The sequence below is a fragment of the Syngnathus acus genome, chromosome 2 (assembly GCF_901709675.1).
Source record: "Syngnathus acus chromosome 2, fSynAcu1.2, whole genome shotgun sequence".
NCBI classification, from domain to species: domain Eukaryota; kingdom Metazoa; phylum Chordata; class Actinopteri; order Syngnathiformes; family Syngnathidae; genus Syngnathus; species Syngnathus acus.
This window is the reverse complement of record NC_051088.1, coordinates 20,452,847-20,575,134: the sequence shown is the minus strand read 5'-3', so window position 1 is coordinate 20,575,134 and position 122,288 is coordinate 20,452,847. Positions and strand designations below refer to the sequence as shown.

Below are 122,288 nucleotides of genomic sequence, written 5' to 3'. Positions count from 1 at the left end.
ATCACATGCCCGACCTGCCTCATCAACATGGATCGATCGGTAAATCGAGAGCTTTGCCTTTTGGCTCAGCTCCTGCTTGATCACGACAGACCGGTACAGAGTCCACATCACAGCAGACGCCGCACCGATCTGCCTTTCAATCTCCCACTCTATCCTGGCCTCACTAGTGAACAGGACCCTAAGATACTTGAACCCCTCTGCTAGGGGCAGGGTCTCATCCCTGACCCGGAGAGGGCTCGCTACTCTTTACCTACTGTGGGACTTTGTCTCAGATTGCGGCTTGACGAAGCCAATCATCTGCAAAAAGCAGAGATGTAATACTGAGACCACCAAACCGGACCCCCTCAATGCCTCGGCTGGGCCCAGAAATTCTGTCCGAGGTTATGAACAGAAACTTAACAAATCAACATCGTAGCATCAACTATCGATATGATCAAAAATGATAAGTAGGCGGAAAGCAAGTGACTCTTGTGCAAAGGCTGTTGATATTAGTGTTATTGAGTAATAATCATTCACCATTGCTGAAGACATTAAATGGAAGTTAGCGAATGTTACCTCAATCACCTAAAGCTCACTGTAAGACACAATTGTTATTGTTCTTTAATTTCTTTGTGCTCGTTCCTGATTTTTGATTATCATGTTCCAACGTGCGCATTCGATATACACTCTCTTCACACGCGTGCTGGCCAGAAGTGAAACCCACACTGCTACAATGCAATCACATTTACTTTGTGCAAATATTACAAGTACTACTTATTTTATATGGATTTTTTTTTTTTCATCTTTATCACATTGCAGCTTAATGGACAGATGAGCATCTGCAGTTGTCACCGAGAGTAATACAGTATGGTGATTTTTTTTCATGCATTTACTGTAGAATTTAAACTTGCCATTCACACATTACAAACTGAAGTAGGACATCTAGCTGTATTTTTACCTGCTCAATTCTATGCATGTAACATGTTTAATGTTTTTGTACTGTCCTCAAGCATATGTGAATTTGTCAACTGCCTCATTGTTTTCTGTGTGAAATTGTGAGCTGCCTCATTGTTTGACATCTAAACAGTAACTGTTTGCTGGGTTCCTTATTTTAAATGTATTTTTTTAAGATGAACAAATGAAATGATTGATTTTCATGTCTGTATTAAAGAAAATGAATGACTGTTTGTGTCTTGCGCAAAAGCCAGGTAAGGGTAACAACTAAAACCAGATGTTGCAATACGATTTATTGTATTCAGTGTTGATGAACAATCTTTTAAAAGAAAACATTTAGCCTTTAATACAGATATACTGGGCATAAAAAAAAAACAGCTACTCATGAATATACAACTATGTGCAAAGTTACAAAAACGACCACATAATTAGCAGGATAAAAAAACATTTGTGCATGGGCATTGTTCATACTCTTGTGAACAAGCAAGTTCTTGGTGTATAAAGGATGAACAAACATGGCGTCATTATGAGTCAGGAGGGTGGACTCTCACCGCTGAGGATTCAAACTCAACATCGATGTACCCACACCTTTATCCATTCCTCATCAAAATGGATAGGCTTTCTTGGCCTCCTTTCAAACGTCTGCGGTGAAAATGTTCAAATGTTCCACGTTGGGAGGACAGCAAATGAAAAGATTGCTAATATACAATCATGTCATTTACAGGTAAAATGTATAATATGCAATCCCAAGACTGAGAAGACCCCGTCAAGTGAATTCAGTGGACTTGAATAACATGGTCAACGATCTGGTGCAGTCTTTAAAAGGGCATTTTGAGCAGGGCACACTCGGTCAGCAGCGTCAGAGTGGTGATCATGGATTTGCTGTTGGAAAACTGAAACAAAAGCACATACATATATTAACTCTGTTTTTATCACACACCTGAGAGAAAGTCCTGTTTCAGATTTAGGTACCTTGATCCTGCCGTTACTTTCGGCTGTGCCCAGCGCTGTTGACACATGGCTCAGGTTCCCAGCTGACAGATCCATCAAGTAAAATCGATAAAAGTGGCCCATGAGGCCCTTTATAAAGTTTATGGAATCTTCTCTGTCAATAACATTGTCGGCCTGATCCACTTTTACACTGCGCCATAGCGCCCAAGCGTCATCGGGGTGTACAGCATAGGTGACCTGAAGTGGCGGCTTAAACGGAAGAGTCCAAATCATTTTGAGTTGCTTAATATTGGAGTCCATGTGGCAGTTGGTCCATAATGCCACCAACCATTCCAAGGTGGTTTGGTTGATCTCTAACAAGCCAAAGCAGCAGTCAAAGTTCTTCTGGAACCAGGATTTGACCAAGGCGGTGAGTGTCTCCGTCCCACTGCTGCCAAATAGTGGTAGAGACATGAACTCTTTTGGAAGAGATTTAATGGAGTCAGAGTTGCCATTGACGCAAGCAAGCCAGCCTCTCCATACTGTCTTCTGATGGTCATCCTGCCCAGCAAATAGGGAGTTATCATAGATCTAGAGTGGGAGACAATAGAAGCGTAAGCAAAAGGATCTTGCAGATAGACTGACCGACATCTGGCTGAGCATTATCTCTACAATCCTGTGCAAACCTGTATTAAGATGGTCTCAGCATCATCATCCGTTACAGCCAGACCATGAACCACAGAGAAGGTGATCCTGAGGCTTTGTGTACTTCCCTCCTCCACTGCCAGACCTTTCTGCCTCTCCGCAGCCATAAATGCAGACAGTTGCCTGGCGTAACTCTTCAGCTGGGTATAGCGGAATCGGTAGAGAGGTGTGACATAAGACAGCTGCCATTTTGTGCCCATCAGGGAGGCCAACTGTTTGGGGTCCACCTTATCCTGATAAAAGAAAAGCGTAGTGGTCATTACCCATTAATGATGACCTGTCATCAAGCAAGAAGCAATTTGGGATTACTCACAAGGATATTGTCAGGATTTGGCGTTCTCTTGGTGTTGAGCCGCAGTGACGTCAGTGCTCTCGTACTGGAGGTATGTCCTGTCATGCTCTGGTAGGAAAGTCGGTAGCTCCTAGTTTTACGCCTTTTTTCGTTGGGGGTTCTTGCCACACTAGAAAACACAATGTATTTGAAGAATATGAATGCAAATCATCATGCAGTGAAACTAGTAATGCTTAGCATCTTGCAATTTAAAATGGTTCACCAGAAATTATGTCAGTTCGTAACGTTAAATTTGATGTTACAGTATTTTTTGTTTTGTTTTAATTACAAATTCTTCGGAAGGCTTTGTCGGGTTGAAAACTCAATTACTGCTATGGAAAATGGGTAAGGTAAAGTTGTAGAGATATCTAAAATCACTGACGTGGTGATGACTCGTGAAGGTTAGAAACAGTCCGTAATAACCATAAATACATTTAGAATATTATTATTATTATTTGGTATTATTCTTGCAGAAGACCGCAGGTTGTAAGTTGTGGCGGAGCGAGCTGAGGAGGTAACTAGGAATGGACATCTCGAAAAACAAAAGGTCCCAAAAGAAGAACACAAAGTTCTCTTCGAATTACAGTTGTAATTACAATCCAAATTCGCAAGCTAAATGAAGGGGCAAACAATCGTAAATTGTGTGTTTTGCAGTAAAAAACGGGAACTGATTGGAAGGATAATATTATGACAGGAAAGGAAAAACGATTCGTTCTAAACAGTGCACCATTGCTCACCAAAAAGGACCAAATAATCCATAATTTGATATGATTTGTACACGAGTAAAACGGCGCTAAATATGTTTTTTCTCCAGACGAATGCAATCACAATGTTTGTAAACAAAAGCGTATTACCTTTTTTGTACCGAGGGTAACATATTTGCTACTCGGATCGAAAAAGAAGTGCGCTGTAAACAAATTTGAACACCGCGCCCCGCTTCTTCTTCTTTTATGCAGTTGAATTTAACAACATATAGCGCTCATTACCGCTACCTTTCGACATGGAGTATGCCATGCAGCCACAGCCGTCAGACGCCGCTCACGTTCTCTTTAATGCTCCCCATTTTCTGTATTTCATCATCCTGTGCCGTGACAGGGCCGAACGCGCTGCAAACGCATTATATCTAATCAGTATGTCGTATTTGTATTTATTTGCATTTTAATTACAAATGATAAAAAAGAAGATTGAAAATACTCCCCACAATTTAAATACATTATTTTGTCTTTCGGTTAGGAAAAAAGGCAACAATCTATGATCGAAATGTTTTCATGGTAAGAAGTGTATGTTGAAAGTGTTGGAAACGGAAAAGGTACCAAGTGGGAATGGCCAATAAACTACCAAAGTCACGCCCCCGCCATCGTTACCTCGGAAACAGCCCAGTTCTTGACATTAGAGTCCCAGTAATAATATAGTCCCATATAATATAAACTGTCCATACATTCATTTCTATAGTTGAAATCAGATCTCAGGCAACATGCATATTGTACAGTACTGCATTGATGACCACATCAACAGCCAATCAGAGTGCCAATTGATGAATCTATATACCAACGGTGGACGCGAGGAGAGGGGCTGATGCAAAGCCACGGCGAGAGACACGACAACCCTTTTCTGGGGAACCTCCCTTTAAACCCATGGGATTTAGGGAATCACTGTCAAAATAACATAACAATCCGCCATATGCATTTATCCCTGACAGACATGCCAAACATTGTATGTTGATACACTGAAGCGAGCAATGTGGTAAAAGGTGACGTAAGACATGGAGCTGCAGGAATGCTGGCACATGCGCAGAAAAATGACGCTGGATGGCTGGAACCGTTGCCTGGAAATCAGACGCCCGTCGAACGCCATTTTGGCTCTAACGTCACTAAAGCATTGAGTGTGGGTCGTTTCGGGGGGCGCCATTTTGGCTCATCGGGTTCTTGGGCGACACATTTGACGAAGTCGGAGCGACTGCCAGCATCCGACTAACGGTGGACGCAACATTTGAGGTGTTGGATGCAATTTCACAAGAAGCATATGCGGCGGCGTTGTGATCGACTCCATAGTGGAGATTCTCTGCTTCGATTTGGCAAGCGGGATTTCCCATATGATACGTTTGGATAGGGCAAACCGTCTGAGATACTGGGCGTGCACAGTGCAATCAAGCCAGGAGTCAACCGGCTATTCCATCGTCAGCTAGCCCATAAAACCCAGCATTTCGGACAGCGATTAGCTTTTGCTGAAGCTCAACACCGTCATCTCACCTGGACATCTTGATGGATTTGCAGATGGTGTCAAACACTTTGCACTATAATTTGATGGAATAATGCGGATCGGAGTCATGTAATTGTTTCCCTGCAAAGGAGGAAAATCTCCAACCCTTGCGGTCTGGTCTGTGGTTCCTGTTGAGCTAGCCCGCTAGCTGGCTAGCAGAACCCCCAGAAGGTGGGGCGGGCGAACTTGCACTCTGTAGTGACCGATGCTTTCATCTTCATCGTATTTGGGACGCACATTTCCCGCTGTCACCGACCTGCCATAATCACGCCCCTCGTTAATTAAGTGTGCAGATCAGATCCTAAACTATTGGGAAGGGGGCTATTTGTAGAGCTCCCCCGTTTGACTTTGGACCATGGCGGACGACGACGTGCTATTCGAAGATGTCTACGAGTTGTGTGAGGTGATTGGCAAGTGAGTATCAACAGAACATGTTCATCATCTTTTTCTCCCCAGTTGTAGTCCTTCTTCCACAAAGTTGCAGTTGATGTCTGGTGTTGGCACAAAGTCTTGCTTGATTCTGGACGTTTTTCTCATTACGATCGTGGCATCACTGCATTCCTATGCTAATATGAACTGACTCAAAATGTGGGCGTGCAGGAGGAATCACGTGACTGCAAAATTGGAGCTCAATGACACAAGACTATAATGCTTAATTTGCAATTCTTTTGCTTGCTCATTCAGCAAAGGTCAGTTTTCAAAAGAGACATCCCAAAACAACTCCAAAGGGTTCCTTCTAAACTCAAGCGACGAATAATATGTCAAAACATCACAAACCAATAGTGAATTATTACTCTTGGTCCTGTATGTTGGAAGATGGCTGAGACCTTGTTTGAGACGTGCCACTCAGTGTAGTAGATCTTAAGATCATGACATTGTATGTAGGATCAATGCATTAGCCCCTGCAGCTTACCTGAGGTCTTCCTGTGGTCACAAATTCAAGCAAGGGGCTGAAACATGACCTTGATGTCCCACCAGCTAGCTTATTAAGTTGATTTAGGAAAGAAAATAGTGGGCAGTGATAGCTTGTGATAACTTGACTGTAGAAGCTGGGTGTTGCGTAATCAACTGTTAGAAATGTTGTTGTTTTTTTGTGGAAGTTAATGGATCAGGGAGTTGAATCTTTGTGTCTTGGGATGTGTTACCGGAAGAGGGAAGAGATCATTTTTCCTGAACCAGATGCATGAGGGGAAGGCAGTCTGGAACAAGATAAATCAGCAGATTGGTGGTGGTGGTGGTGGTGATGAGGGGGGGGAGGGTAGTTTTTCTATCCCACACTTCAATGGGGACAATAAAAATCTATTGTTTTGGTTCATAAAATTTGTTTCAGTTTCTATTGTCCCGAGTGCTCACATTTGCATTACAATTTTCATACATGCCCTGCATGCAAAACGGCATCACTTCATTGGACAGACTTTACTTGCACAAGTGTGTGTGTGTGTGTGTGTGTGTGTGTGTGTGTGTGTGTGTGTGTGTGTGTGTGTGTGTGTGTGTGTGTGTGTGTGTGTGTGTGTGTGTGTGTGTGTGTGTGTGTGTGTGTGTGTGTGTGTGTGTGTGTGTGTGTGTGTGTGTGTGTGTGTGTGTGTGTGTGTGTGTGTGTGTGTGTGTGTGTGTGTGTGTGTGTGTGTGTGTGTGTGTGTGTGTGTGTGTGTGTGTGTGTGTGTATGTGTGTATGTGTGTATGTGTGTATGTGTGTGTGTGTGTGTGTGTGTGTGTGTGTGTGTGTGTGTGTGTGTGTGTGTGTGTGTGTGTGTGTGTGTGTGTGTGTGTGTGTGTGTGTGTGTGTGTGTGTGTGTGTGTGTGTGTGTGTATGTGTGTATGTGTGTATGTGTGTATGTGTGTATGTGTGTATGTGTGTATGTGTGTATGTGTGTGTGTGTGTGTGTGTGTGTGTGTGTGTGTGTGTGTGTGTGTGTGTGTGTGTGTGTGTGTGTGTGTGTGTGTGTGTGTGTGTGTGTGTGTGTGTGTGTGTGTGTGTGTGTGTGTGTGTGTGTGTGTGTGTGTGTGTGTGTGTGTGTGTGTATGTGTGTATGTTGTTTGAATGTGAGAGGAAACCATAGCACCCGGAGGAAACCCACACAGGCATGGAGAGAACCTACTGACTCCACACAGGAAGGCTTTAAATGTAGTTTATTTACATAGATTCAACAGAAATTTGAATATAACAACCCAAATACTTGCACAGGTGAGGTTGAAACGCCATTATGGATTTATTAATAACCCTACCTAGGGAAATTAAAATAATAAAAGAAGTGAGAAAGAAATCATTAACTGTTTGAAATAAAGCATAAACCACCCAAAAATCTATGAAACCATGAAAAAGAATACATCATTATGAATGGCCAACATTGAATTCTGCATTTTTGTACTGAACTTCTCAATTGTGCATTAAGTGGCATTTCAGTGAGACGCTTGGCCTTGTGCTTCACTGAGCGTCTTTGTCAGTCTTCATGGCAGGGAGCCAGCTGCTGTGCTCAAGTTCTTTTTTTTTTTTTTGCATATAGTATGTTCCTTTTGTAAAGACATTCAAAGTCTCACCAGGACTCACGACTAAATTGTAGCACTGATGGTTTTTGGTTACACCAGTGTTAAAGCACACTTGACAGCATTGAAAATTCTGTCAGGAACATTACAGTATGTCCACGCATGGGAGTGTTTTATATACAATATATTTATTATTAATGCTTCCATAAAGATCACACTCAATTATTTACTTCGCAATAACATATCAAAATTGCACATGCACACACTTTTTTTAAATACGGGCAAAATCCCAAACATTTTAGTTGTAATGGCCGTTTTTATGTAAAGACATTAAAAACCCAAATACAATCAAATGATTAAAAATATTACTTTAGCTAAACCTTGTGTTCCAACAATTGTTACTTACTAGTATGACTATATGACGCAGTGCAGTGTCATAGTGTTTGTTATTCATCCCACTTTCGCTACCACTTATCTTCACGAGTCGCCGCGACTGTCGATCGTGCAATGAAGTTGTCATTAGTTGTAGTCTGCGCATTCTAAATAAAAATGTATTGTACTGTACTAATCTGACGCTGAAACGTCACATTGTGCCACGGTTAGGTGCGAGTCCAGTTGCACCAAAGCAGGGGGAAATCTGAGCCAGGTTTGATTAATAAAATGCAACAGTTGCTCTTATGCTTGTTCCAAATCACCCATTTTGTGACATTTCACGTAGGTCTTGGGATGTTGCAAGTGTGTTGAAAAGTTGCTCAAATGAGTCAGTTTTTACTATATTCCAATGTCGATTAAGCCCACTTGATTGTAGTATCCAGCAATGAAGGTAAAGCTTCAATATATATATATATATATATATATTTTTTTTTTTTTTTGATAGATGAGAAGACTTTGGCTTGTTGTCCATATACAACAGGGGTGTCAAACTAATTTTTTTCGCGGGCCGCATTGTAGTCATAGCTTCTTTCGGAGGGCCATTATGACTGTCACCCCAAATAAATGCATGAGCACCTCATATTATATACAGTAAAAGCTACAAAACAAACTGACAAGTAACTCGTTTTCAAATCAGACGAGTAAAAACTGGTCAAATATTTAAAAATAAAATATTAAAAGTGAAGACAATTTGCAATTCGAATAATGACACATGAATTTGATGCACAATTTAATAAAACGATGTGGCGGGCCGCATCTGGCCCCCGGGCCTTGAGTTTGACACCTGTGACATACAACACATATATTTTAATTTTCAGTTTTTTTCAAAGTTGCGCACCATAGGGCCCTGCTAGTGTACTCCCCGAAGTACCTCCATTTGAGAACCACTAGTGTAAGTAATGAGAGGTTGTTCTGTGCTTGTAATGTTTGAGGTATCTGACACAATGCTGTATTGTTGTAGACCCATTCTCTAGAGTGCAACATAATCCACACCAATGACTTGTGCGTTGCTGTTTAGTGTCCTACTGTGGACCAAAATCATTAAGATTGGTTGTTAGAAGGAAGTTGGCCTCCTTCATCTAGTATTTCTGCTCAGGTGGGACACAGAACCACAATTTGATCATCCCTCCCTTGCTTGTATGAAGGTGCATTGATTCTTTATGCTTGCAACATAGAGACACAGTATGCAACTGAGCAAAAAGGTCGAGAATCTCCTGCTAACCCTAACCCTAAGTTATAATATTTAAAAACCCAGATTTGTTTCTGTTTGAAGAGATCTATTGCAATCATCCACAGTTGACTTTGCCACATGCAGTTGTATTTAGGATTTAGTTGACCCCACTGTTTGGACCACACAAACACAGGGATTTACCAGTTAGTAAGTTAACCACAGAGAGAAAATGAAACCCAATAATTTTCTTTGCTCTACATGGTGAGTCTGCAGCTGTGCGTGTTGTGTCTGTTTAGGCTAGAAAAGGAAATCGAGGGGCTGAATGGAAAGTGCCCTGGTGTCCGGCACATCCTTCGAACAAAACTGCCCGTCACCCAGTCTTTTGATTGAAACTATGAAGGAGACCTTTGTAATGATTTGTTAAATTCTGGCAAGTCTTTTGATGGCTGCTGTTATCCGGATGTGAGTAGCGTGTGGGTGTTTTTGTATGATGCCACAGCTGCGGTGATGTCACTATGACATATGCCCTTTGCAATTCCTCAGACTCGCTTTCTCTTTTAGTGGGCATGACTTAATAGATTTCATTTGATAGATTTAAGTAATATTTTTATTCCATGCATTGAAATAGTACCACTTCCCCCTCCTGCATAGAGGGCTTTGCAAAATGCTTTTCAATGCAGTCCCCATAATTTACCCACATGGTTACAAATAGGACGTACGTAAGCATTAAAGCAGGCATTGCCACCCAACCCTATTTGTTTATTAATTGCAGAAACGCTTTTTATTGTCACACACTTATTAGCATTTCCCATTAAACAGCTGCACTTGCTTTTCTTCTACAGTAGCCGAAAGTTTGAGATTACCATTGCAAAGTTATGCACAGCTGCTGGAGAACGCTTAGGTCACACACATACTTAATGCTTTGTTGATCAGAGGCAACACTTTTGACGAGTTTGTCCACACTTTAGCCTTCCTTCCTTCCTTCCTTCCTTCCTTCCTTCCTTCCTTCCTTCCTTCCTTCCTTCCTTCCTTCCTTCCTTCCTTCCTTCCTTTTTCCTTTTGCCCTTCGTTCCTTTTGCACATCATATTCCCACACAACGAACGGGATGTCAGGAAGCACAGCAACATCTGCCACCTCTTTGCTGCCATTTGTGTGGTCACCCTTGTCCTGCCATGTCCTCACAATAATGTTTTTAATTAAGTTTAACAGTGGTTTAGCTTACAACTGCTCTGCAATTACCCTTGGCAACAGTGATAAAACTTCCATATGCCAAACCTCCTCCATGGCCGTTATGAACACGTGTGCTGACTACATGCGTAGGTGTCTCATTTGTGTCTCGTGTTTATTGTAGGGGACCTTTCAGCGTGGTGCGCCGCTGCATCAACAGGGACACTGGCCAGCAGTTTGCTGTAAAGATCGTCGATGTGGCGAGCTTCACCTCCAGCCCTGGCCTCAGCACTGAAGGTGAGAAAGGGTGCAGTCCTTGTCGCCAAGCTTATATTTCAACTTTGAGCCTTCTGCACATGGAACAACAGATGGCAAAGGTACAACCAATCTGGACACAAGGGCACTGAATAACTTGCCAGAAATTACACTTTGATGCCCAAATCTGGTGTGTGTCTCAGGTAGGACGTAATTTGTGTGTTTGCATTTATGCCAAGCTCACATGCATGTTGGCGCTCGCAATGTGCCATCTGCAGTAGCCCAGTCAGGGATTAGCTCCGCAGCCAGTAACAACAGCAAGAGAAAGATATGAGTCCCGGGAGGAGAAATGCTTGCAGTATCTTGGGACTTGGCACTTTGCAAGTATAAAATATAAACAGAAATCCTATAAAGTGGCATGTTATTGTCATGATCCAAAAGCCCACCACAAACCGAAACTGGTTTTCACGAGTGAGCGCCGGTCAGCCAATGCTTTTGGTACAACTCAAAATTTTAACTGAATCACAATGTTGCAGATCTAACAGTCAATGAGAAATGCACACAAGGTTTCACAAAAATGACAACTGTTTAGGAGTTTTTACACATAAGCAAGATGATTAAATGATTTCAGGAAAAGATTGAATTGTGAATTTTCTGACAGTGCAATTTCAATTCAATTCACTCTTTTCCGCAAATCAAGCTTCAGTGCAATCAAATTTTAAAGTAACATTTACAAACATGCCATACCATCAAAACCCTTCAAGCTGTCACTCTAATAATGCGCAGACACAAAAGAGGCATTGTGAGGAAGGCAGTAAGTTTTTCAAGGTTTTTAAATGGTTCAATCAAGGCTCATTGCCTGCCATTATGTATAAAAGAGCAATTTATGGGTAATAGGGTATGAAAAAGTACGTTATTTAACCAAAGAGGTTTGAATTGTTCTTTGTACATGAATGTAAGATTATTTATAATTTTTAGAGGCATAACTGCTTTTAACAGTGACTGAAGGCTTATCGATATGACCGAATGTTCATTTTATGGTATTAAATGAATCCCTTCATAGTACTGGTGAGTGTAAAAGTATAAAAATCATAATGGAATTATTTCTGAGTGGATGTTTTTAAAAATGAAAGATAATTAAATGCTAATTATTTCCCGCTAAAACGGTCAGAATCATTTCTTTTTCTCTCTGCCTTTTTCATTCTAGTTTCCGTGTTGATGTAAACATGTCTGTTTTTTTTGTTTTATGTAATGAAATCAATTCATTATATAATATTAATGATAATATTTTTTCCCCCCAACTATTATCTTGGCCTCTTATTCCCCCACAAAAATGACACTGGTACAACTTTACCTTGCTGAACATATTCTTTACTGCCCTCTGGTGGTGTACAAAATAGCAGCCATTTTTCCTGCATGGTGAAATCAAAATGAACACTGGTATTGTTGAACAGTATGTTTTCTGTACCTGTTGTATAATCTTGCCACAATGATACATTTTATGCAGAACATATTCAGTCGTGAATTCCACTCAGTGTGTTTACGTTTTCATTCATTCACTTTATTAATGAATTCACTTTCACGCTTTGCTAATGTTCACAATGTCTTGAGTTTCTTGATTAATGAGTGATTGTAACCACGACTCAAAGCACATCCTGTCTCGTGTCAGATCTGAAGCGAGAGGCCAGCATCTGCCACATGCTGAAACATGCTCACATCGTGGAGCTACTGGAGACTTACAGCTCGGACGGCATGCTCTACATGGTGTTCGAATTGTGAGTGCATGCATCACTCTTGCATTTCATGTAAATGAATCTATATTTAGCTGCTCAAGTGTCTGGTAGATGAATTTAAGCCTTTGGCAAGCAAATGCTGCCCATGCTCACCCGCATCCTTCCTGTGTGAAGAGCCAATATTGGTACACGGTGTTTGTTCTTACTGTACATTGGACTTTATCCTCACCACTAGAATTTATGATATATTAGTGTAGTTAGTTCTATAATACCAACTTATAACAACAACACTAATAATAATGATGATGACAATAATAATATTAATGACAATAATATGGGAAATGATCATTATAAAAGGTAATGAAACTCTGCTGCAGTCTAATTTACAATGTGATACACAATTTATTTACTTCTAGGAATTATTCTGCTTAAAGCCAAAATCTAACTGCACTATTGTCTCATTCCTAGTATGGATGGAGCTGACCTCTGTTTTGAAATTGTGAAGAGAGCTGATGCTGGGTTTGTGTACAGTGAGGCTGTGGCCAGGTAAGACACCCATCATCTGAGTATTGTATTAAAGTGTGGCGGATTACTAGTTAAATTACTTATCTATTATTGTGCAAAACTGCATGCAGCCCAACACAATTTGCAGAAAAGTTGTATTGCCTTCTGTTAAAATTTAAAGCGCAACACATTTTGGGAAATTGGCAGCTCACAATAAAAATAATGGTTTAATTTTACACTTGATCAATAGGCAGGCACTTGAGACATTCAAATATTGTACTGTTTTACACTGTATCCAAGTATTTGAAAAGTAAATTTTCAATAATATTGTTAGCCTGAGTAATTTGCAGGTGTCTATTTATTTCCTTGCAGTCACTATATGAAGCAAATTTTGGAGGCACTTCGCTACTGTCATGACAACAATGTCATACACCGTGACGTCAAGGTGAGTTGACAGCCCCTCTTAATGCAACATTTACATCCACAAATCAATTAGATTACTGACATTAATGTTGTGGTTTGGATGTAGTGGGTACAGGTGCTGCAGAGATACTTTTAAAATCAGTTTGGGGGGTATTCTTTAATCCGTTCATTTTTATCCATTTCCTATGATGTATTTTAAACAATTACGTCACAGTCGTTGCGGGACTGCCAAGCAAGGTAATGGGCGTGGCCAAGCGGTTTTGCAAATCCATCATCTTTATTTACATGCAGCAAGTCTGTGAAGAGTAATAACACACCATTGTGATACGTTCATCTGAAGTCATGGTTCTGTCAATACCAGTGGTGTGGAAGACTCAGTCCACAGTTCTTGGTAAAGCTAAAGGTACTGAAGACCTTCGGAACTCTGTTGTAGAGCTGTAGGATGGGGTTTCATTTTGAAAGAAAAGTCGATTGCCAAGTCTGTTTTCAAGTGCATGGATGACAGTTTTGCGCACCGAGCCAGACAAAACAAAATACATAACAGGATCCAAACAGCTGTTAAAGGCAGACAATAACAGCATGACCTCATTGATGTGATCCACCACACGCAAGTATTCACAAGTCACTGTCTCATTTAGCTGCGCGAGAATGTAGATGGGCCGAAAGATGTGGTAGGGACCAAAGCAAAGGGTGAACAGGAAAAGGACAAAGAAGGATTTCTTTGCTGTACATCCATATTTTCGTGCATTGGGAAGTTCTGGCTTGTCCCTTGACACTTTCATTAACTGGTAGGTGATCTTGGCATAGCACACCACGAGCATGATGAAGACAAACCAAAACATTGCCACCAGTACAATATTAAAGTAAGCTTTTCCGCTGGCAAGCCTTCGATGCTTGAATTGGAAGCATTTGTTGTGTTCCTCTTTGTCCTCCGCAGTGGCAATCATGGGAACCAATGCTGCCAGAGACAGGCCCCATAGTGCCCCACATGCCACCCAACTACACGGCAAACCACATCCGCAGAGTCGTGCCCCCAAGCCTCTTCGCACTCTGCCCTTCCCTTTGAGCCTCAAGTAGCGATCGAGGCTGATAAACCCCAGTAGCATGATGCTTATGTACATGTTCATGTAGAATAGATTCCCCACCAGCTTGCAGGCCACATGTCCCAGTAGCCAGCGGTTCCCAATAATGTGGTAGATGATTCTGAAGGGAAGACATGCCAGAAGGACCAGGTCTGCCACCGCGCAGTTGATAAGAAACACACGCAAAGAGTTATGGCTGGAGTGAACAAAAATGAAGACCCACAAGGCAAAGAGGTTACCCACTAAGCCAAGGAGGAACAACAAGGAATAGACAACAGCTAGTGGCAGACGGAGAGCCGAGTCATCTAATGAACAACTAGTTGGTTTCGGAGTGGCCACAGAGGAGAAAGTAGGGGTCGTTGGAGGAGATGTGGCTGGGAGTGAGAACAGAGAATTGTGAGCAAAAACAGTATTGACCAATATAATAGTTGATGAGGATATGGAGCTGTTCATTTTGCTTGTTGGTTGGTTGGTGTCCTCGGGGTGGACCAGTTTCTGAGGAAATCAAACAAATCAACAAAATATTTTCAACATGTACTTCCTCAAAAGCAAGGGTTAACACTCAACTCGTACTATTTTTATTTATCGATTTTTAAAAAAACATTTTTTTTTTTTTTTTTAAATTAAAATTTTATTGCCTATATTTATCTACTGTTATTAATCAGACATATACAAACAAATTGTTAAAACAAAGTCATAATATAAAGACCGTAAATACAATAAAATGTGAAAATGAGTGAAAAGCCAAAGCCTTTCCACACACTTACCATAAGTGATTCACTTGTACTTTTGAGAAAGTCCAAAGAAAGATAAGCGTGCTGGGGTCCCAACTCAGATCACCTTAAAAAAAAAAGAAGGACTTCATGGAAAGAGGAAAAAAATCTTTTCTATGTTTTGCTTTATGGACCTTTCACTTGATTCGCTCACTGTCCCAGTGAATCCTGCACTCGTCGCTGCTTCTCTCGTCTCTGTGGCTGCCTGCCACTCAGTCTGAGTCTTTTCTTCAAGTTCCTACTTGTGACTGTTGCTGCAATGACTGCAAAGTCAAAAAAAGGCCTGTCTGTGACCCCTCCCCTTTTTTTTAATAATGTTCTGTAGAAATTCACCTTTTCACCCTCATCGTGAGAAAAGTACAAAAGCAAATACAGGAAATGCTGAGCTTTGGTTCCTAAATATTTAACAGCCTGGCTGTGTTGCGGTTAGTTTAAATACACATTTAATAGTTTGTACTTGCAAATGAAACACTGCCATCCTACTTTTTTTGTGTGAAATACATTTGATACATGAATTGGTATTATTGGTGAACACATGACAGTCAGTGTTGACAAACAGTGTCAAGTTCGTACATGCACACTGCACAGAGGAGTTGGAAAACTTGGAATTTCAATATGATGGTGCCCATTTCACATTTTGTACCTGACATTTAATCCACCCTTGTTTTTTGTTGTTGTTTTTTTTACTTGTATGTGTCTGTATGTAGCCCCACTGTGTGTTACTGGCCTCCAAGGAGAATTCTGCTCCAGTCAAACTGGGAGGCTTTGGAGTGGCAATACAACTGGGAGAGTCGGGCCTGGTAGCTGGAGGTAAATCTGCACTTTAGAGCATCTTAAAGCATCACAAAGAGTTGTGACTATCTTCAAGAATGGCGTCTCTTCAAACTCACAACATCCGACTGCTCTTTTCAGGTCGTGTCGGTACTCCCCACTTCATGGCTCCGGAAGTTGTCAAGAGAGAGCCGTACGGGAAGCCAGTGGATGTGTGGGGATGCGGCGTGATCCTTTTCATTCTCCTGTCAGGCTGCCTGCCTTTCTATGGCACAAAGGATCGGCTTTTTGAGGCTATCATCAAGGGAAAATACAAGGTAGGATCATTTTTCCCGTGGCCCCTTAGGTATTACTGTACGAAGCTTTTTGTCTTTAAAAGCACTGGACGTTCTCTCACTGTGAGAGCATGGCACACTGAGGTGTTATCTGTTTTTCTTGCATGACTAATGTGTGGCAGATGCAGTCACAGCAGGAAGTCTGTTATTCTCTGTCCCACTGCCTGCAAACAGCCATTGTGGTTCTCGCCGCTGCTTCTAGCTTCATATGTCGTTCGGGGACCAGACTTTTAAAATCTTTGTGTTGTCCAGATGAACCCACGTCAATGGGCCCACATCTCAGAGAGTGCCAAAGACCTAGTGAGACGCATGTTAATGCTAGACCCCGCAGAAAGGATCACCGTTTACGAAGCTCTCAACCACCCTTGGCTGAAGGCAAATTTGAATCATTTGCATGGAGTTATAGTTGCCGTGTGTGCACGTGTTAACTTTAGCTCTGTTGGCACAGGAGAGGGACAGGTACGCCTACAAGATCCACCTTCCTGAAACGGTGGAACAGCTGAGGAAATTCAACGCCAGGAGGAAGCTGAAGGTCAGCAATTTGTGGATCAAAGAAAGTGAACAGAGGGGATGTGTCCCATCAACCTCACCGTGGCTCATCTATTTTCTTGCGGTTCCTTAGGGTGCAGTGCTGGCTGCTGTGTCAAGCCACAAGTTTAATTCCTACTACGGTGACCCTCCGGAGGAGCTTCATGACTTTTCAGATGACCCAACCTCCTCAGGTAGATATCACAACAACTCTTTGCTTTCTGTATTTAATTCCTGTAGGGACAGCGTCTCTAAACAATATTTAAACATTTCAGAGGGGTTCGTATTGCAATAAATTAGGGTCTGCACTCAACTAATAATCATTTTAATAATTGGTAAATATGTTGATTAATGATGAATCTGATAAATTCGGTTTAACTTCCCGTTATTAAAAAAACGATATGGTTTCAAATTTAGATTAAGTTGCTGGTTTGGTCCATAACATGTCAGAAAAGAGGTAAAAATGTCCTTCATTGTTTTGTAAAGTAATATTAGATTGCAGATGTTTTATGAGTATATGCAAAAGGCTGCAAATGTGAATATTTTGACAGTTTTGAATTAAACAAAATTAAAAAAATGATTCATCAATTGTCAAAAGATTAATTGATTAATTTGTTAGGCAATTGGTTGTCAATAATTATTTATAAAAAAAAAAAAATTCATATTGACCAAAAGATCTGCAGAAATTCGTACTTATGAGGTGGTTTCTGTTGTCTTTGAAGTGACCACAGGCTGTCTGGTTAGAACTTCCTGTTTCTGTGAAATCTGATACCGCATTAGCTGCACATCCCTATCTCAGCCAAGTCTCACTTCCTTTCATACAGCTGCAGACTGCAGATGCATTTTTTTTTTTTCCTTCTCACTTACTTGAAAACCACACACCAGCAAATTTGAATAAGTACAGTTTGCAATGCAATGTCTTCAATCTTAAAAGCTCATTGAAATATCAAATGAATAAACTTAGTGTTACATATGTAGCCACCTGTGACTCGACACAGGTTTGCCGAGTCATCGAGCCGCGCTTTTTTTCTCGGTCCATTTGTTGCAGTCGTCTGTCCTAGACATGCTGCTGTTCTTGGAGCATGCTTGGAGCATCTTAGCAGCTTATTTTGGCTTCTGCTGATGTTAGTTTTCCCCTCTGCTGCAGCTGCTCTTTCTGTCGTCGTATGCCCCATGTACTCCTTACCTACACTTTCCTGTTGTTGTGAAATGGAAACACATGTGAAACTTTCCTCTAATGCCAGTCTCTCTTCTTGTGCTTTGCTGCTCTTAGGACTGCTCGCTGCAGAAAGTACGTACCTCTGCCCCCCACATTTAGAACCTTTTCGACTCCCTGTCCCTTTTTAATTGCATTTGTGTTTCCCTTTTTATGCCCTTGAATGAATTGTGAGCTTTTGCTCCAAACGCGTTCACTCCCTTGAGATAACCAAAAGCATAGATGTTGAGGGTGAACATTATACTGTACGGAGTTGGTTGCTGAGCTTTACAGTGTCGTTAACAAAATGCCAGAATATTCCGTCTATTTTTCCCTATGTGTCAATGTGCTGGTCCGAGCAACCATCTGTTTGATTTTGAGAGCTGACTTTTTTTCTAATGTCCTATTGATGCCACTGCTACTGTTTCTCTGGTTTTGCTGCATGTGTGGGCAATGCAGCAGGTACCTTGGGTTCATTAGTTTACCTCTTTTTGTTGTTGTGACTTTGCCTGTACTGTGATTGTGCATCCGTCCTTCTTGCTTGATTGTTGTCATGTTTTTGTTTCTGTGGGTACATGTACCATGACTGTTGTGTGTATTTTGTGCGGTGTTAAATGTTTGGAGAGATTGGTCAGTGTATGTAAATATTAGTGTTTCTGCTTGATATTTTGGCTGGCTAATTTGTTTGTGTTTGCTTACTCAGGGGCAGTATCACAGGTTTTGGACAGTCTAGAGGAGATTCATGCTTTGACAGACTGTAGCGAGAAAGATATGGATTTTCTCCACAGTGTCTTCCAGGATGAACATCTCCACACCCTGTTAGATGTGAGTTGACCTTCATAAGCTTACATTTTCCTGTCATACCAGAATTAATATCGGGCGTTCATGACCCATGCTTGTCATTTCATTGTGGTGCTTTCTACTTTTGCAGTTATATGACAAAATCAACACCAGGTCGTCTCCACAAATTCGAAATCCTCCCAGTGATGGAGTGCAGAGAGCCAAAGAGGTCAGCTTTATGCAAGATTCGGACACAGTACTTTAATGCAGTGGTCCCTAACCTTTTCTCTGCTGCTGAATGGGGAAGTGTGTGTGTATGTATGTGTGTGTGTGCGTGCGTGCGTGCGTGTGTGTGATGAATGCAGTCTTACATCAATCAATGTGAACTGATTGTTTTTTTTTCTCCAATTTTGAATGCCTTTTTAGCCTTAGCTGTGCAGTTAGCCACCTAGTATGATGATCTCAAGCCATCTAATTAGTTGACGAATCAGTTTTGAAGGTGTCATTGACTCATTGGAGAGCCCCTCGCCAAACAAATAAGTCTGATTTTCTCTTTCATTTGTGTAGCCTTCCGCGACCCACTCGGTACCGGTCGGCAGTCCAGTGATTGGGGACCACTGCTGTCATGAACAAGTTGAAGTGTTGTTGTGGGTCTTTGTGTCAGCGCTAATAATATTTGCTTTTTTCTCTCTAGGTACTCGAGACAGTCTCATGTTATCCAGACAACACAGAGGCCAAGGAGCTCAGAAGGATCCTAACACAGCCGCACTTCATGGTGTGGGCACGCACACACAAGCACACACAAACACTCGCTTGTAGTCAGTCATGAATGTCAATCAATTTTTTTTGGGGTAAGACTTTTTCTCCAGGTTAGAATGATTAATTATGAAACAAAAACTGGATGCAAATTTATTTTGGATTTCGTGTGCGTGCCAGGGTGCGTGAGCGCATTTACAAGCTGTTGTGTCAGAAGAGTGCTGTATGCAATCCGCATGACTACCCTGGCCACACAAAGCTGCTTAACACCTGATCTGGGTTAGTGAGGTTAGACCTGCCAGGGAAAAGCTTGGCGACAGAAGTGATGGTTAGAAGTCATTCAGAGGGGCTTCTGCCTAATGTTGAGCGTATTCTTCTAATGGGTATCTTGGAGGCAACGTTGTGGACTCACCCAGAGATTGATCACAGTCTCACAAGAAATGTGGAGGGTATTTTCTATTGAAGGTAAACTACCTTTTCTGTATTTTTCTTTGCTGCGGTGTCAAACGTAATGCAGAGCAAGTTTGTTGATTAATGTGTATGTGTATGTACTGTATATTGGGTGTATTGAGTGTGTTTGCAGTCGTGTGTATTTGCAGTGTTTAAGTTTAATCCCCCCCACCTATATTCAGAGTTGACAAATTTGACTAGTCACATTTTTTCCTTCTGCACATATCTTCAGCTATTCACTGAAAACTTATTATAATACACTAAGATGCCACAAGATGGCAACAACATGCTGGTTAAAATGAAAGTAGTATTTTATTTCAAGGAAGTATGACTCAGAGACTAAGATCTATGTATTTTGGGGAAGAAGCAAGTTTAACCTGGGTTGTTAGTGGAAATTATGGACATGCTTGTTTTTATATTTGCTTTTCCCTCCAAATTGAACAATGCTACTCATATAGGTATACAGGTTTTTTTTTTACATTTCCTTTTGAGTAATTGGTTTTGCCTTTGAGCCCATGTCAGGGCATTATATACCCTTAAAAGCTTCATCCAGCATCTTCACAGGGTCTTTTGCTTTTGTTCTCAGGTTGATATGTATATTTTGGACAACTCCCTAAATTCTCTGTCACAAATTGTGACTTATTTCTTTTGACTTTTCCTTGATGTTAAGTTACTTAACATATTTTTCTCTCTGACAATGCAATGTTAATGGATCAACAAACATGATGTTTTCTTGGTTTCCTTAAAATGGTTTTGGAAACAAAAGGTTTTTGACCTAACCCTACATGAGCAATTTTATGGATGCACGCATGCATGCACGCACACACACGGTATTATTGGATGTGCATGTTCAATTGGTGTTAAGTACTGTACACTATTGTGACACACTTGTGGTCGGCTTCAATCCAATTAGCCCGCACTGTCTGGCAATCTCATGCACGCTGTTTGTTTTACACATACGCACATCCCAGTAAATAGCTCTCTTTTCTTTCGTTTGTATCCACATTGAACAATCCCAGAGTTTCTTGTAATATGGTCAGTTGCTGTAGGGAAGTCAATGTTTTGCAATTAACAACCGTGTTCCTCTGAATTATTATTCTCCGCTCCATTTTAGGGCTAGCTACTTTAATTCTCCCTCCTTGAATGTGTCAGCGAGCATGTTGGCCTCTTGGTGAGCATTGGCAGCTTGTAGATGTTAGTTAGAACACAAAGGGTCAGTGACTTGATCGATGGCCTCAGAGGATTAGTGTAAGCCACACTCTGTAAAGCCTTCCACGAAAACACATACTGGGTGTGTATTTTAGCTTTCAATGAATGCTTTTCGTGTTTTTAAGGCTCTACTACAGACCCACGATGTGGTAGCCCATGAGGTCTACAGTGACGAGGCGCTTCGAGTGACCCCCCCGCCCACATCCCCTTACCTGAACGGAGACTCACCAGACAGCACCAACGGAGACATGGACCTGGAGAACGTTACCAGAGTCCGCCTGGTGCAGTTTCAGAAGAACACAGATGAGGCCATGGTGCATACAAACACACACACGAAATGAAATCATCTTATAGTTTCATCGACCCCACTCACTCAGTAAAACTTCTCTCAGACCAGCCATTTGTTTTTCACAGGGCATTACGCTGAAAATGAATGAGCTCAACCATTGCATCGTGGCTCGAATCATGCATGGTGGGATGATTCATCGGCAAGGTGAGTTCCCTTTTGATTTCATGCCTTCATGTTATTTCATGTAAATTGCCTCAATTTTTGCTCCTCAACTTCAGGGACCCTGCATGTAGGCGATGAAATCAGAGAGATTAATGGCATCAGCGTTGCCAATCAAACTGTGGAACAGCTCCAAAAAATGCTTGTGAGTTGGCAACTGAGTTACATTGTGCTAGTTCAGTAGGAGCCATCACATGTGACATTTAGGGTTCCATACAAGTTTTAAACTGTTTGTTATCTACAGAGGGAAATGAGGGGAAGCATCACATTCAAGATAGTACCCAGTTACCGGTCCCAGTCCAAATCTTGTGAGGTACAGAACCAAAACCTGGTATGCTTCCAAGTCTTCGTACGTGGTTAGTGATGAACAAAAGTATAGGAAAATGTTTGTGTTGCAGAAGGAGTCACCAGATTTGTCTCAACATTCGGCTGCTAATGGTCATGCAAGTGTCACTAGCTCCATTCTGGTGAGTTGTGCACGCACTGCAATTTCCTACGTACATGTAGAAAAAGAAAAACGTAAGTAGTAGTACTATTAATATTTACAAGGATATGTTGATTATCCAATAGGATCTGCCAGCAACAATTCAGCCCAAAGCTCGTCAGGTGAGTTGAACAGCAAATCTCCACTTAATTGTCTTTCCCCCTTTGCTCCAACAGCAATTGCGAACCGCACCAAATTAGTGTAATCAAAGTCTGCATGTACATACAGCAACCATTACATTACTAAATTTGTTTAACTTCTTGGACTCAGGAGATTTAAGGTTAGCTTGACTCAGCTAAGCGCACTATTGCAGTGTTGACTCACGACTAACCTTGCTGACACTTATTGGCTGCAGGGCATCTGTGGTGCCCCGCTTAGAACTCGATTGGGATTCATATTAACGGTCCATTTAAACCTCAACGTTCCAAAGTTGCACGATTAACTACCTGAATGCTCAAAAGTGACACACACGTATCACCGATGGCATATAGACAGACAATTCGGCTTAGTTGGGAATCTCTTGCTGCGCACCTCTTGTGTGTGTGCCCCACAACATATTCTACTGCATGATTTGTGTGTAAGTGTGTGATGCTCTCAACTCCATAGATCTCCAGACCCGCTATCCAGGACAAATTGTCCATTAAGGTAAGATGTCTACTAGAGGAAGCACGTAGAAGTAGATCCCGACTCACACAATTCTCGTCACAAAGCAATGCCCACACTCTGATTAGACGTATGCCTGATACGTTACCATCACTAGCCAGTAACTCTCTCTTCAGTTCTCTTTGGTTCGGTTCGTGATCAGTGTGCTAACATTCTATTTGTAAAATGTTGCTTTAGCAGTCACTCTATTTTTATGTGGGCAGCTGAAACAATCTATGCCTTTCATGTATGATGCTAAAAAAATCACGTCTTGACTGTTCCACCCCTGCAGATCTATGTTCGCGCTCAGTTTGAGTATGACCCGACAAAAGATGACCTCATACCTTGTAAGGAAGCAGGCATTGGCTTCAGGGTGGGTGACATCATTCAGATTATCTCCAAGGATGACCACAATTGGTGGCAGGGAAAGCTGGAGAACACCAAGAACGGTACAGCAGGCCTCATCCCTTCCCCAGAGCTGCAGGAGTGGTGAGTGACAAAATGACCGCTTCAGGTCGTCATCACACTTTCCAGATTTGCTTTTATGCTGATGTGCAAGCATGGCCTCACATTTCATGTGGTGTTCACAGGCGCGTGGCATGTATAGCCATGGAGAAGACCAAGCAGGAACAGCAAGCCAGTTGCACGTGGTTTGGCAAAAAGAAGAAACAGTATAAAGACAAGTACTTGGCCAAGCACAATGCAGGTAAATGCACATGCGTTCCGGTCAAAGTGTAGTCTAGTATTTTGGCGTAGTCTAGTATTTTGGCGTTGATATAGTAAACACCAGTTTACACATGTTCTAGTAGTTGTATTTGATCATATTTAAAAAGTCCGGGTCTTTGTACAGTGCAGTCACTTGACTGAATTGTGTGCTAATTTATATTTGTATTCACGAGATCCTGCTTCAAAATGCAACCTGAAATGTGTCCTGCCTTGCCTTGCCTCTTACCTCAAAGACCTTCACCTAAGTCAGCGTTATTCTTGACTAACCTGTAGACATATCCGCTTTGGATGCAACATTGTTTTTCTCCTTTTATTTCAATGTGTGTTTTATTAACCCTTGCGCTCCCACCCTCTGCCCATGTTTCATGCTGTCTCATACCCAATGACTTGGCTGCATGTAAGTAACTCCAGAGAGCTGTTATCCAGTTTCTGTCTTTTCTTCCTCTTTGTTTTTATTCCTCGTCCTCCCAAATATGTTAGACCTTGGAATGCAAATACCTATTTTTAGTCAGCCAAATACTGTCGTAAAATGATCGTCGGCATAGCCTTTTTTATCTTGGGTTGGTATTCTCGGAGACAGATTAGAAGTAATTAGTTTTTGAACAATAGATTAAGAGCAAGTGTTTGTCCTCTATTTCGACAGTGTTTGATCAACTAGATCTGGTGACTTATGAGGAAGTGGTCAAGTTGCCTTCTTTCAAGAGGAAAACGCTCGTTTTGCTTGGTAAGTCTGGTTGGTGAGGTCTGCGTTCACTAATTATGATGATGAAGCTGTCATTTCAAAAACACCTTTGCTTCCATTCAGGTGCACATGGAGTTGGCAGGAGGCACATCAAGAACACGCTTATCACGAAACATCCAGATCGCTTTGCTTACCCCATCCCTCGTAAGAAATACATACACACGCACGCACGCACGCACCACTCTCTTGCATACTGTCTAAATGTCTATCCTGACTTTCATAGTTGAAGATGAACCTTTTTCTCATGCCTCCATCAGACACGACTCGGCCTGCAAAGAAGGATGAGGAAAACGGAAAGAACTATTACTTTGTATCACATGACCAGATGATGCAGGACATCAGTAACAATGACTACCTGGAGTATGGCAGTCATGAGGATGCCATGTACGGAACCCGGCTGGAAACTATTCGGCAGATTCACGTTCAGGGCATGATCTCCATTCTGGATGTGGAGCCACAGGTGAAGTACAGCACACAGCCCAAAATGACCATCAGAATTCAATCATGACCTCAAGTCTCTCAACTTAAGGCATTAGCACAAAACAATAAATGTTGGTAGTACATGCAAATGGTAAAAGGCAAAGCAAACTACACAGACTTGTTCAGTGTTTCTCTGTGTCTCCCTCATTTTAGGCACTAAAGATTCTCAGAACAGCTGAATTTGCTCCCTATGTCGTCTTCATCGCAGCTCCCACTATCACGCCAAGCCTGACAGAGGTACAGTGATTGGCCTTCACGTGGCTTCCCTTCACTTGGTGGTGTTTGTGCGTGTTTTTGTATGCATTCAAAACCAGCTCGGTAAAGGCAGTTTGTTCCAAAAAGTCGGACAAAGCATTTTCTTGATCGGATTATTAATCGTCATAACCCACCCCTCTCATTTGGAATCAAATGTTGATCGAGATGGTCTTGATCCAATTAGAATATTTCGAATGGGGTGTGTACATGAAGCATTTTTATTCCGATCAGGATTTTAATCCGAATAAATGTGTCCGTGTAAACGTAGCCAGTGTGCGGTAAATTCCTCCTTCTTTGAGTCGCGACTATTCTCGTACGCACCTTTCCCCTACAGGTGTGCACAGCTCTCTCTTTCATGAACACTATGCATTTCTCACATTCCCTCTTTGCTTTAAGTGCATTTGTCTTTTTTTTCTTCTTTGGCATGCCTTTTTTTTCATTTCCAATGGAGGTTCCCAAGTGGTGTCGCAAATTGCCTGTAAGTACTAAGTGCCTATGTTGTGCGCCTTTGACTCTGTGGGTTGTGTAGCATCAAATCCCGAGAGCCCTTTTGAGTTTCTGTCTAGCCAGCGGCACACCTGTCAAGCACTGCATAGTGATGGATCGCCACTTCCTGCTCATTACCTCATGACATGAATGTGTTTTTGTCAGGATGACTCCCTGCAGCGGCTCCAGAAAGAGTCGGAGATGCTGCAGCAGACGTACGCTCACTACTTTGACCAGACCATCATCAACAACGAGATAGACGACACCCTGCGCCTGCTGGAGGAGGCTGTGGAGCTGGCGTGTAACACCCCTCAATGGGTCCCGGTGTCCTGGGTGTACTGACATGGTGACAGCAGGAGCTCAGCTCACTGAGGCATCTCCAGCTCCTCCTGCACGGATGTGCGATGCCTGTGCAATCACTTGGAATGCCGTGCGATCAAAATCCTGTGTTTTGTAGATGAAGCTATAATAGGACAAGAAATAACTGTGCCACCTCATGATGACTCCACTCTGGCCCTCGAAGGTCTTAACGTGTACATATCTATCTGGAATGATATCAGTGCTAAAAGATGTTAGATGAATACAGTTCTGTCCTTACATAGTTGAAGGCTGTGTGGGATGTGGTCTATATTTTGTACATTTCTTTTCGACATATTGATGACACTGACAAGGCAATAGCACGTATGACATTAAGCAGGTGTGAATGGGCCCTCAAAGGTGCTCTACGTGGAACCCGTGTGTCTAAACCAGTTGAACTTTGAAGCACATCCGAAGCTGCCACAGTGTGCACAAGTAAATCGCTGGACTCTAAACCCAACAAAAAGCACAGGAAACTTGGCAGTTCCGTTCTCCCAGCCTCTTATTTATTCCACTATTTTGTCAAAGGAGCACGTTTTGTCAACTCGCCTCTCGTACCCCCGTAGCGTGTCCTCCTCAACCTACGATCGTCTTTGTTTACATCAGAATTTGCACAAAAAGGACAATGAAGATCATAATGTCGGTGTGGTCTGATCTTCCTTGTACGCCGCACCAGATGTGATCCTGCAGGTACGTCTAGCACTCAAGTGGACAACAAAAAGATGAGGCAAAGTTCAAATGACCTGCCTTAAAGAGGCGTGGGGAAGAGGTTTGTAACATCTATGCACACCCCCAGTTTCTCTCGGGCAGACCACCAGGGCCATTTTTCCCCCCTCTTCACTACTGTTGTTACTATTTGTGTTAAAGGAGTCATGCCTGTGCTAGAAGAGAGTCGAACTTTACATAGGTTGAACATACAGTATCAAACGGAAAGATGTGTTTTGGAACTGAGCAGTTGTTTATTAAAAAAAAAAAAAGACAAGTATTCTTGTTTTGAGGGTGAGTAAACAAGTCAACATTTTATGTGTAAATGTTTCAATGGTGAGTATGTCATTTGCGTGAACTACAGAGAGCCAATGTTTAATAATGTTGAAAAGATGCTCAGTGTTTAACATAATGTTAACGCTTGACCAGAAGTAGCACAATGCTTTCCTGTCACATAAGTGGCATCGTCATGATTATTTTTGAGAGTACAGTTGCTTTTGTGCCTCTTCAAGTGTTTCATTCTCATTTGAACTCGTGTGTAAATGACTTCTGTAAATGTCCAAAGCAGCTCTTGTGTATGACATGTTTTTTTTTTTTTTTTTTGTTATTTCATTTTGTAAAGAAAAAAAATACAGTATCTTGAATTGAATGTGTGAAAGCAAAGTGACTTGACTTCCTTGTGGTTTGACTGTTTTGGTCTCCATGTTGATGCAGCGAAAGAAATGAGTACAATGACATTTTGGTGTGGATGAAATGAGTACGGTGACATTTTGGTGTGGATGATCAAAATTTAATTTCTTTTGCCGGAGGGGGGGGGGGGGGGAACCCTGCCAGGCTTCTGGGAGTATTGCACAATTTTGTGGGCGACAAATCTTGCCTGTGAAAGACATTTCATTTTACAGTTCTGGGCGTTATCTTTGGCATTTTCAGATAATTAAATGATGTCTCCCAACATGCAATTGCAACACTTGTCCACGCAAGACAACACAAATTATTTTTGATGAGTTGTTTCTGCAACATTTACTAGAACTGAAAAAAAAAAAACTAGTTTAAGACTCACAGAATAACGTAAAAAAAATGTTTAAAACCACTTTGACAAAGAAATTAAATGTAAAAAAAACAGCCACAAAATAAGTCATAACGACTCCTATACACACGTGCCCACGCGCATTGGCTTGCCACCGACAACATTTCTCACAGTGGCCAGGAGATGGCGACAGCGTAGCTTCTGAAGACGCTATAGTGCAGGGATGGGCAACTTAATTGCTGGAGGACGGTCCCAATTTTTCACCGTATAATCATATAATATTGTGGAGCCACTTTCTACCACCAGATGTATGACAAAAATGCAATATATGATAAAAATACGTGCCCTTAATTCATATTGGTTATGATAAAAAAAATTAAAAATCCAAGCATATATAGAAAATCCACTATCCTATCCCAACAATAAAGGGTTTAAAGCAAACAACATAACCACATAGCATGATATTTTTTTTCCCCCAGTTTGAAGGGCACTCACAATAAAATTGAAGGATGGCATTAAACTGCCGGACAAGAAGCCAACATTAAGTGGAAGAGAACATTTTAAAATTTTCTCCTCATCAAAATCAAGACACTCACAATTGAATTGCAGTCATTCCCTACATATTTGCTCGTGATGCGAAAAAGAAGCTCCAGATTTTCTTCATGAATCAGTTGTATTTTTTGACTTCTCACTCTGTTCAACATATTTGGCATTTCACAGATTTTTCCTTTTTTTGTTTTATAATATTATTTATATGAGATTCTTTTCACATTTTACCCTACATATTGAATGTTCATCTGTCTCTGTGTGTGTCTGTCTGTGTAAGTGTGTGTGTGTTTGTGTCTTTTAAGAATTTTGGGAGTTTGACAAAAATAAATAAAAAGAAAAGTTCAATTAAAAAACACTGCCTTTTGCCCATCCTTGATATGGTGTACTGTAATACTCTCCACACAAATTTCCACAATCATTAACCACACTCATAAAGAAAATTATTGCAGCATAGGTAAAAATAACGTGGGAACTTTTAATTCCACGTGTTCCTTAAATAGGTTGTCTTTGACATGAGACTATTTGAGTTAGTATGTAATTGTTGTAATTTTGTAAGTTATTGCACGTTTTCATACTTGGGGTAAAAAATGACCATAAGCATCACGCACGCACATGTGACTCAGACTGTGACTTCAAATGCATTTTATTAATAGCATGATCTCTCTTCATGTACATTACAGATACATGATAGAAAATAATCCAGAAACAGGAGACCATTATCTCTCTATTGTCGTGAAAGTGCCTGCAATTAATTCTGTGCTATATATTTTTTACTCATCATCATCATCATCATCATCACAGCCATTGTCACCACAAATATTCACCGTAATATAAAAATGGGAGTCCACTTAAAACATACGTATATTGGTGCAATGGGACTTTAAAGCGCCTCCTGAACAACGACTGCGTTGTTGTGATGCCCTTGGGGGAATATTATGGCTCGATTGTCTTCATCGAAAACTTAATCTTTGTATTTTTACAATGTGGAGGCACGCACGCACACCCACACACACGCACACACACACACGCCTTTAATTCCGGCTTTAAACATTTTACACCTAAAAAGTCAGACACGGGGGCTTTCGGAAACGCTCGAATCGTAGTTTAACAAGAAACAGTCAAGTCAAGTCAAGTCAAGTCAAGTCAAGTCAAACACAAGTCAAGAGTGCTTAAGTTTACACCTTACTGGCCTAATAAGTTAGTGAGCGTTTCTTTTAGTCGACAAGCCAGTAACAAGCCTTGGGAGTGAAAGAAACATTTGACGTGGTCATTTCCTTTTAATTTCATATACTTTCATCTGTTTCAGCGCTTCATATTTGCCTTTAAAAAATAAACATACTCCAGAATGAATCCTCTAGAATCTCATGACTTTAACTTCAAGGTGCCTTGAAATAGGCACAGTAATAAAAAAAAAAAGTATTTGAGTTTTTTTTTTTGACATCCTTAGCTCTATGTCCCATGGATTTTTTTTCATTCTTAACAATTACTACTACCATAACATTTGTTATCATTCTACGCCTTCATTTTGTGGAAACAGTTTGCGTAAGGCCCCTTGTATTCCGGTATGTCTGTTGCCTAGCGCTTAAATCTCAACCCTTCAATTGACTTCCACAGATTCATTCCTAATTCTTATAGAAAGTCTTTAGTAACTATATTGTATATCCGCAAAAGCGGAACAAACATTTTGTTCCATCACCACATCCTGTAGGTGTATTATTCATTATGGCGACACCTCCTGTGCTCGAGTCTACTAGTTTCATTTACGCTCATGTTGCCATGGGTAATAAGAAAGAAAAGTTGCAGTCATAACACAAGTGCATTCCCACTTTTCCACACAGAAAACATCTACAGAGAACACACAACATCATCCTGAGTTTGGAGGCCAAAGCCCTAATGTTTGCACTACTGTAATAAGTGACATCTGTCCTGCTGGCGAAATGGAATGGTGCCCAGACAGCAGAGCAGTCATATGATGGCTTAGCCCTGGTCCGACTGGAGGAACCGCATGAAGCAAATGCTTTGCGTGATGATGTGGCTTCTCCTTTCCTCCGTCTCTCCATCTCCAGTGGCATTGTTGCCTCAAGATGCTGCCACAGTGTCACAACTGGCCTTTTTAATGATGGAAATGTACATATTGTGCAAACGTCTTGGGCCTTCACTAGCTTTGTTGTTCTAATAGCCTTCTTCAAAATGGGTAATACATGGGGCCAGGAATTTTTTTTGGGTGAGAATTTGGACAGAGGTGCAGATACAACATTCTATTTTCAATGTTTGAATCAATACAGTGCCCTGATTGCCTCCAGCAATTATAAATGAATGACTTTTGTTTGGCACTGGCAGAAATATGCCCTCTTTTGAGGGACATCGGCTCCTAAAACAACACATGATGTGGCCCAAGACTTTTGAACAGTAATAAGCTTTTCTTTTTTTTTTTATATATATAAAAGACAGTGAATAACCCATCAGAGGGGGAGAACTATACCCACTGCATTACAAAACTCTGCTCTACTCTTAAAGTCCTTCTGTCACACAATTACAAAAATAGACTCTTTTCATAAAATAATACACAGTCAAACTTTTCTGTGATAGAATCATTTGTTAGGGTAAATAAGTCTGTTGTTATCTCAAAGAAAACAGCAATGTAAGGCTATAGCACCGTATTTCTCAGGTACCACTGCCATCCATTATTGGGATTGGTGACTCCTGAGTTTGCGTCCTTTACAGTGGTTGGAGCAGCTGAGACTTTGCTCCCGGAGTTCCATCCCACCACCGTTAATCACCCCCCCCCTATTATCGATGTGTGACGCATTTCACAAGCTTCAGAAAACAAACAAACAAACAAACACAAAAAGTCCCAAACGGTGACACAGAATATCCTTAAAAAAGAAATGCTACAAAGAAATACAAACACTATGTACATGACCCTGTATTTCAGCATTTTCCCAGCCATATTAACCGGTGTTGGCTTAAGTTACATGATGGTTTTTACAGGCATAGCGCAAAACACTTGCGCTTTTTCCTCTTTTTTTTTTTTTTAATTGTTGTTCAATGTGACAAAACAATCCGTGCATCATTTGTTCTTTCCCTTTCCAGTTGATAACTGGGAATCAAAAGCAAAAAGAGTGCCTGATTATTTTCATATTGCTGGCGTTGGGCCAAAACCTTGTATAATAGTCATTTTTCAGCAAATGGCAAAAATGGCTTGTTTGTTCACCCATTAACATTGCATTATCAAAGAGGGCAAAGAGATGAAAATAGAGCCATAAGGCCTAATACGTACATTACCGCAATTTATTGTGAATCATAATGGCAAAATTGAAATCTGGCATATTTTCGTCTAGTTTTTTTTTTTTTTAATTGTGTGTTCAATGCTGCCAACTCAGCATCCATTGCAGTCTTGTCATCCTGGAAGGGGAATCCTCCCATCTACGGTCCCTTCTCAAGGTTTTGTCATTTTTCCCCAGTTAGGGGAAACCTTGCCCTCCTTGGAGTTAAGATCAGGGGATGTCGAGAAGAATTGTCAATTGTGGCCATGTGAAGCCCTTTGAGACATGTTTGTGATTAAGAGCTGTATAAATAAAATTGACTTTACTTAATGTTAGGAAAAAAACTGAACAAAAAAATCAGTGACAGTTTTTTTTTGTATTTTGATTTTGAAAATGGAAAGAACAAATGGCACACAAATTGCAAAAACCAATCCAACCCTGTCTCCTGGGTTAGTAAGTCCAGTGTTGCAATGAGGGATGGGTGTGTGTCACCAGATGACGCTTGATATACTAGTCTCTCGGGGCAGAAGCGGCAGCAAGGCGTTGTTTCCGTGTCCTTCCTCTAAACTCTGTTGCCGCGGCGACTTGGACTGCGGTCGCTGTCCATTCAGGAGTGTCATGGGGATGTTGCAGTATGTATGCTGGTTTCGGCCAGACGACAGGTGTGGAAGAGTTCCCCCTGGTGGCAGCTCATAGTCATAACCGCGGTAGTAATGTTTCTGTCTCATCTGGGTGTGGTACGAGTTGTGAAAGTTGGAGCGAAAGTCCGGGTGAGCCGTTGCCATGGCGGTGGAGGTGGCAGCCGCCATGGACATCGCCGATACCGCCTGGAGCTCGCCAAAGGGACCTTGCTCACTCACATCCAGTACTTGCTCGCGTGAGATGCTCAGGGGCTCAGTGCGTTTGAAGGGCATCTCGAAGATCAGCTGCTTCCAGAACTTGGAGTCTAGCTTGTTGCTGGGCGAGCCGCGCCATTTGATGACTGTCAACGTTTTAATGGTGTGTTTGAGGGCCTCTACTTCCTGGTAATTCATGATGCCACGCAGCTCAGCACACTCGATGAGAATGACCTTGATCTCGCCCGTCACCAGCATATTGCGCAGACGCGTCTCCAGCTCAAAGATGCTCCACCCCCTCCGCACCACATAGCTGGGCGTCAAAACGATGATGAGGCGCTTGCTCTGGTCCACACAGCGGGCAACATCCTCGATGTAAGCTACAATCACATACACAAAAAAAACACACACAATCACTTTCTGTCAGCCAGAGCTGCTTTGGAAATACTATTTGCATGATTCATTTTTTTGCTGGCATGCTAACTACCTGAGCTGCTTTCATTTTAAATGAGCTTTTGGGAACGTGGATTAAAAACCTTTTGTTCACATCCAGTTTGAAGGGATTGTTACACAGAATTACACATCCAAAACAAGCACAGGGCTGAGGGGCTCAATTGCTTGCCTGACAATAAACCTAAAACACTAAGACGAGTTCGCCAACAGGGACACCTCTATCTAAAAACATAATGCATGTAAAGTCTGGTTCATCTTGGAACAATAAACCCTTGTATAATTTGCATTTTTATGTTGTAAGATGTGATCCAGTATAGCTACATCAGCCATTAAGTGACATGTCGGCAGTGTGAGAGTTACACAGAATTTAATGAGCTTAACAGATAAAATAAACACGGCACAGCAAAAGGACAACATCCATTGTTTTCTTCTTGGAAGGTATTAGAGGAAGACAAGCTTTGTTTCGAGGGGGGTGAAATACAAAGACATTTTGTGTGACGGTTCTCCGCAAGTGTGTCGAGCGCCACCCTTAAGGCCATAGGTATCAAACTCAAGGCCCAGGGGCCAAATCTGGCCCGCCATGTCATTCTATATGGCCCGCAAGATCAAATCATGTCAACTCCCATCATTCTTGCTAAAATCTGTACCATAATTTTTTCATTTGCATGTGTAATAAATAATATTGTTGAGATTTTGTAAGAAATTTTCAACCCTTTTTACAGTAAGTTGAACAATAATTAAAGAAAATATTCAGTCAGATTTCAAAACTAGTAATCCATCTCTTTGTTGTGTATATGTTTTTTTTAGGCCTTTACAGATCCATGGTCGACAGTGTTTCTTGCTATCAACTTGCAAGGTTCTGATTTACTGGGTAAGTCAGAAAAACTCCAGGATTGTTATCACAAAAGACCGATTTTAAATCCAAACTACTAACATTTGCCCTTCCAATAAATAAATAAATAAATAAATAAATAAATAAATAAATGAATGAATGAATGAATGAATAAATGAATAAATGAATAAATGAATAAATGAATAAATAAATAAACAGACAGACAGACAGACAGACACGTGAGATCACTCTCATTCCTATATCAGTGTTTCCCAACGCGGCATACTGGTGTGCCGTGAGAGATGTTCAGCTGTGCCATGGGAAATTGGCCAACACTTCCTAAAGTGATTCGTTCTTTTTTCAGTTCATATGACTTCAACCAGTAGGTGTCGGTAATGCGCATTGAAGCTGGTGCCACCGCGCCGTAAATCAAAACGAAGAAGAAAATGACGTAACGTCCCGTTCACGAACGAGTCGTGAATTGCTTTTCCCGTTCACCAACTGAACGGATCTGTGAGTGAAGGAGTCAGTGAGCGAGTGATTTGCATTTCCAATTCATCGCGAGAACGGATCAGAGAGGGAACGAATCCTGACTTTCCCGTTCGTGGGTGAACTGCCTTCCCGTGCATCAACGGATCAGTCAGTGAACGTGTTGCGTCTCCTGGCGTGAACTACTATGTAAGCCAGAATGTCGATTTACGATTTGCCAAGGAAAGAAAGAACCACTCACTGAAACACTACTTCTTTTATGCGCTACTGCAATTTCACATTAGATTGCTGGTTTGAAATTTACTTTTAATATTATTATTATTTTCAAATAAACATTTATGTTAAAACGTGTCTGGTGTTTTATTCCTTGTTTGTTTATTCGCCAATTAAAACATAAAAATCTGAAATTTGGTTAACTGCTTTATATGACAATATGTGTAGGTACACCTCATGGACACTTCAATAGGTACACTACACAAGGTAAAAAAAATAAAGAATAAATAAATGGTTAATTGTACAATACAAATATGTTTATGTACATTCTCATACCAGGGCTCGAACCAAGGTCTTACCGAGCAAGAGCCCATGTCATTATCCAGTCGGCTATTGCGACCTGGAAGTCCACAGTCGTCTGCACTGTTTTGTACTAGTGATGTGCATTCCAGTTCTCAAGTGTACTGAATCTTTAGAATCGGTTCACTCCAAATATTTGTTCAAAATAATCGTTCACCGAATCGTTCACTACACTTTCTTATTTATTTATTCTTTTCTTCTCTTTTTTTTTACCTCGTGTAGTGTACCTATTGTAGTGACCATGAGGCGTACCTAATCACTTCAATAGGGAGAAAGCTTAAGTGAAAGTGAAAAGTGCCACATCCGCCCTCACCCACCCTCTTGATTGGCTGTTTGATCTGTGACGTCACTTGGACACTCCATTAGGTACACCGCCATTTTCAAGTGTACCTAATAACAGGCTACTTTATTAGGGAAATATGGTCATATCACGGTGTACCTAATGGAGTGTCCGTGTGATTCCCTCGTTAAGTGCACCTGCGTGAAAAGTTTTTGGTCATTTTCACGTTCTACAGGAGCTAAAACTTTTCACGCAGGTGCACTTAACGAGGGAATCACACGGACACTCCATTAGGTGCACCGCCATTTTCAAGTGTACCTAATAACAGGCCACTTTTTTAGGGAAATATCATGGTCATATCACGGTGTACCTAATGGAGTGTCCGTGTGATTCCCTCGTTAAGTGCACCTGCGTGAAAAGTTTTTGGTCATTTTCACGTTCTACAGGAGCTAAAACTTTTCACGCAGGTGCACTTAACGAGGGAATCACATGGACACTCCATTAGGTACACCGTAATATGACCATGATATGTCCCTAATAAAGTGGCCTGTTATTAGGTACACTTGAAAATGGCGGTGTACCTAATGGAGTGTCCGTGTGATTCCCTCGTTAAGTGCACCTGCGTGAAAAGTTTTTGTCATTTTCACGTTCTACAGGAGCTAAAACTTTTCACGCAGGTGCACTTAACGAGGGAATCACACGGACACTCCATTAGGTACACCGTAATATGACCATGATATGTCCCTAATAAAGTGGCCTGTTATTAGGTACACTTGAAAATGGCGGTGTACCTAATGGAGTGTCCGTGTGATTCCCTCGTTAAGTGCACCTGCGTGAAAAGTTTTTGTCATTTTCACGTTCTACAGGAGCTAAAACTTTTCACGCAGGTGCGCTTAACGAGGGAATAACACGGACACTCCATTAGGTACACCGTAATATGACCATGATATGTCCCTAATAAAGTGGCCTGTTATTAGGTACACTTGAAAATGGCGGTGTACCTAATGGAGTGTCCGTGTGATTCCCTCATTAAGTGCACCTGCGTGAAAAGTTTTTGTCATTTTCACGTTCTACAGGAGCTAAAACTTTTCACGCAGGTGCACTTAACGAGGGAATCACACGGACACTCCATTAGGTACACCGTAATATGACCATGATATGTCCCTAATAAAGTGGCCTGTTATTAGGTACACTTGAAAATGGCGGTGTACCTAATGGAGTGTCCGTGTGATTCCCTCGTTAAGTGCACCTGCGTGAAAAGTTTTTGTCATTTTCACGTTCTACAGGAGCTAAAACTTTTCACGCAGGTGCACTTAACGAGGGAATCACACGGACACTCCATTAGGTACACCGTAATATGACCATGATATGTCCCTAATAAAGTGGCCTGTTATTAGGTACACTTGAAAATGGCGGTGTACCTAATGGAGTGTCCGTGTGATTCCCTCGTTAAGTGCACCTGCGGGAAAAGTTTTTGTCATTTTCACGTTCTACAGGAGCTAAAACTTTTCACGCAGGTGCACTTAACGAGGGAATCACACGGACACTCCATTAGGTACACCGTAATATGACCATGATATGTCCCTAATAAAGTGGCCTGTTATTAGGTACACTTGAAAATGGCGGTGTACCTAATGGAGTGTCCGTGTGATTCCCTCGTTAAGTGCACCTGCGTGAAAAGTTTTTGTCATTTTCACGTTCTACAGGAGCTAAAACTTTTCACGCAGGTGCACTTAACGAGGGAATCACACGGACACTCCATTAGGTACACCGTGATATGACCATGATATTTCCCTAATAAAGTGGCCTGTTATTAGGTACACTTGAAAATGGCGGTGTACCTAATCCGTGTGATTCCCTCGTTAAGTGCACCTGCGTGAAAAGTTTTAGCTCCTGTAGAACGTGAAAATGACCAAAAACTTTTCACGCAGGTGCACTTAACGAGGGAATCACACGGACACTCCATTAGGTACACCGTGATATGACCATGATATTTCCCTAATAAAGTGGCCTGTTATTAGGTACACTTGAAATTGGCGGTGTACCTAATCCGTGTGATTCCCTCGTTAAGTGCACCTGCGTGAAAAGTTTTAGCTCCTGTAGAACGTGAAAATGACCAAAAACTTTTCACGCAGGTGCACTTAACGAGGGAATCACACGGACACTCCATTAGGTACACCGTGATATGACCATATTTCCCTAATAAAGTGGCCTGTTATTAGGTACACTTGAAAATGGCGGTGTACCTAATGGAGTGTCCAAGTGACGTCACAGATCAAACAGCCAATCAAGAGGTGGGGGTGAGGGCGGGTGTGCCACTTTTCACTTTCACTGAAGCTTTTTCCCTATTGAAGTGGCCTGTGATTAGGTACACCTCATGGACACTACAATAGGTACACTACACGAGGTAAAAAAAAAAAGAAAAAAGAATCAATAAATAAGAAAGTGTAGTGAACGATGCGGTGAACGATTCTTTTGAACAAATATTTGGAGTGAACCGATTCTAAAGATTCAGTACAGAGAACTGGAATGCACATCACTAGTACAAAACAGTGCAGACGACTGTAGACTCCCAGGTCGCAATAGCCGACTGGATAATGACATGGGCTCTTGCTCGGTAAGACCTTGGTTCAAGCCCATGTGTAAGAATGTACATAAACATATTTGCATTGTACCATTTATTTATTCTTTATTTTTTTTACCTCGTGTAGTGTACCTATTGAAGTGTCCATGAGGTGTACCTACACATATTGTCATATAAAGCAGTTAACCAAATGTCTGATTTTTGTTTTAATTGGCGAATAAAAAAAACAAGGAATAAAACACCAGACAAGTTTTAACATGAAAGTTTATTTGAAAATAATAATAATATTAAAAGTAAATTCCAAACCAGCAATCTAATGTGAAATTTCAGTAGATATATTGGATAACAATATTTAGGCGTATATATGCAACCACGTTATTTAAAAACTACTACAAGTGTTATAAAATCAAGATGACCCAAAGAGAAGCATAATCTCCCCGTTGTTGCATAACGGCGCATCCCTTCATGCAATAAAGTTAGCCGTTAGCTTGGAGAAAACGTGCATAAAAGAAGTGGTGTTTCAGTGAGTGGTTCTTTCTTTCCTTGGCAAATCATAAATCGACATTCTGGCTTACATAGTTCACGCCAGGAGACACAACACGTTCACTGACTGATCCGTTGATGCACGGAAAGGCAGTTCACCCTTTGACTCGTTCACGAACGGGAAAGTCAGGATTCGTTCCCTCACTGATCCGTTCTCGCGATGAACTGGAAATGCAAATCACTCACTCGTTCGTGAACGGGAAGCTACGTCATTTTCTTCTTCGTTTTGATATACGGCGTGGTGGCACCAGCTTCAATGCGCATTACCGACACCTACTGGTTGAAGTCATCTGAACTGAAAAAAGAACGAATCACTTTAGGAAGTGATTCGTTCACAAACCCTAACTCTTGTATTTATATTCGCCAATCAAAACATAAAAATCAGATATTTGGTTAACTGCTTTATATGACTATATATATATATATATATATATATATATATATATATATATATATATATGTATATGTATATATATGTGTGTGTTTTACGTTGTTATATGAGTTGGTGTCCCCCAAAATAACAAATGTCGGCATAACGTTTTTTTTTTTTTATCAACCTTTTATTCAAACACATTCGGAAAAATAACACCATCAACTATAACCTAACAAATACAAAATTAAAACGTCAATGTCGGCATAACGTGTGTTGGCTGGTATAGCAGCAATTTTTAAATTTCGTTGTACATGTGACAATGACAAATAAAGATCTATTCTATTCAGCAGCGAGCGATAGATGGAGGAGGGACTTTACGAGTCAGTGACGTAATTTCCCGTCCACGAACGAGACGAGTCAGTGACGCAACTTCCTGTTCAGTGTGTGCGCGCGTGTGTGTGTGGGGGGGACGATTCGTTGAACGATTCGTTTGAATGAATCTTTTGAATGAACTGCTTCTAAAGATTCAGTTCACTTTAAAGAACTGGAATGCACATCCCTAGTTGCTGTGTGCTTTTACTTACACTATGACGGCTGTGGTGCGTTTTCGGTCCGATGGAAATCAGAGCATGTAGTTCAACGGGAGAACCTGGATTGTTCATTTTTCACCAACGTAAAATACACAGTCAAGTCGAGACACCTCGACTGTGATAGCCACTCAGCCGCTGTCAGAACAGCAGAGCGTCTTTAAAAGTGACTTTGTTCTTCATGTTGCAATATTTTAGAGAGCTAGTCTAAAACAGTAAACAAAGCCATATTGATTCTTTTGGATTTTGATCACAATCACTTTCAATAGTTTATTCCTTACACTGTCTAAAACCTTTTTTCAAAAACTGTCACTTTCATTTACAAAAGAAATACAATTTAAAGACTATTTAGTATTTATTTTTATTCAATTATTCGACTCTCCATACATATATATAGGAATAGAACTTTACATCTTTTGTTGTAATATAACTGATTTTAATATGGTGTAACACTGAACAGATTTTTGTTGGTGGTGTGCCTCGAGATTTTTTCCAATGAAAAGGTGTGCCGTGAGTGAAAAAAGGTTGGGAAACACTGTCCTATATGTTATAGCATTGTACAATTTTAGATCATTTGTTGGAAGCATGTGAGTGAAATAGTACTAATAAACATAATGTGAAGCAAAATTAGCCTTTGTTGCAAAATCATGCAAATCATTATTTGCTTAAAGCATATTAGCTAGTCAGAACCGAGTCATCATTATATGTTGTTGAATTGGCTTCCTTAGAGAGAAATTGAAGTGCAACGGAACAAAATGGAGTAAAGCAAGTTAGTTCTCTCAAAATAGACCCAGGGGACCAAGTTGATTGCACCAAAACAGTCTCAGTGAAATTAGTTTTTATTGTGCATGTACTTGATGTACATACGTGATCTTCTTGTGTTGACCCCCAAGAGAAAAAAAGTACCTCTAAGTAGTCTGGTGTCATCCTGGAAATGATCACTGGTGAAACCTAGACATAAATATTCAACATTGAAAGGGCAATGAATAGATTTGCAGTCAACACAAGCAACTCCGTGAATGTAGGGACATTTTCTGCCCGCAACCGATGGTATGGCATTAAGCTGTTCCATTCTGATTCAATATGGGATGCGTAGCATAGAAAAGCAGAGGAGTGTCAAGTACGCTAGCATACCGAAAATAATCTGGTGTACACGTTACTTATCTCAAGTGATTCCAGTAATTACAGCAATTCTGAGGATGAAGCGCGAGGAGCGTCGTCAACATGGCGAGTTTGAAAAGTGAAGAGGATCTAATTGAAACTGAAGAAAAATGGAGCTCTGCCGTAAATAGTAGTAAACCGTGACAAATTGTGTTGCCTTTATTAAGATATAAAATTGCCTATACTAGCCATTTAAACCTAAAATATACCACAGAGTATTATCCCCAAATGATTTAATGTCAATTCAAAGTCATCTTACATTAGCTAGTATAACAGATGACAGATAATATTTTTCTAAAAACAAACCATAAAATGAACCCAGAGAGCAGATATATGCAGCAACCTCTCTCTCAAAATTTCCTCTCCTAAACTTAGCTCCATATTTACATATAAAAATGAGATGAATCACTTCAGTCTCATCACTTAGCACTAAGAAGCCACAAGAGGTCGCCAAAGCCATGTCTAATAAAAAAAAAAAAAGGTTTCATATTAAGACAGCACAGAGGCATATTTTCTATGAATAGATATTAGTGGATAGGTTCTGGAAAAATATCAGCAAATGGGTAAAATTCCCCAATGGCTGCGGGAATCCTGTAATGGTATTTTTGTAATGAGTATAAATCCAACGCTGCACAACTCAAAGTAAGCAAACTCCTTGCATTTATATGCCATTTTTCCCATATTAGGGCCACTTCATACTGAAGACATATTCAGAGTCAGAATTTCTGGCCTTGGAACTAGCAAAATTAGTGATGGTGCTGCACGTGCAACAACAGAAGTATGCAAGTGTAATGATGATGCCATCCAAGTCGTCGGTCGACATGATGAGGTCATCAGAAATGAGCTGGAAATGGAGGTGGTGGCATGTGAGGTCTTCAGGGTCGGGCATGGACTGATGAGGGTCTTCCGGAGAAATATTTCACAGCATGCACATGCACCAAGAGCTTGTGTATTGCGCAGCATGCTGTAAGTAAGATGTGGCTCGGGACCATGGACGGGATCAGTTAAGTCGCGGCTTCCTGCTACTATGCTAAAATTTGCCTAAGCATTTTTAATAAACTGTCATCATACAATTTGGAGTTCAAGCAAATCCCTTGGTAAAAATGTCGCTCTGAAATCAGGAGGAAAAAAACTGAAACACCATTTTATACATATCTCCTATATAGCTACTTTTTGAGAGACTTTTCAAATGAACAACTAAATGTATGTTTGAATCCCTTTGAATCCAAGAGCCCTCCATGGTCTCAACCCATTTGAGCTCATGTCTGACAGAACATTTTACTGGGACAACTTTTGATACAGCACAGCATCAAAAGAGCACGCCACGACACCAGTGTGCAGACATCAGCATGCCACACAACACGTGACGCAACGTGACAGAGGGAGAGCTTACTTCCTGTGGGGATCAAGTCCCTGTCTGGAATGAAGAGTTTATACCCATAATGCTTCTCCAGCACGTCAGGCAGGATCTCCAGGGCAAAGCGCTCCTCCTCTCGAGTTTCCTGACTCCACTGGTCGGGGTCTACTTTTGTGTAGGACAGGTAGGCGTCGTAATCTTTGTTATCTGTAGGCGCATATGCACATAGAAATCGGTCAGGGACTTTTGTCATACATCTCTCCCTACATCACTGAAAAATACAAGCTCCATAAACACAAAAAAACACCCTTCGAAAACAAGCACACACCTGATCATTAGATCATTCCAAATCTTTTTTTTTTTTGCGTTCAAAATGATTATATTAAACTTTTACGCTAATAATATATTGAAATATAAACAAATAAGCTGCTGATAGCCAGACTCGAGCACACTTGATCATCAGTTATGGTGGGACGGTGTTTGGACTAAACAGGATTTAATAATCTTCGTGTGGGGAAAAGGCTGACTCTAATTCTGTCATAGCTTCACTGTGTTGTGTAACTGTAGTTCTTGATAGCGGGTAATGCTCTGGTAACACGTACCCTCGCTAAGAGGCTTCCACTGAGTAGCAGCAATTTTACACCAGCTTTCTGAAGGCGTTGTGTTGGACGTTTATTAATGAGGCTCATTTGCATAGAGGTGAGCAATTTCAACACCAGTGAACTCATTTAAATAGACGCAAATTCTATCAGCACACCGAGACGCATTTTGCCTGACATCGTTGTTCGTCACGCATTTCAACATTGCCGCATGGTTTGTGGATGAGATGCTATCTGGTTGCTCCATTTTTACATGTGAGTGCCCTGCAAAAGTGATGCAATCTTTTAGTGAATTTGGGCCTAAAACTTGAATTTTAAACATGGCATTCCTAAACTGGTGCATTTGACTCTTCAAGCTTCTTCCATTGCTACTTGCTGGGGTAGAAACAAACCAATAAAAATCCAACCGCTATTCTTTCATTCTGACATTTAAGAACAAGTTAGCTTTACAAATAGAAATAGTGTATATGTCAGTCTCAAGTATCTGCTACATAACAACTGTGCATCGTCAGGAGTTGACGCTGCTGAGGAACTATATAGGACACAGTGCAGTGTTGGCGCTCGCTGTGTTAGAGATGGATAAGTTCAGGCGTGTGGGGGTGCTGTATATGCAAGCGCACTCAGAGCCTGCGGTTACGGATTGAACTGGTGAACTTGTAGCGCGGAGCGCCAGCTGAGGCGAAGGCGTAATATGTGCTGTCTTTTTTTTTTTTACATTGATTATACAAGTCTATGAAACTGGAGCAAGTCAAAGTGAACATTCAGGCTGTAATCAGTTAGGTTAATTTTTTGCAACTGCAATTTACAGACATAATTATGACAGCGAGGTTGTGCACAAAGGGTCACTTACGTCTCGGCTTTTCACATCTTTTCTAAACCCTTGCCCTGCTATTGCTGCTCGGTTTCTTACACAAGTGAAAAATGTCAGAGCTGAAAAATGTATCACGTGCTGGGAGCAAAGGGCAAAAACACAGCAGAGCTGTGCTTGATCAAATCGATGTTGGCATTGAAGATAATGCGCTGACGGACACTCTGGAGAACAACAACAACCAAAGTTTGCGCTGAGAAATAGTTTGGATGCAATGAGGACACAAACGCGTGTGCTGTGTGGGAGTCGCCTTATGAAAAAAAAAAATCCTCTTACCTCCATCTAAATCCTCACTGCCGAAGTGGTTCCTGTAGAAAAGCATGAGCTCAATCCTGTAACACTTGTACAGTGTCACCAGACAGATGAGCAGTATCAAGATGGCTCCCAGACCGCCGGCCAGTTCCACTGTGTACATGAGCTCAGCTGAGAGGGCAAATGTAGAAAGACAAATCTATTTAGGATCTGTTATGGCTTATCCAGAGTTTGGTACAATCATTGTTTTTGTGACGGAGACCGTTCACGGTCATGGTTTCATGAAATAAAAAAGCACATGTATTCAAAATACAAACAGGAACAAACCCAAGTTAAAAGTAGCGAATAAATTGTGAAGGGATAAGCGCCATTGTGCTTTTCACATATGGTTTAAATATATAGTGTGCCATCAATTGCGGTATGTAAAATGTTGCTCATTTTGATTGGCTGTTGGCGACCAATATGCAAATTTCGATTTTTTTTTAGACACACCCTTGATAATAAGACTAAAATTATACATGGTCATTAAAAGATTGTAAGCTTTGAAACTTCTGGGCTGAAAATGAATCGCACTCCGGCCATGCTACCATTTGGCACTGTCATGCTGAAAAAAAGGTATGCAGGCTCAGTGAAAGATCACCCTCGATTCTAGATCTCTTCTAGGGCCTACAAGATCAATGGCTGGCATTGGGGCTTAGCCTCGAGTAAAAACAAGTCTGATCTCCGGTATCTGAATGCCTCATGGCCCACGACACATCACAAAGCCAGCAATACTGGTAAACAACAAGCTCTGACTAACACGCCATTGAAGATCAGTCCTGCGTGTGTTTCAATGTGTGAGTGTTTGTGGAAGGGGAATGATGCTCCAGGCTGCTCAGATCCTATCGGCTTGCTCTCCCTTCATCCCCAATGCAGCTGCAGGCACAGAATTGTTGTGTCCATTTGTCTTGGCAACATCTTTCAAAATCTGCTAACACCACCTGTACTTTTCCTCATTGTCGCCTGTGAAGCCTCCTGGACAAATTCACTTCTCGGACGAGAGAAAGCGGACCTGAGCGCATACTCTGGGACCACTAAATCCCTAGAGAGATGAGGTGTGGCTTTTCATTCTTTCCTCAAAGAATGAAAAGCCTCTTATTCTACTTTTGGATACAAAAAGGACACTACAAGGTTCGAGACTCACTATCTTTTGTGCCTGAGAAAAAAATGCTTTTACTTTTTTTTCTTAGACCCAATACAAAGTCAAGTCAAAGCTTGGCCTACTGCTGGGAGTCCTGTGGTTTGTCGACATGAAATATTTTTCAACAGTTAAGAAAATCAATGTGTCACCTTTGTATTATTTATGAAATATACAGGGGATGTTTTGAGAGACTGGCCTAAGGCTTCCTCGACTTTCATCAGAAGTAGTACTTCTTCCTCCTCTGGTTTACTTCTTCATCAGGATAATTTGATAACCAGGCAATCAATAATACTGTCACACTTGCCAGAAGCAACCAGTCATAATGTATTGTTCTTGCTACATTTGTGGTATTCTAGTGATGGGAAAATGAAGCTTCATGAACCAGTTGTTGTATTCTTTGGCTCCTCTAGATGGCAATGTTGGTTTAAAGTGAGGGTTTTAAGAAATGGCAAGTCATTCAGCTCTTTGGTGAACAGAGAGTGCCATCTAAGTAAACACAACAATGGGTTCATGAATCATCTTGAAGCTTCATTTGCCCATCATTAGTATTCACCACTCCGAAAGCTCCAGAGAAGCAACAACTTTAAATCAAAGCTTTTGAATCCATGGTCTGGATTCGCCGGACCAAAAAGAAGCTCTACCTTTCTTGACAATCTGGATGTTTGCCTGTCGCCGACCGTTGCCATTTTCTACGATGCAAGTGTAGTTTCCCAGATCGCTCTCCTCCAGGGAATCAATGGTAAGTGAAATGGAGACCTCTTGCTCCCCCAAGTGCTCACGTACTGTCCTGGAGCAGAGCAGAGAGCCAAATGTAAGGTTAGATAAATGAAGGCCTTTGAAAATCAGCTTCAGTATATACAATGTTTGATTTGCTATTCTCCCCATTGGGCATAGCAAACGCAGACAGGTTATTCTTTGCTATGACAAATGAATGCAAATATTCTGCTGTTTTGTGTTTGAAATAAAGAACGGCAGATGTATCAACAACAGACCCGTTCTGGTTGTGCATGATAGAAGGAGCAAAGTGCATCACAACAGTCGTGATGGTGAAATCAAGAAAGGCTTTCTACTACATTTAGAGATAGTGTATTTTTTTTTTCTCCACTGTGACGGGCATTCCAAAGCAGCATCTTGTTTTCGTCACTGATGAGACGTAAACATACAAACTGCAGAACGAGCCTTTGTACATCTGAAAGTGGGCTGCTGTAGTGTACTTGCATGCCTTTTTTCCTCAAACTGCACTCGCAATATTGCTCCTCAGTAGCAATCCTAAAATACCAGGAACACCTTTGAAAAACAATAACTCCACACTGTTGGGAGGTCAGAGAGTCATAAATGGAGGATTGAGTCTTTAATAAGATATGGATTTTCATCATCCCCCAAAATACCTTTCTTGAGAAAATGTGGTATATGTGCACATCCTCAAATCAATAAATCGTGACCTGAGAATAACAAGTGTTAGACTCGAGTTTTCCATCAGGCTGGAGAGAAATGTCATATTTTGTACTGTTTAAAAACTCTGCACTAGCTGTTTACACCTGTTATTTAATGTTAGTGGAGTGGATACTTGCACATTGGCGATTGGCTGGCAACCGGTTAATGGTCTCCCCCGCCTACCTACTGCCCGAAGTTAGCTGAGATAGGGTCCAGCACCCCAGCTACCCTCGTGAGGAAAAGCGGTACCGAAAATGGATGGATGGATGATTTTACTAGGGGAATATAAAGAGCCACATTTCCCTCTATTTTCTGAGAAAATGTTTAGTTTTTTTTTCAATCTATTAATTGTAAAAAATAAAATAAAATAGCAGCAATTGGGATGTGGGAGGAAACCGGAGTGCCAGGACAAAACCCACGCAGGCACGGGGAGAACATGCAAACTCCACACAGGGAGGGCCGGAGATGGAATCGAACCCGCACCCTCTGGACTGTGAGGCGAATGTGCTAACCAGCACTTCACCGTGCCGCCTACTGTACAGTACAGATTAAAAATAATATTGTATTAAAAACCAAAGGTTAAAATATAAAACAAGAATCAAGTATCAGTATTTTAATTGACAAACTTTTTCAAGAAATTTGATCTATTGTGTTTTTAACCGTATTTTACATAAACATTGAACTTTATCTACCAAACCTGGCCCATCTCAAAATGAAATTAAAGATTAAAGTCCCAATGATGGTCACACACACACCTGGGTGTGGTGAAATTTGTCCTCTGCATTTAACCCATCCCCGCGTGATTTTAATCCATCCCCTGGGGGAGAGGGGAGCAGTGAGCAGCAGCGGTGCCGCGCTCGGGAATCAGTTGGTGATCTAACCCCCCCAATTCCAACCCTTAATGCTGAGTGCCAAGCAGGGAGGCAATGGGTCCCATTTTTATAGTCTTTGGTATGACCCGGCCGGGGTTTGAACCCACAACCTTCCAGTCTCAGGGCGGACACTCTACCACTAGGCCACTGAGTATGCACATCCCTGCTCTGGGGTCATATTTCAAGCTTTCCTGGCTTTTTTCCTGGCGAGTTGCTCGCCTCTATCATGCTGCCACCTTGAGTTCTGTAGGCTCTAATTGGTCCTAGTTCACGACAAGAGAGTTGTGCTTCAAGCCAGGCAGTGCATGCTCACAGGCGAATAGTCGTCTGCAAATGCCAGGTCACCGACTTGGACACTAACTCCTCCACCCAGCCGTGTCATACTGCTCACAGTTAACCTTTTCATTAGGCAACATTTGTACACAATAGTGGATTCCTACTTCACATCGACTACAATGTTTTCCTCTTCACTGTTTTATCAGTTGAAAACGAGCTTAAGGGAGTCATCCATGAAAACATCTCCAATTAAGCTGTTCTCACGAACAAAATGTCAGAATGAGTGTCTATTATTGCAGTTCCTTGCAGGATGTCCCCTCACCCGTTTTCTCTGCCTTTGTCAGTCATTACTGTTAATGAATAAGTGAACGTAGATAAAGTTTTTTTTTTAACTGTGTACTTGCAGTCACACGTAGCAGAGAAAGCTGCACTTGCCATTTTACAATCTTAATTAATGCACAGCTTCAGCAAAAGGACTTACTTGATGTCACTTTCTCGTACCCGTTCCTCATCCAGATCTTCAATAAACTTTTCCGCCTTCATCCAGTAAATGAGTGGGCTGACATCACCACTGTACCCAAAGAACGCTCTGCATGTCAGGTTGACTGGACTTCCTGTGGGACGACAGGGGACAGGAGGTATGTTGATTGCTTCAATCTGTAATCATCCGTCACATTCAGGACGGAACAGTCACTGTGACACATGCAGCATTGCCCGATTAATCCTGTTCAGTTCCAATTTGACACAGTAGGATTAACTCCCATTCTGCTTTTGATGACCATCCCATTATCAGGTTCCCCTCCAGTGGAAACATCATCTAGTTTTGCCAAACAGACTCAAACACCTTTTGCTGAGACTGGTCCAGGCTTGTTGTGAATTCTCTTTTTTAGTTCAATTTCCATTTACCTCAGGTGACAGGGGATTTGATGTAACGCAATCATCTATTCCCCCTGCCATCTATATCAGTCTTCTGGTACGACATCTACTTTTCTGCTTTTTCCATACTCTTGTGGCTTAAACAACAATGCACCAATTACAGGGAAATGTGAAGGAGCTTAACTTTTCAATTATCTTTTTGAATTTGGACTGATTGAATCATTCAGATCAGTCCTCAGAAATGCTCTACTGAATTGTACACCCTCATCATGAAGACAACACAAAGTAGTGCATTTGATACAGTTTTTAAATTGAAGGCAATCAACCAATAAAAAAGGATGTTGAGTTGAATCACAAGATTCTGGAACTTATTTTTGTTTTCATACTTTGTTGAGGCAGAGGCAGTATTTTTGATTCTGTTGGTGCTGGTTCCACACGGGTTATTTCCCTAAAGAAGGCTGGCTGTGTTTTGTTTTCTGTCTATTGCGAGTCCCCTGAATGTGCAGGGGTACATTTAGCAGCTTTCCAATTAAGAAGCCAAGTGTTCTTGATTCATCCTGCTGAATTGGGCACTAAGTGTGAATTACCTACATATGTCAGGTAGTTATTCAAAACATATTGTGCCATATATTATTCATATGAAATTCAATTATAAATAAGCTTATTCCAGTTTTCTGTTCAAATATTAACAGGAGTCACACTGAAAGAAATACAATTTTAGTATAACTATGCCTCAGTGCACAAAGCACATAACCCTATGTACAGCTTGGTTGAGCTCGCTCGACCTCAACGCAACCAAATACCCCCGAGATGAACGAGAACACATATTGTGCCACTGCCTCAGACCTCTAATGCAGAATACTTAAAAGGTGCTATGAGTGGAAATGGATAATAAGCAAAATATGTCCACAAGGCATGTTCATATGCTGTATCGCATACTGGCCTCATGTATGCGAGCAAATAAAGAAATAAATAAGAGATCAGGCATTCCATAAAGAAGCTGGTGCATGGATGCTCAGGGAAGCACTTCTTGGCAAACATCCAGCAGTATAAAAAAAGATGATTCAGCCAATCTTTGTGAGCAATTTGGGCTCCTTCACCCTGTGGTGAAGATTCAGGCAGCTGTGACATTGTAGATAACTATTGTGTATAATTGGCTACTTGCTACTTGGGAGATGATAAAGACTTTATTTTAACAACTCTGCCTCATAAATTGAAACACAATTGAAAAACAAGTTTGGAGAGTAACCAAAGGGATTTTTTTTCCGCGTGTCTCCAGACACAAATACAACGGCTATACATTTAAAACTGAGTCTGAGTCTTTTCCATGCATATTTGGACAAGTTGCTATTTCTTGAAAACTCCACCGGGGGGCTCTAAAGGGCCAGTAAGTAAAGCATCTATAAAAAGAACAAGTTAAATAAAGTAATAGATCAAGATTCTTGAATGTGACAGTGACTTGACAGCATGTTGTCACTCCACAGGGTGCCTACACTGCTCGTACAATATGTGCTCTATGTGGCAAAGATAGAATCAGGACAAACTAATCACATGTGCAACATAAAATGAATCACTAAGAATAACAATAGCATTATTTAGGCTTTGGTACACAGGACTGCAGTTCATCTATTAGATCTAAACAATCAAACCAGAAGCAAAGTAGAAAGATGGCCCTGAAAAAAAGGGGGCCATTGAGTGAATAGGAATAACACTTCAAAAGTGAGATTTCATTTTTTTGAGAAGCTCAGCAGTAATGAGGTCACATGCAGCTCCTTGCCTCGTGTTTTTGGCAAGGCAGGAAGCAATTAAAGGCAGAAAAACTGCACAAAGAACAGCACAGTAATTGTGGGAGCTACTATGGCACCTTCAATATGGGTGACTCAAAAATCTGGAATTTACACGACATATAGGTAGACTGCATATTAAATCTAGATCAATGCTGAAATGTGCAGAGTATCAAAGTGTTTATAGTTAACCTAATTTAATTTCATTAGACTAATATCACTGAAAGAACAGAGCTTCCCGCTATCACAGAAAAATTCCTGAAAGCACCACAAGGCCCTGAGTTGTCGAGGAGGACCATCCCTGACACATGGAAGGGTTAGAGCAGGTAATTGCCATGGCGAGGAGACCTCGCTTGTCAGCGGCGGCTGTGGCAGATGTCCCATTTTAATTGATACTCTGAAGAGAATTTCACTGTGTTGTTTATGAAAGCTTGCACCTCTTCAGTCACATTTTCTATTGCCATGTGCATGGTCAATCTCTTGTAGTCATACTGAGGCAGCATATCTCATCATCTGGCACAGTTTCTGTTAATTACTAGATACCAACAGAGACAGACGCTGTTCATCATTTTCACATATGGCAGTCATAAAAGTGATTTCCGATGGTTCGTTTTGTTAAGAGCGAGCTGTCTGGAAGAAAATATTCAATCATTGTTGAATAATCCATGACGGAGAGATAAATAAGTGAATAACAAACACAATGGCGGAACAGGGGATGGCATTTGTAAATTTTAAGAGCAGCTGTGACACACACAGGATGTTGACCAAACGAGCGGAAAAAGCGCCACTATGATGGGTACTCCATCCAACAGTTGTTAACTATGCAATGATTATGTTGCTTATAGTCTTGCACAGTTGTATTCTCCAAGTAAAAATCCCGGGCTGGTGCCTCAGCTTGAGCTGCTCTTTGCAACTTTTTTTATTCTTCACTTCCGTATGTTCTCTCTCATGAGCCTGTCCGACTTAAGTTCCACAGAGCTTCAATTTGAAATCATAATGAGAAAACTGAACTAATTCTGCCACATTGTAACAAGTCTCAAACATAAGTGACATTCAAGAGTGTTTGGCACTGTTCATTTGTTTTCAAGGTATTTTCACCGCTTTAAATTGGTTACATTGCATAAGAATTACAGGCAAAGCAGAAACAGATCATTAGTATCGATTAGTGAAAAATAAAATGACCATGTTTAGAGATAGAGGTTTCCGCCGGACAGCGACGATATATGTATATGTTGAGTATACGTATTGTACTATGTGGGGCATTAAAATATCTGGTGACGGTTTTTCAATTGTGCTAGCACGCGTTATGGTGTATGGTGCTTAATCGCTGGGTGCAAGTTGCCATCTATAATTTTTCCTCACTGGTCGAAATTCCGTCGCGTTGACGGTGTCGGTCTGCGTGCAGCAGCCTTGAATAAGTCTGACATGTCATTATCAGGTTTCATAAGAAATTGTGCACTGCTGTGCAGTTCATCCTTGCTTCAGTCAAAAGTTGGCGACACGAAGCCCGCTACAACTGTTTAATTTGAAGTTTGACATTATCACGGCAAGCATCTCTGTAATCCAGTGCAGTTTCTTCACTGATCCCCCCCCTACCAGTCTGAGAGTGCACTCGCCAGACTGTCTGGCTGTGGGCTTTGCAGTCACCTCTTTTTGGCCTCCACTTCATCATCAAAATTCTAAAGATGATTGGCCTAGCTTTTTCACCACATTACATGCAGGGCATAATATAAAGCCATGCAGAGGCACTTCACATGCAGTTTGGCGATAATACAGAAACATGTTTACAGAATTGCTGAGCACTCTTGCCATTCATTTAATTAAAACAACATATTTAATTACATGCTGATTGTTGAAAATATGATTGTTCAGCACCACTAAACGGAGGAGAAAAGACTGTTTAGCACATGTAACACATTCAATTCCATATAGTATAAATCTTTCCTCAGTACTGCTCCGATATCAACCTAGTGAGGATTTCATGAGGCAGATATGATGGTTTTCCCAATCACCAAACAAACAAGTTTGTAAAGCTTGTGATTCCAATTATCTGTGTGTGTGCGCAGTACATTAAATTGAGTAAAACAGCACACGTAGGCAGTGTGTCGCCTGAAGAAAACAAAAGAAGATTTGTACCCAATTATGACACGGGATTAGTCCCAAATATTAACTGGTAATGAGCAAGCGTGATTGCCAATTGATAATAAGAGTCATTTTTTCTCATGCCTCATAATCACTCAGGCTGGGGGTTTGGATAACTCTTTTCAACTTCTTTGAAAAGATTGTCAGACAGGGTAGATGTGAAAAGTTGAAAATGTCAATTGCTGCCAGTGCTTAGTAACATATTGAAATACCTCGTCTACTTATGTAACAATTAGGTCAGAGGAGGAATGTAAAATTGACATTCAATTGAACTGTGTTTTTGAGCATTCCTTATCCAATATGCAAGTCAAAATCATGCAGGTTATAAAACGGGGGTTGATTATGGCATAGTTACACAAAGCAACCATTGCCATTGTCATAACCTTGCCTTCAAAGTTATTGCACGTGTGTGTCAAAGTGGTAATTGTGTGACGGCTGAGATCTTTTACACACACCAGGTCATTGGCCATTCCATGTCATTGAATATCAGTCCATACCATTTCAAATCATTCCACATGCGTCAATAATTTTTATACTTCAATACTTTTCAGCCATCACGTGCAGAAATTGCAAAATTTCTGTTATTATTACAGTTTTGTGATCATGTCCAGACAAACACAAGAAGACATGTTTGAGCAACAATTTCTAATCTCCCAAATAGGGGCTAAGGTTGTCATAATTTACAACAATTAAAATTAGCAAAAGTGGCGAAAGTCTCATGAGTGATGCTTGTTTCAAAGCCATACCAACGAAGCATGATAGGCCTGCTGGCTGTGAGTCTCAGTTGATGGGAGTTGGTGTTTGAGGGTGGATGGCTGTAACGTGCTAATGCCAGGGCTCATGGGGGAATTACTGGTGAGATTTGGAAGGAAACGCTGGCAGCATTTTCCATGTTGCTTTTAATAGCCAGATGTGCAATTTTCTGCCAGCTTGTACAGGCTATACCTTTTTTTGCAATGCATCTATTGTGCTTGCTAAATGTTAACATCATTGGATTAAGTGTCAAGTGTTGCTTGTGAGCCCTAAGGAGGGAGTTCTCATCCCTAGTCTCTCCGCTTTACCAAGCCACCCGCCTGCTGCCCTACAACATGACAACCCGTATCTGCACAAATACGCAGTGCTCTTGGGAGGAACAAGCACAACAAAGCACACGTGCACCTCAGCCCATATCTCTCTCATACATGAATCCACATAGGCACTTTGCTGCTTAGTATGTAAATGATCATGAGGTATAACCTACAATGAACATGTTGGGGAGGATAACAGCTCATTAGAATACATCAATACAGGCCAGCTTGGTATCTGGGAGTAATGTTTTTACAAGAGGGTTTGTTTAATGTGAGTTGTATGGTGCAGATGGAGCACATCATTGACATTTCAGATGGACTTTGCCTCAGCCAAAGTAGATCCAATGCTGATTTGCAATGGGTAAATGTGCACATGGGGGCAGGGAACAGAACTTGCATTCTGATCACTGCCACTGCCACGAAGACAAGCGGTCATCCCATACCTGCTCACGATTTATCGGACAAGGAGATAAACAGGGCCTTGAAGGAATAGCCGCAAGCCCGTCGACTCTCAGGAATTATGAGCTGGAGCCGTGCCAAGTCGAGTGGGAGACCAAGGTGGGAGGAAGAGGAGCTGCAGCTTACAGCCATCCCGCAATTCAATCAACATCGGCTTTGTGTTCCGATGCTGAGTTGGAGGGGGAGTGAGTATGGGTTGATGGAAAGATGGTTTACCACAAACGTGGCACAGATGACAGTTTCTGGGAAATCTTTCAGGACACAAGAACGATATCTTAGTAATTTCTAAATAGATTGATGCAGACATCTTTATGTCAAATCATGAAGTGCCACACCTGTCAAAGTTATTGGAAAGGCAGACAAGGCTCATACCAGTCCCGTCCATGCTACAAATCGTGATTTTATGAAGCTTTGGCGGAGGATCTGGACAACTTAACAAACCTTTTATTTTTGGCTCTAACAGTAGTCAAAGTCAAAGTCAAAGTCAGCTTTATTGTCAATCCCTTCATATGTCAAGACACACAAAGAAACCGAAATTCCGTTTCCTCCATCCCACGGTGAAGAGACATACAAGTAGGCGACACAAAACAAAACAGTAGTGAAGCTGTCTGCAATTTTTACACTTCAGATATCACAACTGTCCTGCGGAATCGGAAAAGTAGTGACATCGTAAATTTCTGGCATCTCTGGTGTGAATAATGTTAGAGGATTGATAATGAAGAGTGATTTTGTTTAGAGATGGGTAGCTGTAACCTTTGAACCAGTTTTGTTCCAATCCTCGGTACCTGGAAATCAATACCCGTATTCAATGGTACCAATTTTATGAACTTTTTTTGTGTTGTTTGTGCAACATGCAAGCTCAGCCGAGAGGAGAGGCCAAGGTACTGATGGTAAGGAGTATAGAGGAAATGGAAAAGCTTGAATAAGTATCCTCAATAGAAAATAAACTGGATTGGACTTGGAACTAAATGGAGGTAGCAACACAAAACGCAAACATAATGCTCAGGGACACTACTCAACCTACATCGAGCAACAATGGACAAGTAATACATTGGACACAGGAACATGAACAACTCCAACTAACAATGTTTGAATGCAGTGAAAACAGCACTCTGGACATAGAACAGGACATTGACCCAGGCAATAACTTCTTCTCCACCATAAATAACACACAGCAATGATCAGTATAATCGGGACATCTTGGGAAAACTATCTATAATCCATTTCAATAGCCGAAGTCTATATACAAATTTTAATAGCATTAGGGATTATCTAAACACATTCAAACAACCATTTAATATAATTACTGAAACATGGTTTACGACTGAAAAGGGTTGCATTTTGAGATGGAGGGCTATGAGTTCATATAACAACAGACGCAGTAAAGGCGGCGGTGGTGTTGCAATCTATGTTGATTTGAATGTGAATCTCAAGATCGTAAAGGCTATGACGCAGTCGGTGGACAACCTTCTTGAATGTCTCACAATACAGATTTGTGTGGAAAAGAAAAAATATATCATTTCAAGCTGTGTTTACAGAGTTCCAGGTTCCAGTATTGACAAGTTCACTGAATGGATAGAAAGCATGGTCATACAAAAAGGCAATTGTGTCAGCGCTGGAGGTGGAGGTGAGCGACGCAGCCAGCTGTGTCTTCCCTTTAGCCCGCACCAATTGATTGGGACGTTGCCAGCCGCCATTGACTTGGCTCCGGAAAAATCTGGCTCGCTTTCAAACTTGGACATTTTCCAAGAGCTTTTGTGAATGCCTGCGAGGGTGACGTCACGACACTGGCGTGGGTATGTTCAAGTGTGCCATGGGAAATTGACAACTCTTCTACTTGTCCCAGTCACACCTAAGAGATGCTTCACAGCAGACAAATGGTACAGTTTGATTTGACGTACGTAAATCGGTGCTCGTCAGTACCAACCCCCATCTTCGGTACCCGTCCCTATTTTTGTCCATGTTTATCTTTGGTGAAAGCTTATGGTAGAGCGTTCAGGTAAAAAGGCAACCATTTCAATAATAACGTATTTTATGTTTTACAGATAACCATCAGCAAAAAAACAAAGTAAATCGTGAGATGTTTCATACAGATAGTCCAACTGATTTCTCGATTTTATGGAGTCTTATTCTGAAGCAAATGTTAATGAAAACTGTCACACAGTATTTGGCTCATGTAAAAAAACAAGCAAAACTCAAGTAGTGGCGTATCTCCAACGACAGAACTAATGAAGCAGTTAATACAGGCAACGAATGAACCTGCCTTCTATAAAATCATCATGCATAGCTCAAGTATAATGGGCTGCAAACACAAATGAGTCTCTTATCAGCTGTACCGTGTCTCCCCCATGATGTTGCTTGTGTAAATACCAGACACTATTAATGCAAAACACATTAGGAACAATGATGTGTAACCAGTGGCATACACTTAAGGCCTTCGAGGCCACACATACCCACATGCACACACGCACATGGATGGATGGATGGATGGATGGATGGATGGATGGATGGATGGATGGATGGATGGATGGATGGATGGATGGATGGATGGATGGATGGATGGATGGATGGATGGATGGATGGATGGACGGACGGCACCAAATTCAAATGTGAGTGTTTTGCAAGCCTTTTGCTTTTTACCTTGAAAGATCACCTTTAAAGAACGAACTAATTCATCTTACACCATCATGACAGTAGAACAATTGATTCTCTGGCATGTTTTGCTGGAATTTGCATAGTTACTTTCTGAGCAGCTGTCAGGGTGAAGCTCCCAACTCAAAGTGCAAAAGTCTGGCAGAAGGCCAACCTGCATTACCCAAAGTACTGATGCCGGACACCTCTGAAGACCTTATGACCTGCTCTGGCACAGGCGTCTACTGCCCTACTTGCGCTCATGGTGCTTCATGACACTGAGCAGCTTAACACTGGACCCAAAGGATCTACTGAATGTATGCAACTGTCTAGCTCGAGGCAGTTTCTGCTGTCATCAAGCTTGTGCCTATTGAAGGTGACGTGTGTGAATCCCACTTCTGGGGGGGGATTGTTCATACACTGCAATAAAAGATGGCAGCACCTTTATCCTTCGACAGATTTGCATGCTCAGGTATTCTATTCCCCGTTAATTTAACATTTTGCTGAACTGGAACATTTGAGGAAAAATCCATCCTTCCTGCTCCTAAAGATGGAAATTACCCCTGATCAGATTAGCAAATATTTTAGGTCATCTATTGAAGAGATGCTGGCTAGCGTAACAATTGTAATGTATGAAATTGAGAATTTTCAATGGAAAAATGGTTCCAAAGGCACTTAATGCTGAGCAAGGGATTGCTGTCAGTTTCTTTTTATATGCAAAGCAGCATCCATGTCTCAAAGGAAAATTCATTAATAAGCACTTCCCTATCCTTGCACATAGAGCCTTTTTTATTGTTGATATTTGGGACTCAACAATTTTAAAATGCTTTCTACCAGCAAATTGAAGACTTGTTAGGTTGCTATTGATATTGAGTTATTTATGCAGACCAACAATCATCATCAATCTGTTTCCTTTTCAACGTATTTTCGTTTCAATACACAACAAGAAAGAAAGAAAGAAAGAAAGAAAGAAAGAAAGAAAGAAAGAAAGAAAGAAAGAAATATTCATTGAGAATTCATATTTCATAATAAACGGAGCCACACACAAACACTATCTGTTGTATAGCTACAGTCTTGGCAACTCGCTCCCATCCCAAGAAGACGCATGGAAGCTAACCCATCCAGAGTTTGCCACGAGGAATATTTATCAATTTATTGCAACACTAACGTGTGCAATAACCAAACCAGATACTACAGTTGGCCGCAATGCCATGTGAGATTCTTCTTAAGCTAAGCCATTTGGTACAAAAAAAAAAGATGGACAGTCAGATCTGGGATTTGACCCTGTCACCAGGCAAAGCGCTCTAACAGCTATTCGAGTGAGGGTGTCCACATGAGGGTGTCCAAATTTTATTCTGATAACGCTAACCCCAGATATTTTACATCAGATTACATCAGATGCTGTCATACGGCATCCTATCAGTTTACAGCACACTGCTTAGGAAGTCAGTCTTTTTTGTGTGTTTTTTTTTTGTTTGCCTTTTGGGGCGTTGGCTGATCTCGGAAAAATTCAGACATAATTACTATGTATCCATTACACCTTTACACATCCAAAGCTCCAAGCTTCTAGCTGAGATACAGCAGAAGACAATCAAATCAGCGTGATCAGACCCAATCCTCAAACTTTATTCCCAGAAAAGTGCAGCGTTGCAGAAAGAACCTATTTAAAAGAAACAACAACACAACACATAGCTGCCTGAGTCAACACATGTGGGGCAAATACAGGTAAGCACAGGCGATTTAAAACAATATTTGCTGAGAGGGAAATAATTTCCCTGGAGGCTGCTGCTATTCAACATCCTCATAAAATAGATGAGTGCTCTCATCGCGCCATGGTAGATGGTAAGATTTCTCCCAGTATCAGACCAGAATAAAATCCATTACAGTTATGGAAACAAACCCAAGAGATTAATGAGTTTGGGAGGGCGCGGGGGGCAGAATGTTGGAAAACAAACATACATAGTATGCATTTTTATATTCATATACCGTATGAAGATCAATCGTGTTCATCAAGAAACAATTGATCAAACATTTCTCCTTACGTGCATGTATGCACCACGACAAGGACATAAAATACCAAATGTTTGCTGCCTTTCTGGATAAAAGAAATAGATTTGGACAGAAGTGCCTCATAGAGAAACGGCCTTGTGGCACGGCCAGGGAATGAGCTGAGTTATTTAACGATGGCCCCACAGTCACCACCTCAACAAAGTAATTAAAGAGTTGAAAAGGAAACCCGGCATGCATGTTGATGCACCCCAATGTGTCAGTTACCTACTATGCATATTCACTTTCCCCACAATCGTCAGGCGTGTAAAAATGTACATACTGTTGACAAAATATCAATAGCCTTACTGGTTAGACAACTATGACTTTTATCTGCTATAACACACTACAAAAATAAATCAATACTAACTTCTCCTCGCCATATGCAGACTGTAATAAAGTACACTTGCGGTTAACTAATCCTCAGCAAATGAAAATTGCAGACTGAGGGATGAATATGAGTCTGCAAAGTGCAATCTATTTCAACTCATCTCCCTCACTCTCCACAAGGTTTAAATAAATCAAGCCAAATTATAATAGATGCCTCCAGGCCAAATGACAGTGGTACTAATCGTGGGATTTGCTGGTTCTAACAATATTTCCTACTTTCCTTGCTAATGGCCGTGCTCATGCCCCCTCTAAAATGTGTTTTTCTGCAGCCAATTCAGTCACTGGCAAGGTATCCACAGAGGTGGAAGTGGAGGCAACCAGACGTGTGCCCGTTGAGACTCGACTGATGGATAACCACCTGGCCAAGTGGCTGTTCATTTCTGCCAGACCGGGTCTGGTCCCGGGGGCTTTGCTGCACAAATCTCGGCTAAAAAACCACATTTGTCACAAACCCAACTTGATCATCATGACACCTATAAAGTGCACCTTAGTCCCGAAGACAAATAATACAGTATGTTGCGAAGTCAAGACTATTTGCAAACAAACAATAAAACACATGGACTATAATCCAAAACACACCAGCAAGTCAATTTATGCTGTTTTAAAATAAATAATTGAATAAATAAATCAGTTTTAGGCATCAAACTCTAGACTTGAATCCAATTGAAATGCTATGGCATGACCTTAAATAGGCCACTCCAGTGCTGCTGAATTAAAGCAATTTTGCAAGGCTAACATATCTCCACAAAGATATGAATGACTCATTGCCTATTAAGAAAAGACGCTTGACTTCAGTAGTTGCCGTTCAGGGTGGCCCAACCATTAGATTCAGGGGGCAAGTGCTTTTTCCACACAGGGACAGGTCGCACTGAATCTCCCCTGCCCCCATCCCAAATTAAAACTTAAACTCCATTCAGAAATGATACTTTATGTATGCTGCTTTTGTGTTATATTTCCATTTGTTTGATGATCCTAAGGATTAAAGTGAGAGAAATTATGAAAAGAAGAAAAAACAGTACTTTTTAACAGCACTGTCTATGGATCCTGAGGTTACCATAGCAACAACATAGATACTGGTCTCATCTATACTTGCATCACCATATCATTTTAAAGCTCAATAACTACCGAACATGAGGCTGGTTTTAATAACACAGCAGTGATAAACAAAACCCATTTGATGAATATTTTTTTCACTGTTTCAAGAGGATCTGCATTGCCACAACCCTGAAGCCATAAAACAGTGAGCTTAAGAAATTCATTTATTAAGCCACCGCACAGATATTGAAACAACATTCAGTTAGTTAGAAGGGCCTGTGGTAATGCAATGACTTAACAGAATGAAAATTACTTTCATCTCTAATCTATTATTCTAGTAATACAAATTCATGTTAGAACACAGTAATTTGTGTTGTATATTTGGTATATTTGGATTTTAGCCTTTGCTCAATAAATATATTCTCTCTTGTAGTCCCACCAAAAAAGTTAATGTGATGGAATTGATGGTCTTCTATCCTTTGTACCAAAGAAAAATAACAACGCATTTTACTGTGGGATGTCAAACACATCTGATTGTTGGATTTTAAATGAACTGACTCTGAACAAAGAGTAAAAACTACCCCCCCCCCCCTCCGAAGTGTTACAGAGTTAGATGCATTCCACTGTAATTAGATGATACCATTTCATGCTTTTCAGATTTTCCCTTTGCAATGCAAATCTTTTGATGGATAAAGCTAAACATTTTCAAAGCTCCCAAAATGCTGTAGTCCTGATGTTGCAGTTTAAAGGCTCAGCCTGCAGTACGACTGAACTAAAATATCAGCTGCCAATCACATAAATCAAAATGGACATCATCTACATCCCCTTTTCAGAATCAGACAAAATCTTGCACTGAGATAAGTGATTGGCAGCCCTGGTTGACTCCTAGACCCGGAGACCAATTTCATGGAAGGGGTGTGAAGTGTAGGAGTCTGATTACAGGCTCATCTTTCTCAGAAATAAGGTCTCTGTCACTAGGGGGTGGGGGGCTGCTTGGGGGCATCATCACAAGCCTTGCTGTAAAGCAAAAGTGTTTTTCTCTCTTCTGTCACTCCTTCGTGTTGGCAGCTGACGCATCAGAAAGCAAAAATCGACAGATGCCCAAACGAATCTGCACGCGTACACACACACCGATGCAAACTCGTGTCTTTTCTCAAGTGACATGCGTGGCTGCACATTTTGGGTGTTCTATTATTAAACATGAATAACCTGAATTCAGGAGAAGCTCTCTTCTCAAGTCACCCAAACACAACGCTGGTATTCATAATGCAGATGGCTGCACAAACTTAGTTTTATCTCTTCAGAGAAAATCAAGCCCAGAGCATGTTGTAACAATAACCCTCCAAAACACCTACAGCTGTCAGCTATGGTGTGTCCTAAATTAATGAGAGCAACACACACACATGTAAGTCAGTTCAGAATGGGAAAAAAATATTTACAGGGACAAAAATTCACCTCAGCTCATCGTAAAACAACACAGTTATCTCTCCCAGTTTGCATGATGATGTGGCAGTGACACAATGAATTTTATTTCTGATGCACAAAGTGTGCATGTTCTGAGGTCAATCTATCAGCAACGAGCCCGGCACAACACAACAACAACTCACTGAGTTTTCATGTAGGGGTGTGCATCAAAGACATGGCTGGCTCCAATAAGGCTTCACTTGGGACACGCTTTTGTGCACAAGCGCGTGTGCGTGTATACCATGTATGCGTGGGAAGACTGTACACCAATAGGTCAGGAATCGGCCTACGTTCTCCCTCGGAAGGAGAACAGATTAAAACAGGGTTCTAATGTGGGTGTTATTTGCTTAAGTACAGTGAAGACAATGCTACTCAAATCCTTTTTAAAATCGTTTTATTATTTTTGTATTTTTTTACCTTTTATTTTGTATTATGCATATTTATAAGTTGTTTTTGTTGCCATATATTTCCAAATTTAGCTTTCAATAACATTTATTAGTATTATTCTCATTTTAATACTACTATTATTATTAATTTTTATTTTCACTTGTAATTTTAAGGGACCAAAAATCAGTTGCCAGCCAATAGCAGGACACATATTGATGAACAACCATCCGTACTCGCACTCACAAGCTATTTGGAGTGCTCAATCAGCAAGGTTTTGGGATGTGGAAGGAAACCAGAGTGCCTGCAGAAAACCCACGCAGGCACAGGGAGAACATGCAAACTCCACAAAAGGCGCGCCGGAGGTGGAATCGACCCCTTTAAAATCCAATCCATCCACGATTTGAAAAAGATGAATTAATTCTAAAATAATCATTAGTTGCCACAAATTATTTTAAATGTTTCTTTGTTTGTGTAACTATGCGTGATAAATGCATGAATATTCACTTTCATTGTTTTGTATTATTTTTAGCACCTTCCCTGTTTATTATTACGGAACGCTCCCCTCCTGGACAAGAGACAATGTGTTTGTCCCCAAATATTGACTGCAACTAATGCCCATTGTTAATCAATTTCACAGTGTAAGTGAACAAAGCAGAACAAGGCTATTGTACACCTGAGGTCAAACACAACAGAGGCAAGATAAGAGAAACTCAGCCTTGAGCTGTTTGGCAACACAGTTCAGGCACAGCCTGCTTTTTATATGGCTTTCGTGAAATGCTCAATTGTATTGGAATAATACACTTAACTACTCTGCTTCTGCTTATTATAGCTCTTTGACCTTGGTTAAAAGTGTTAACCAAGGTCAAAGAGCTATAAGCTAAGTCTTAGCCCCAGTACACAATGACCAAAGAACGGAGATGATGCGGGAGGCAACCAACATCTGACATCACTAATGCTCTTTTTATGGATGAATGGTCAAAAGAAAGAAAATCACAAAGTCCCATAAAAAATGATCCCACAGGAGTGGAAGCCGTAAAAGTGGGTCAATTCTACATGTTCTTGCACTTTCACATGTTTTTAGTGGAATGGCCATATACTGTCTCGGGTGATTGATTTAAGGCACACATTTTACATAAGAAATAAAATAATGATCATGTTATCTGCATTTATTCAATCAGTGTAAAATTCAGATATGTTTAATTGGACACAAAGATAAGATAACATGACTCTATTGTACGAACGTTAAGAGGTGGATACACAGGTTGATTGCAGCTTCTGTCATCTAATGGAAGGTGATTTAATTGTTCTGCCTGTCACTATGCATCACTGGCACACATAGATGTACAACGATATTTGTGATTAACAACTGTTAAACGAATTAAACGAAGTTGGACATTTTTTTTGCATGATATCCTTTGGGTGTCATGCTACCCTGGTTGAGTATTACTGGTCATAGTGCATAGCTGCGGAAAGGTGGGGGAGTGAACCCAAATGCTTGGGAGAAATGAGGAGGGATAAATGACACAGCGATGCCCTGAGCAACAACAGATGGTTGAGACTTCAGCCATTGGTTAGAGACTCAAATAAAATGTATAAAAAAAGATGACTGGGTCCCAAGGCCTAAAGTTCACGACAGGAAATAGGACAGTCAAAACTGTTGAGACTTACAAAAGGTCAGAGCAAAACAAAAAGCAAAGGTGCTTGAAAGCAATACACTGTGTGCAAAATTATTTGGCAAATTTTATTTTTGAGGATTAATTTTGTTTTGGAACAACCAATCTCGGTCAGCCAAAATGTAAATTTACAAATTAACATTTAAAAAAAACAATCAGTGACCAATATAGCCAACCTTCTCTTAAATAAGAGGCATCCAAGCATCCGACCATCCGTCCGCCCGCTCGCCCGTCCGTCCGTCCGTCCGTCCGTCCTTCCATCCATCCATCCATCCATCCATCCATCCATCCATCCATCCATCCATCCATCCATCCATCCATCCATCCATCCATCCATCCATCCATCCATCCATCCATCCATCCAAACATCTTGTGAGCTTCAAGCAAGAAGAGTATAATAAGACTAGCAAAACAATGATGGGAATCACTTAATTATTTTGGAAAATGAGTGTTACATAAAGTAAGCTGAAAAATCATCTCACAACTGTAGATTCTAATGAGACCCAATTAAAAAGCAGTACCAAATCATCTGTATTCATTATACTCGTTTTTGATTGGCACTGTCATGGTGTATTCATTTAAAAATGTGACAATATTGCACGGCACTACACTTTCTGAATATATTTGTACATATTTCATATCTTTTGGAAAGAGACAATCACAATTGTTTTTCCACATCTTTTAGTGGGCAGATTTAGTGAATAACCACAAAAATAATTAGTCTACCTACAAAACCTTCTTAATACTTCTATTATATTTGACTCCAAAAATGTAAGAATGTGGTCAAAAGTAAATGCCAATAAATGTTTTCACCTACTATAAATGGAGAAATGAGTTTGCTCCGGTACAGTCAGCACACAGTCTGTGCAGCACTTCTGTAAAACACTGATAGGCGCTTCCCTTCATAACGGAAACCTTTTCCTCCCTCTAACAGGAACACAATTTACACCTCTACATTACAGGCACATTAACCATTTGGGCCAGTTTGCTGTCAGGTACACACTTCCATCTGCTGTAAAACAAGGCATGAGTAAGTAGGACTCCTTCCGCCTTGTGAATCTTGTGAAAATGATTTTACCCTTTTTTTTTCCGATTAACTTTATTTTCATTTGAAGTTTTGTAGATATCTTGAAGCTTCCTCATTTTCCTTTGACCTTGTTCAGTATTGTCCACCGGATCTTTTGTAGATTGCTCTGAGTTTTGCAGAAATCCTCACATAAATCATGCAGAACTTTTATAAAACACTTTATTGGACCAATATGAATTACACACATTTCAAAGAGATTTGTATCTATCATTAATTTGATGCTACAGCGATCTGTGCTAGTTTATTTCAGTGTAACGACAAAAATGCCCACCCCCCGAACAAAAAAAACATGACCCATTTTCTCTTTTGCAAAGGCTCAGCTTGCTCCAAATAAGGCTTTGATCTGGAGTTTTCCCAGGAACTCCAGAGAGAAAATGGTGGTCTAAGGCAGTAACGCGAGCTTGCCATGGTTCCTCATAAATAAGAGGTTTAAGGTAACCATGTAATTAATTGTGGATTGATTATATTGGAGAAACAGAAGGTACCCTGGTGGTGCATGAGCATGTTAGATCTGTTGAGTGTAAATACAATTTACCCACTCGTTGCTAAACAAACAATTCCCGAAGAACATGTATACAACATACTATAAATAGAACAGTTGATTTTGGAGATGGGATGTTGGAATTCGCTAATCTAAAAACCTGAAATAATGCCATTGGATTGAAAGGGCAAATGCTGTGAGTAAGACACCATAGCAAGTTTTGCTGGCATGCAGTGTGTACCCTTACCTTGTGCCATCTCAATGACGCTGGTCTGGCTTTCGGATGGGGAGAGAATTTTGGGTGGCTTGTCTGTCAAAGGAGCTGCAAGGAAGACAAACGGAGAGAGGACTTTTAATAACTCAAAGACCAAATATTTGAATCAACACAGAGAAAAGGAAGAATGTATGGTGCAACAGCTGCTGCTTGAATCAACTGTAATTTATTTCACAAGAAATGAAAAAACACGTATCAGGCCAACTGCATAGGACATTTTTAAAACATAAATGAATAAAAGCGGCACAGTGGTACACTGCTTTGCATGACTACCTCACAGTTCAGAGGTGCAGGGTTCGATTCTGGCACTGGCCTTCCTGTGAGGAAGTTATGCATGTTCTTTCAGTGCTTGCATGGGTTTCCTCCAGGTGCTCCAGTTTTTCCCCCCATTTCCAAAAATGAACATTAATAATTGGGCACTCTAAATTGTCCTTAAGTGTGATTGTGAGTGTTTAAGGTCTATGTGTGCCCTGCGATTGGCTGGCCACCAGTTCAGAGTGTACCCCGCCTACTGATGGGATAGGCTTCAACACAGCAGCAGGCCTCATGAGGTCAAAGCAGTTCAGAAGATGGGTGGATGGAAAATGAAAAAAAAGCTAAATCTTCTCTTTGAAAAATGACGAGCTGGCTTAGTAACAGAGGATATGCACTCAGAGGTTCCTAATGCTAATGAATCCCTGCAAGCAACAGCAGGTAGGCTTTCCATTATACGCACTTGGAAAAGCAGAGCGCCAGGGCCTGTTTTTTTTTTTTTAAATGAACGGTGCTGTGATTGATGCTGAAAGAGTAATAAACAACACAGGTGGAGGTTTTTGATGCACACACTTGGACACATCTGCATTCATGGGTTGCTAGCGTTGGATAAAGACAAGACTACAAATATGGTCCTTCGAAGTGGAAGGAGAAACGGTTTCTGAAAGCTCATTAATGACAAATTCAGATCAAATGCAAAATAAATGGAAAGGATAAAAGCAATAGATGCATTTGCTTGTGCTTGGCGTGCTTCAGTGCTGCGTGAATTAACCTCATTACTTTAATTATCCCTTTCCCCACAAAGTGTGCTGAGATTATTTGCTTCACCGTGACACGGTGAGAAGGAGCTCTGACAGTAAACAAGGCTGGATTTAAAGGGAAGCACAGATATCACACCGTGTACATGGAGCCACAACCTCCAGTTTGCATGATACAAAATTGATTCAGATATGATAAAACATAATAATACTCCGGATTATACACTGCTGATGATTGCAGTGAAAGTCAGCCATGTTGGAAGGCACGCAAACACCACACACATTTGGTGACCTGGGGTGTTTCTGCCCTGAAAATTCAAATTCTGCGGTACGTTATTATGAGTGAGAGTGGGCCGGCTTTTAGCTGAGGGGCACCGAGCACATCAAGTCTGACCTGCTTCAAAACACACTCAGCTGCACATGCACACAAACTCAGCGATCAACCTGATGTTACGATCAGCTGGGGGAGACCATCTCAAAACATCCCCGTGATCATATGATAATGGATGGGTTGAGGAGGGTTGGGGTGCTGAGAAGTTGATGCAAGAGAGAGAAAAAAAACCACCTTGTTCTATCTCATTAACCCTCCCATCACTTTTCTTCCTGTCTTATGCTCAGTGTGGCGCTCTGTCCGACTCTTGCTGAGGCTCCCTGGGGTGACATGAGGGAAGATGAAAACAGAGGAAGGAAGAGGAGGAGGGGGATTGGTCGTTGCAGTGCGCTCTTCACACTTCATTAAAGACCACTTCGGCAGATGAAGAGCAAGAGTATGCATGTGTGTGTGTGTGTGTGTGTGCGGGAGGAAAATTACGCAGGAAAGTAGAAAGCGGCTTTTCGAAGCAAACGTTATTGGAGATGTGTGGTTACCATTTTGCACGTAGGCAAATTAAATCCCAGCTCTTCTTCTTGTAGATTGAAAAGTGAGCAAGCCTGTCATTTGAGCCGACAGCTTCTGTTATTCTGTAGCAGCACACAGAAGTCTGTGGCTTTCTTTTTTTTTTTTTTGTATATTCCCCACCCCAATGTATAACACACCTGAAACTGGGCTTTTAAGTGGAGAAGAAGAAGCCGGACTACTGCTTACTTGCCACTATTGCTAGTTTTAGTGAATGTTCCGTTTGCTTTGTCGTGTCCAGATTCCAGCTTGTATTTGTTTATTCTGGTCTGTATCGTAAGTAGTTCCATTGTCCTTGATTCCATGATTCTTCTTAACTTGAGCAGTTAAGATTTCATTTCTCTGGCACTCATCACTGTGTTCCTTTAATTGTGTAGTTGACAGGTTCTCGCTTCTTTTTTTTTTTTTCCCCTTTTTTAGTTTTCGACTGTTTTTATGCATCGTTTTTTTTTTTTTTTTTATATCATTTTGCTTTGGTATTTCCCGTTTCTTCCCTTCGTTGAGTAAAATTTGGTAATTGACAAAACTCTGCAGTCTGCTTTAGCGTGCAAGGTTTTGAAGCTACTACCTCATTATAACTTCAGAACCATATATTTCACTATGCCCCCAAGAAGACGCTGACTTTATAGTTGCATCGCAGCAGTTTGCTGAAAATAAAGGTTTCCTCAGGAAAAGCAAGCTGCTTCTTTAAAATGAGCACCACTTCCCTGGCCCTAAATTGGCATAATTTTTCAAAAATACAAACGGTAGAAAAAAACCCCCCATAAAAATTCAATAGATGTGACATAATGCAAACAAATATGGAACTCCTGCACAAACATCACATAATAAAAACCCAGGTACATTTCTTTCCCAACAAAATACCAAGATTTTGGAGATGATCCAGCACAACCATTGACAGAACAGAACGAAACTGGCATTTATAGGTGACCCTTTGTACAATGCCGAGATGGTGTTAATTAGGGAGATTGTCACTCATCGCACAGCTGATCCCTCAGCAGGGGACCCATTCTTGATGAAATTCATTCTCTCAAAATGAGGATAAGTGGTAGGAGAAAGCGTGAAGTATTTTGAGGCAAGTGGCTGAAAATATAAGGATGCTGAGGATGAGTCACAGAAGAAAGGTGGGGCTAGTGGAGGAAGAAAAATATTTTGCAGTTTGCTAAACAAAAGTGTGGCGTGACAGTATGTTGAGAAGTAAAAGAGAGATAATTCGATAAGATCCCAAATAAATTACAATTAGTATGAAATTCCATCTGTATTATTTTTTTAAACTATTAAACATGTTAGTGGCATGTTGTCTAAATCTATGTCTCATTTCCAGCAAAAGATGAAAATTGCAGTCCTGAAGAAAAAAGAAATAACAACCTGTGATGTCGTACTTAGTCTTGTTATGATAACTGTGTGCTGTGACACACACGTGGGATATAAGAAGCCCAAAGCACTCAGAATCCAATTATATATTTCTGATTTCATGTGATGATATGCAGGGCTGTACCAACCAGCATCATGTCATCCAATCGTCAATTTGTTTTATCTTGGTGTCTTTTGAGGCTTTAAAAAATCAATTTACAAATGCATCAAAATAACAAAACAACAACAGAGGTGAAACACTGCCCTCATTCTGCTTGCTGGAACTCTTTAAGAGGATGTGAGGGGAAGTCGCCATTAGGCATATTTGGCAAACTCAGCATGTGTTGTGATTTGTTTTGATTGTGTTAATTTGTTTTTGCCATAATGAGGACAGTAAAGAGACAGGGTGCACTGAAAAAGTTTGTGCAGTTGCTGTATTGAGGCGATCATCTCTGTGGATTTTTAAAAAATGCAGATTCTCTCCTGGCAGTTCTCTCATTCCGCCTACTCTCTGCATGGTAAATTATTTCTCTGCTCCAACTGTGAAAACTTGTCTTTTAAGTCCATTATTTCCATATTTTCCACATGCAAAACTATGTGTGATACAATCTTTTAATTAAGATTTTACAAGTTGCTTCCTCCAGCTCCAAAGATGATCTCGTTTATGTTAGCTTCCCAAGGACAACTTCTATCTCTGCTTGGCTTGGTAGATCACACATCTCTCAGACTACTTTCGATTTACCCTGCGCTGCGGGCTAAAAACAGTACACAGAGCATCTCTGAAGTCCTCCAACGGGCACACTTTGGTCAGATAGGCTCTGCAGTAAAGTTGTAAACTTGTATTTAATTATCTGTGTGAGTACAAGCTCCCACAAGTTGGACTATTTTTATGAAGAAAAAAAAAAAATCTTGCCCATAACAGAAAGCAATAACAATGAGGACTTCCAAAGAAATGTTCCTGAGCTTTGACTCTGAGGGCCTTTCATAGAACAAACATAATTTGTGCATTGAGGATTTCACACACAAGATGCGTTATTCTTGCAAGCTGGCTTCACCACACTTTTCGGGGAAAAATTGATTAAATTAGCTGAATTACAACCACAAACATGAGTCAAGATGAAGAAACTGTAAATTTCTGTACAAAAATGCATTTGCTTTTCACAGTCACACCTCAAATCACGAGCAAACTACTACATTCAATTGACTTATGCCATTTAAATATCATTGCATAGATAGGAGTGAGGCATGTTGCTGGCTTGGCATCAATTGCAGTTGAGTTATCCTGGAAGGAGGATGCTTCTGTCTGTAATACATTTTTAAGGTTTTTCCTTAAGAAGTATGATTCCCATCTAGGATCTGAACGAATGATCATTTATGGATCAAAATTACGATTCCAGACAATAATCATCAAAATCTCAGAGCATTTCTCAAACTTGCCGCCCTGTTACAGTCCACCAAAAACGGAGTGCCAGGACACACACGGGGCACTCTGACTGGGGAAATGATGCGTCAGAACTGGCTGTGTTGGGAAGTTAATGGGAGTGGATTGCACTCTGCCTATCTGAACACACCCACTCACAAAGTAGTGCATGCGTGTCAGAATGAATTTTCAAATGCGTCTTATGTGTCTAGTTTACTCTTTGTAAATGGTAATGTACATAGTCCATTCATCCATTTTCTGTACCACTTATCCTCACGAGGATCGTGGATGTGCTGGAGCATATCACAGCTGACATCGGGCGAAAGGCAGACTACCCCTGAGCTGATGGCCAACCAATCGGAGGGCACACATAGATGAACAACCATTCGCACTAACACTCAAACCTACGAGCAATTTGGAGTGTTCAATCAGCCTGCCATGCATGTCTTTGGAATGTGGGAAGAGACCAGAGTACCTGGAGGAAACCCACGCTGGCACGGGGAGATTAGCAAACTCCGCACAGGAGCCAAAATCCAACCTGCATGTGGAAAAGTATGGCAGTGATAACACAGGCACATATCAGTACTTATCAGAGGAGCTAGCCAATGAGTACTGTGTGTAGAAAGAAAATGAACTTTCCACATTAGAATAAAAAAAAAGAAGAGCTGATCTGATTCTAAAGTCTCTGTGGTGGAGAGAAAAAGATCTGTCAGGGCGACCTCCGACGTGCAATCAATTTCAGCATAAGCCAGCTGTATGGCCATTAAAAAAAAATGGTCATCACAGTGTTGCCGGCAAGCAGTACAATCAATTACCATGACATCAATAAGCCATGGGGCGGCCGCAGCACTACTGACCTAAGTGCCGGTAAGCAATCACCCTGACCGAGGGTGGTATGTAGACTTGTGTGCATATGCAACAAAGAGACCTATATACTTCCCCACCACTCGTCCGTCCGTCCATCCGTCCATCTGTCCGTCCGTCCGTCCACCCACCCACCCACCCATCCATCCATCCACCCACCCATCCATCCATCCACCCACCCATCCAAACCCATCCATCCAAACCCATCCATCCATCCATCCATCCATCCATCCATCCATCCATCCATCCATCCATCCATCCATCCATCCATCCATCCATCCATCCATCCATCCATCCATCCATCCATCCATCGACTCACTCATTACTGCTTTAGTGTGGAATTACATTAACACCAATTTAGCACCAATTCTCTCAACTTGAATACTACAGCCCTAAGTGAGTGCTAATTAGCCAAGCAAAGGCATTAATTATGCTACACTTCATCTTAATTACATGACCCAGATGTAGAACATGCAAGAGAAGCGTTTGTAAGCACAGTATGCTAATTGGTTGATATCTGGCAAGTATGAATGTGTGACAGAGGCTTGCTGCAAAGGTGACTATTTTATTTTGTAAATGCTTTTAAATGTTTAATTTTAATGTTAGATGGTTGTGTATTGTTTTTGCATTCCATGAAACATCAACTCTGTATACATACACACGGACAAAAGTATTGGTACATCTCTGTTAATAATAATAATAATAATAATAATACATCTTAGGAAAATTAACGAGTGAAAAAAAGCTTTTGAATTGTATTTGGAGTATTGTTTGAAAAAAATAAAGCAGATAAAAAGTTTAAGGAGGTACGGGTTTTAGGAATACAATTCAAAGTACCTATCAGTGATCTGCAGCTACTCAGACTGGAGCATGCAAACAGAATGTTTTGATGACAAAATGTCCTTGAGCTTGAGGATTACAGTCACATACTGAGGAGGTGTTTGTTGAGCCTCCTCTCAAAAGTGTGGATACCATTTTGTGTAATGTCTTCTACAACTGCAGGGGCAAGGCTGTTCAAGCTCCTGTCATTTGGTGTTTAACTTGGGAATCTCCAAGGCGTGGCTTGTTCGTGTCCTCCGGGTAAGATGTGTGTGGGGTTAGCAGAGCTTTGATATCCACTGGGCAGCTGGGGGTGTGCATCTTATAAAGAACTGCTGTTGCTACAACTGCACTTCGATGGCTCAGCTCGCCCTTGCTCTTCAAAACTATTTAAAGGACCACTTATGTGTTGTTTGGCAGGGTGTGTTAACACACGAAAGATGGACTACACAAAGCGAAGGACAGAATTGCCTCAGTATAATAGAGATAAAATTGTAGAAAAGCATGTTCAAGGTAAAACCTATATGACCATTTTCAAGCAGCCTGATGTTCCTGTGATTGCAGTTGCACATTTTCAGAAATTCAAGATCCACCGGACTGGTGCCAACCTCCCTGGTGAGTGACCACAGAAGACAAAATCAAGTAACAGATAATATGAATGTTAAAAAGGAGAACCAGAACAACCCCCAAAGAAATTAAAGGTGAACTCCAAGGTCAAGGTACATTAGTGTCAGATCACACCATCTGCCGTTACTTGAGCCAAAGTCCACTTCATGGGATGCAACCAAGACCACTCTTAAAAATAAATCAAGAACCGAACTGCATCTTGACTAGTCACACAGCTTTTGGGAGAATGTCCAAATGAGAGCAAAGACAAAACTGGGACTTTTCAGCAAGGCACATCAGCTCTACCAAGACTACCAAGATGGCAACACTGTCCCTACTGTGAAACATGGAGGTGACTCTTCTGGGGCTGCTTTGCTCCATCAGAGTGTCTTAAATCTATGTCGGGTAAAATTAACGCTCAAGGCTATCAAGGTATTCCAGGTATTCAAGCTTGATGTTTGCCAAACAGCATTAGTGTCCATAATCCCCCCAACCACCACATCAAACAAGGGGACACCGACCCAAGTCATCTAACCTTGTGCTACACTGGCCAAGCCAAACTATTTGTTGGAACTTTTCCTTGTCAGCACGTTCATGTGGTTTGGATCTGCCAGGAGTAGCTATGGTAACAGAAACTACTTTACCCTTGATTACTTGTTAAGCTCATACCCTTACAACTTCCCAACAAGTTATAAAAAAGTTATAAATCCAGAGGGAAATTGCATCTTGCATTTAAACAAAAGTTGTGGAACTAAGGATGTGCACATGCTGCATGATGCTTTTTTCCTCTCTTGCTTCACCCTTTTCTTGAAGCAACCGTACCACCGGTATGATGTTTATTTTTGGTGGCATCAAATGGAAACCTGTCAGAATTGCTCAGAGTGGGACTGAGTCTCATGTTCGCTTTATTTAGCGCCTTTTCTGAGCCCTCGAGAAAAAATGTGTTAACAACATTCTTATCTCCTGCATGCTGGAGTGCCAACAACATTTGGCTTGATAGCAGTATGCAAATCTACAATTTCATATACATACTTTATGTATTGGGTGTATGATAAATAATCACTGTGAATGATAATAGATTTCCCACTTTATTTATGTATATGGGAGCCCCACTTAGGAATGGCTAATATCGATTGATGATATGCACAAAATGATGTTGGAATTTTTAAAGTTGGATACAACAGTTAGGAATAGCCACACAAGTCCAAGGTCCAAAAGAGCAAATTAACACCCTAACAACAGAGGAGATGACAACCAAGATGTTTGATCAAAGTTGCTATGCAGCAGCCAGGTGGTTAAAAAAAGCCTGTTTCCAAAGAAACGAGATGCTTGAATGACAACCTTAATTAAGGCAGAAAGCTCCCACTGAGATGGCGCCCCTCGAAGGTTGTGAAAATATGGACGTCAACACTTACACAGGCAAAATTGTGGCGAACCTTCATATTAAAGAAAGAAAGAACTACAATGGTCAGTAATATAACTTCAAACAGACACAAGTGATCCATAAAAATTAATATTGATAACATGAGATAAATAATTACAACAATTCACATTGTTTTTTTTTAATGCAGTAAGACAAAATTTATTTTAAAACAAATTAACCTGTTGACACTGGGCAGCCTATTTCATTCCCAAATTCCTCGGTCGTCTTGAGATTCCAAGACATTTTGCGCCAGACGCAACAGGAGGACATCCTCCCAGAAGCTTTATGGATTGTAATTGTGCATTCAAAGAATTTTTTTTACCGAAAACACATTTGAAAGGCCAACAGCAGTGGAATTCACGGAAAAAAGATTTCTTTACTTTTATTCTTGACTCTTCTCACTAATAGTAAAGAAAAAAATAAATGAATAAAACGTGCTGATTGCACTGTGGAGATTAAATTCCTGTAAATTATCACTTCATGAATCATCTCGCTAGGTCATCTCCTTTCTAGGCACGTTAATTATCTTGTCAATTAAGATGAATTTCTGTTCCAACCTCCCTCATATGATAATGAATAAACAGGAACATGGGAGAAACCAAAAAGGGCTGACAAGTGAAATATAAACCAGGTTATGAGTAGACTTTATATACCATTAAAGGAATTAACCTAAGGAATTAAAAGAATTCACTTTGACAGATAAATGCAGCATCAATTTCAGGAGCTGTGTGAAAAGATGATAATTCTTACAAAGAATGTTTTTTCAAAGTCTTTGTTTAACAAGCAATATCATGTATTAAAATACCTGACTTCAAAGTGAATTCATAATGGATACACTATGCTCCACAGTGACAAATCACTCTACTCTGTGGTAAATTGACAGTAAAAGGGTTTAAAGGCATTGTCTTGGTATTCCACACTATACTTAGCACTAAAGAATCGAAGCGATTAAAATTGATAACAATAGAGAATCAGTGTGCACATACTTGGCATTATAGGTATATGTGATATAAGTAACAGCTGGATTTTCTTTGCACCCGTTTTGTATCTCCTGCATTTTGTTTTGCTCCTTGATATATTTTACAAAAAAAAAAGAGAAAAACTTAATTTTGCACAACATTTAATAGATAGTGGACAGAAGACAATTGCTGGTTCATATATAAGCAGTTTGAACTTTTAAAACTATTTATTTATTTTCTGTCCTTGCTATGGTTAGGCAGCACCATAGCTTCAAGCATACAACACTTTATATAGATGTCCAATTGTTTACAATATTTTTTGTGCAGTTTATCAGATCTCAACTTCAAGGCAGATGAAGAGCCTCAGGGTGATGGTGCATCAGTTAGTGCAAAGGAAAACGCAGCTGCATTTTATGCAAAGCACAATGTATTTCCACGATTCTTGTCACCATCCCACTTTATGGCTATTTAGGGTATATGCTCATACCACAAAGTATGGCTCAACATATAAAAAAGCAGGTTAAAGGCTCAATAAATGCAGTGACACACTAAAGTTGATGATCCTTGTATATCAAGTTCATCACTTCCACTTTATCCTGCTCAAAAATATCCAACTGTGCTCTTTACATAAAAGGATATAATTTCGAATTTCTTTTAAAAACAACCACAACATGAAACACTTTCCATCAGTCGGTGAGGAGTTTCCCTGGTGTTATATTGGCTTTCATTATATATTTTTTGGAATATGACCTTTTGTCCAATTGAGCTGCTTTGAGATGGCCTGCCAGCTGTTGATGAAGGAAAGTGGATTTGTTGGTGATTGGAATTATCAGTGGGAGGTTGATGAAAACACTGCTTAAAATTGTATATGTGCTTATTCTGGATGACTGAAAGGTCACGTCTGAGCAAAAACAATCTTAGAAGTTCAATTTAAAAAGTTTATCTATTCAATACTTCCTCTATTCTCAAGTTTTCTTCTCTGGTCCAAATGGAAATTTATGGTTCAATGTGGAATGGCAGTGCATGAGAAAAAGTGCTGTTTCACAAAAATCAAAGCTCCGAGAGTTTCTTGTCATTTGTTATTAAGCAGCCACTGTTCTACACAATAGAAAACAAAACAAAAACAATTTAATTGTGCTGCCGAAACCGTCAAAACATATAAGTGGGGTGAGCGTGGGACTGCTTTTGTAGCTACCAGGAAATATGGGTACACATGCAAAATACACGTTAGTGCGAGAATAGGCCTCTTAGACATACGTGATTAGCTAAGTAGCTTGAGCTATGCGGTTATTTTACTGTGACCTTGTCTTGCTTTCACTGGTTTTCCCTTCTCTATGACACTTTTTGCACATACATATGAATCGATTTCAGTTAAGACTGCAAGGCCACGCATTATCACACAGGCTAGTCAGAGTTGCCCCCTTGCAGCCAAAAGTATAAGGGTAGGAATCCTGGAGGTGGGGGTTAAGACTTTCTTTCGCAATCTTGCAGAGCAGGCTCCACAGCTGTGTTTCAATCTTTCTGGCCTACATTAAATAGTTAATCTGAGAAGGCGGCCTCCTGGTAATTACTATTAGCATAGTGAGCATCAAAGAGAAAGAACTGGGACAAAATACAACATTAGGTTGACTGAAGGCTCTAAACTTTTACATGCGTGTGAACATAGGCGAAGATGGCACTGGGGATGGGGGGGGGGAACGTCTCCCACAGTGTCATTAGGATCACAGTCTGTCCCCCCTCATGTAAGGCGACAAAAAAAAATCCAGTGAAACAGGGGACTAATGTGTTATGTTGTGCTGCAACTGCTGATGTGTTTAAGTTCAACCAAAAATTTGTATCTTGGTCACAATATTGACAAAAAAAAGTTAGGAAGTCGCATAGAATTGAGGCGCATAAAATCAAGGCTTAACTGTAGTAATACATTTTTTTGCCTTCAGTCATTTTTTTCAACTTCCTGTTATGATTGCTTTTTACAAAAAGAACACTGTGGGGGAAAAAAGCACACCGTATCAATCAATCTGTCTTACACCCTGCTTCTGAGTGTCTCAACAGCAGATACAATATAGACATTAAGGGTGGAATTAATGGGTGATTTAAGACTTTGCTTTGCCCTTACTGCAGTCTTGCCTTTGTCACTTTACAAGGATATAAAGTTCTATCTGATAGCAGCTAACAGCCAGCACTTACTTCAACCTGTGCCAGAAAATTGACGGTAGCCACTGATCCATCTAAAATCTCCTTACCCTTTTGTTCGGCCCGTGTCAGGGCAACTTCACACGGATGCTTGTAAGCAAATTAAAAACCCCTGCATTTTTTCACCACAAATACAAGTTATAAATTGGATTTATTCTTGTACTGTTAACTTCAAATGATTAATTATGCTAAAAGCTTGGTAAAACAAACAAGAGGTACCACCCACCTGAATAAAAATAACACTGAATTTGAACTTTTCCTTACCCGTGACAGACAGTTCAGTGGTCCTCCGCACTACAAAGTTTCCAAACTGTAATTCACAAGTGTAATTCCCAAAGTCATCTTCTTGAACTTCCTTGATGGAGAGGGTGTCCCTCCTCCTCTCGATTGTTTGTCTCCATTGTTTAGGCACACACTCCTATGTTGAAAGCAGACGGAAGACATTTTGAGGATGATGACTCACTTTTGAATTTAATTTAATCCCACTTGATTGTAATCAATAATCAAGCAATTTAATGTACTTTAATCAAAACATTTTGTACTTTTAGCACCCTACAATTTGGGGCCACTGAAACACCAGAAGCAAAAGAAAATGTGGGGCACTGTGGACTTTGGCTTTGGACTTCAGACATAAAAAGAACAGCCAATAACTGGAGGCTTGAACACCCTCTGCCATTATCCTCTACTTTAATCACATTCACTGGGAAGCCGAACAAGTGATGTGGCTGCCTAGTGTGGCTCATTTGTTGGACGTGGTATAGGAAAAGGTGTGGGAACATCTGGCCAATCCATCGACAGTACAGTCGCTGCAGATAGAGCAGCGTGGCATCGTGTTCAAAGTGCCGTTCCAGGTTGTGACAATTGTCAGGTTGTCCACAATTAGCTTGTGAGCGTTTGTGTCTTTAGCTGTCAAAAGAGCTGTTACTGGGTAGCTTGGGTGAAAAACAAAAATAAAGTGTTAGAGCTCATCTCATCGTTGGTAATTGACTATGCATAAGTGGCATTATGCAAGGTGCGAGCATGACACAAGCAAAGAGGGAGAAAAAAAGAGGCTGAGTCGTGGTTGAAATCATTTGAGCTGAATTACAAAGCAGAAAGAAAGGTTTTATTCGTTAGTGTCGTAACGGTGTAAATTAATATACAGAAGAACCTTTCTCATTGCTTTGCACTCTGAGCTCAAGCAGTAGAATGGATCCACAAATTATTCACAAAGTATTCAAAACCTTGAATGCTCTTGTTTTTAGACCCTTGTTTAGGTCTCACCAGGTTGCCATCCACAATAGCTGTGCCTCTTGTCGTCATGGTAGCTGAGGCCTTCCTTCGCATCACACCACTCATGAGAGGGCGAGGTGAGCAATGGCTCATTTTGTAAAATGAGTCATTTTGACCTTGGATTAAAATTGTTGAAAATCTTTATCCTTGGGGAATTTTGACAAAAGCATTAAGAGACATGTTATGAAGCCACCTGGGAGCTTTTTCAACTGTGATAATGCTTAATTAAGTATCCTTCCTTTAATGGGGAACTAAGCAGTCTATTCAATTCCCCAATGGATTCATTTATCGACTTTTTTCAACACTGTTGTCTTTTTTATATAAGGTGGCCCATGATATCCCAGGGGCCCCGCAAAACTAAAGCATTTTTTTTTTTTTTACAAACCTGAAAAAGTCTTAAAGTATTCTTTAAAAAAGCTTTCATTATATGTTCCCTTTGGGTGATCGGTAAAAATGTGGAAATAAATTCCCGGAGTAATATAGAAAAAATACCCAAAAGTCAATTATCTGGGCTGGCGCATGGGGGATCAAACCATATTTCTCGCAGAACCCCCACCTCCAACAGTGATTCTTTTGTGCAGGTTGCATTCTATATGGCTTTGTATAGACGGGAGGCTTCCCTTAGAAAATTACAGTGAATCGAAGAGAAAGACTTTATTCTACCTTGTACCAGACAATCTGGGGCTCCGCTCCTGGCTGGATATAATCTTCGATGCCTGTGCAGGTAATGTCTTTGCTTTTACTTAGCTCTGCCTTCTCAAAAAACTTCATCTTGGAGTTGTAACAGAGGTCTGTGTCATTTTCTGCCACCGTGAGAGACATGGACACCTTCATGCAGTAGGTGGAGTTCCTGAAAAATGAATTATAACAAATTATTTTTCAGCGCAAACAGTGAGAATTTCAATTTTCAGTAACTCATATAAGAAATGTTTATATGTTTAGGCAATCATGATCTTAGGCCTTCATTGAGAAAAATGTTAAACATTTGCAGGAATCCCAAGATGGTAAAGTTAAGAAAACAGTGATTTCAAGATTACATCTGTTGCCTGAGTAACTCAACAGAAACTCTGAATCAACTCGATACTATAGTTGCTGTGTCAAGGAAGGGACCAAAGACAAATGTGAATCCCTACTGATCAATGGATCAATTGAAGCCCCATTCGTCTTTGCCTAAACCTGCTAATAAGCAATAAAGCAAGCTGCAAGCAGCAAATCCCTCATGGTTCAAACACAAAACAAACTGACAGTGTTTAGCAAAATCTCATTGGTAAACTCTCAAAGCTCATCGCAGAAATTGAGCTGAACCAAAAACAATTACAAACATGGCAAATCCTTACATAATTGTGTGGCATTAGCTGCTTGGCGGATTAGCAGACTGGTCGACAGTGATGGCAAAAAATCTTGGACGTAGTCAGAGCCCAACACTTGGTAATTGTGTTTTTGCATGGTGGCCATGTGCAAATCAAACATGATGTGGAGATTATTCCAGACATACTTTCAGCAGATGGTCTACTGTACAAATAGGATCCCATGGGTCTCCGGGCTTCCTTTTTGGAAGTGGAGGGGCAATTAGGTGTCATCTGCTCTGCATGAATGAGCAAAGGAGCGGGCCAGCATTTTGTCCTTCATTGTCTTTCCCACATTTCACATCCATCTTGGTGCCTTTTGAGCCAGGTGATATTTGGATGAGTTACTCAGTGTCATATCAGGAAGGCAATTGAGACAATGCAACGCCAGGCTCAACTGCACCCTGTGCCCCAAGCACTCAGTGTTCTTGGAGGCCTATGTGGCATGTCCTGGAGATACGATGATAACAAGCTAGACAATACCGTGGCAGGTGAGTGCGCCCGTCAAATGTGTCACACTGTAGGAGATATCCAATGTCATGGCAACGTTAGATCACATCCTGCATACATCAATCGTGATAGTTGTCAGGCTGACAGTGACTGTGTAGGGCAAGTAGAGGACTCGGGATTCAATACTCTGCAAGTTTAGTAAAAGCACACTAAATGATGTAAGGATACACAATTTAGGGAGTTTATTTTAATTTTATTTATTATTAAATTATAAGTAGTACAGTGCTTTTAATGACTTTATAAAAATAATGAAGCAGATAAAACATAGCAGCCTCATTTTAAGGTAGCCGCACTGAAAGTAAGAGAGCACACAGATTCACTGTGTCATTCTTTTTCTCCGAAGTAGTCGTTGCTCAGGGCCCGTTGCAAACAAAACAAAGGAAACAAAGGTCAGATATGAAGGCTTGATTCAAGGACCGCGTGAATTTGAATTGGCGGCAGTAATTTGATAGTCTTCATTTCAACCTGCCAACTAGACCCCAAGCAGAGTTCTGGAATTAGATTTCTCTTCTCGCCATGAATTGTCCATAACAAATACCATGTTTAAACATAGGAGTTTCCTTTACGTGCACTTGAGTCAAGGAAACTCTTTGGCCACAGTTTGATGGTTAACTTTGTGGGCTTGTCATTGGACTTGTGGCTGTATGTCTTTGACACTTGAATGAAACGAAGGATGGAGCTGTCAATCAATCACTCCCAGGTAGCGTGTTGAATTCCATGGTGGGGGAAGATACCAGTCTGACATGGCAGACCCAAATATATTGTGACTGTCTTGCAGAGTCCCCTGTCAGAAAGTGTTTCAGTTGGTATCCAAAACAACTACGAGATGGTGAATTATATCCTATTAATTTTCACCCAGAACATTGATGTTACTGCCTAAATGCAAACACATTATCACGATCTTAGTACGTATTTCCCTACTGCAATTTTCCAAAACACTTGATTGCATGACTTTAATTTTTTTTTTTCCCCTTCCAGGACTTTCTAAATAATGCGCTTTCGGGGTAAACGTGATTCCCAAATTCTGGACCCCAAATTCCAAGTAAAATCGAGACTGAGCTGTATCATCACACCTGCTCACATTTTATGTCAAGTTATAGAGTTTTTAGTCTCAGCCTAGATTTCACAAAAACTGTGAATTTTGCATGGTCAATACGTAAAAGTCTACAATTAGATTCCTTAGGTATTTTGTTTGCCGCAATGCAATTTTGTTTCCATCATGCTCTTGATAAAATCCTACAAAATAGAGACTCAGAAGTTTTTGGCTCCAGCTACCCGAGAGTATGCAACTGTTTGTGTAGAAAAACACTCAAAACACCAACAACCGTGAAAGACATAGAACGTGGGCACGATTCTGGTTATATTCACTATGTATGTATATAATACATACATACTAGGTAAATATTAATACAGGGCAGCACGGTGGCATTTCCTTTTTACAGTTCAGAAGTGCAGGGTTCGATCCCTGCCTGCATGGGTTTCCACCTGGTATTCTGGTTTTCTTCTACAATCCAAAGACATGCATGGTAGGCAGAATCGAAACTGTGAGACAGACGCTTAAAAAAGTGCTCCACATTGCCACCCACATTGACACGACACGAAAATAGACCCTCAGAGTTTCCCAAACTTCATGTGTTACCACAGTCATACCCTCTGCGTTTTCCACACTTCATATTGTTGCCACTGTCATATTTTGATGGTTAAACTCAATTAGTTTGAACTAATATTCTATTTTGGCCTCCTCAACAGTACACTGGTTGTAGCGCCAGCAGTCTTTCAAGATTAGGTAAGAGACTGGAAGCTTATCTTTTTTCCCCTTTCAGCTTTGCGGGAATTCTGTTTAGCTGTGAAAGTTCTGTCAGTAAACTCGGGCTCGGGTCCGTTTTTTTGACCGCACAGTTTTTAATGGAGCCACCAGTTTGAGTTTAGTAGGGCAGGATGAGTGGAACCATGAGCTGACTTCTCATCAAACGCATCAGAGAAACAACAACAGTGAGAGGGTTAAAAATGTGACTTCTGCGGCAGATTTAACAGCAGCACAATAAAAGGAGACATAAAAAGAAATCGTTAATCAAATGGGTGTCCAAGACTTTCAAATTTGACACACAGCAACCACGTCTAAAGTACATCCTTGTTCATGTATAAGGCCAGTCACAAACTGCACAAAATTAAAGGAGTGGATAAGAATTTAAAAATCTTTGTTAACTGATTTTTCAGGAGAGCAAATATGAATATTAAAACCTTCCTTTATCAGCATTATTTTAGCAAGAAGATTTGAAAAGTCATTCAAAAAGTCTTTATTGGATTTAGGTCAGTAAATGACAGAACGTGCTTTTGTGGCATGACTTCTCTATCAGCAAAGAAATAGCCACAGATGTTTCTTTAGCATGAAACCATCCATCCATTTCCTATACTGCTTGTCCTCATTAAGGTGGCAAGTGCACTGAAGCCTATCCCAGCTGACTTTGGGCGTGAGCTGTTTTTTATAGAGTTTGCGCCACCTTGTGATGACTTGCCCCGGTCATCTGATACACCGTTCAAAACAAAAGTTTCTGGAGATTTGAATATTGCCCAACATTTCACGATCCAATCACATCTGCAGGCTCAGCAAGCACTTAAATCAGACAGGGTCACACACAAAAAACAGGAATGTAAGGGTTAAAGTTTAAAAAATTCTAGGAAGCAAAAGAAAATCACATTCTAAACTGTATCTTTATTGTATTTTGTCCTGAATTTAATCTCAGTACAAAAAAAAGTTTTTATCAACGAATTCTCCACGAAGACTAAACACATGCGTTTTGATGGCTCTAACGTTTTCACGATGGTTAATGAATAATGTTAATGAATAAATTCTGAAAGGGGCATCCTGATGCACAGCAAAGTTTTCTGATGCTAATAATATAATTGTCACTTTTGTAGCATAGTTACAATAAACAGCATGTGTGTGTGTGCGTGGGTGTATGTATGTCTGCGTGCGTAAACGTGTCTATGTGTGTGTGTGTGTGTGTGTGTGTGCCTCTGCATTACGAGACACATTTTGCTCTTGCAGATGGTTTTGCTTCGCATATGACAATCTTCCTGGGGGTATAACATCTGAAACAGCTGAGTGCTGACCTCAATTTGACATACTGCACCGCTCATCTGCTCTGCGTTCTTTTACTATACATGACATGAGCGCTCTCTTGTAACGTGGCAACGGATCTGTGCGTGTGTGTTTGTGCATAAGTGCATATAGTAAGTGTGCGCATGTGTATGTGGGAAGGTGTGAGTGCAAAAGAGCAAAGGAGACAAGCATGCATGCTCAGAATTTCAAGTGTGCATGCTGTGTGTAAATGCTGTGTGTTGGAGGCTTGTGAAGTTCCTGTCAGTTGCAGCTGGTCTTGTGAGAGCACAGAACCGGGATGTTGTGCATGCACATGGTAGTGTATGATAAGCCCTTGATTAAATGCATCTGAGCACACACAAAATGTGACAAGAGGTGTGCATGTGAATGTACATGTGCACCTTGTTTAGAAGTTGGACAAAGTGATGTAATACCTACAAAGAAGACAAGCCACAACATCCATGCATTGATTGCAAGTCACCAATAAGTCTAAGCATGGCAGTGACACAACAGGAAATGCAACATGTGAAGACACACAAAACATTTGTGATCTTTGTGCCACTGTAGTATACTGTAGGTATAGGAAGTGACCTTGTACAGTTCATGTTTGAGATAAACACATCAACATCATGTGTGTGTCCTCCACATTACTCTGTTTATGTCAACAAAGTGAAAATTTCAATAAAAAGGGGAAGTAATTTGAAATAAGGTCTTTACAATAATATGTATGCGCCCCCACGAGTCTAAACATGGTATTCTGATTAATATTGCATTTGTGGAATAGCAAGCAGCAGCAAAATCCACTCGTTTTTTTTTCCATCAGGGGGCGGCCATTTGTTGTCGACTTATGATATATCAATGATTGCATCATACAACAAAGTGTTGCAATCATAGAGTCGAGAGAAATCAGCTTAGAGGATTTAAATATCCCAAAACAACACCAACCTTCACTTGTTGCTGCCACAGTGTTGTTTTCTTTTTTTAGGGCCCGAGCAGCAACCGTTGCGAGATGCATATTGTTTTTGCAGGAATTCTTCTTTTTCCCCAAAAGGTCACATTTTAAGTATACACAAACACTCACTCACCGGAGGTGGAATCAAACCCGCACCCTCCCAACTGTGAGGCGAACGTGCTAACCAGTGCGAGCCACCCCTACCATGTGCATCGATCTCTAAATGCTGCCAATGTTAGTGAATAGAGAAGTGGATCAAGACTGCCTGTGTCTATTCATGGCCAGTACCGCAGTGAAGGTGCACATGACGTTGAATGCTAATATCCAAAACTTTCACAGTACCACTTATTAGAAATCAGGAAACTTGTGTACAGTACATTTACAACCGAGTTGCATTTATATAGGTGTGACAATATAGGCTGTACCTTAATACACAGGAATAGTATCCCACGTCGTCTAGCTCGGCTGGTCGAAACCATATTGCATCCTCCTCCTTGCTCATTCGTGTGCCATCAAAACTGATGGGCTCCTCGAAATCGCCATGTCCGGCACTTTTGTACCACATGAGACTGAGTCCTGAGCTCTGAGCATGTGTGTAGTTGGCACGTATATATCCATAGAATAAAGCACACTTAATCCGAACAGGTTCACCCAGGAGCACCTTGTATTTCAGATAGTCCACGGACCAATCCGTGCATCCTTCCACTGCAAGACAAGAACAGAGAGAGGAACGATTAAGATTATGACATTAAATTTCAAATAATCATTGTAATCATAATAACTCAAATGAAATTTAGGAGTGTCACATGAGACCACGAAAGTTTTACAAAACCAGGTAAAAATGATAAATTAAAAAACTAAATAAAAAAACTAAATGTACCCCCAGACCGAGGATGCACGGAGGGACAGACCAATCCTGGAAGCCCTTTTCGACGACAACGAAAGTGGGCAGAGAAACAATTGTTTTATGAGTAAGGACGATGGAATGATGACAGAAGAATGGGTGTTTAGTTGCAGACTTTTGCCGTTTTGAAATCCCGCTGTAGCAGTAAGCCCCAGCTTTGTCTAATTTTTTCCTTTCCTGCTAATTGCTGTGCATTTATCTTATTGAACTAATTGGTTAGAATATTTAGTAGTGTTTGCTTTAGTTGCTTAATAAACTTTGCTTACATTTTCGGAAACAATTTGGCGGCAAGATGTAAGAGTCTGCATGTCACATTAGCTCTTACTACTTATAAACATGACTAAAAACATAATGTTGTGGCAGGTTGGTGTAGCTGTCTATGTAAGTGCAGAATCACATGGAACAATATCCCCATAAAGATTAGAATATAGAGTGCTTTTGACTCTAATTTTGCAGCGTTACCAAGCTTGCAGTAGTTTAATTGGAGTAAATCACCATGGCAATCTGTGCTGCATGGCAACAGGTTCCTCAGTCTCTTTCTTATCTGCGAATGCTCTTTGTGTCATGACTTGATATGCAATACAAAATGCACAGATCCAGTACTATATTCTCGAATCTGCTCTTATCAAATGTATTAAAAGTTCTGATGCTGCTCTGCAGTGTCACTGTAACTAGAGTTGACTTGCAGCTGTTCTGATTTTGGTTCATCAAATAAATGATAACATGTTTCCTGTATCTTCTGCCATCTACATAGATACTGATCATTGCATCGTGAAATCTTGCTGTCGCTCGCCTGCGGATGGAATGAATTGTATTTCTGTTTCCGGTGGCCGTGTGAAGAATGAAAAGCAATGAGGTAATTAATCTAACTGTCACTATCAATATCATGTAATAATGTTGAAAATAAACATTTAACTTTGGTTTTGTACCATGCTCCGCCATCACACCCGCCAAGAGCCACCAAGGCTGTTGATTGTATGCAAATTCAATGTGAATGGCAAAAAAAAGATTGGGGTCTCATCAACATTCAACTTTGATGTCAATTGCTGCTAAATATTTTCCCGCGAGCCACAAATGGCCCTTGTGCCATGAGACCCCTGTCTTTTTTGCACCAAGGCAATCGCTAGCCCAACATGGCTGACATCCTACAATGTCAACTGGTTTGCAAAGGCACATTTTGGAATAGAGGTATCCATGGTGAAGGTAAACAATGTTTCGTCTCATAGTCAAAGACATGTGAACATGCAAGAAAGAGTTAGGGGTTCACAGGGAACATTAGACCAGGAAGCCTCTCCAGAGAGCCCCATACTGAGACCAAAGGCGGAAGTCAGTCAAATTTTCACCTCTCTTGGTGCGGTTAACACTTGCTTGCTGGGATAACACTCACGCATAGCACCGGCATTTCCTACAACTGCCCTAAACCCGCAACCAACCATGCGTGATTTAGAGAAAAACCATAACATCTACCACTCAATATGTTTTCTCCTAGCTAGTGTCAGTTTTACTTGTAAACTGCATAGTATCGGATAAACAAATGTTAACTCATCTTATTGTGGTTTCTTCTCCAGAGAGGATGCTGCATAATCAGAAAATCATCTACCCGCGTTCCCACAATGCCAGTAATCCTCTCATCTAGCAGAGCGCCTTGGGAGGCGATGAAACCCACCATATAAACAACAACAAGTGCTGCATTGCAGACATGACCAAGCGCATAGATGGTCTCACCCACACAGTTCCAAAAGACCCATGAGGGGAACCATGCAAGCCACTCTGCCTACCCTCTTGCCTGTTCTGCTGCACTGTATCATAGCCGCGTGGGCGTTCTAAGTTGGTGACTCAGACCCTCGCTGGTCCACTACAGACACTATCACATTATTTGGGCGTTATGCTCCGGCGCCCTCACAAAATGAGAGTTGGGTGGAAAATAGCGCCGTTGCAGATGGATGAAGAGCCGCCTGAGAGATGATAAGATGATGACAATATTCAACAATACCGGCAGCCAGCAGCCTGATGGGTGTCTGCTCACAGAAGTCAACTCTGACCTCTTTTTGGCTTCTTTTTTCCCACACTGTTAACTACCAGGGCCTCATTTCCTTTCTGTCCCCAAGCCGTCTGAGCCGCACTTGCTCCCAACCCGATTGTCATTCAGTAACTTGCGTCTGCTCGTTATCTGTGAGCTATTCAATTCTGGAAAAGAAAGAAATGTGAGGTGGTGCTGATTGTTCAAAGAAAGGAAGACAAATTCAATGATGAAATGATTGGAGCAGCACCTCTCTATGGACAGCAATGTCCTCAAAAGTGCACATGGAAGATAGCACTGAAGATAACCCATGCAATTCCCAATTATTCAGCAGATGTTAAATGGTGAGGTTCTTTCTTTTGTTTGTACTCTTGATTGAGGCATGTTTAAAAACAATGTGCAAAATAATATAAAAACCGACAGGCACCTGAGTATGAAAAGTGTCATTTAAGACATATAAAAGGGTGCAGCACAAATCTAAAAAAATGACTTTTTAGAAATGCAGTACCTCATGAACCCCACTGCGGTCGGTGCATAGCATCTTATGCCCCAGCACAATCCTCCTATCTTAAAAAAACCCCAACTGTAATTCACTGCCATTACACATTGCTCTGCAATAATGAATGAAAACATGTATGGAAAAGGTTTTTCGTGTTTATGACGTTTTTCTAAATACATAATGTCAGCATCATAAAAGCCCAAACCAACTACTTTTCCTCCCATTTTTTTGTTTACGCTATGTTGACCGTTGGACACTTTGGCAATGCAGTGAATGCACACTTTGAAGGAGAAAAATAACAAGCGCTGTGTTTCACCATTACCCAGAGGCACAGGGGCCAAAACAGGCCGAAACCACCCTCCTCCATCAATAAACAATCCCTTAACATGAGAGATGCAATGTGCTCAATACTGAGACGCCACAAAATCTCTGCAGATAGAAGCACAGGCCACACAGACACAGGCGTTGAGCAAAGTCATTTAAGAAAATGATTGTCAAACGTCAATAGACAACCTGCTGTACTCAGATTACCACCCGGTTTCCTGCCCCAATTCAATTACAGAGAAGGCTACACAATACATCATGCTTGTCCCTTCTAATATGTGGACGAAATGCCACCACCAGTTCCACTTACATTTTTGCACCATAGGTGATCATTATTCTTGTGGTTCTTTATTGCATTTTCGTTGGCATTGATAACGGAGTCAAGGAATAGCAATTGTTAATATTTGGTCCTGCTACGTGCATCCCACAAAAATATGATGTTGGAGCACGTGACTAAATCTGAGACCATTTTGCAATTGTGTAATTGTTACATTGTGTTTACATTGTACAACTTCTGGAAAGATTCTCTCCTTGCTGATGTTATAAATAAACTCTACACTGGTCTCAGTTCTGCATTAATGCTGAATGTGTAAATGCACTCACACACACAGGCACGCGCGCACACGCAATCAAAGACAAGCGTTTGTTGCGCTGTCACAGCTGGAACACAAAAATATGATATGAAAAAAACAACAAACTTGTGTAGTATTTTCGCACTAATAGCAATAACAAAACTTATGCAGGTCAGCAAAACTTTAAATTATGAAGCAAATTAAGAGCTGTGCCCAATATCTTTGGGTCATTTGGAGCTCACTTAATTCTGCAGGGCTGATGCGTGCCGCACGCACACACACACACGAACACACACACACTTTTTGTTAAAGCCGAATTATAACTAAATATTTTGCTGTAATTAAAAGCTTTGCAACACAGCATGACTGCCTGACGGTTCTGAAGTGTGAGTTTTGAAACTGGGTTTCAGGCTGTGTAGTCGTGCCAGCTTTCAATTGCCACTACGCCTCTGATAATAAAATCCCCCAAAAAATCTTTACTTGAAAATGTAGCAACCATTCTGGTAAAAAAACTGACAAAACCAAAAATGACTAAATTAACAAGAAAGGCCATCTGATAATAATTTGGTTGCATAACCTCCATTTTTGACAGTAATTTGTGTCTCTCATTTATCCGTCTGTCCTTGGCCCTCCCACACTTTCAATAGAGCAACAACAAAGAAGCAGTGACCCTTGTAGCGTATTTTAAAGAGCCTTTTTTCACAAGCACATATGAAGGACGCAGTAAGGCGAGTAAGTCAGGCTTTTAGATGGCGACATCCACAGTGTTTCATTGGTCGGATCTAGAAGGCATAAAAGTAATTAATGTAATTATGATGAATTATGATGATCTTTTTGAATCATCTAACTTTTAATTCTCTCTACCATCAACAACCAGCACACGAGTATATACTGTAGCTATTGTCATGATTATATATAATCAGTTACATAGTGGCAAGTGTTGAAGCATGTTACCATTATTAACAATCACATTTTAACAAAATTACACGCCGTTTGAAATATGATAGTTATATATCTTTACTTTTTTAATTAACCTTTGCTGACATATATTTGCGCTATATTCTGACTGTCTGCTGTATGCACTCTTGCTCCATTTTTGCTCCTCTTATTTATTATGTTATTTGTTTATTTATTATTTATTCATCACTCTTATTTATTCATTGTTTGTGCCTTCTTGTTTTTACTTTTTTGTGTTGTTTACTTGTATGTATATTGTTTACTATGTCTTGTCACCGTGGGATAGTGGGAACGTAATTTCGATTTCTTTATGTGTCTTGGCATGTGAAGAAATTGACAATAAAGCAGACTTTGACTTTTTGACTTTTTGATATTTCCAAGATTCTTGCGCTTTCTAAAATAAGCACAAAAACTTTGTGCATCATTTCCGCGTCATTCACTGTAAACTAGCAATTCCATCAGAAAGCATGTGCAGTTTCATGAGCCTTACGCCTAACTGCACAGTGCACATCAAGATCAAACACAGAAGTGCCGGCTGCATGTTAGGAGTACATTGTCAGATGTGACATCAGCCACGCGTTGTCACTGGAATGCTGCGCCCCACTGTGCTCCTATCTCTTGTTTTGAAAAGTTACGACTGTGCATGACCTACTTTCAACGAAAGTCAGTTGGTTTAACATTTGTGCTCCACAGATTGGAATTGTGTCACTAATACAACACATGAGTAAAACAACTGCATTCAGCATTAACTATATATGATTTGTCCATCCATCCATTCGGAACCACATGAGGGTCGTGGTTGCACTGGAGCTAATTCAAATACGTACAGTATGTTTGAAATCATTATTTGATCATTACTTTTGATTTGATTTTTTCTAACGTTCAACGTAATATGGGGACCCTGGCACCTCCTACTAAAAAGTAGCCATGTTACCCACCTCCCAAAGAACAAATTGACACACAAAGATGTCTCCACCTAAACCCTAAGGCAAAGGTCATCTTTACTGGATATCAGAGGAGGAACTGTGGCGACTGCTCTTTAAAAATATCTCATTAGATTGTGTAGATGGGCATAATGCTGTGCCAAGTAAGGATATGTGAAAGAGGGGCAAGTCAAGGAAGAGACAATTGCGGGGACAGGAGGTGCTGTAAAGGCAGATAGGAAGCGACAGACCACCACAGACTCAAAGACTTTGTGAGAGCCCATCAGCTGCATGCATATTCATGCAGCACTGCGCAAATTCCAGCTGCCAAGGTCACCAGAGATTACTGAGACCTTGGCTAAACAGGCCAACCACTGAGCTGCCCCCCCATCCCCTTTATCTCCGCCACACCTCACCTGAGCTTCCAACCATCCCATCCAATTCAACGGCTGATTGCAGTAACATACCAACAAGTTCCCCCTCTCACGATGATCTGTGAGTAAGTGAAGCGGACTGCATATTTGAATTTTGATGAGGGTGCGCATAATAATGAGGCCTACGATGATGTAACAAAACAGAGACTTTTGCAGCTTCTATTGTGTATGACAGAAAGGGAGGGTCATTTTGCAGATAGCACAAGTGGACATCCAACGCATTGGAGATTTTAAAAATCATTAATTGGCTGTTTTAGACAAGACAAATCCTGTACAAGTATAACAAAAACGCATATATATATATATGTATATATATATACATATATATATATATATACGCATATATATATGTGTATATATATATATATATATATATATATATATATATATATATATATATATTAAATCTGCACTTCTCGTTTGAAACCGCACCCAATTAAATGGGTGAAAACAGCAAACAAAAGCTTCGCGCCAGTGATCAAGTAGTCATTGCCTAGCATGAGGCTCTTTATATTATTTTCTGTCAACTGACATTATCATGATCATTAAGTTGTGTAGCACCTTCATGATTCTTACAAGATTGCCCTATTCCCACTAATGAAACCTGCTACACTTGGCCTGGTGTCTGCCACCCAGCCTCGCTGATTGCCTCTGGTACGCCTCTTTTTTTTTTTTTTTAATGATTAAGGGAAACACGGAGTCCCTCTTGCATACAGTAAGAATTCCATTCATGAATGTCCTTTAATTTTTCTTACAGCTTGTCATCATTAGGGTCACTGGTGCACTAAAGCCAATCCTAACAGATTTTGGGTCAAAGGCAGTGTCCACCTTGGACCCAATCCAGTAAGAGGAATTTTAAAGTGAAAAAATACTTTAACAACACTGTGCTGATTGTATATAGTTAAAGGATAGGCCCTTCCCTGCTGCCATATCATTTTATCACAGTTTTCCAATTTTCTACCATCTACCATCTACCATCGCCCTCTTGCTTTGATGCTTTCCTCACTGGATCTGTGCACACACAATTTGCATACAAGCTGCAGATGAGCTGGTCCTCTGGTGGCAGTAGTTGTTGCCCCAGAGTATTCTTGTCTGGCATCTCAACACACCAGGGAGATCAGAGAGCCAAGTGCTGTACACTGTAATAGGAAGATCTCCCCCTACAGGCTTCTCCACCGCATGCACTCACTCCTCTTGTAGCCTGCTGTCTTGCTGCGACCCAGTTCGCCTACTTCTCTCCCCCTGCTCTCGCTGGTGCTCACCATTTTTCGGCACGCTCTCTTAACTTCTTTGCTACCCCCCCCTTCTCGTGTACTTGTTTTGAACACACCAGAAACGGGGCATAGGTCTCCAGGGGTAACGGGACTCTTATATAACACCATAAAAAATTCACACGTTGCACATTCTTATTACAGAGATAAAAAGTTAGATGAGAAGTGAGAGGAATGGAGGTGTGGTCTCATCGCAATAACATTTTTTTAACAAAATAACATAATTGCTGAAGTAATATGTGACTTGCTACCACAGTTTTTTTTTCTTTATATAGATTTTCAGTCATCTAGGTCTTTGTATTTTGCAAAGATTGAATTGACTAGCCTTGTATTTTTTAAAGTTTTTTTTCATTCCCTTTTCAAATATAAAATAATTGGGCAATTAAGCTAACAATTTACTTACAAGTTGAGTAGTGTTGTGTGCCTTTTGGGTGTATTAAAAAAACATTTTTGAAAAAAAAAAGCTTAACAATAGGATATAATTATATTTCATCAGGCACCAAATAATTTCATAAAGTTACTTTATTGAAGATTTCTTGGGAAAAATAAGTAGTTTTTGTACGAACTGGCAGCTGTCGTGCTCTCACTACATTATCCATTATTGACGGGGAAACAGGACTGTTGCAATCTAAGGCAGGTTCTACTTGCTATATTTCCTTCATCAGTCAGAATGGAAGCCACATTACACACATGCACAAGGCAATTTGGGGTATTTTCTTTCCCACTCAATTCATTAAGCTGAGCCACAATCGCGGCAATTGAGTAGAAATAGGTCATTTTCTTCTATGTGGATGTGCAATATGGTTGAACTGATTGAAAACCTGAGAAACCCTTTTAGTCTTACTGCCTGTTCACAGATCATCTGCAGACTGATGTACCGATTTGTCCTCACTCGCACACATTTTTAAATCTAAAAGTAGTAACTAGCCGGGATTTGAAAATCTGACAATTTCAGTCATCATATATTGTCGCTTCCCAACCATGACAAGGAGCTTCATTTTTTTAGATTAATTATTGGGCTGTAATCTACACCAAAACAACCAAGCAAGCTTCCTCTCCTTTCACGTGTGGCTTCCCTCAAGGAGCTTTTTCACAATTTTCATACAAAGATGGGACACTTAAAATCTTGGGGTGCCGCACCCAAACAAAATGCCATATTTCAGGATATCATATTTTTGTGATGGTCTCCTTTGGTGGTGGTGGTGGGAATTATTATGATTAAAATGTATTATTACATTTTATTTTAAAAGGATGACTGGTATAAAAAAAAGTACATGTAATGTCTCCGTGTTATTGAAAATGAAAACAATTTGGAGTTGTGGTATTGTAGCAAGAAACATGAAGTTGATATACATAATTTGCTTTTGAGGACCACATTAAATGATGTGGCGGGCCGATTCTGGCCATTACAGATACCAATATCTGTCTTCTTTTCAAGATTCAAGAGTTTTCGAGAGTATACTGAGCTGCATTTACTTCATAAGTGGACTAATCAAATCAAATGCGATAAAACCTTTGGCCACCTGCTTCAAGGTTATAATTCCGACTGGCACCTACTTCTGTACGAGCACTGGTGCATCATGCAGCAAACAATCTAACAGTTGACATTGCACATCTCTGTTGCACCTATCATCCATCTCTGAGACACAGGCCGAATCCCACTGAGACCAGGTTGTCTGACATTGAGTCAACAGGGGGATGAAGAAGTTGGATTCCCACTGACACTGGCGATGCTTCTACAGTAAAGCACTGAAAGAAAGCTCGTCTTCTATGGTCCCTCACTTGTGTTTCAGGAGTTAATCGAGCATTTGGGAATTTGCATGTCTTTGCAGGGAAGACCCATTAATTGAGAATGATTGTATAATTTGTTCCACTCTTGTGACTTTTAATGCACCAGGGAATTAGGGTTGTTGTACAACAGAATGATAATTAAAGCAGGACGCTGACTATTGTAATTAAGTTGCCTCATTTCCAGTAGGTGTGGACACATTTGTGCAACATGAATAAAAATGAATCTCAGTATGCAACTTTGAACAGAAGGTAAATGAAAAACAAAATTGATTATTTATTCTTATTTTGAGAGGCACAGACATGCAAAACAAAACTATCTTGCTTGCTTGGATGAGTAAAAGCAGCCTTCAATGGAAAGTAACATCATGCAGGTACTGTATGTGCACCTAGACCCAGACTTAAAACTTCAGTCCTCAAGCATTTACTCTGGACTCGAACTTCCACAAGACATCTGTATACAACTTATTTACCTACAAAGTTAGCAGAGTTGAAAACAACAAGCTAAGGTAATCATCACTCATTATGATAATGGTGGAAAATATATCAGATTACCATGTCAGACTTTCTGTTGCGATTTTATATTGACACTGTGAATAATGCGCCCATTTATATTCAACTCAATGAGAGGACATACATTATGGATGGTTGTTTAAAATGATGTCTGTTATTTTAGGAAAACATTCAATCATTTTGCATTTGATGTCTGCAATATGTTACAAAAAAAGCTGGGAGAGAGGCAACAAAAGGCTGTTGAGCAACTGCTGTTGTACATCAAGAAAGAATGGGGGAAAAAATCCACTGTCTCTTCAATAATCAGTGTGCTTATTTACCAAATGCTAATTGAGTGTTGTAACATATTGCAGGCACCAAATTAAAAATGACAATAAAGTTCAGCAGGGTGTGTCAGAAGCCAAGATGGGAGCACAAATGGGAAATGATGTCCATCTTTAGACAATAGAAGAAACACACTGAAGTTTGGAAATGCAAACAAAAGAAAATGGGGAAAGCTCATAGAAGAGCTGTTGAACGATAGAAATTCAATTAGAGAACAATTTGTCAGAATTTCCATTTTCCACAGGAACAAATTTGTTTCTCAGTGCAAATGGACCTAAGAATCTCTTGCCATTTCCATTCAGTTGTGGTTTGTTGACGAGAAAAGTGTCAATCAGGCTTGTTAATGAAGTTAGCAGAAGAGTCAAAAATGCCAAATTTTCATTTTTGCTCTTGTGAACGGCATTAAATTGTGATTATGTGACCGAGTGTGTCATAGATATAAATGTTATTTGTGTAACAATTGGTTTTATATTACATTCTAGTAATGTAACCCTGAGGAAAAAAGGGGCAAATAAAATAAGACTTTTCTTGTTTCTGCTCCATTTCATTCTAGATTGAAGATCACTTGTATTTTTTTTCTTTGACAATGAATGAAATAAACGGAAATGAAATGAAAATCATGAGTGCCACTTGAGACCTTGCTTTTGAATAAGCAGACAATTTTGTATTCAGAAGCTACCTGTAATGAATACTGTATTTGCAGCATTCGTTTTCCAGCGCACCTTTATCCCAAGATAGAATGCAACAATGCAGAGAGGCAAGACACGAGCCAGGAATGAGGAAGCATTCAATAAATGACATGACACATTTCTAAAGCCACGATTGCGGAGACAACACATCCAATCACATCTTTATCTGCCATCGAAGTAGAGATTAACGATTTTCTGTCATACTTGTTTCTCCTATCCTACCCTGTTCCAAACAATCAGGGTGATTTCACCAACAAACATTCTTGCAGTCTTTATGTGCCTGAGGTTGAAACGTATCCCATGTGACACTTTCATCAGGCCACTTACAGTCTTGACCTTCCTGAGCTTGTGCCCTTTCTGTGGCATAAACACTGTGAATGCACTATAAAGCCTGCGATGCACAAAATCTGTTGGCCAACTAAAAATGTCATAATTTTTGACTCATTAATGCCTTAAAAAAAAGAGCACGTCAGTCTTCGTCCTAATGTACTGTCTGTTTTGGCATCAATCAACAAATCCTTTCACTTGAACAGATATTTTAACCATTTTTCTTGTGTTTTGCAAGAGGGAAAATTTAGTGAGATGCAATAATGGCTTATCGGGATGAATAGAACATTTAATAAATAAGACTGCATCTTTTGTGTTTACTTAATTCTAATACAAAAGGGTTGAGAGTGACAGCTAATGAGGCATTGCCATAAGGATAAAACCAGAACCTTTAAATACCACAGCAGTTTGTTTTCCAAAAGGACAGAAAAGCTGGAGTGTGAGAAATGCATTAATGCTGCAAATGAGTCGCTACTCATCACACTGCAGTGCAACAGTGTTGTCTGAACTTTTTTATGCAAAAAAGGCAGGTTGACTCATCAACTCCACCCACAGACTTTCTGCAGCACACCAGCTCAGTCCACTTTCGTAACACTACTCACTGGTGTCATCTAGGGTTGGTAGCTTGCTGAAGACTATTTTAGAAGTATCAGCTGCAGCTGTTGTATAATGCACTATATAAATAAAGTTGGACTGTTTTATGTTGACTTATATAAATGAATGCATTCCTCCCATAGGAGGTTAGCCACGATTTATCAGGGTTTTACCCCAAAAATGGAGATTCTCCATTGCAAATCACTGTCATGAAGAACCAAGGTTGGCCAACTCAATCATTGAATGATGTCTATTCCCATTCATGATTCCAATGACAAGTCCTTTTAACGCATTTAATTGTGTGAAGCTAAATCATCGCATTTGCATATAATTGACCAGATTTATGAGAGTAAACATGCAGTGGATAATCTAGATGGAGGAAAAGCCTTGCACCCAGAGCTCCATTCTTTCCAGATAATTAGCAAATGTTTCAGAGCATCATTTGAGCACTGTTCTGGAACAATCAAGAAATGTTGTAATTTGACACATATTTAACCTTCTGTTTGCATGGGAATTGTGAGTTGCAATGCATGAGTGAGCATTACATAATTGTGGGTGAGGCCTAAGGAGACCTCATGTTGGGAGATGGGTTAAATGAGCTCTGGCAACCAAATGATCAACCTATATGTGTTTGCGATCTAAATGGGTTGTGTGACTGTCACAACATGTGTGGCTGACATTTGGATGGCCGTGACATGCAATGGCTTGATGTTTGTGTTGCTTCCCCGCTGATATGTCAAATTCAGAATGAATTTTATTGCCATTGTCAGCGCAAGGGAAAATCACAACTAGGAAATTTTACAGTTCAACGGATGCAACATGACACAAACAGTAATTCCAGAAATGAAATATAAGTCGACAAAGAAGAAGACAAACAATGCTGTGCAATAGCCCAAACAATTAGCAGGTTTAGATGTTAAGTTTAAAGTGGTGCCAGTTTATTTGGTGTTCATGAGTCTGATAGCCAAGGGGAAGAAGCTGTTCATGTGGTGGGAGGTTCTGGAGTTTTTGAGAATGAAGGGGAAGCATTGGGCTGTGACCTGAGTGAAACCCTGAATCATCCACTTTGTTTTTCTTAGTCTTCAGCTCTTGTTGTAGTTGAACCAAAACTCAAGCCAGTGCACCTCCCTTCTCCCTATGCATATAATTTACATATAAATCAAATGCGTTTTCCTCATTGAAATGGGAACCCACACACACACACAATTTTTGCTATTAAAAATTAGCAGTGTATTGTATAACAACATTACAACACATAAAAGAGAAATTAAAGATATGTAACCACTTTTATGGCATGCAATTACTGTACGTGTTGGCATGGTCCATTGATCAACATCAGCCGCTGAAACCAGGTTGGCTGATTAATCCGCATGTGAATATCTGGGCATGAATTGTGGCTTGCAAAACACCTTGGCTGTTCTCATTTACCATTGGTGAATTTAATATTTTGTCCCATTCAATAAATGGCTCAAAAACCCTATATGGATCAGCTGTGAGTACTCCATGCTGATGCAACAACAGAGTGTGACGCAACATTCCCCGAGAGCTGAGGACTAAGAGATGGGAATGTTGTGCCAGGAATGTCGAGCAAGGAGAAAACAATCTCAATCCATCTTGACATCTGGTATCATATGGAATGTTACATCTATCTCCAGTAAGATGGACAAGCTAGCAATGCTGACATGAGAGGGATTTCCAAGCCTGCTGATGTTTACTCACTTGTGGCTGGCAGCACAGACAACTTGTGATACACTGCGTGCAGGTGATGTATGTATCTTGTATTGATGGCCTTGAACCCATACAATGAGTAGTCTATGTATCTGTCCCTCTTGCCTGCTATTTGTTTTGGTTTCTTTTTCCTATAACCATTATTGACGCTGAAAGGATGCAAATTTCCCTATTGAGGGACTAATAAAGGTTAAGTAATGCAATCAAAAATAATCGAATTCCCAAATGACTACAAACCACACTCGCACAATAATTAACAAACGAGGATCCTCGTAAATAGTGTCACACTTCTTAATACATTTAAATTAACAATGTAAAATGTCAGCTGCTGTCTGAGTGCTGTATACTTACATCTTAATTGAGTTGAATTTAATTGTACAGTCAAATTCATGTAATGTCAAGTTATGAAATAAATATGCTTTCTCAACTTGGCTGTGTTAACTTTTGGAAAAACTTCACTGAACCTCAAAGCAATAATCTTTATTGCAGTCAGTAGAGAAGCAATTTAAGTTCCATTCTATTTTTCCTCAACACTTCATTATTCCATGATTTATGGCAAAAACTCCAGAGAGCAGCATTATTAATCTCGAGGGGGTTATTTATTCTTCTGGGCATGGCAAGACAATTAAAATTTGGGTTGGATGGCGTATTAAGAAAGCTCGCCTGTCGCCTCCTCACATGTGTTGGTACCTTTCCAAACAATTTGAGTTTGCTTAACCGTCAAATGTCTTTGCTTAGCTGAAAAGTCATAATGTGAGTTCAGTTATATCACAATCGTGTGAAAAGGAAACTACTGTATAAACTTGGTGTCCCACAAGTCTATTCCTATTTCGGTTCAGGTATTGTTTGGACAGAGGTGAGGCCATCATAATTTGACAGCCTAGGCCGTGCTATTTTGTAATCATATAATTCCCTTGCCGAAGCTTGTCAATTGATATCGGAACACAGTTGCAAAATTGCCACCTTGCAAGGAGATTTTTTTTTTATCTGTCTGAAATCCAGCCATTGACAGTTTGAGAGGCTTTATGGCCATCACACCATTCCATAAAATTTCCACTACCCTTGACAGGTTTCTTGATCTGTTCTTGACAAACCACACAATGGAAGACTTGCTATTATTACCACTGAGGAACAAACACCAAACTCACGAAGCAAGCGTTTTCGTAAAGCCAGAGAAAGTCTATCTGGAGAGCTGCAGTGAAACTCTGTATCAACAAAAGAATGATTTAGCACAGGCTTCGGGGAGTGATAAAGCTTTACCTCTACCGATTTCAAGTTGTTCACAAGATTCAAGAGGAAGATTATGATGCTCATTAACCTGAAGTTGATACAGGTAAGGCTTAATCAGTCTCCAAAGCATTTGCTGAATCAAAGATTTGTGGATGCTGAGTTTCAGTGCAGATTTGCACAAATGCCTGCTCAACAGCACTCGGGATAACAGCAGGCCTTTCGCCGTGTGGGTTGTCCTGTTCTGAGAAACTGGTCTTGGTTTTCTGTGCAGCTGGTGCTCGCCGATTGGTACTTTTTCACAATAGTTCATGAAGTAGGCAGTTGGTGCATTAGAGTTAGTTGAGCTGGGATGTCGGAGAGTTGCTGTAGCTCATGCGAAGTCGGTGCATTGAGGGGAATCTAGGAGGTTGTCTTAATCGTTACTGGGGATGCTGCATTGACCGGAGGACAGGCACGGGGAGAACAAGCTACTCCCTCCACACAGGGAGGGCCGGAGGTGGAATCCAACCCGCACCCTCCGAACTGTGAGTCGGACCCACCGAGCAGCACTTCTTTCAAACACAGATACACACCTTGCCCATCAAGATTACTAATGCTTAAAACAAAGCCAGAAGTGCTTTCAAATTTTGTCTCTAAATGTACAGCCGAGAATTAACACCACAGAAGCGTAGTTCAATAACATTTGATTATGATGTATGGTGACAAAAACTTGCCTGCAAACCAGGCTTTTTTTCCCCGACGTGAAAGAATGGCACTGTTGCAATAATTGTCACTGGACATACAGACATTGTGTCAGGTGCAACTTGCTCTGCCGAGGGGGACATGCTTCCTTACAGCCATTCTCTGTCACAGTAATGTATAATTGCCCACTGCTGTGTCTGTGCACATGCACGCGAGCACTTGTGTGTCAGACTGTCAAACCTTCAGAACCACTCATAGATTCCTGGTGTGGCGCATCCCGAGCTGTTCTAAAGACATTCTGTCAGCTTAGAGATGCTGGAAACTTGCTTAGAACCTGCAATCTGTTTCATAAGAATAAAGCTTGGGATTTTCAGGAGGAATGTGCTGTATCTGATTGCAGCAGAACAGTGCAGAAATGGCAGTAGGGAGCAATATCCAGGCACAGGGAATGGGGTATCTAATGCTGAATGAGGCAGTTCATATCCAGCTTATAAACTTTAATTTGAAACATGTTTTGGAGAGGAATATTGTGTGCAGACACCAAGTGGGAGCATCACTTCCTCGTAAACAGGCTTGCATGAGCGCTTGTACTCAACACGGCAGATAAGAAAGCACCGCGAGAAAGCAAGAGTCAAACACAAATAGCCCATTAAGCCGTGAGTAAGGAAAATATTTCAGCACATTAAATCCCTGAAGAGACTGCAATAAATCCACACCCTTTGGATGCATTATACACAAAATCTCTGCTGGGCAGTACACCTTGTTTCCTCGTACACTTCATTTCCGACTTCAAGGTATTTTTTTGGTAAATGTGTTTCTGCAAAGAACGGTAGGCTCATTGCTGAGGTTGGTTTGGGAATAGAAATAGAAGTAAGAAATTGCTGGCTAAAACCTCCACACGTTATTCAAAATCCAAATGATGAGAGTTTCAAAGGGTTGCACAAGGATAGTTAAGGAGAAGAAAAAAAACTTCTTGAATGTGTGACTGTGAATGAGAGTGATCACAATACTGTACTGAAATTTTACAACATCACAATCTGTACTGGTGAATACATCAGGTAATTTTAACGCCGAAGGTCAGTGTCTTGTGCTTTTGTTAGGTCAGAGCAAAATTTAATTAGGGAAAGTGCCGTTATAATGGCAACTGCTCTGTTAGGTGTTGAGCGTGGCAGGTTTGCGATTGTAATCTTGGATAGCTCAGAGTTACATTGTCAAATTGCAGAAGTTAAGGGACATGAACTGTTTGCATTATAGCAATGCAAGCGAGAGTAGACTTTTTGTAGGGGAACTGTTGAAGTGAGGTCGACAGATGCAGGCCCATCACAAATTATAAAACCTCTCCCACGAAGAATTAATTTTTGAACATTGTTTATCCAATTGATGGTCTGCAATTATTGATCAAACTTAGCAGTTCTTTCCTGATATCTCATCAACAATTTGTTGATCAGTTACAGAGCCATTATTGCAGACCAAAATGACCTTTTCAAAAGCAATGCACTCAGCAGGGGCGACCGTATATCTTACTCAACAGGCCTGAGCAACTGATCTGAAAAATGACAGCCACAAGTATTATTTAGGCATGGAGGCTTGATGGGAAAGATGTTGTCTTATCAGCTGCAGCCATATCAGCAGCCCCTCATGGCTCACAGAATAATCTTCTTGCCCTGCATAGCAAGCCTCTGCAGTGGTTCTGGCAGAGTGAAGAAAGGGGGGGGGGGGGGGGAGAATCAGAATTGACTTGACTAAAGTTGTCAAAACGAACTAACCTGAATGTCCAATGAGAATTAAATATGCTAATTAATCAGTTCATTTTCATCTGCACTTGATTATCTGCTGGATTTCAAGATACAGCTACATTTCATTGTGACTTTTAGCAGGAAGGCAGCAAGACTTCTAATTCATTAATGTCGGAGTGATTTACACAATGATTAACGCTCTGTCCATCATTTGCCTTACAGTGTCGAGGTTAGGCAGGGGGAGGTGGAACAATGGAGGAGTCAAGTGGGTGGAAAATGAAATGAGAGCTTTTCGAAGATTGCTAAAATGTTGCTTGTGAATGCTGCTAGATTATGTTGATGAAATGAAAAAACAAATCAAATGATTTGATGATAATGTCAGTTAATACATCACAACAAATTATTGCTTTGGCTTCTCTCATCAGATGCACTTCCTGATACAACTCATCTGGGTTTTAGGCATGGCACTGGAGTTGTTGAGACTTTTTCCAAACGATAATTAGGTTAAGAATATCCACGACAATTTTTTCACTGTTTGTATGCTTCATCCAACGGTACCAGCAATTTGGGAGCAATTTGGGAGCATGAATATATTCCCATATACACAATCTAGTTTGACATTTCAAAGTTAATCAACTTTAAGTTACATTCTGATAAATAAATTGATTTACATATATAGACATATAGACCTCGGAGAGAAAACAAAGGGTTGCATCCCCCTACCCAGTTTATGAGCACTTGGAGGTGTTATCAGTTCCTTGCTGGAGACGAAGGTAATTGTGACCATTTGCCTCAAGGGGAACAGAGCGTACAGACATTTGTGCTGAGTTAATTTGCATATTCAGGCTGTGCCCTTAAAGAGAAGGACACAGGAGAGGAAGAACGCTCGCGTGGACAGAGAGATACGGACGTCACGTACTGGGGTGACTATGTGACATCAGCTTGTGAGCAGATATAAAATTTTGATCCAACCAAGATGGCTGTGTCAGAGAAGTCCTTTTCCATCACCACCCAGCTTTGCCTGGTGCCCACTCGTGAGGGCCACCGGGGCAGACCCACACTATACATAAAATACACTACAGTTTCAAAGCAGTCCCAATTTATTTCCTTCTTCAGTGTTTTTCGTGACTTCCTTTGGGGCATTACATGGTCACTTCGGGCCTGGTATACGTACATATTACAGTGTTTGATCAGCTTAGTGTGGACACCCACATTTGTTGAAATGATGTGTTATGGGAAGCTTTTTTTTTTTTTTTTTTTTTTAAAAAAAGGGAGATAGATCGACTCAGTTTCCGTGTGGACATGTCATAAGTGATGTGGCTTTGACCAGGATCTCATCCCACGCTTGTTGCTTCACAGCACCCGAAAGAGAATGTCTACCTAAGGCTGTGAGCATATAAACATGAAGTAGGAAAAATCTGACAGGACACTGGATTTAGGCCACATTGACATGTTTTGTTTTTACCACAATCTCCCTTTCACTTTCTGCATAAAAAGATCAAGTATATTAGGTGTTACGATAGAGACAAACAATAGCTCACCTGTTTTAAATAAAGTGTCACATTTAGGTCATGCATTGAATACATTTTAATCTGTTCAGCTTGTTGTTTTTCCTTGCATAATGTGTTCTTAGAAAAGCTGGGGGGGTTGTGCATACCACCTGATGATGTAAAAGCATGTTTCTCAGTATTGACACAAAAAACATGAAAAGTAAGAAGCTATGAAATGATGCAGGCACTCAGAGGCGAGGCTAAAATTAGAAGTTATGGAACAAGAGTGTCCCAGCCTAAAAATAAATAAAGAGTGAAGAGCCAAGGCAAACATAAAGTCAAGTCAAGTCAAGTCAAGTTTATTTGTATAGCCCTAAATCACAAGCAGTCTCAAAGGGCTTCACATAGACAAAAATTGACAATTATTCTCAAAGCATCCCCTGATCTTAAGCTCCCAAAAGGGCAAGGAAAAACTCATAAAGATTCACACTCAACCACTCTTTTTCAGCTGACGCAGAATAAAGCTACGCTGTAGATCCATATAACTAAATCACTGGACCGTCATAAAAATCCAGATGCCAGAAGAACCGAGGCCCAAGTGACTGCTGGCTGGCATTGAATCCCAAACAAATGGGTCTTGTTGAACATTCTCTTCCTCTGTCAGCACTTCTGTAAAAAAATATTATTTACTACTCTGAGATAGGTCAAGTCCTGGAGTGGAATACACACCTTTGCCAGGATATTCTAGGTATTATAGTATGTGTACTGTATTTTCAAAGGTATTATAATCCCAAATACAAAATGAACAATGCTGCAATGGCCTGGCAGTGCTCATCCAAGAGGAAAACACATTTGGTGATGCCTATGGGATTTAGACTTACAAAAAGTTCGAACTTAATTTACAATAAAAAAAAATCATACAGCAGACTCAGTGCCAAATCATCCACTTATTCATATTGCAATTACTCTTAAATACCATTTTAACATTACAGTTACTTTAATTGACCCTACCATTTAGTTAACAACAATAACATTGGAAAGCTTTAATTTTGTGATACTTGTGCCTTTACTGCTGTGTATCTTACTTTCATTGCACCCTGGTGGCTTGTATATACATGGGACAGAATGGGAACAAAAGGAGACATGCATCAAATAAACAGCCATGCATGATTGAATGTGCGCATTTCCGCGCCTATGCAGCTCGTGCATCATAACTCCCATCGAATGCGACATCGCATTACTGAAGCCTTCAGAGAGTAACAGCCTGTTTATTGTTACACTATTTCACTTGACAAATCCATGGAGCCAATGCGAGTGTGAAATGGGATCATGGGCATCAGCCTCTGCAGTGATATTCCTTGTCATGCACCTTGTTTTGGTTCTAGCAAAGAAACAAACAAACACAAATCATATCCATAAACCAACCAACCAACAAAAACACCACACTGCTACGAGGGGATTTCGGAATTTTTCAGACACGTGCATGTCAGTTTGTGTTGCACTAGTCTGCTCACTGCTATCTGGGTCATGTGAAAACAGAAGATAGAAGTATGCTACTGAACAGATTTTTGTCCCCACCACAGTATTGAGTCTCCTCTATGCTGAGCCAAACATCCGGCATGCCTCTGCCATCTTCTTCTTCACAGCTTTCACATTTTAAAAAAAATACATGGCAACATTAAGCACTTGATTGTGAATGATTGGAACAAAGATGTGCTTCCGCGGAGTCAGGATTTTGCTGTTTGGGATTCTCTAGAAAGCTGCATTTATTCCAGAGATGTCTAAAACTGATCAAACACGGGGTACACCCCTCCCTCCCGTTTAACCATTATTTAACCAAGAAATATCCCATTGAGATTAAAACCCTCTTTTTCTCAAGGGAGCCCTGGCCAAGAGGCAGCAACAAACATTAAACAACAAAGTTACAAAAAGAACACTATGTAGAGGATCTATGCCAAAAAAATATTAAGATTTGGAACTGGGTCACTGAATTTAGCAACAACAACAAAAACACAGTGACACTGGAGAGCTAGTTATTGTAATGATGTCTTAATGTTCAATTGAGCCAAGTTCCTATTCCCAAATAGAAAATATATTTTCAAACACATCTAGGAGCTCACCAATAAAAACCTCAGGCCAGCTTCAAACTTTCTAAACAAGTAGACATTTTTTTCTTTATCAATGTAGAATGGAAAATACTTTAGGCCAATCTCTGATCCTTTTTATCGCTTCTCTTTGCCTCAGCAACCATGTCTTATCACCTCCTGAACAGTAATTAGCTGGAATTACACACAGCGCCAAATGCTGAGCCTACGTCATTAGCACCAAGTGGTTTGTCCAATTTGGGTCCTGTCTACTAGAAGATTACCACAGAGGGCCTATTTTATCCAGCAGAGTGACACACAACGGATAGTTCATTGTTGCGAGTCCCTTGCCAATGCAGACACGTATCATGGAAAATCCACTTTTTTTGCTTTTATATTCATTTTATTGTGTACTTGGAGTCTCCAAGATTGTAGAAAAGTATAATCTATCCGTCCAAATGTTGCAGAGATACTTTTATGATCTGTTAGGGGGCTATTTTTTACTCCGTTCATTTTCTATTACGTATTTTTATCAATTTCATCACATCCGTTGGGGCGGGACTACCAAACAAGGTAATGGATGTGGCCAAACGATTCTGCAAATCTTATTACTTATTTTATGATTATAATCCATCAAATGTAAATTCTGTCTTGTGTCTGATTTGTATTGATGAGAACTAAGAAAAGAATGACTCAGATGCAACATTTCTTTCTTATAGGTCGTTATCAGCTACTTTGGCTTCACTATCAAAATAATGCCTTTTGATAAATTAGAAGTTTGTGAGCTGTTTAATTTCATACCTACCAACTCTGTAGTTTGAATGAAAGATGAAATACAGTTGGGAGGCGGACAATAGCCTACCAACCACGACAAATCTCTTCCGCTCTCTTTCCTTCCTCCCTCGCAGAGCTCTGCGCACTCTAACGTTTAACAGCATCCTTGAGCTTCAGCACTTCTGTTTCCTTGGCAACTAGCGAGCACTGGAATGAATGATGACGATCACACAACTCTAGTTTGGATAAACACACGCACACAAATAAAAATGGTCCACAAAACCAGCGTTATGCCTAATTTTCACATCCATATACTCTAACACTGCAGTGGAAGCATGAAAGGTGAAGCTTCTAAAGAAACAAAACTTCAAGTGAAAATACACCGTAATCTTTGAATTTGATCACTGTCACAAAAGACTTCAATATACTGCTCAAGACCTCTTTAGCTAATCTTTGTTTTTTTTGTGTCGCTTTTCAACACAGTTTCAAAATGACAGCTCAGACTCAAAAAGAGGTGTTGGACAAAAACACAGAAATTACAGTGCAGGCAGACGTCAGCTTCTCCATATATGTTGTGTTTTATTGCTCTTTACATTTTGTTTATTTTTCCACACGTGTGCAAATTAGTGTTCAATCATATGATGCACGGTTTTGAATGATCCTTTTTTCCTCATCCAAACCAAATGGTTGCGCAAAAGCAGCCTGGATAGGATTGGGATACACTGTATCACTGATGACTTTGTCCCTTTATCCGATCAATTATGTGAATAACTGCGTATCCAAACAGTGTCCTTGTTCATCCCATTTACCTTTTTCTGTGTTGTTTAGGGTTCGCACCCTTGACAATTTCCTGTCCCTACCTAAATTAACAGCCAACAGCTCTAAGGGCAGGGATCTATAGAAAGACCACTCTCATCTTGTTATGGAACAAAATTGGTTCCAACCCTTTGGAAGCTCCAAACCTGCCTTCACCTAATTTCCTGAATAGAAAGGTGCCATTACATTTTAAATTGTTTTCAACAACATCCCTTTGAACAATTCATTCAGCTGCATATAACGCCCCTGCCCTGGTAAATGCTTTTACGTGTGTTCTAAGTATGACTGCACAATAGTTTCCTTACGATCAAAAATATCTGAGTAAAGCACTGCTGTGTTCGGCGCTCGTTTAAACATTCACTCAAGTGCCACAAGCTTCTGAAAGCCAAGGGACTTTGGAGGCACTTTGCCCCGTTAAACAAGTGGATGCCACGCATGTGCGCAAGAGGCAAGACACTATTCTGTCAACACAATTACACAGGCTGCACAGTCCCACATAGAGTTCATTCGGTAGGCCTGAAAGAGGTCCTGACACACATACACAAGTCATTTCCCCATTTTTGCAATTGGATAGGCAGTCAGTGGTTTGACTTGCATGGGCAACTGCATCCATGAAGGGCTCCAAAAGGCGGGCCTCAACAATGCTTACAGAATAGAAAAGTCTGTCAAGAAAAGTAATTTGGATATGTACACGACACTTGTACTTGTATTCTAAACCAAAATGTACATTGTCTGTCTGCTAAATCCAATCCAAACAGTTGACAATACTACACCATTATTTATTTCTACTATCCCACAAATATTACACATGGATCAGAGGCGATTATGACAGCGTCTCCGGATCCTGCACTCGACACTGGTGGGTCGATGAGCCTAAAGCACCGCGGAAAGGGTTAAATACTTTAAAGAAGCTTCAACTGCAAATGCAGCTTGCATCCAGAAAATGGGTCACTTAATTCAACCAATTAAAGATGTTGACAGAGAATTAGAGCTTTCGCACCAGGACCACAGTTCAATGGCACTGCCCTCTTCTTGGTAAAGATTCGAGATACAGTAATTACTTCCATGGGCACAAATGGAAATGGTTATCTGACAGCTTCATTTATGGCGGCGTAGCGTTAGAATTTTGTTTGACGTATAAAGGATGTCAAAGCAGCCACCATTGAGGGTGACGCATCATCTACGATTTAGGAGCTCATTACACTTCATTTGCATGTCCCGGCTAGCATAGCAGTTGTCTGACTTGAAAAGGGTAGGTATGAAGGGTCAGTATAACTTCCTGGTAGATATTAGTCTCCAAGCCAACGGTTTTCTTTCAAAGCTAATCCATCATTTGCATATTAGAGGTAATGAAAGATGCAAACAGAGCCATTATCCTGAGCGGTCCTTGTGTGCTTTTAAAGGATTCTTGCCCAAATGTGACTGAGAGCCTCAAAAAGCACAGTGAACAGCAAAAGGGGCCCTTTTGATTCTGGTATAACACATTCTAAAAGCACCGAGGGTGGCATGCTCGTTAAGTAGTCTCATCAGGCCACCTTTTCAACTCAATACAGCACAATAACCAACGATTGAAAAGTACTACAATGGGGTTTCAATTATATATTTTTTTAATTCACATTTGTGTTACTCTTTTTAATCTGTTATACCAAATAAATACAGATAGGGAAATCCTTTTAATGCATGATTAAAACTCAATATATATATATATTTTTTTGTTTGTTTTTTTTGTTTGTTTTTTGTTTGTTTTTTGTTTTTTTCTTGATTGGCATTGGCGCGCGACACATTTTCACTACACGTTTGCAGAAAAAGGTGCAAATACAGCAAATGTAACCATGAGCTCTCTGTGTGCCGTGTTGCCTGAATCTAGTGGGATCTTTGGGAGCTTAAGATCAGGGGATGCTTTGAGAATAATTGTCAATTTTTGTCTATGTGAAGCCCTTTGAGACTGCTTGTGATTTAGGGCTATACAAATAAACTTGACTTGACTTGACTTGAATCTAGAGCTGTGCCGCCCACCCACATCTGTAGTGACTCTCAGTGAGAAGGTACTGATAATAGATCATCACTGGATGCTGCCACCTCCGTACTGTCATAATAAAAATCAACAGTATTACTCTGGAAATCTTTACCAGCATTCACTGTGGTGTCAGTCCCTCCCTACTTATGTTCTCTAAAATCTTGCAGTCCTGTTGTCTTTTCAGCAAAAAAAATCATCCACCCTAGAAAAGCACTCTGCATCTTTTATTTATGCATTCATGGAAGCTAATCATTTCAGAAGGCCATTGACGCTATAAAAGCAATTCACAGCTCGGTAGACCCGCAAAACTGCCACTGTTTGTCATATACAGTGGAAGAGATGAAAAGTGTTTATTCGAAATCATATATCAAACCCCTCTCCCTTACTATTTCCCCATCATACGCATGTGTATAGGTGAATGTGGCACCATATAATGTGAATGATAAGAGTCTTACTATATACAGTACATTGGCTATAAAAGAGTTTGGAAATGACAATGGTGCAATAGATACTGTATGGACAATTCTGCATTGGTCTGAAATGGTCAACAAGGAGCTGAGCTACTTAAAATCATATGCGTATAACTGCATATGACTAAACTGTTTGTGCAGCCTGATGAAAAATAACAACTTTGGCAATTTCAAATGTCATGTAGCGTCTAGTAAGTTTTTGGTTTGAAAAATAAAATGTTTTCATTGTTTGCGTCTATGTTTTTGTTTGTTTTGCTTATATTTCTCTATCAATAACAGCCTCGAAGTAACAGATTTCTAACATGTTTAATTTTTTTTAATATAAATTACAATCTCAAGTGGCTTCTGGTGATTAAATTTGTACTGCACACTGACGTCCCTTGTCATGAGTCACTGTCTTGTACAATTAAGAGAGGCCCTTATTCTGCAAAGGGTAGATTCTATCCTTTAACAGACTTATTAATGTGGATGTCCTCCCTGAGTTAGACGTTATGATGGGTGTGAAGACAGTAAATTTAATTGACTATGAGGACGCCCTTGATTCTTCCTCTTGCACAAATGTGTAAAGTAAGTTGATAATGTGAAGTCAAAACTTTGCTTTTTACTTTGACTTGATTCTGCTTGTTTTATGCGTTTCTGTCTTAAATAGTGAGAAAAAAAAAGAGATTGTCAACTACATTGAGACTGCAGAGGAAGCACTGAAACATGCACACACTTGGTGAGATGGCATGGGGAAACAGGTGAGGAGCACTAAACAAAACCCTGGTTGGGAATGACTGATGTACATAATACGTATTTGTCATGTTTGGTCAGTCTGGGCTGTGCTCCTTTGTGCTCACTGTTATGTAATGGACTATACATATTTCCTCTATCATGCTTCAAATTAATACATCCAGTAGCATATAATACTTCACCAAAGTACAAAACTAAACTGAGAAGATCCCACACCAGTTGAGATTGCTTGATTGTCCTTCTGACAAACATGTGACAATAAAGGATTTAATCTTTGGCGGGGTTAATGGGCCATAACTTGGTCTATTGTTTATGCTTATGCCGATGATGTCACATACACTTTTGTCCATTTATTGTGGCAATAAATCACAGTTGCAGGACCTGGGACATCACAGCATCTTAGTAATTCACAATGAAACAACTGAATTGTAATAATCGAGAACTAACCACATCACATTGTTCAAAGAGATCTCCTGCGGTATAGAGCTCTAAAGTGTTTCTGAGAGGGTGAACCGTGTATCCTGGAGGGAGTTAATCTCATAGTGTAATTGTATCAGGTTTACCACCTCCAACTTTGATTGTACATTTGATTAAGAAATTCATGGGAGACAATTATGAACACTCAATTTTCTCATTTTCAAGCTCTTTAAGGATTTCCTGTTTAACAATTTTACAATCAGAGATGGGGGAGGGAAAGAATCATAATTACATTTAAAACTAAATTACATTTCAGCGAAAGATTAGGCGGAGCACAATTTACTATTCAACATAATGGTATTTAATACTATCACGACTATCAAATTTCAGATACAGTAACTTACTGGGGGCCATATTTTAGTCTAGTGCAAAGAGCCGTCCAACTGTGCGCATAGTTGGAGTTTTCTTTCTTTTGGTATTTTCATAGACAGTGCAGTTAGAAATGGGCATTTGGACCATTGTTGGAGTTGACGCTCCTGATTTGATTCCAGGTTAAATGCATTCCCTTTAAATTGGGTGCAGGTGGGGTGCACTGTCCACATTGCGGAAGATCTCCACATGTAAATGATGTAAAGTTGGCCACTGCAAGGTGGACACCCCACTACATGCAGTATGCAGTTTCCCACTCAGTCTGCCTGAACACCCGGCAAGGAATAGAGCGTCTCCCAAATTCCCAAACATGCTAGTTTACCATGTGTAGGAATGTGAACTTGCGCCGGGAGGAAAATGAAGATGTGCCAGTTTTCTCACTGTCTCACTGTACGCCCACGACACAGTATTTCACCCGTAGTCACTTGCTACTCACCGCACGGCCTTCAACAAAGTGGTTTCTAATAAAGAAATAAAATAAAATATAAAGAAGTTGGTGTTGATGAAAGTACGGTGGTCTCTTTTAAAATATCCAAGCTGCTCCTTTTTAAAAGTCTTGCGGGAAAGTCAAAACTACCAGTCTAATTTAAAAATGCCATATTTACTTCACAGTGTTTTTTAAAGTATTTTAAGTATTTATTCTGAAAAAATACATTCAGAACATGGCATTCCGTATCAACACAGGTATTAGTAGCATGTTGCTGACATACCAGCTTTACATGTATGTACAGTGTATTCTTTAAAAAAATAAATAAAAAACCTTCGGATTGATTTCCCCTTTAAGCATCCCAAAAATAAATCTGAGAAATTCTGCTTGAAGAGACGTACGTAGAAGGGTCCCTAACATTAACTGTAGCATTAACAGTGCATCTATGTTGTAAATGCATGGATAAGAACGTCGTCTCATGCAAGCTGTCAGATGCAGATACGCCCTTACAAAAAGGTTATATTACAAAACAAACGCTTTTGAAGTGAGTGTCCCAAAAAGCAGTTCCAATGAGTTAAAACTAATCCTGTTTGCTCGTGCACTATTTGCAACTCCAGACAAACAGAGGTGGTGTCAATATAGATGCCACTGACTCACTTTTTACAGCAATACTGTGACACTTTTCTTTGTTTCGGTCAAATTGCAGAAAAACATGATGACTTGGCAATGTATGTACTATGTAATTTGTTCATGAACATGATAACATGATTTTGGGTTTGGACAAAAGGTTTGACTGTACCTAGCCATGACAAAGGATGTGTATAAGGAAATTTCAGCTCCCTCCTTAGACTTTATGGTCTCGCTCAACCCCGATAGATCAATAATTAATTAGGATGTGTCTTGTCTGTTGGTCAGTGCATTTTGCAGTTTGTTTCATAGATACAAAAAAAGAATAAACTTACCCGAGCCTCTCTTAGACATCACTCTCAGGCAATGGACCACAATTGCATGAAGTAGGACCAGAAAAGGTGTGGATGCTTTCATTTTTTTCCCCGGTCCTAAAGGAGTGTGAGAGCAACAGTTATTATGTTGTATATTCTTGCTAAGGTGCCATTGGTACCAGCCATGATTACTGGCTACACCATACATAAAGACAGGAAGACAACAATTGTATAGAAAAATTCAGTGAATGGGGTAGACGCAGAAAATAGACAGCAGGCAAGTCATAAATTGAACCGTTTAGAATTTTTGAGCTGGAAATTCTGCTTTTGGGGACAGAAAGAAAAAATGCTCAACCACTTGCAGTTCTTTTTGCGCTATGAGGGAGCTCCAGTTCGTATTTCGGACAAATGACAAAGATGCTTTACAACATTTCCACAAAGCTGCATTAGAAAGCCTTTAAGAAGAACTCTGAAAAGCCACAATCGCCCCTGAGACCTTTGGAGGCATGCGAAACTGGCCAGCAGCCAAAGATGGTGACATAGCTCTGCTCTCCCTTTTCAAAAGGCCTTTTGTCGTCATGCTCTTGCTAACTGCAACTAACCCAACCTTCACAAAAGCAACACGGCACCAATCCAAATTCGTATCTTTTTCATAGGTTTTGGGTTTGGTGCAAATCTGCATCATTAGAACAAAATTTGTAGTCTTGCTCTTTGAAGTGAAGACAGAAGGAATAAGTTAATCAAAAGTACTGCATGGCATCCCATCGGCATGCACAACAGACCAAACATGCTTTTGCAATACAATTGACGATGTCTATGACACAAAGACAGCCGTGTTACTGTATACAGTGCATGATGATACGGCATTGAAAGAGACTCAAAGTGTCAGATGTGGAGCATGCAGAGCCCAGAGAGGAGGAGAGTGCCAGGAGAGCAGGCCAGTGTAAGCTGTGCAAGAGGACTATGACAGCCGGAGGGAAAAGCCTGCCTGAGCTCCGGCAAGACTGCACACACTCACACCGCATGATCTCCTTTGTGAGCGTCTCTGCATTAATAAAGTCAAGATGTTCTGAGAGAATTTCACACTGATTGCAGTCGTGAATACTTATAATTAATCTACTGCACTGCAGCTTGAAAGAATCGCTAGGATCTGCTTGGGAGTCTTGACATGTCAAAAATTGGACTACAAACTGGTCACTGCATCACATTTCAAAAGCAAGGCCTGCACAAGAAATGTGTCTGATGAGTTAACTTGAGGGTTTAATTCATTGGGTTTAATTAATTCAAAATTGAGAAATTAGTGAGAGCAAGGCTCACTTTTCAATATGTCCACACTTTTTTCTTTATAACCCACATCCTCTTATTGAGGCAACCTGCATCACCCTTGAGTGACACTATCTTTTTATGAATTACAACAAAAAAATGTTTGTTTCATGGACTTGGATATGGCACTTTAAATTCTTAATTGTTTTATTTATTTTTTCCCTATTTTTCATGTTTTGGATATGTTCGAAATAAAGATATATCAATTTTAAAAAAAATACTAGCCCAATCACACGACTATTGTTCGTACAACAGTGACGTGGTGCCTATGGGTAGGAGTTTTTGAGAGGTCTGAAATGTGAACAGTGGTAGAGATTTATGGGAAGGGGGTTGCATTTTAATATTTATCTTGTTTCCTAATTGTTGTGAAATATCATTAACATGATCAGTGTCTTTACGTAAATTAATATAATTAATTAATAATAGATATTTTGAACAAATTTGGTAAGAAGTGCGTATTAAATTGTTAGCCCAACGTAATAATGTACTGTATAGCCATGAAGTAGTTGTCACTATGAAGAATGTTGCGGACCCATCCTTTTGGTCATTTTACTCATTAATCTTTTTCATCCAATAAATGTATAGCGCATTAACAATGAATAAATGGTCATCAGCGTTAACAGACTGGAGACAAGGACTCCTATGTAATGAGTTTTGTGTCACAAAGTTTGATTTCAACAACATCCACCTTCCGGTGACACACGAGCCTCTTTTTGTTTTTCCTTTTTTTTCCTTTCACTTGCTCCCGACTTGTGGTGTCTTTTGGATGACATGCATTGTCAATTCTGTCTTTGCTTTGCAAATGTCAGCCAGCACATCCCTCTGATTGGTATGAGATGTTGAGCACCGTCATCATGGCAATCATTCCCTCTTTCATTCGTCTAGCTAATTTGGTACATTAAATGCCCTGCCTGATCCAAAAATCTGGCTTCCACTGGAAGATGAAACCCCACGCACAGTGGATGTTCTGCGTTTAGACAGGCGGCCCGGTTTATGCGGGGAACATTAACGATGCAAATCTAATTGAATATAAATTCTTCACCTTTTTTAAGAGAATAAATACCCTTCTCAAAGGGTGGAAGGCATACCACTCACTATACATGGGGGGCCCCTCTGGTGGTATGCAAAAAAATCATTGAATGTTTTTTGTACTCAAAATATTGCATTTGTGTTGTTCAGAAGTTCAGTCATTTCTGATTTTCTGGAAGGCCTTAAAAGCAAACTACCGATTGTGACTTGTGACTGGTTGGGGGAGCTGAGGAGCAGACAGAGAGGAAGCCAAGCGAGCGTGTGTGTATATTTAGACACTGTTGTAGGAAATATTGTACAATACTAGATTAATCTTGCTTTGGCATGATTATGGTAGACGTTAATCTTTTTTTCTGCTCATCCTGGTTCCTTTGTCCAAGGTAATACAGCACTTCATAATGTGGGAGTGGCAATAAAACCTTTGTTAAGCAGCGGTGGGAAAATGACACAAACCAATTATGACCCTAACTATATGAAATTTAGTTTAATTTGGAGCGGGAGAAATGACAATTCCAATCTGCAGTGTGTGCTAGGTGGCTAGTGCTGAGCAATGAGCAAACTCGTTATGCATAAAGTGGGATTTTTTCTTTTATAAAAAGCGTAATGAATTGAATAAATAACAATCAACAATCAAAGTCAGACACCTCCACTGAAACAAAGTACCGTCCTTAATTTTTGGTTACACGTGATTACAATTTATGAACAAAATCAACAATATAATAGCACATTTTAAACTTAGCCAGTAAAATCAACAATATAATAGCACATTTTAAACTTAGCCAGAAATAAGCCCCTCCTGGATTTCAATTAAATTGCATTTTTAAAGAAAAACTCCATAACAGTCATCTGCTGTAACCTTAATCTCATTGTGAAATTGTTTTTGTCCACTCAATCTCCTCCTTTCACCTCTCACCAACAGTATTTTTCGCCTCGCTCATCCAAAAGTCAATTATTGTTGAGGAGGGCTGAGGAAGCGCAATGGTGCCCTGTTGACTCTCGCAGTTAACCCCAAGGAGCACCTCTCACACACCCACACAAACAATTCTGTAATCGGCAACAGAGGTTTTAAAAGCACTCCCCAGGCGGTTATTGAGAAGAGGAGTTTATGGCTCTTAGTCTTTACATTCTGTCTCTCCTTCTCTCTGCGTTCAAATCTGAATGGTTGTGACTGATGCTTTCAAGTGTTTAATGCCCATGGAGTACCAAACATCTATGTGGACAGACCGCAGACGTCCTTGACAGGCACACATTGTCACTCTTCTGCCTTTTGTTTCTCCATTGACATCATCAAAGTGTAAACACTGATCTAAGTGCCAAGCGTGAACTGAGAGCTGATTTTAGCAAGGTGATTCCAAAAGTCGACATCCAGAGGCTGATAGGACTGACCACAATTCGAAATTAGGATGCTCGTTGGATATAATTTCAATGAAAACAGAAGGCAATGATTTGAGAAGCTCTCTCTCTTGCTCTCCCCTTCCCCATCTCCCTCTCTCTCTCTCTCTCTCTCTCTCTGGGGTCTTAGAGGGTTGAGGGAAATTCTACGGGCATTGCTTCAGGGAGAAGATGAAAGGTGATGGAAAGATAAATCGAGGGATCGAATGGGGTAGGAAGAATAAAATGCAACCATAACAGTCAGCCTCATAGCACCTATGGGGATAAAGGTATGTATCTACCCTACCCAACAAGATTCTGGGAAGCCCAGATTCCCCAAGACTATATAGGCTATACTTTAGGGGTTATATGTAAATTAAATCACTCGTTTTGGGTCAAGAAAGGCTTGTTTGTTCACAAGACAATCAAGTGGGATTTAAAACTCACTGACAACTTTCACACGAAATGTAAACCTTGGCAAATTTTGTCAGCAACCCACATGGAATTTGTAGCTGGCAATTGGTTTTATTCTTGTACTCGACAAAATATATAAACAAACAAACAAATGAATAATAATAACTACTTGCAAATCAAAGTGCTACCGGTAAATGTATTGATTTTTTTTTTTTTTAATCTTTTTTGTTGTTGTTGCTGATGTACTTCTGCATGGAGTTATGCTAAGGTCTGGGGGGGGCGGGGTTGTATTCTTTATGTCTTCTTTGTGAGGCGATAAGGTTTAAAATATGCAATTCACAAGAGGACAACCATAAAGCGACAATGGCAACAGTAGTTAAATATACTAGATGCGACTAATTTATGGTGCCCGTCCAATAAACGCATCCTCCTTATGAATTGAAAAACTGTCTCTCAGTGGTATAAAATGTATTCGCAAGAGGCATTTCACTTTTTTAGTCAGTCGGGTGTTAAAAATACATGAAGACGCACTGACGAAAAACTTTGCATCTAGAGTTTCATAACCAAACAGCACTGCAACCACTAATATGCTTAGCTGCTAAGAGGAGACGTGTTAGTTACTGCTGAGAGTTTAACAATATAATGCAAATAAGCTTCCAACATGATAAGGGACAATCTGCATCTCCTTGCTCAACAGCTGGAATTGAATATTGGGGGGCCAAGGAGGGGTGTGCCCCTGGGCTATTCTGGTAAAGTGGTCTGTAAATGAAGAACCCTGTAGCGAGCCAACTCTGCTGCGACTGTGTTCTGACTGGAAAAGGCACCACTAAGCTAATTCAGACACCAAATCAAGAACAACTGAGCTGTTTACCATGTTTCTAGATGTTATTTATGGCAATACTGATACTGATATCAAGTACTTTCAGGTTAAAAAACATTTATGCTATTTTAAATTGCTTGTCATATTAAATAACATGGTTTTTGACTTCTTAACCGTGCCATACTATTTTTTGACGGAAACAATCCTGGATTGTTGTTTTAAATTGGAATGTACAAAGTAGTAGTAAGTCTTAGTCTCTGTGTCTCTTTTTTGGTTTCCTTTCCGCTGGCCTTGCACTGCCAATCAGAGAGAACACGAGAAAAAATTGCACACTCTGCTCGCAGGTAGTTTACTTGCAGTTATCATCAAGCTATTCTCACTCAGACAGTAAATGTTATGGTGTGTCACAAAAAAAAGCAAGCTTAAAATGTCCATCAAAGTAAATAACTGAAATCAGAAAAATAAATTATCAATACAAGCCATTTGGTATCGATACTTTGATCAATCAGCACGGCCCTAATGGAGTATGACGACAACGTTTGTATGCCTGACTAAGTAGAGGGACTCCAAACAGAGGAGGGGGAAATGAGAGAGGAAAATTGTTCATTTTGCTTCCACGGGCATGCCATTTCCAGCCGACATGGATGCCTTTCAGGCAGAGATTCTTACATGGGAATTTTCTCCCTGTTCCAAATGACCATCGCAATCGTTTGCAATGTGGTCTACTACAGACCTATTTATTTCCAACTGTGAAAAATGGTAAAACAGAGCTTAAACTTTGGGTGCACTTGATCCTGCTCTATGTGTCTGCTGTTTAGATTAAAAATTGTCTTTTGTCATCCATCTATAGTTTGAGACATCCATCATTTAAGTTGTCCATCCCTAATCTATAAAAAGATGCGGATAGAATATTATATTTTCGTTATTTGCTATTTTGACTCCAATTGCCAATTACAGTATTTTCTGCAATTGTGGTTTGAATTTTGAAATTTGTGGGGTATGTTTCCCCCCAAAGCTTTGGTTGACTACCAAAATCTACTACCTCAGCAGCATTGAACCTTAGACATTCCATTGTACTTGAGAAAAACATAAAATATATTTGAAACGTTACTATGGTGTGTTAAAATTGTTAAAATGGTGTTAAAATTAAATATGATTACAATTTTGCAGCCATCCATTGTTAAAAATAGTAACCAGTTGTGATGGGAAAATGAAGCTTCATGAACCAGTTGTTGTATTCTTTGGCTCCTTGAGATGGCAATGTTGGTTGGTTTAAAGGGAGAGATTTAAGAAATTGCAAGTCAGTGGGCTTTCAGCTCTTCGGTGAACAGAGAGTGCCATCTAGAGGTCTAAGTAAACACAACAATGGGTTCATGAATCATCTTGAAGCTTCATTTGGCCATCATTAGTAACCAGTCTAACTTCCTGCATGCCGGTAAAAGAAAAAAATGTTCACCATTCAGAAAAGTGGTAGAAGAGAAAGATTAAAACATCTTTAGATGGCGTACTGCTTCCCTTTTTATCCAGACACATTCGTTATCTACGAGAGCTGCCATACTCGTCAATTCATGACATGACAGGGGCAACAAAAATAAATAGCTCCGAGTTAGATCAATGCCGAGTGATTGTGATTTACGATGGAACACGAGGTGTACGTGTGGAGGGGAGGAAGATTCTATCTTCTCAGAGATTGGATTTTCACAAGATTTAACTGGGGGCTGCATGCTGTACGTTGCTTCTAATGTACTTCGGAAAAAATTAATTAGCAACCATGTTGAGAAGGTTGATGTATAAAAGGGGTAGGAAAAAACAAGCAATAGCTTCTTCCTTCTCCTTTTTTGAACATGTGGATTTATGTGCCTTATTGGCATAACATGAAATTATGTGAAAAAAAAAAGATTTTGTGTTTGGTCGATCTTATGTTCAAAACTAAATTTCACTTCACTTCACTTCTAATGTTCACATTTCACAGGTATTGAAGCACGGTATTTTCCCACACACCATACGGTGCACTTAAAAGTCTTTAATCTTCTCAAAAACCAAAGGTGTGCCTTTTGTGTGGACTGAATTCCAAGATCTGTAAATGTAGTTGTCTGGCACAGGGACGTGTTGGCACGCCCACTTCAGAGGTTGCAGGTTCTATTCCACCTCCGGCCCCAATTACGTTTTACATTTATCAGGCCGGTAAACCATTCAGAGGACTGTACGTAATATGTATAGTAACTTCCCCCGCCGCGATTGATAAATAAATACTATTGGTTCTTGCAAAGCAAACAGCAATTTAGGACCCTCTGAATTAGCAGAGACATGCTTACGAGGCACTATTCAAGCTTTCTGGAAAGCCGGGATCATTGCGGAAGAGCAAAGTGACAACGACGAAACAATGACGAGAGGGAACTTGTCATGTTTAGTGGTGAACTCGCCTAACATTTTAATTCAGATACAGACAATGAGGACTTTGATGAATTTGCTTATGAATATCGATCAACAATAATGTGAATACAGTAGCGTACATAGTTAAATAGTAGAATAAAGTCCAACCGAACTCACTGTCTTGCTCCCGTAACGTTTTTTTTTTTAATTTACTGTAAGTCATGGCATGCATGGGCCCCATGTGTGGATTAAGTACAGAAAAGCCCCCGCAATTGAGTCTGTGCTTTTTAACCTCAAGCGCCTTATTGTGCGGAATATACGGTACCATACAGCGTTTGTTATGGTTACACACAAGCTGGATAATTTCTGCATTTTTCATTTCTTTCAGAGTCATTAATGTAATTTTATTGCCAGGATGGTGGTACACCTTCTTAAAGTCCTCTTTAGTGTTCCTCACACAAAAAACTCTGTATCAATTGCCGTAATCGTTTCTTACACAGGGCTGTATTGCCGGGCGAGACAGCACTTATGTATTTCCACCCAATTTATGAACCCTTTCATTCAAAACCCTTTCATAACTCTTCAATGCAAAACCACGGGCAACAAGAACTTTAGGAGCTCCTTGAAAATTAAAACTATCAACAGAAGCACGGAAAAGCTTTTCATGTCTTAGGATACTTATAAGTCTCAGCGAGACATGCCACAGTGCTTGACATAATTCCAACTGTTCCTTTCAGTACCACAAAAGAAGGTAACCAAGAGAGGGAAAAAAAAAAGAATAAATCCCCTTTATTGAAGAGGAGGATAATCATCTTGAGCCAGTTTGTTACACACACCATGGAAGGTTGTAAATGGTGGAAGGAGCTCTTGACAAATAATCACAGTATGGTACATGTGTGTGCTCATCAATATATGTCAATGAGAGTATAAACTAAGCGAGTGGTCATGTCTTTTGTGACACGATAATAAGTTTGTCTGCAGGGATCACTCAGGGAACCACAAGGCAATAAATATGATTGTCATAAAGTGTCCATGCCGGGGGACATTATCTTCATCGAAATCAATTTCTGAGTGAGAGCACTCGACTCAGCTCAATATGTAGCTTCTGCCTGCGCCTGCGTTAACAATCGGGTCATTCCAACTATTCCGTGAGAATATGGCGTGCAGCCGCTCGGATGTCCACGTTTTTCCCATTCCCTCTTGGGAAGTTAGTGATGATGGACTGTTTTTAGTGCTTCAGATCCCACAGGTGAAGAAGGGGATGCTCTGATTTGTTTATTCATACTGTACGATACTTGAATCTCACATCACACTGTACATGCACACCATCACGACATACCTCTAACACAGATATACCAGCACATCCATATTTACAATCTTAAAGCACTTGTCATTTTTCCAAACAGACATCAGAAGGGAAGAGGAGGGGGACACTCCGCACACATAACGCGGAGTGGCCATACGTGGTTGTTGTCGCCTCGCTTGCGTGCGGAGTCTGTGGGCAAGTGCACATCACTGGCTGCAGTCGTGACGCACCGGGAGATGTCCAAACAAATGCCAACGTCATGAGCAATTCGCGTCAGCGTGAGCTGCCCACCCGATATTTACGCCAAGAGACAGCGGCACAGTTCATTCACTGACGTTTGGAAAAAGGAAAGGAGCATCTGGCTATATACTGCAGTCATGAATTGTATATTACAAAAGCAACCACTGGATCTGATGCGTAACGGGGGACTTTAATATAATTAAACGCACCGGCAATGGCCGATAAATACGGTCAGTCAAACAAAACCGCTCAACAGAATTTTTGAGGATATCATTTAGAATAAAAATGTTAACCTTACCTTCACAGTTTCCAAATGGTTCCGATCTTTACGCTGTCAGTTCACAGACATTGCGGGGAATCTGTTCCCTGGCCTGCAGAATAGAGCGCCGTAGGGGGGAGGGGGGGGGGGGGTATTGGATCGAGATATAGAATGAGAGAACTCCTCAAAGTAGTGCAATTCTCCACAAATCGCCGCGTCGTTTCAAACATTACATATTGCCAAAGTGTGCACACCTGCAGTCTGTCAATAAGCAAAATAATCACGGTGGTGAGTTCGCTCGGTGGATAACACCACACTAACACCGATATTGCGGGAGGCAATCGTTGATCATTCCGTCATGCCAGCTCAAGTCAAGCTCAGGACCACATTGGCGCGGATGTCCCGAAGTGACGACGCGCGGGGCAGGATTTCTCCTCGCTCTCTATTTCTCTCTCTCTATTTCTCTATTTCTCTCTCTCTATTTCTCTATTTCTCTCTCTCTCTATTTCTCTCTCTCTCTCTCTCTCTCTCTCTCTCTCTCTCTCTCTCTCTCTCTCTCTCTCTCTCTCTCTCTCTCTCTCTCTCTCTCTCTCTCTCTCTCTCTCTCTCTCTCTCTCTCTCTCTCTCTCTCTCTCTCTCTCTCTCTCTCTCTCTCTCTCTCTCTCTCTCTCTCTCTCTCTCTCTCTCTCTCTCTCTCTCTCTCTCTCTCTCTCTCTCTCTCTCTCTCTCTCTCTCTCTCTCTCTCTCTCTCTCTCTCTCTCTCTCTCTCTCTCTCTCTCTCTCTCTCTCTCTCTCTCTCTCTCTCTCTCTCTCTCTCTCTCTCTCTCTCTCTCTGTATATATATTTCTATATAGATTTCTCTCTCTCGCTCTCTCGCGCTCTCTCTCTCTCTCTGCCAAAAAAGTAAAATTGCTGTCACTCTGGATTTACGAGGTACCAATTACTCAATTGAAGCCAACAGGAGACAAAACCTGAATCATGACAGAAGATGAACTGAAAGGGGTAGGCTGGGGGGTCCTTTGTAATTCAAATGGTGGACATACAGTAAGTGAGTAGGTCCTCCCTGTGGGCCAATCTGGCAAATAGAAAAGTTCCTACTTAATCGATTTAGGTTTCTGTGAAGGAAATTCGGATAAAGGAGGCTTTTGAGGAAGAGGGGGAAAAAAAACTAGCCTCCGCTTAGTGAAAATGTGCAGTTGTGAGCTGTCTTTGTCATCCAAAGGGCCTGGCATGAATAGTAGATCCTTAATGAGCAAAGGAGTGGACAAACACAGCATTGAGTTCTCTTTCTATTCGAGGTTTTCGGCCACAGATGGCCTGGACTCAATCAGCTTGTTCATATGCAACTTTGAGGGTGGCAGTGTCGTGAAGGGTGGAACAACATTTGTTGGGGTGTTTATTTTCTGTGATTTAAAAGCACTCTGCAAAAGTTTTAGGCCAGCACTTCAAATGGTTGTAGCAATGGGAGTGCAAACCACCATTGAGGCCAAAGCAGAAGTGAAAATCTTGAAACCACAAATCTATTTGTTACTTCAGCA

At 40.5% G+C, this 122,288-nt stretch overlaps 4 protein-coding genes and 2 long non-coding RNA genes across 17 annotated transcripts; 2 read left to right on the top strand and 4 right to left on the bottom strand.

Annotated features, from left to right (window-relative positions):
• Nucleotides 1–1,205: 1,205 nt before the first annotated feature.
• cenpl (centromere protein L) lies at nt 1,206–3,840 on the bottom strand. Its single transcript, XM_037268917.1, has 5 exons — nt 3,754–3,840; nt 2,882–3,029; nt 2,550–2,801; nt 1,906–2,454; nt 1,206–1,826 (listed from the first exon to the last, which is right to left on the bottom strand). Exons 1-5 carry the CDS (start codon nt 3,774–3,776, stop codon nt 1,752–1,754), a joined length of 1,047 nt encoding a protein of 348 aa, XP_037124812.1. The 5' UTR covers nt 3,777–3,840; the 3' UTR covers nt 1,206–1,751.
• A 950-nt stretch (nt 3,841–4,790) lies between these two features.
• LOC119133089 (peripheral plasma membrane protein CASK-like) lies at nt 4,791–26,863 on the top strand. 12 transcript variants are annotated; one of them, XM_037268804.1, is made up of 28 exons: nt 4,792–5,572; nt 10,598–10,710; nt 12,338–12,443; nt 12,870–12,947; nt 13,278–13,350; nt 15,891–15,993; nt 16,096–16,271; nt 16,542–16,664; nt 16,738–16,821; nt 16,912–17,011; nt 18,091–18,108; nt 18,716–18,837; nt 18,944–19,021; nt 19,487–19,567; nt 21,333–21,521; nt 21,622–21,700; nt 21,775–21,860; nt 21,960–22,028; nt 22,114–22,182; nt 22,286–22,321; nt 22,806–22,844; nt 23,134–23,330; nt 23,432–23,547; nt 24,211–24,291; nt 24,373–24,453; nt 24,567–24,769; nt 24,943–25,026; nt 25,696–26,863. In XM_037268804.1, exons 1-28 carry the CDS (start codon nt 5,514–5,516, stop codon nt 25,870–25,872), a joined length of 2,820 nt encoding a protein of 939 aa, XP_037124699.1. In that variant the 5' UTR covers nt 4,792–5,513; the 3' UTR covers nt 25,873–26,863. The 12 variants fall into 12 exon arrangements, with proteins under 12 accessions (XP_037124709.1, XP_037124699.1, XP_037124667.1 ...); XM_037268772.1 differs by having other exon boundaries at nt 21,960–22,046; XM_037268788.1 differs by having other exon boundaries at nt 18,713–18,837.
• On the bottom strand, nt 13,587–15,437 carry LOC119133269 (probable G-protein coupled receptor 34). The gene is made up of 3 exons (XM_037268907.1): nt 15,318–15,437; nt 15,178–15,250; nt 13,587–14,905 (listed from the first exon to the last, which is right to left on the bottom strand). Exons 2-3 carry the CDS (start codon nt 15,178–15,180, stop codon nt 13,703–13,705), a joined length of 1,206 nt encoding a protein of 401 aa, XP_037124802.1. The 5' UTR covers nt 15,181–15,250; nt 15,318–15,437; the 3' UTR covers nt 13,587–13,702.
• A 4,928-nt stretch (nt 26,864–31,791) lies between the features above and the next one.
• LOC119133233 (interleukin-1 receptor accessory protein-like 1) lies at nt 31,792–121,178 on the bottom strand. Its single transcript, XM_037268826.1, has 13 exons — nt 121,005–121,178; nt 120,790–120,862; nt 111,637–111,732; nt 83,930–84,209; nt 78,257–78,443; nt 76,586–76,739; nt 64,753–64,827; nt 47,465–47,597; nt 45,043–45,188; nt 43,246–43,392; nt 41,539–41,709; nt 39,891–39,935; nt 31,792–32,650 (listed from the first exon to the last, which is right to left on the bottom strand). Exons 3-13 carry the CDS (start codon nt 111,716–111,718, stop codon nt 31,923–31,925), a joined length of 2,148 nt encoding a protein of 715 aa, XP_037124721.1. The 5' UTR covers nt 111,719–111,732; nt 120,790–120,862; nt 121,005–121,178; the 3' UTR covers nt 31,792–31,922.
• LOC119133304 lies at nt 34,678–39,884 on the top strand. Its single transcript, XR_005100108.1, has 3 exons — nt 34,678–34,708; nt 37,545–37,547; nt 39,715–39,884. It is a non-coding gene; the product is annotated as an uncharacterized LOC119133304 (long non-coding RNA).
• On the bottom strand, nt 92,241–107,866 carry LOC119133299. The gene is made up of 3 exons (XR_005100107.1): nt 104,954–107,866; nt 92,395–92,400; nt 92,241–92,251 (listed from the first exon to the last, which is right to left on the bottom strand). It is a non-coding gene; the product is annotated as an uncharacterized LOC119133299 (long non-coding RNA).
• Nucleotides 121,179–122,288: the final 1,110 nt, after the last annotated feature.

Bases quoted from the DNA above. Each gene is read 5' to 3' on its own strand.
- cenpl (XM_037268917.1), bottom strand. From the start codon at position 3,776: ATGTTACCCTCGGTACAAAAAAG. The intron at 3,030-3,753 runs GTAATACGCTTT...TGTGTTTTCTAG, and splicing joins TTACCCTCGGTACAAAAAAG to TGTGGCAAGAACCCCCAACG. The intron at 1,827-1,905 runs GTACCTAAATCT...CTTTTGTTTCAG, and splicing joins AAAGTAACGGCAGGATCAAG to TTTTCCAACAGCAAATCCAT.
- LOC119133089 (XM_037268764.1), top strand. From the start codon at position 5,514: ATGGCGGACGACGACGTGCTATTCGAAGATGTCTACGAGTTGTGTGAG. The intron at 16,822-16,911 runs GTCAGCAATTTG...GCGGTTCCTTAG, and splicing joins ACGCCAGGAGGAAGCTGAAG to GGTGCAGTGCTGGCTGCTGT. The intron at 23,548-24,210 runs GTAAATGCACAT...CTATTTCGACAG, and splicing joins CTTGGCCAAGCACAATGCAG to TGTTTGATCAACTAGATCTG.
- LOC119133233 (XM_037268826.1), bottom strand. From the start codon at position 111,718: ATGAAAGCATCCACACCTTTTCTGGTCCTACTTCATGCAATTGTGGTC. The intron at 41,710-43,245 runs GTAAGAGGATTT...ATGCGCCTACAG, and splicing joins CAGTGAGGATTTAGATGGAG to ATAACAAAGATTACGACGCC. The intron at 39,936-41,538 runs GTAAGCTCTCCC...ATTTATGTCTAG, and splicing joins GGACTTGATCCCCACAGGAA to GTTTCACCAGTGATCATTTC.